This window comes from Antennarius striatus, chromosome 18 (assembly GCF_040054535.1).
Source record: "Antennarius striatus isolate MH-2024 chromosome 18, ASM4005453v1, whole genome shotgun sequence".
Lineage (NCBI taxonomy): Eukaryota > Metazoa > Chordata > Actinopteri > Lophiiformes > Antennariidae > Antennarius > Antennarius striatus.
In genome coordinates, this window is record NC_090793.1 from 15,448,837 (window position 1) to 15,570,202 (window position 121,366).

At 40.5% G+C, this 121,366-nt stretch overlaps 10 protein-coding genes across 20 annotated transcripts in view; 2 read left to right on the plus strand and 8 right to left on the minus strand.

Annotated features, from left to right (window-relative positions):
• Positions 1-180, minus strand: part of vapal (VAMP (vesicle-associated membrane protein)-associated protein A, like) — a 17,108-nt gene extending 16,928 nt beyond the window's left edge. The window contains exon 1 of the mRNA XM_068341471.1: positions 6-180. Within this exon, the coding sequence (XP_068197572.1) occupies positions 6-63 (58 nt within the window). The 5' untranslated portion in view covers positions 64-180. The remainder of the gene's footprint in view (positions 1-5) is intronic.
• A 3,522-nt stretch (positions 181-3,702) lies between these two features.
• On the minus strand, positions 3,703-11,296 carry rab31 (RAB31, member RAS oncogene family). The gene is made up of 7 exons (XM_068341331.1): positions 11,125-11,296; positions 9,245-9,324; positions 8,759-8,840; positions 7,686-7,757; positions 6,602-6,708; positions 5,816-5,925; positions 3,703-5,294 (listed from the first exon to the last, which is right to left on the minus strand). The coding sequence occupies exons 1-7, from the start codon at positions 11,158-11,160 to the stop codon at positions 5,197-5,199; spliced, it is 585 nt and encodes a 194-aa protein (XP_068197432.1). The 5' UTR covers positions 11,161-11,296; the 3' UTR covers positions 3,703-5,196.
• Positions 11,297-12,202: 906 nt separating this feature from the next.
• On the minus strand, positions 12,203-21,321 carry ralbp1 (ralA binding protein 1). The gene is made up of 10 exons (XM_068340437.1): positions 21,258-21,321; positions 19,292-19,594; positions 17,788-18,219; positions 17,339-17,688; positions 16,642-16,803; positions 16,025-16,156; positions 15,652-15,762; positions 15,394-15,515; positions 15,175-15,295; positions 12,203-13,825 (listed from the first exon to the last, which is right to left on the minus strand). The coding sequence occupies exons 2-10, from the start codon at positions 19,539-19,541 to the stop codon at positions 13,529-13,531; spliced, it is 1,977 nt and encodes a 658-aa protein (XP_068196538.1). The 5' UTR covers positions 19,542-19,594; positions 21,258-21,321; the 3' UTR covers positions 12,203-13,528.
• A 1,018-nt stretch (positions 21,322-22,339) lies between these two features.
• Positions 22,340-34,786, minus strand: twsg1a (twisted gastrulation BMP signaling modulator 1a). Its single transcript, XM_068341674.1, has 5 exons — positions 33,967-34,786; positions 32,789-32,947; positions 26,953-27,052; positions 23,353-23,613; positions 22,340-22,773 (listed from the first exon to the last, which is right to left on the minus strand). Exons 2-5 carry the CDS (start codon positions 32,912-32,914, stop codon positions 22,592-22,594), a joined length of 669 nt encoding a protein of 222 aa, XP_068197775.1. The 5' UTR covers positions 32,915-32,947; positions 33,967-34,786; the 3' UTR covers positions 22,340-22,591.
• A 996-nt stretch (positions 34,787-35,782) lies between these two features.
• On the minus strand, positions 35,783-69,119 carry ankrd12 (ankyrin repeat domain 12). 4 transcript variants are annotated; one of them, XM_068340185.1, is made up of 13 exons: positions 68,977-69,119; positions 51,310-51,423; positions 49,291-49,441; positions 48,047-48,118; positions 47,542-47,679; positions 46,309-46,512; positions 45,126-45,268; positions 44,691-44,838; positions 39,454-43,856; positions 38,946-39,044; positions 38,578-38,721; positions 38,400-38,495; positions 35,783-37,042 (listed from the first exon to the last, which is right to left on the minus strand). In XM_068340185.1, the coding sequence occupies exons 2-13, from the start codon at positions 51,367-51,369 to the stop codon at positions 36,857-36,859; spliced, it is 5,844 nt and encodes a 1,947-aa protein (XP_068196286.1). In that variant the 5' UTR covers positions 51,370-51,423; positions 68,977-69,119; the 3' UTR covers positions 35,783-36,856. The 4 variants fall into 4 exon arrangements, with proteins under 4 accessions (XP_068196286.1, XP_068196289.1, XP_068196290.1 ...); XM_068340188.1 differs by lacking the exon at positions 48,047-48,118; XM_068340189.1 differs by lacking the exon at positions 51,310-51,423 and having other exon boundaries at positions 68,977-69,116.
• Positions 69,120-69,227: 108 nt separating this feature from the next.
• On the minus strand, positions 69,228-76,343 carry ndufv2 (NADH:ubiquinone oxidoreductase core subunit V2). The gene is made up of 8 exons (XM_068340319.1): positions 76,228-76,343; positions 75,470-75,532; positions 73,774-73,836; positions 72,970-73,086; positions 72,501-72,669; positions 72,014-72,123; positions 71,058-71,134; positions 69,228-70,968 (listed from the first exon to the last, which is right to left on the minus strand). Exons 1-8 carry the CDS (start codon positions 76,267-76,269, stop codon positions 70,875-70,877), a joined length of 735 nt encoding a protein of 244 aa, XP_068196420.1. The 5' UTR covers positions 76,270-76,343; the 3' UTR covers positions 69,228-70,874.
• An 825-nt stretch (positions 76,344-77,168) lies between these two features.
• LOC137612662 (DET1- and DDB1-associated protein 1-like) lies at positions 77,169-85,818 on the plus strand. 6 transcript variants are annotated; one of them, XM_068341296.1, is made up of 9 exons: positions 77,169-77,394; positions 77,554-77,756; positions 80,435-80,568; positions 80,926-82,539; positions 82,645-82,807; positions 83,497-83,577; positions 83,711-83,762; positions 83,938-83,999; positions 84,115-85,818. In XM_068341296.1, the coding sequence occupies exons 5-9, from the start codon at positions 82,790-82,792 to the stop codon at positions 84,217-84,219; spliced, it is 318 nt and encodes a 105-aa protein (XP_068197397.1). In that variant the 5' UTR covers positions 77,169-77,394; positions 77,554-77,756; positions 80,435-80,568; positions 80,926-82,539; positions 82,645-82,789; the 3' UTR covers positions 84,220-85,818. The 6 variants fall into 6 exon arrangements, with proteins under 6 accessions (XP_068197397.1, XP_068197400.1, XP_068197395.1 ...); XM_068341299.1 differs by having other exon boundaries at positions 82,466-82,539; XM_068341294.1 differs by having other exon boundaries at positions 77,554-77,599; positions 77,712-77,756; positions 80,926-82,807.
• A 17-nt stretch (positions 85,819-85,835) lies between these two features.
• On the minus strand, positions 85,836-97,966 carry ano8a (anoctamin 8a). Of its 2 annotated transcripts, none has more exons than XM_068341292.1 (18): positions 97,725-97,966; positions 95,990-96,100; positions 94,566-94,698; positions 93,226-93,364; positions 92,997-93,093; positions 92,788-92,904; positions 92,521-92,648; positions 92,127-92,288; positions 91,270-91,422; positions 90,711-90,837; positions 90,517-90,572; positions 90,341-90,415; positions 89,186-89,680; positions 88,850-89,026; positions 88,532-88,723; positions 88,301-88,432; positions 87,851-87,961; positions 85,836-87,171 (listed from the first exon to the last, which is right to left on the minus strand). In XM_068341292.1, exons 1-18 carry the CDS (start codon positions 97,900-97,902, stop codon positions 86,512-86,514), a joined length of 3,243 nt encoding a protein of 1,080 aa, XP_068197393.1. In that variant the 5' UTR covers positions 97,903-97,966; the 3' UTR covers positions 85,836-86,511. The 2 variants fall into 2 exon arrangements, with proteins under 2 accessions (XP_068197393.1, XP_068197392.1); XM_068341291.1 differs by having other exon boundaries at positions 85,836-87,174.
• A 3,019-nt stretch (positions 97,967-100,985) lies between these two features.
• On the minus strand, positions 100,986-107,053 carry plvapa (plasmalemma vesicle associated protein a). The gene is made up of 6 exons (XM_068341161.1): positions 106,426-107,053; positions 105,993-106,053; positions 105,148-105,863; positions 103,535-104,351; positions 103,253-103,307; positions 100,986-102,973 (listed from the first exon to the last, which is right to left on the minus strand). Exons 1-6 carry the CDS (start codon positions 106,819-106,821, stop codon positions 102,937-102,939), a joined length of 2,082 nt encoding a protein of 693 aa, XP_068197262.1. The 5' UTR covers positions 106,822-107,053; the 3' UTR covers positions 100,986-102,936.
• A 6,752-nt stretch (positions 107,054-113,805) lies between these two features.
• nr2f6a (nuclear receptor subfamily 2, group F, member 6a) lies at positions 113,806-119,796 on the plus strand. 2 transcript variants are annotated; one of them, XM_068339973.1, is made up of 6 exons: positions 113,806-114,519; positions 114,747-115,397; positions 116,653-116,747; positions 118,013-118,344; positions 118,481-118,727; positions 119,508-119,796. In XM_068339973.1, the coding sequence occupies exons 2-6, from the start codon at positions 115,129-115,131 to the stop codon at positions 119,780-119,782; spliced, it is 1,218 nt and encodes a 405-aa protein (XP_068196074.1). In that variant the 5' UTR covers positions 113,806-114,519; positions 114,747-115,128; the 3' UTR covers positions 119,783-119,796. The 2 variants fall into 2 exon arrangements, with proteins under 2 accessions (XP_068196074.1, XP_068196075.1); XM_068339974.1 differs by having other exon boundaries at positions 118,016-118,344.
• The last annotated feature ends 1,570 nt before the right edge of the window (positions 119,797-121,366 follow it).

Below are 121,366 nucleotides of genomic sequence, written 5' to 3' on the forward strand. Positions count from 1 at the left end.
CCTACCTTTAAATTTGAGGTCCGATGGAGGGTCAAGAATAAGGACTTGATCCAACTTTGACATTTTAGCTGTGGGATGCACTTGATTTGGAATCGGGGAGTAACTGTCAAGTGGAGATCGGAGCTCCCCGGCTGCCACCACTGAGCTAAATGCTGACTGAGCTCTGCGAACGAGCGCGTGTGTAGACGCACTTCAACGCGCGAGCGCACTGCCCTGTTGCGCGCCCTCGCGGCTCTTTGAACTGATGTGATGACTGTGATGACAAGTGTCCCAGTACTTCTACTGTGTTGACCAGACAAGCGATTTTTTTATTTTTATTTTTTAGTCATTTGAATTAATAGGAACCAACTTTGTCTTTGGTTCGACTTACAGATCACAGTTTATATACAGTTTAACTGCTTTGTTGTCTTTCATCATCACTTTTTTTACAGTCATAATTTTCATCATCACTTTCATCTTCTTTCAAAATTACAAAATCACAAGGTGACTTTTTGATCTCCCAAAACACTCATGGATTTATAGAAGAAAATGTAGACATCAAAATAATTTAATTTCCAGCTTAACCACCCCATTCATAATATAATTTAAGTAGTAGGTATAGATTCTCAGATGACTAATCTTTAATGACATTTAATACAACTGACGATGTATATAATACACTGCCCCGCCGGAAAAACAAGCAAATATCAATCAATCAATCAACTTTTATTTATATAGCGCTTAATCACATCTGAAGACATTTCAAAGCGTTTTACAGATAGAAAGCCAACAATTCCTTCCAGAGCAAGCATAATCGACGGTGGTGGGGGAAAAACTCCCTCATTGAGGAAGAAACTCCGGACAGGACCCAGGCTCTGGAGGAGGGTCATCCACCTTGACCTGTTGGTTGAGAAAGAGAAATAGTGGCAGATTGAGCAAGTTTGAGTTTAATGTCCATAGTGAGTTGTCGCTGAATTGGGGGCGCAATTTCCAGGCCTTTGGATATCCTGTCTTCCATCTGCATTCCCCACCTGTGGAACAGAGGCCCAAAGACAGCGGCAGTATCGTGCAGACAAAGAGTGCGATTTGACAGTAGTAATAAATTCTAGAAGCACAGAAAGATAAAGAAAGAGATGAAGTAACAGAAGCTCTGGAGTCCAGAGTATCTCCCTTTAATGGGAGAGACGGAGAAAAATACCCTCAGCAGCCTAAGCCTATAGCAGCATATCTAGTGGGGTGTGTGTTATTTCTAATTGTAGGCTCTACCAAAGAGGAGGGTTTTTAGTCTACTCTTAAATAAGCTGAGAGTGTCTGCCCCCCAGACCGAGGCTGGGAGATCGTTCCAGAGTAAGGGGGCCAGGTAGCTAAAGCTTCTGCCTCCTGTTCTACTCTTAAAAACCTGACGGGTGACGGGTCACCAGAAACCCTGCATCGTCAGATCGAAGGGCCCTGGGTGGGTGATACACTTCAATAAGATCTTCAATGTAAGATGGAGCCTTACAGTGGAAAACTTTATATGTAATCATAAGGAGTTTGAATTGTATTCTATAATTAATCGGGAGCCAATGTAGTGATGCTAGGACAGGAGAGACGTGCAGTGCTCCTGTGTGTGTGTGTGTGTGTGTTTGATTTCTTGAAAACAACATTAAAAGTAAATAACTTAAGATTTGCATGGAATGAAATCGAATTTTTCTTACAGTGTGTTTACTAACTTAAAAGTATTAATATCCTACCAGGGACAACTGTGGCCATTTTTAAATCCATCTTCATGATGGAAATGTAGACCCACTGTCTGTAAACTGCTGTAAGGGTTCTCAATAATATGATCCACGCTGCATCAAAATTGTGCAGTTTGCAAGTTCACATACACTGTATACAGAATGTGCAAAAATAAAACAAGACTAATTTGTTAAGTGTTTCTTATTTGAGGTTTAAAGAAAACAGTTTGTTGGAGAGTAATACATTTCCAAAGTTGGAGCTCCTTTCTAAGAGAATTAAAACTGAAGTCACAGATTTTATCCCTGCGGAAATAGCATAAGAAAAACCAAAAATAGGTTCATCACTACTTTATTACACTAAATAATATACAAAAGTTAATCAGACCAATAGAGGATACACGGCACCATGACTTACACATATGGAGAAAATTAATGAAAGAAAACCCACAATGGTAACTGAAACAATCTGAAATTGACCAAATAATAAATAAAGAGTTACTGAAAATTAGCCAATGAAAATCAGACACTGCTCTTGAATTGCAGTTCAAGAGAATAATTTTGAAAAAAAAAAAAAAAAAGGGCAGCACTGTGGCGCAGTGGGTAGTGCTGTCGCCTCACAACACGGCAGGTCTGGGTTCCAGTCTCGCTCTGTGCGGAGTTTGTGTATTCTCCCAGTGGGAGTTCTGCGTGGGTTCTCTCCAGGTTCTCCGTCTTGCTCCCACCTCCAAAAGCATTGACCGGTCCCAAATTGCCCGTAGGAGTGTGTGTGCGTGGTTGTATGTCGCGTGTGTGGCTCCGCAGTGCACTGGTGTCGTGCCCGGAGTGTCCCCCACCTCACGCCCTATGCCAGCTGAGATAGTCTACGGCAGATTCAGCAGCAGAAAATAAATGGATAATAATAATGAAGCAGGCCTGGACAAAAATGACAGTATGCTTAACATAATATTTTTCTGCACAACCTTTTAAGACCCAACAACTTCTGTACCTGTTAACAGGTATTTTGTCCCACTCCTCATTAGCAGCCTGCTCCAGTTGTCTCAGGTTTGAAGGGTGCCTTCTTCAGCTGGCATGTTTCAGCTTCTTACACAGATTTTCAATAGGATTTAGATCAGGGCTCATAGAAGGCCTGTTCAGAATAGTCCAATGTTTTGCTCTAAAACATTCTGGGATGTTTTCAGCTGTGTATTTTGGGTCATCATCCTGTTGGAAGACCCTTGACCTGCGACTGTGACTAAGCTTTCTGACACCATGCAGCACATTTCTCTCCAGAATTCCTCAATAGTCTTGACATTTCATTGACCCTTCACAGATTCAAGATAACCTGCCCCAGATGCAGCAAAGCAGCCCCAGAACATAACTGGACTGATCAATGTTTTACATTATTGACTGTGCTCTTGTGTTAGTTTGCTTCATTTTGGTGTATTCGAACATAAAGCTGATGTCTCTTGCCAAAAAGCTTCAGTTTTGTCTCATCTGTCCAAAGGACATTCTCCCAGAAGCTTTGTGGCTTGTCAGTTTACGATTGGCATTTGACAGTGGTTTCCTCTTTGGTTATCTCCCATGAAGTCCATTTTGGCTCAAACAACAACATATGGTGTGATTTGATAACTTGACCTTGGAGTTCACCTTTAATTTCTTTAGAGATAGTTCTGGACTCTGGTTACCATTTGAATTATCTGACTCGCCAATCTGTCATTTATTTTCCTCCTGTGGTCAGTTTGACTAATGTGTGCAACTGCATTCACAGGTATATCAAGCTTCTTGGAGATGGTCTTAATGCCTTTTTGTCACCCTTGAGATGGATAGACTGACTGAATACAAGCTAGGAGATGCTTTTTATTGTAATTAGAGGACACATCTTATTTTATCATGTCCCGATGGTCAAATTATTTTCAAACATTTCTTAGGGTACCATCATTTTTGTCTGACCCTGTTTCATTAGTTTAAAAAAAAAAAAAAAATTTTCTTGAACCAAAATTCAAAAGCAATGTGTGGTTTTCATTGGTAAATTTTTAGTATAATTTTATTATTACTTTTGTCATTTTTAACTTGTTTCATCGACCATTGTGGGATTTTCTTTCATTAAGAGAGAGGAGTACCAACAATGATGTCCACGTGTGTATAACAGTGACTACAGATACATCTGCTTAAAAATTCAGGTAGCCGATACAGATCATGTAATTCATGCGCTAACTGTATGCATTTAAAAAAAGAGGCACTTCCATGACTGATATACCAACATTTAGGCTTGAAGAAAATATTTTAATAACGTCAGATTCATATCGTAAATGTCAGGCAAAGCTGCTCTGAAAAATCCGATCTTTATAAACTGCTGATAAATCAGACATCCCTGTATGTGTGGCCCAACAATCAGCCCCAAATTCAATTTAAACTTTCAGATTCAGAAAATCTTTGTGTTGCATATTCCCATGGAAATTCTGGAGTCAGAGAAGTGAGGGCACACGACTTTCTGGGATGCGTGCTTGCATTATTTTTTTACCCAGTAAGCAGTCTCAGATGGCATTGCATTTAAGACAACATCAGCAAATACCTCTATGATAAGAACTATTAATTTAGCTAAATTAGCTAATGTTGATAAAAACAATACAAAAAAAAGAATAACATGAAATGACTTGTTTGCTTTAAGCATTGGCAATGAAAAACCAGAAACACAGGAAATCTCAGTCAAGGTTCATTGTTTTATGAATGAATACTGTTGTGGTGAATTCTAACTGCTTCAGCCCTTAGAAAAAAGTAAAATTTATATATTCTTAATTATATGCAAAGGTGCTGCTACAAATTTCCCAAGTGGTCAATTTAAGGGGCACACCAGATGAAGAAATATAAGCAAACATAATTCTTTGTACATAATTTAACAAAATAATATTTTCATGTTACCATTTTAACAATTTTCTCAATAAAAAACTGATTGGTTTAGAATTAGTTTGCTATAACTTCTTTAAGAGTTTGGTTGGCGTGCAGAGCACAACTATTTTAGAATGTGAAGAGCTTTGTTGTGTTTAGAGTTAATACACGCAGATCTTTTCTTCCATTTACAGTTACAAAAATACATGGAAACGTATGGGTTACACACAGCCATTCCCTGTAGTGAAACCTCAGACAACAAGTTTTAGCATGTAGAAAACGTCTTGACCAAACCCTCATGTAAACAATTGCACTGCTGGTCCCAGTAGTAGCCAATAATGATATTGAAATTCAGACAAAACACCACATGTGGGGACAAACTGAAGACTTCCTGCTTCCGGGCCACGTCAATCGAGAGCACAGCACAGTTAAATGAAATAAATGTGCAATGACATAATACAGATGATGAGTTCTTCTGTTTCTGGTTGCAGTTGACCACATGGGCAAGCTGACATCTGTCTGTCCACTGTCTCCTCTTGCCCAGGAATAAGACACTGTGTGCACTGTGGACTATGTGCTGTGCTGGTGGGGTCTCTGGTGCTGAAGGAGGTCATCACATCAGCTGCTGCCAGCACTAGCAGCACCTCCTGGTGGACGGAACAGGCTGCCTGGTGAGTTTAAAGGACTCGGTGCTCTCCACCTCAGGATTTTCTATGGGGGGAATCTGTTTACCTAAACACAGAAAAGTGTCAGTGGCAGAGGCGTCATGGCAGCTCAAACAGTTTTAAGAATGTGACTTTCTGGGCATGAAATAGATTTTCAAACCAATACTAACCTGTGTCAAATATATAAAGACAATTTAGTACTAAGAAAGAGATATATGAGATTCAGTTTCTGGCAAAGACATAGATGTTCCAACCATTGGTAAAAAGCAATATATCAGTAAATTGATATACAATGTGTCTAGAAATGTAAATAATTTAAATGTGAAAAAGCCAAATAAATAAATTAACCTATAATAATTAACCTATAAAGCAATATTCCCCATCACCTAATGACAGATGAGAGTAAACTTACATACCTGCACATTAGTTCTTATTATCATGAGTAAGAATCACGTACAAATTTGAATATATGGCACATAATAAAACAGCCGTCCATCATGAGGCTCCACGATGCGATAACCCGCGTCTCGTCTGTAGTCTGCTGGGATAGGAGTAACACACAGCATGCAGCAAAGTGATGACACCTACTGATTTTCTGAAAGAGCTCCTCAACATTGACAGCATTTCTGGCGCTCGTCTCGATGAAAATAGCTGCAATTGATTCAGCAAACTCCTTGGCTTCCTTCATAGGAACTTCCCTGTGAAAACCAAGGACATTAAAATAAGTATGCATGCAGTTTCACAGTTAACAAGGGTCTGAAGTCAAATCGTCTGTGTTCATTCATTCCATCACTACAGATCATGTATTAACTTGTTTTCTATGTCATAGATGAATTACACATATTATAGTACAGTATGGTAGTATAGTATGATATATAAAAATATATCCAAAAGGGACTTTCCTTATAAAAAAATGGGATTTACGGAAGCCAGCATAGACTGTATTTAATCAATGTTTCAAGGCGTTTGCTTTTCTTTGCTGCTGGAAAAAGAAGACATACAAGCATATTCTTCTGAAGATGACAATTGAGACTTGATTTTGCCAGAAAAGTAAACTTAAAATGAGAGGTATAACAAGATTATTGTTGTACTTATTGTTTTATGTGAACAAAGATGTGGACACTTGGTTAAACACGTTATCTGTTATGTCCAGTCTGTTATGCTGGATGTTTGAACAGCCCTGCATCCAATGAGTAAAGCAAGGAAATATTTTGTGTGTTTTGTCTGATGAGCTAATTATTCTGTTATAGCACCAGTGCTAATTCAAGAAGATTTTAAACTCTTGAAAGTGAGCCTTTGATGAAAGTAGCTAACTAAAATCACCATCATGTCCCTCAGATGTAGTTTCTTTACGAAATTTTAAGAAAAACTCACCTGATATCCCCTAAGTCGTTCTTGTTCCCTGCTATTGCTACAACAATGTCCTCTGGACCGTGTTCTTTTAACTCCTTTACCCATTTCTTCAGTGTCTGGAAAGAATCCTGAAAAAAAAAAAAAATCCACAACATGCTCAACTTCAGGAAAGGTGATCAACGAAAATATGGGTCAACACTTTCTACAAATTGTTTCACACTCGCTGCATTCCTTGATGCTTTACGTGAAGTTTCCATGAACAGATCAGGAAAGAATCACATGTGTAGGTCATGGAAACAAGACATTCTACACTGATGGAAATTACATTTTACACCGAGCAGAGTGTGAACTGACTTTGTCTCTGCTCCAGTGGGACACAAGCCCCCAGATGTTGACAGGAGAGGAAAAAGGGTGTTGATTCATTTTTGCTTTTTCATAATCTGAGGGCCGTTTCACGGAGCAGGTTTAGTGAAACTTTGAATAAGTTAACCCTGAAATGAGGGGAAACTCAGGATTTCCTGTTTCACAAAGGGAGGTAATTTAACTCAGAGTAAGATGAGTATCCCTCACACTTGCAGTATAACAAATTGCAGTGGTGCTCTCACATCCCAGCAGGTATTGTGTGTAGCACTGTGGTTTTTGGTTTTTTGCAAACAGTAATTTTTTACACAATATGGGAGATGTTCACTGCGCCTCGCCTTGAAACAGCTTTTACCCCAGTTTGTCCATTTCCCTGGAAATAAACCCCCAAAGCCATCATGGACGAGTTTTACAGGATTGCTGATGAATGATGGAGAAATCTGATAAATGAATTTGAAATTTTATTCTCTTAATGACATTGTGCTGCAACCTCAGATTCAGATTAGTAAATTTAATTTCTTTTAGGATCCCATCAAGGATCGTTGGATCAGGGCTCGATTGATGATGGCTTTTCATAATTTTGTTGCACCTACTGAACTACGGATGAACCTACTCTGAGCTGATTAAGCTCAGGTTAGGTGAAGCCAGACTCACAGATTTGATTCAGGGTTTGTTAAACCTGCTTTATGAGACAGATGTCTGGTCTGTGGATTTTTAATTTAAATTCTTTAAGTTCCATTCTTACCAGTTTAGTTATGTCGTAGACAATGACGGCAGCGGCTGATCCTCTGTAGTACATAGGAGCTAATGAGTGAAACTAAAAAAAAAAGGTAACACATTTATAGTGGTTATAGTAGTAGTAAGTTTGAGCAATCAAAATGTCAATCAGTACCGTACCCCCCTCCCCAAAGTGCTTTATAAAATCTATGTAAACTGCACACCATGATCTTCAATCTTAGCGTTAACTAACAACACAACCCCTGTCACAGATGAATGTAACATCAAATACACACAAAACATGATAAAAATCACAGATTAATCATACAAATATTCCTCATTAAGAAGAACAGCCAACAATACCAACATGAATATCTAGACTCTAGTATGTAAAGTGTCACAAACAGGCCAACAGGGTTTATAAAACAACACAGCAGTTTGGCTTTGCCACTAAAACAATCCATGATGTTCATATCAATAAATAGAGAGTACCCCGTTGGCACTAAAGGCTAATTTACGTAATTCTCCACTCACAGCAGAAAATGCACGACTAGACATCAGTAACTATCAAACATAAGAAGTGGAAAATTCAGTGAAAATCATAAATATAACATTTGTTTCATTCAGGTGAATTTATTGAACGTTATGCTAAATAATTGCAGTTACCTCATGCTACAACAAATGTAGCCCACACTCCTCCTCCTCCGTCAATCACTCTTGATTTCTTGTTGTCCTACTTCATGTTTTTGACTGATTCTATTCCCGGATCAGGGTGAAACGGAACTCTCCATTTATGATTTCTACATACAAGCATAAAATGCTTGCTGGTTTTTCCGTGCTGTAAGCATCTGGTCTGGTTAAACACTTCCACTTTATGATGTCACAGTCCTACGACCTCTGCATCCAATGAATCATCGTAGTTCCTGCCTGTTAATAACTTCATAACATAATAAACACCAGCAGTGAAACGGCTGTCACTAGTAGCTCCCCAGTGTGAAATGGAATGAACCTATTTTAAAACCATGATTCATACACAGGGGTCATGTGTGCTAACGTATGGCTAATAAATTCATGAGAAATGTGTTGAACCGCCACACTCACTCGTTCCTGACCAGCAGTATCCCAGATGAGGAATTTGTGCAGTTCGTTTCCACACGGCACTGTTTTGGTCAGAAATGAAGCACTGAGGATGATAAAGACAAGTTTTCATTATGCGTCTAACTAGGAAACATATGAGTCAAATCAGTAAAATTTTGGCATGAAACAAATACAATTAGCACTGGGCTCCCATTAGAGAAAAACAACAACAAACAAATAAATAATCAACTTGATTTCTATTTATATCATCCCCTTGAGGACAAAAAGCCTTAGCATTAATGTACAACAGAAGAATTCTCATTTTAAAAACCATTTTTAATTTAGTGCAGCAGATACTGATGTACATTCTCTCTGTTCACTTTGTAAGATCTTTTTCTCCAATATCAAACATTATGTTTTTGTGTAAATTAAATTAAATATATAAACATCCCACTTGAATGGAGCACAAGTGACAAACATTCCTCTTATTCCTGCGACCACTGGACTTACCCTATTGTGGGACTAATGTTGTGGTCAAAATGATCCTGTACGAATCGGCAAACGATGCTTGATTTCCCAACTCCAGTGTCCTAAAATCAGGTCATACACACACACACACACACACACACACACACACACACACACACACACACACACACACACACACACACTGACAATGAATGCTGACCCCATTGATTAGGCGACTCTAGAGTCACATGTCCACCACATGAGCTTTTTACTTGTTTTGTTGGGATTCTTGTTGCTGCAGAATTTCATCAAATTTTGCTCCAAATTTGCTGTAATTTTTGTTTATTTCTCTCCGAGAATCACAGAGCAACTACTGATAGATAGAAAGATAAAACAAAAGTACATTACTCAGGCAGAAAAGGGGATGAAAATGAGATGATGACCTAGACCTTGAGAAAACTAGGTCAGTGGGCTGAGTTCCTGCCCCCCCATAACTCCAGATGTTCCAGATGCTGACCACAGCATCACAGCAGGTTCCCTGCAGGTAGGATGTTCTTCCAGCTCGTTTCATTCTCCTTCCTCCTCTCCAGTTTTGTTTCATTGCTCCAGAGAAGAACGTGGCTTATCCTGATGCTTTCCAGCATAAATGAATCCATTTCTCTTCAGCTTTGTGTGCAAATTTTGGAGTTGGATCATGGGTCTGTTATGTTAATTTGGGCATTAATAGAAAAAAACAACAACTTTTGACTCCAATTAAGTAAGTCAGATAATAATGTTTTAAAGTCTGATTGTAAAATGTGTGTTCTTTTGAGAGATGTTATTCAGGTTAGTAAACACAGTAAATACCGATAGCACCAGTCGAACTTACTCAGTTAATAGTTAACTTAACAATAACCCTGATAAATACACGACGTGAATGACTGCTTGTAGGTTAACAAGGCAGACAGACAGTTTGAACCGCAGACAGCCTGTCTGTGGTTCACTAACAAACTGCTTAGTCAGCAAGTCAACAGCTTCAGGCGGGGACCTGCTGAAGTGGCTCCTAGAGGCCCCACTGGGACCCAGCATGGAGCCCAACAAAGGCCCTGAAGCCCCCGTTACTGCCTCTGAAGCCCCCGTTACTGCCTCTGAAGCCCCCGTTACTACCTCTGAAGCCCCCGTTACTGCCTCTGAAGCCCCCGTTACTACCTCTGAAGCCCCCGTTACCATGTCTGAAGCCCCCGTTACTGCCTCTGAAGCCCCCGTTACTGCCTCTGAAGCCCCGTTACCGTGTCTGAAACCCCCGTTACTGCCTCTGAAGCCCCCGTTACTGCCTCTGAAGCCCCCGTTACCATGTCTAAAGCCCCCGTTACCATGTCTAAAGCCCCCGTTACTGCCTCTGAAGCCCCCGTTACTGCCTCTGAAGCCCCCGTTACCATGTCTAAAGCCCCCGTTACCATGTCTAAAGCCCCCGTTACTGCCTCTGAAGCCCCCGTTACTGCCTCTGAAGCCCCCGTTACCGTGTCTGAAGCCCCCGTTACTGCCTCTGAAGCCCCCGTTACTGCCTCTGAAGCCCCCGTTAACAGCTGTCATGCTAGCTCATCAGGAATCCTAGCTAGTCGCTTCTAGCGGGTTGTCTGGTGATGATGACGTCATCAGAACAAATATACTGTCAGAACGGCTCAGAAAAGTTTCCAAATCCAGTAAAAACACGCGTTAAATTTAAGTGTTCACACATAACGAAGAGCGACATGTAAAATAGAACCCGCGCTGCGCCCACCGGCTCATAATAGCAACGGTTTCTCAACAATAAGTTTAACTTTATCTGCGTTGTTTTTAACTTTCCTGACACAACATTTAGTCAGCAGCATCTGAAGGCGAACATCAAAATGTTTTCCATCAGAGGAAATCCTGCCCACAAGTGGACCAACAACAACACTCACCCCCAGAAGGCAGACCTTGAGCTCCCGTATGGCCATAATGAGTCTTCAGGGCTTTTAAATCATTATTCGACAGTGTTTGTTCGGCGTCTTTGTCCAGTCATCCTTTAAATTCAGATTTTTTTTCTCTTCTGGGATCAGAGAGACCCAGCCCCTACAGCAGACTGACCGTCCATCGCCGACTAACGGTGGAAATGACAAGTACAACATCCGGTTGTACTTTCAAAATAAAAGCTTACTTTGACTGCATTATGAGGAGTTGAGTAGTTCAGTCGTGTGGTTACAAAGAATCATAAATTGGAACAATCGCGTAGTTTACAAAAACAGAACCAAATTTAAAAAATGTTTTTGAATACCTCAAGTGAAAGTGTAACTATTGGCTTCACACATAACACCATACTGTACTGGCAGCAGTTCAGTCCACTGACTGGGTCCTGGACTGGGGACCGGGAGGTGGACAAAAAAAAATCTCTAAAAATAAATAAAGTAATTAAAGGATTTACGAATGCGATGCCACTCAAGTTCATATGTACAAAAAAAGATGTGAGCAAATACTTCCGGCAATATGGTGTGATTAATGTTCAGACACAATGATGTACCCAACACAATTACTCACATGACAGGGACACTCACACAATACTGAAAATTAGACTTTAATTACTTTACTCACCTGCAAACACTGTATTAAGAAGAAATGCTGACAAAAATTGTTATTGTTTCTAATAAACTTATGGTATGCTTCAATTTTGAAACAATCTGTTATATCCGGTCTGTTTCTGGCGCGCTTGATGCAGATAGTGTACTTTCTGAATCGTAAACCAGTTCAAAAGATTACAAAACAATCTTGCGGTTTGCCATCTCTTGGTACAATGCCGTGATTATGACTGTGAATCAAATAATTACATGTACTCCCCCAAACAGTTGTCAACTATTTGTTTTCCAACCTCGTTATGCTGGGGGAGAGACGCGTTCAGGAAAAAGGAAGCACCAAATATGGACTAGTTACAGCAAACGTTTACATAAAAAAGTGTAAATATTAGTATATGTAATAGATAAAAGATAATCATAGACATTATTCAGATTGACAATTTATTCTTCACAGCATTTTTCTGTTTGCAACAATAAGTTACAAAAGCTTGGACCTTTATGGAAATAACCAAATGAAAAAAAGCGTCTGAGCACAAAGTAGCTTCGATCCGTTTCAGTCAAGTGATCAAATAACGCGTTAAATCACAAGTCCAGATGCCATGGCTTCGGTTCGCACAAGACCAGAGCGAGGAAAGTCACCCAAGCATTCTCCATACTGGTCATGGATGATAAAAAATAAAACATAGTAACAGTATGCTTGCAATTTTACAATAATATACAGTAATGGTAAATACATCAGGCCATGTCTTATACATTAAACTCATTGACAGTACTTTGCAATAGTCATAGTTGTGAATTTAAATGACTGATGGGTTTTATTGTTTGTTTTTTTTAACACACACTTTCACCTTCTACCTTGAACAATAATTCCACACTAGAGTTCAGAAACACAATCAAATACACACAAAAAACTAAACAGGCCCTCCTTCGTGTCTGTGCACACATTTTATGGATTATCACTATGACAGACACGTTGCTCCATGATGAAACGAGACAAACGTCTTTTCTAGTGTTTCGTTGTTGGTCATCTGCTGTTCAGAAAAAAAGAAAGCATCTACAATATACTTAGACATGTATTCATATATTACTAAATACTTGAAAATTAAATGTATTTATTGAATAGCCATGAATTTTCTTTCAAAATACAGCTTAAATATATAATATAGACCAATCATAAATTCTTCATTATTCAAAGAGCTTTTGTATTAGTGGTTCTCTGGGAAACAGATCCAGTCTGGCATCTTCAGGTATGGCACAGTGGTCTCAACCCTAACGTTTCAAACTACAATCTAGGTGAGCGGGGTGGGGTGAGATACAGGGATTGGTTTAACGACTGATAAGTGCTCATGTTCTGAACTGTTACATAAGAAATATAATCTTTATGACAAACTGGCAAGTCATTCTCCTGTAGCTCATCCTTCCTTCATACGGGCTTGGCACTCTGAATTTAATATGGTCCACCTGATTTCTTTCTGCAGCAGCTACTGGCCCACCGCAGCCTGCTACTCTATTTTTTATTATGTGTGTTTTGCATGGAAAAATTTGAAACAATGCATTTTATTTCTGCTGAAAGAGTCAAGCAGCCAAAGATGGTATCAGATTTATCTTGACTGTCTTTTAGTTCACACATTTAGGAAAGAACTCAGGATCCAGCAAAGTGAAATCTTCGGTGGCAAACGAGTAACACTAAAGGACAACTGACCAGCGGCAGGTACGTACAGCAGCGCAGATCCATCACATTCATCGTGAAGACGACATCTCACATGTTGTTGTCGCGCTTGTCTTTGCTCGGAGACGGCTTTGAAGTATCCTTCGCCACCTTGACAGTGGAGGCGACGGCATCGCCGCTGGCAGAGGCGGCATTGGCGGAGCGTTTGGCTTGCTCCTCGCTGCGGGGCTCCGGGCTGGGCTGTGTGGGCGGGGCCTGCTCGGCCAGCGGCTGGACGGTCAGCTCCTGCTGCAGTTTGTGGCTCTGCAGCAGACGGAGCTGGACGCGAAGCTCCAGGATGGCTTCCTGCTCTTCGTGGATGGCCTGGTTCAGATGGGTGTTTTTGTTCTGAAAGCAGAGATTGTGCTTGAGAAACAGCGAAATGCACTGCATTGAACTGATTCTTTGTCCTAAAGTCACACTTCACACTAACTAGACCTCTAAAAATATTATAAATATTTATTTTGACATTCAAGGACTCAGCATATGGACAAAAATAATGATATTAACGTATTTTTCGCACTATAAGGCGCACCTAAAAGCCTAAAATTGTCTCATAAACCCGTAGTGCGCCTTATAATCCGGTGCGTTTTATATATGGATTAATATTCATATTAATATTGGTTAAAAACATGATCACTGCAAAAAGCCGGCAGTCTGGCCACCAGTCATAACCCTCAAAGCTGAACTTCCAGCCTTTTCTGAAATTTCAAGAACAGAGTCACTGCTAGACAAAGATGTCTGGTGTGCTGCAATTGATTTCCAAATTTAGTTGATAGCTCTGGGGGGGCGGCGGAGGGGCGCATTCAGGCTTGTGTATTCTGTCTGCAGCGACGTGCGGTGAGATTCACGGCGGTGAGACACCAACGTTAAAGTCAGTTCTAGGAGTAAAACAGCGTCATATTTGCCAGTAAATTAGCAGCCTGACATTAAAAACTAGTTAAAAATTGTTTAGGACACACAGCAGCAAATAGCTGCACCTCACCTCCGACTGGACTACCGACCGATCGAAACAATATTTAATTAATAATCAAAGACGAACGTCGGAGCTTAAATATCTGCTTTGAACTTCAGATCAGGAAATAATCCGCTCTGTTTGCACTGACTGCACTCGTAATGAATTTGACCAGTTTTTAATATCAGGATTTTTAATATGCGTGTTGACTTCTTTGTAAGATGGCAAAGTGATCAAGTGATCAGATCAGAACATGTACACCTGAGTGACTGTGTAATTTCCCTGCGGGGATAAATAAAGTATACTTCTTCTTCTTCAGGTTTCCTTGATGAGGCTCAGAATGGCTTATTGACATAACAATAGGGGCCATTCAAAGGTAGTCAGGAAGTCATGAATGCAATCATGACTGCCTGAGCAGCGCGGCTCTATCTAGTGGACGGATTGTGCAACTACAGCCGCTGCAGTTTATCAAATAAATTTTATTTGTATTGTGTGCGCCTTATATTCCGGTGCGCCTTATATATTAAATAAATTATAAAACAAATTATTGAGGGTGCGCCTTATAGTCCAGTGCGCGTAATAGTGCGGAAAATACTGTACTTGGCCAGATCTTTAGATTAGCCACATTGTTTTTAAGCTGCAAGGTTCAAAGTGTGTGATAAAGGTACCAGCTTATATGATGGAGTTTACGGTAGTAGCATTCAAACCCAACATTCGGGCAAACATATTCAGCGTTCCTCACCTCCAGTTCCTCGTTCTGTTTCTGCAGGTCTTCTAGAATCATCTGCAGCTCTTCTTCATCTTCGCTCTCACTTTCACTATCTGATGAATACTCCTCTGTCTCGCTGCGACCCTGCTGCCGACTGAGGAGCACAAAGCATATTAACATTTGAGATTTATTTCTGATTACGCTATAATATTACAACATATTTACTACATTAACATTTCAGTCTTGTCTGACCTCTGGATGTCAGCGATCTCTGCTCGGAGTCTCTCGATTTCTTCTTTCTCGGCTGCGATCTGCCTGCGGAGCACCTGCTCTAGAGAGATCAGCTCCTCCTGCTCTGTTAGGATCTCATTTTCCTGATTACACAGAGGAAGTGGGGCAAACACGCAATTATTCTAACTAAGGCTGGCAAAGTAAATTTCAGGTTTACAGACTCGTGGTGAAATGTATTGGTCCAACTATGTCTGTAAACATCTTCTGTTTTAAACTCACCTGGGCTAAAAGGAGGTTAATGACTTCCTCTTCATTCTCAGTCATTATTTCTTTTGAAACATCTTCCTTTGAGAGGCTCGCTATCTCCTGGGCGATCTTACTCTCACACTCCTAAAAGGCCAAATTGGGAAAGATGCAGAGAAAAAGAACAGTGAGCAAAAAATTAAGCAGACAGACTTCGATTTGTGTCTGTGGTCATTATTGTTTTACCGGATTACATTACTGCATATAGCATTCAAAAAGCACACAAATTGATGTGCTTTTGAATAACAGCAGTTCATCATCATGCTTATGTCGACTGGAAACTCACATTACAGTTTTAAAGAAACACACAGCTCACAGTATGCTGGTATGATTGTAAGTACAACCCTACCTGACGTTTGGCCTCCCTCAGTTTGCGTTTTAAAGCAGTCAGGATTCTCTGAACCTCCCACAGTCGCTCCTCTTTTGACAGGTCTTTCACACCAGCCTGCAGGTCCCTGTGCAGGCAGTTCAACAGGAATTCCTAAAACAAAACACACATTTTAAACACATTTTAAATATGTATCAAAGGTTCATTAAAACCTCAGAGCAGTTTCACGTGTACGTAATAATCAAACAAGGCCTGGAGAAACTTGTGACAAAGATGAAACAGAAAGCGCATTACTCAGGCAGCAAATGAAATGAACATGAGATGATGACCTTGACCTTGAGAAAACAAGGTCAAGATAAAATTTCAACTTTTGTACTAATTGCGGATTTTTGGAAGGCAATCACGTGATACCGTACCCGCATTCTATTGGCTGATGGCATCCAGAAGTTGGAAACGTTCTCTGAGTCTCAGACTCACTCAAAAGTGTTTTGAACTGTCTATCAGAGTGTGGGAAAAGGTAATACAGATAGAAGGTGGTTTAATATTCAGGGTAAAATGTTGAATTCAGGGGTGTCGCGGGATGTTACAGTCTCTGAATGCCTTGTTTGACATGAATGAGTACATTTGCCTGAACTCACCTGACGTCGGATCTCTTCCTTGATGCTCTCCTGGGTTTCAGGCAGCGCCGGCATCGTGGCCATGTTGGACCAGCGGAGAGGCCGAACCACTGGCTTCAAGACGACGTCTCCAAACAGCTCCCTCACGTGTGTGAAGAACATGTAAAGAACACGGTTCCCAATCTGAAATGGATCAAATCAGTCCAAGTTTTCTGGCTCTGCAGGATAGTGTTTACACTGCATGTATGAAACCTTAGTATGAAGGGGAAAAAAACAGTCCTTGCACCGCTCCCATCACTTAAAGAAATTCCTACATTTCCATATAACCTGATCAAGATGATCCTGGGCTCTACTCCTTACCTGGACAAAAAAAAATCACTAGTATGGTGCCTATTTACTGCTGCTGGTGTTTCAGAGTGGGTGGAGCAGCTGCTCACAAGTCCCTGATGGGAATAAATTAGCTTCAACAAACTGGGCCAGCAGTTTGGAGATGAGCTGTTACTCTAAAACATCAGCTAGTGTGTTGCTAGGCAAAGGTCTGTTTGAGGGAAGGAGCTGAACCCAAAAGACCCATTTTTCTATTTACTCTTTAGTTTTTCTCTTGCTGTTGAGAATTACTGCTCTAGGCTTCTCTATTCTTGTGTTTTTTACATGACGTTTTCATTCTTCATTTCAAAAATCCAATGTCTTTCCATGAGCTACACACTCGCTCTCTGACCTGTATGGTTGGGTTGAGAACGATGGAGATATTCTGTATGTTCATCTTGGTGTCCGCCTCCCTGATGATGACGTGATCCATGTGCGTGATGAGCCAGGAGAGAACCAGCCGGCTCATGGGCGCCACCTCCGTCAGCAGCCTCTGGAACTCAGTCACCTTCTCGGCCTCCGTTTGCCGCCCGCAGGCGTCCTCGAACCGCTGGGCCAGATCGCGGCCCAGCAGGTTTTCGGGCAGCTCGCGTAGGTACTGCTTCAGCAAGCTGGCCACTGTGTGTGGATCGTACTCCTCCAGGCAGGGACACTCCTCACGGTCATACGCTGCCTTCAACTCATCCACCTTGGACTTCATACCTGGGAGGAAAGACGTATTAACAGGTTCACAGAATTTCCAGTAGTAATGTTTTCTTCATTCTATTGATAAAAAAAAGTCAGCAGTCTCGGTTTCTCTACCTGACACCCGGTAGATGCCTTCACATTTCATGCCATAGCTTTCGATGTAGTCCACACACTCTCTGAAGATGGCTGGCAGCTGGATACCATCATAGAGAGCGGTTCTCTTGACAGCTTCAGCCAAAGGTGCTCCAAAAATGGGCCTGAAGGTGGGGGTCTCCACTGGGAGCGGCTCTGCCTCTGAGGTGGGTTTCTTCTTCTTCTTCTTTTCTTTCCATTGTTTCACCACGTCTGCAGCCGTCAGGTCTTTCGATTTCTTATCCTTGGTCTTGTCCTCCTTCAGACCTTTCTCTTTGAACTTGAAGTCCTTCTCCTTCTTCTTGGAGAAGCTGGGCTTCTTGAACACGTGGATTCCTTTGGAACGCTTCATCTTGGAAGGGCTCTCCGCTTCGTCTGCTGAACTGTCCTCCTGAAAGGCAGCGTAACCTTCCGCTGTGAGGAAGATGCAAAAAAAAATAGGGTTAGATACGAGGGGAGAAACACCTCCTGGTTTTTCATCCACCTCCTACAACAGAAGTGTAATTGCAGTGAAGCGGGAAGAGAGATGTGTGAGAGGAGGTAGCAAAGGAGGGGCAGAATGAGGACTCAGAAAACAGGTCAACTACTGATTTAGATTGCTCCCACTGCATCTCATGGCTCTTCTTTCTGGGATAGATTGTCCTTCATGTAGCAAAGTGACCTCTTCAAACAGGCTGTTTATCACAAAGCTGCTGGACACCCACCCTCCCTGGGCTCACTGGGTGTGCTCTGAAACTATCCATTCCTTCCTCTCTCCAACTACACCCTGGTGCTGGAGCTAAACAGTCATGGAAAAACCTGACACTGAGCGGACAATGAACAAAAAATACTCTAAGGAAACCCCACAGAATGGATCGGCCAACTGGCTGAAAACGAGGGAGGGTGTACACCGAGGAGATCCTCCAGCCAGGTTAGGATTCGGTACTCACCTGCCCTCGAAATATGTGGCACAAATCTTCACACTAAATCAAATACAAATACTAAAGATCCTGTCAATCGATGCTTAACCTGGACTGACTTCATGCATGTTGCCAATGTCTTATCGTGAGCCAAAGTGTGTTCTTCAGACACGGTTAGAACTGAAATAACTGCCAAATGTCCGCTGTGCCCCCCAGAGAATGGCATTGACATGCAAGGTTATCAAATTGTTGTGCTATTATACTGGGAATAGATAGAGGAAACTAGCAGTTAATAGAGATCAATCTGATTTTAAAAAATGTCCCATGTTTACTCAGTGAAATGTAACCTTTTCTTATAATCTGCATTTTTCCTGAAAGCCGACCATTTCTCATACAGATGAAAACAGTGGGGGAAAAAAATCACAAATTGTTCACAAACTATTCAGTCATTTCTTGCAGCTTGACAAAAACTTGGAAAATAGCTGAAAAATAGGTGAAATATTGGGAAATTGACCTTGAGCCAAGACGTTTTTGCAACAATGCTATTTCCACGATCAATAAACTTAAATTACAGGATTATTTCTTACTCCTTTTCTCCTTCTTCTTGAACTTGTTCTTTTTCTTCCCGTGTTCTTTGTCATCATCTGAGACGTAGGTGTCAGGTATCTCATGGTGGTGTCCATCGTGAGGTGGCGATGGTTCCCCGGTGCGATACAAGCCAGGGAACTTAGTGGGACTTATCTCTTCAGAGCTGGGGGTGCGGGCCACACCTCCTGGGTGCTCAGCCCTGCGCAGCTCTGCAGGGCTGCTGCTGGGGGGCAGGAAGCACTCAGTCATGGATGCTCTGCCCTAATCACTCCTCTGACAAGCACTTCAGCTCTCCATCACACCTGTAGTGTTCAGAATGAGACAGCAGAAGCAGTACTGTACGTCATATTTCAAATAAAGTATAAAATATAAAGAAGAGAGATTTAAAATCCAGCTTTATAGGTCCTTTCACTATATACATGTCTTCTCACTGTTCTCACAGGATCAGAAGTTAAACTTGGCTCTGTCCAGGGATTGTTTAACACTTTTTAATTATAAACCAAAAAAGTCTGAAATCAAAAAAGTACATCTCAGCAAATCTCATTTGATTCTAATTTAATCCCTGCTCAGAAAACACAAGAAACAAGAAATCACTTGTGCTAGAAATGTTTTAAGTCACCAAGCGGATCTGGAGAGACCTTATTATCTCAAAAACAATTAATTCACAATTATTTTAGAGCACATTATAGCAAGGTACATTTACAAGATCGCGGAAAAAAAATAAAAAATGATTGGGCCTCAATATAGGCACCAGGTGAAGAGAAATTTAGTTTTGTGTTCAAAAAAATTTATTTTGAGTTTTGAAACCAAATGGACAAAGTTCGTTTTTTTCAATGTCTTGATCAAACATTTAAATCAGCATCAGATATGTTCATCAGTAAAACAAACTAAACTCTCTTTATACAGAACTGCAGACATGGACAAAACAACTGCAACAATAATGTCCACCACCAGAGGGAGCTCTACTGGATAAACAATCTTGTATTCCCTGACAACACCACTTGACACTCAGAGGCATCAAAATAAAATCAACAGCCTCCTTCATGAGGCGTTATTTGATATAAACTGTCCTGTTTTCAAAAGCACAGCCAGTACTTGTTCATCAGATCTGTTCTCTCTTTTTATAACAATTTGAAAGAAGACAATCGATGTGTATCAGTGCAAATCATGTACATGTCAGATTTCTTACAGTAGTATGTATGTATGTATGTGCTTTGTAGCTCTTTACTGTCTTCGATCTTATCTTTTACATTATGTTGGAATTGCACCTTGGTTATGGTTACATGCAACTTCGTTGTTCTCTGTAACAAAGACAAGCAGCCTGAGTCTCAGTCAGTCTGCCGCTGATATTTGATATAAACAAAACTGAATTTCTGTGTATGTTTAAAAAAAGTTGATGCAATTACGCAGAAATGACAGAAGCGTTGTGTTTAAAATAAGATAAGCTTGACTTTGGCCTTGTTTTTACTCAAAGATATGTTTGAAACTCGATGCAGGCTGTTAGAGGTTGATGCTCGACACAACTCCAGGTTAGTTTGGAGCATCAATGAAATCAGATGCTAGAAGCAGTCAGTAAGAGCCTTTATCTGTCTTCGCAGTGTCAGATTATCTACGTTCTTGTCCTGTCCTGTTTCCAGAGGGAAACTGACCACACAGACACATACCGTCATCTCACAGTTAGATTACACTTAACTGTTACGATAATGAAGATTCTAATCACATTTACGTCAAGTCAAACTACAAAGCTGCTGTCTGAATGGAGCGGCCCGTAAGCTAACGCTGCTTCAGCTAGCTGCCAGCCGCTAAGTTAGCCGATTAGCCAGCCTGTCCGTCCATATTAAAGCTGCCCCTGTCGTCCACACAAACCTGAGATGAGCTAAATAGAAAGCTGCGTGTGCTACTCCATCGTTTATAACAGTTGTATTATAGTTGAATACACTAAACTCAAAAGACAAGAAACTTTACCAAGCACCATCCCGTTCGGTCAATTTCACAGGCTTCCGGATGGACGGCTGCTTTCTAAATAAACAAATCTGCGCTTGTGCAGCAGCCGAAATGCACCATGGGAAATGTCGTTCCATAGCTAAGTTGCTCATTCTAAGTTTGCCTGTAGATGTGAATGTGAGCATGAGTGGTTGTTTTGTCTTTCGTGTGGCTCCGCAGTGCACTGGCGTCGCGCTCGGAGTGTCCCCCGCTTCTTGCCGTATGTCAGCTAGGATAGGCTCCAGCAACCACGTGACCCACAAAAAGTGGAATAAGTGGTCAAGAAGATGAATGAATGCATGCATGAATAAATGGATGTTGTAAATAATCAACTAGAAATACTGACGACCCTTTAGTTGTGTTGTTGTTATACTAATGAACAGTCAAAATAATTAACAACAGGTCTGCTGCTACACAAGCCTGTGTATTCTGTGTTGAATGACACTTATCTCTCAACTAGACTCGGTGAAACCATTTCTATTCAGAAACCAACACACCTCAGAAAATTCCTGGTCATTCTCGCTGAATCATTTTTTGGCAATTTCTACTCCAAACCCACAGCTGCAGGGGCAAAATTAGGTCATGATACAATATTATAAAAGAAGATAAACAAGGTCTCATTGTGCGTCTGGTTCATTTGTCTGTGCAACCTGCTGATGCATGCCAGTTGGGATCAGAGTCAGTGCTAGCACACCCTGCTGCATTACAATGACCATTTGTATGAGGCGATGAGAGATTGGCATCAGTCGATGTTCTCTTCCCTCTGTTTGCAAGGGATTGGCAGTGAGCACTGGAACACCTGTGGACCAGAATGGTATAATAACAACTTTGTTTCCTATGGAAATGATGTGTTTCCTGACTTGGGCAACATTAGGCTAAGATTAGAAAATGAGACAGGCAAGTGGCAGGACAAACATTTACTCTCTGCTCATTTGATGTGCTTTTTATGTATATTTTAAAGAAAATATACTTAGGGAAGAAAATGTATTTTAAAACACATTCATAGTCCACGTCACCAAACTTTTCTTTATTTGGAATGCAACTGGAATTTAGCAGACCATAACTGTAAAAATACATTATTCATATACACCTTTAGCAAAAAAAAAAAAAAAAAACAGTATTGAAAATATATCTAAAAAATATACAGTGAAAAAATAACAGCAGAATAAAAACAAATTTGCAGGGGGAGGAGGAGGGAGGGGTGTAGGAAATATTTTACAAGGTAACTGAGGAATGCCAACACGTAACAGTCATAGTTTCCTCTGCCTTCAGTCCTCTGGTACGATCCAGACGTTTGGTACCAATGTGTGCACACTTCAGAAGAGACAGTTCATGCACTTCACAGCCTTGCTGCCATAATCCACACACTCCGGTCCAATGCACTGGCAGCAGGCGTTGTGAAACCAGCGGTACTTGGATCCTCCCATTGACTCACAGTACTGTTTACACTGATGGATGGACAGGCAGTCATCAAAGTAGACCACAGTGCACATGTTTTCTAGAATAAATATAAACAGGAAACAGAAAGGGAAATGAGTCACAGGTAAACAAATAAAATATGAGCATTTTAAAACGATTACCTTTAACCCTCAACCTCTTACTTTTACTGCTGGCATACCTTTTATTTGCTAAAACTGAGTACAACCATATGTTTTGAAGAGCTTAATGATTTAACTGCTTGCCTTTGGGGGAAAACTGGTATGACTATGACTTCATGGGTAAAAGTAGAGGCTTAAAGCTCGACAGCTAGAGGAAAAACGATGGCAGCAAGCAACAGTTCTAACAGTCAAGCAATTTCCTAAACTCAAGGCTTAAACTCAACTACACACACACACACACACACACACACACACACACACACAGAGATTTTTCTCCCAACAAATCTGATGAAAATCCATCACGTAGTTCTTGAGTTCTCCTACCAACGAACAAACAAACCAATACTTGTGCAACCTTTCTCATCCTTAGCACGGGCAAAAATGCTTCATTTTCATGTGCCAGCTTTCATGTAATATGTTAAATAATAATCTACAATGTATATATATTTAAAAAACATTTTAAGAAGCGGAAGTGTTACCTTGGTTGTCATAGCTGGCATGGATGCTGTTGCCAGGAATAGAGACATTCTGGTGCTGGTCGTCCAGGGACTCCAGGAAGGACACCAGGTTCTCGTGATGGGACAGCTCCTCTGCAACTGGGAAGGACACCACCATCATGTTGATCGGCGCGTCGCCTTCCGTCAGGGCACGGAACAGCGAGGGGATCGGACGGTGCAACTCCTCCACGGTGCTCTTTGACGTGGCTGGAGAGTCGCTGTAGTTCTTGGGGTTACACATCCCTAACGGAAAAAGATAAAAAAAAAACCCACATTTTTAAAAACTACAAAAATTGCTCATCTCAATTTAAACACCAAGACATTTTGGGAGGTTTATTTCCACTGGTTTTGGGATACAGCAGTGGAGTCTTGTATTTTTTTCATAATCTTGCGTATTTTTAGCAGCAAGGGAGGGGAGTTCCACAAACTCACCACTAGACACCACTAAACGGAGATTTAAATAGTTTTCCGCAGGATTTCAACACATGGATAGCTTCATACGACCACATGGCTGTCATGAGTATCTCACCTCAATTAGGATCATTTTAAACATTTCATTTAATTTCCAAATACAGTAGTAATCACTTGACCAAATCCCCATATCCCCTGATATGATCTTCATAACCATTTAAATGAGGCAAAGTGAATTATATCTAATAGGTAAATCAAATAATGGCGAACTCAGGTTTACAGAGGAATTGGATTACAAAAGCCACGCTAAACGCTGAGCCAGCGCAGCTGTTTTAGATAAAGCGTACACACGGGCCCTCCCTCCTCTTCTTTAACATAAAAAGTGTGTTCTCCCCACCCCTCCTGCACCGAGCTGCCCTAACCACTCACAGATACACACTTCAAAGTAGCCAACATTTGGCACAGATAACATGTTTAGAGTGGAAACTTACTTAAAGCAGTCAAACAGTTAGGACTGCAAAAGAAAAATCAAAACATGGAACTGCACTTGCTTAAAGCTATATGCTAACCTCAATGTGATGTACAGGGGGAAAAAAAGAGGAATCTGAGATGAAAACATCACTGAAACATCTGTGCACGAGGAACAGCAGCGGCGAGTTCACCGCTCTGTCAGATACTTGTGTTTGTCATCCACATGAAAGAGCGTTAATAAAGTCTCCTTGTCAGCACCTGCAGTAATATCTGTCTGTCACAGCTGATCTGAGAACCTGCAGGTAGAACCCAAATGGAAGGTAAGACACACAAAAGACTACAAAGAGACACAACACATAATTTTAAGGAAATGCTAAATAACCAGATAGAGAAAAACCTGGATAAAAAAAAAAAGGACATTCATGACTGACAAAAAAAAAAAAGAATCAACCACATGAAGACACAGAAAGACAACAAAATAAAAACAAAAGCATGACATGCACAACATCACCAAACAACATGCAAATAAACCTCCCCAAAAAGACCACAGCAACACAAAACAACATGTAAAGCAGCTTGTAGTCTCTTTCACGCAGCCCGGAGGAGGGATTGCTGCACCTTCGTCGGGCCTCACTTTTCACACAAATATTGCACAACAGCTCCGCAAAAGAACATCCTTCTTCATCACATTGTTATTTGCTTTTAATGAACAAAACAAGGTCAGAGCAGAAAAAAAACAAACTCCAGTCCTGCCTTGTACAGAAGGGGGCTACCATCCTGTATGGAGGGGGTACACCTCTGAGGCAGAAGTCGAGCCACAGCTATTGGACCGTCGCTGTACAAAAAGAGCCCACATGTCCCACTTCTATGCAGCTGGGGTCACAGATCTGAACCCATCTGTGTCTTATTGTCTCAGAACTTTTAAATTCATCACTACGTTTTAAATTCCACTACAAAGCTGCTCTGACTCAAGTACGCCCGACCCTCCCATTACACATCAAATCTGGTTGTTTGGGGGAGCCACACACCACCAGCACCTCAGTCTGACGGGAAAAGGTCAGATTCATCCGAGCGGGTCGACTTCTTCCTCCTTTCATCTGGTGGAAACCTGGAGACGTCTGCCGCCCATGTGGAGGCATTCACGTAACAATACGCCTTTAATTTCCTCCGCTGTGATGAACAAGGCCGCTCTCGGCGCCGCTCTGCATTAACCCCCACTATGTCACGTTTTCAGAAGCACCTTCCACGTCTGGCTTCACTCACCTGACACTCATCCTGTATAAGAGACCCAACACTCTGAACAAACTGGTTCCCTTTTAAGCCCACATGCTTCTCGGCTGTCAAAGGCGTTACAGTCACAGTCTTGTCTTTCACACACAGGAAGGGCTCTTAGCGAGGCGACACGGAGACACGACGCAGGCGTCCACGTATGAAGTCACCAGTGTCACAAGTCCTTCAGCTATAACCGCACAATCAATAAGAGGCTTGATTTTCAATTCTATTTTCATTTCTCATTATTTACTCCTTTCACATTATGTGCAACTAAACCAGATTGGTTCTATTGCATATACAAGGCTATGTCTACATTATATAAGGTGCATCATGATTACATTATTGATATATTAAATACGTTCAGTTTTTATTTATACATTCATTCATTGGACTTTATAGTACCTCACATTTAACATGTAAGAGACGTATAGCCATTCATCTGCTGTAGCAGTTCGCAGGAGCGGGAGTCTATCCAAGCTGACTGAGGGCGTGAGGCAGGGGAGACTCTGGGCAAGACGCCAGTGCACTGGCGTCTGGCACTACCTTATGGGTGATAAATTCTACATCCCATGATGGTCAACATCTCACTGCCATGAATATATCAAAGATGATACTATAGTCTTATTACAAGTGATTGTGAAATTGGTAATGTAATAAACTTCCTTTCTAAGTACAATATTTTCTGCACTATTATGCGCACCTTCAATGAATGACCTATTCTAAAACATTTTTATATATAAGGCGCACTGGATTATAAGGCTCACTGTTGGTTTTTGAGAAAATATGTATTAGTTAGTTTCTTCACATTAATCATTAGCGTTAACATATTATTGTTGACAGTACTGGTGAACAACTGTACCATACTGGTGAAGGTTAAAAAAAAAAGCATTAAAAAAATACACGTATATTCAAAACTTAACGTGTAGTGTATTAAAACTTGTCCTGACTTTCGGATTTAATTTTCTGACTTAATAAAAGATGTCAAAAGCACAACAACCAATCACCCGGACCACCACAGCGCACATGTGGATCCTTCTCCCACAGCTCATCCTAAAAGTTTAAACCTCATTTCGGAGACAATTAGCCTCCATCTGACCACAGCAGTTGGTGGAAACGAGAAGCAGGAACCTCCACATGGCGAAGTCTTAAAAGTGGGATGAAATGAGGAAAATCTTAAGTCAGAATTAATTAAAGTAACTTCAAATTCTCCTTCCCTCCTGTGGTTTCATTCTAAATTAAGCCTTACAAACATTTGAAAGCGGCGGTCCAACACAAACCTGACAAACTCCCGTGTACTCAGCTGAACTCCATCGCTGCCGACGAACGGATCTGTTCTGCAGATGTTCAGTTTCTCAAAGCTCAGAGTAACTAACCTGCGGTGGGCTTTAACGTACAGCACACGGCTAATAAAGGACATGCTACACTCACCCACGCAGTCGCAGCACTCTTCCCAAAGGTTACCCAGGCACAGCATGCACTCTTTGCAGCAGGAACAGTTCCCGTCTGTCGGACGACACTGGCACAGCTCCTGCAGGAAAACACACGCAAAGACATAAAGAACCGAAGCACAAAACAGAAACGAACGATTGGCCACAAATCATCCATGAAATATTACGTAACTGACTCATGATAAGAATGAACTGCAATCGTGTTTCACTCAATATGATCCAAAATAGTTCTGGTTAAGGAATAGAAAGAGCTTCCCGCAGAAAACAGGATATTTCAATTCAACTTTGATCAAAACTACAATAAGAATATTCACAGGAAGGTCGTCAGTGTAACCTGTGTGATAGTGTAGGTCATATCAAAGTTAAAAGCCAGACAGCAGACAGACACAAATAGTCGTCTCATTAAGACATCAGCGGATAATAAAGCAACACAAGCCATTACAAGACAGTTTGTCTACATGTGGAAGCATGTGATGAGGAATAAACCTCTGCTGGCTTTTAGAGCAGGTTGAGACACATTGAATATCCTAAAATTCAAATCACCTCGAGAGGTCTGACTGAGGCTCAGCGGACAGACAGACAGACAGACAGACAGCAGGGGGACACAATAAAATACATAAATACGAATTATACTTAATTATAATATAGTGTTTTATGTAAATGTTGCATTATTATAGGACAAAGCCAAATGACATTCAGCCAATGAAGCAGATATTAAGGTATTAAAGGTATTAAATCAAGATTGCTGGAGACACATTCAGTGTAATATTCACAGTCTGTAGCAGGAAAGAGATTATACCTAATCAATCAGACAATATCTCAATTTTGTCAATAAATAAAGTCACATTAACTACACATTATGTACTTTTCATGTTTGAGATTTTTTCCATCCAAGTCTTGCTGGTTGCAAAGTCACTGGCGCTACTATGTCCGAGCTAAGAGCTGAAAATTATCCCCATCATTCACTCATTCATTCACCAATAATTCACCAATAAATAAATCAATTAATCAGCCACACTGGTTTATCAGAGCACCTCACAAAATTATCTCCAGCTAAACCGATCAGATGCTCAATAGACCCTAATAAATGAAAAAAACTTCTGATAAATATTTAAGACATTGAACGTGAAGTACTTTTACTTTCATTCATTTCATGTAATGTTTGATCAATAAACCTTTTTTTAAATTTTGATTATTTGACTTTTAATTCTTCTTTTTCCCCATACTTTTTATACTAGTAAAATATTTCTGCCTGTGCTCCACAGCGAACGAAAAGCTCGGTGTATCACATTTCAGAGAAATCTTTTGAGAGCTAAGTTTCCTTTGAATCTGTTTTCTCTACCTCTGACGCCAAGAACATTAAATTAGGAAGTCGAATAAAACAGATATTCCAGATATGTGTACGGAAGACTGGCCACATGCTGTCTTGTTTACCTTTTATTGCTTCTGGATATTACCAGGTTAAATACGGAGGGCATCCAGTTTCACGTCAAACGGCCACATGCAAGTGCAGACTCAGTCAGAAAGTTTGGTGGAAAGTTCTCCGGGGGGAAGAAACATGAGCAGTCCGACAATCAAACCAATCAAAGTCAACAACCCCAAGGTCATGTGCACCGAGCAATAACAGTAGGTAACTACAGACTTCCTGGTTGTGTTTGAGCCTCAGCCATTGGCCCAGTTTTCACTCAGACTCTCACTTTGATGAAAAATAGGTGCATCGATAAAAAACTGGTTTTAGCTCAGACATATTGACCGTAATACAACGTGAGCATGTTGGCGCAGGAAGCAATAACAACAACAACAACAACAACAACAACAACAACAGGTGTGAGACCAAAGCAAGTAAAATAAAACCATCATTTCTACTGTGAGTCACACAAGAAAGGGGAGTTAACAAGACTGTAAACGGAGGGAAATTTGATCCATATTTGTCTTTCACATGTGATTTTTGTTTTTTTTCTTTCATTTTTTGAAATATCTTCATGGAGTTTCTTCCAGCATCCAAAAACATCAGAACCCAGAACTCCTCTGTGAAAGGAATGAAAAGAGGGTGAGCCCGTCAGGAGGTGCTTTTTCTCCCCTCACTGTTCTCTCCTGACGCGGAACAGGGAGCACATTCCTCTAAGTCAAGGTCACCACAATGAGGAGGGAGGCGAGGGTGGTAGGGGTGGGGGGGGCAAACACCTGGAGAACAGAACATGGCTGCTGCCCCCCTCTCTCTCTCTCCCCAAAACAACCCACTTTCTTCCTCCTTTCCTTTCTCCTTTGACTTTTTTTCTCTGCTTACCCCCCCCCCCTTTCTGTCCTCATCATGTTACTCCTTTCTCTTCCCTTTTACTTTCATTCATGTTCTTGTTTTATACTCCTTCTCCTCCTCGATATCTTTATAGAGGCCCTCCAGTGACTCCCCCAGAAAGAGACGGCCAAACCTCGCAAAGTTCACTTCATCACCGGAAAAACCTCCGATCACGTCTGATCCCAGGAATCATTATGAGTCTGAGACGTAGAACTCTAAAAAAAAACAAAAAACTAAAATAGACATCCCAGAGTACAAAATCAGTTCATGTTTCACTAATTTTAAGCATTTTTTGTTCATTGATTTATTTCCTCTCTTGAGTTATGTTCTCAACCCCATTGGCTTGTCTGAAGGATTGAATCTACACGATGAATATACTGTATATAAAACCTGGAACATTGGGGCACAGCCAACGATCAATATAGTATTTTTTCCTTAGCATTACTTAGCCAACACGTTTTCCTGAGAATGTGATTTTCTTACTTCATAGTCAATTAGCTTCTGATCTCTGCCAAATGTTCAGCGCTTTCATGTCTGTTGATTTGTGTATTTGTTTGTCTGTTAGCAGGTTGTGCAAAAAAACACCAAACTGTTCTGATGATTTAAAAGAAAATTACCGTAATTTGCTCAAATAAATCCAATCTGGTCATTATGCAAGAATTGTGACACAAATACTGACGTGGAAATAATGAAAACGGCCACAAGAAACTTCATTCAAAGCCAGTCACTGAAAAGCATCGAATAATGTAGTTATCCAGAGGCAGAACTTTATGGCATTTTATATCTCCATCCACCTGTATTGTTGCTGTCTGCCTTCAAACAATCAGTTTTATAATGAATTTAAAATACTAAAATCACAATAGCCTTCTTTCAGAAAAATGGACACTATTCTGTTTCTAGACTCTCAAATGTGACAATTTATCGCATTTCTTTGTCTTAAAAGACAGTAAAATTAATAATCACTCAACCCTCGGTACAACTAGCGGATAAATGAGGACTGGAAGTTGAAATCCTACGTCCCAACATGACGTCTGTCAGAAACCGCAGGAGTCAGTTTAACATCAGTCAATCAAACGTCAGTCAGACAAACATCAGTCAGTCAAACGGGCTGCAGGGAGAACGTGAGCATGAGCCTCCTCGTCCTGCTGCTGCTTTGAGATCTGCCGCCACGCCCTGCCAAACAGCCCAGTCTGGAAGGAGCTGCGGCTTTTGATTCCCTACCAACTCTATATTTCACTCAACCGGCCTCCCCCCACAGACACGCACACCTCCTCCTGACCTGAGCCTCCCCTCCCCTCCTCCTCTTCCTCCTATGTTCTCCCACCCTCTGGGCTTTTGGGTAATTCAGACAAACGACTTGATTTGGCAGCAGAGCGTAAAAAGCGAGCGTTGGACCGCAGATCCCACTAATCACCAGCAACACGTAGTTCCTGCAGGAGGGCTGGAGGCAGGAAGGTCTCTCCTTCGCGACACCATCGCTCTCGCCTCTGACAGCGAGCGAGTTGGTGTTGGCAGTGTCTCAGGGGGTAGAGCTTTGTTGAGCAATGATTCATCGGCCTGAATAAGCCAACTGGAAGCAAAGAAGAACAAGCAGAGCCACAGTATTCTGTTGATCTCAAAGATTTACAGGGAACGAAAGCAAAGGGGGGAGAAGGTAGAAGACCAAACAATCTGCAAACAGAGGCTTTATTTCTCAAAAAGCCCTGAAGTGTTCTAAGAAATCCATTCAAATATGGGAATTAGCCTCACAAATTTAAATACATAAAAGTAACAGGAAACAAGAACCAACGCAGTCACAGACTGCAACATCCTGCGACACCCCTGAATTCTAAATTTTACCCTGACCTACTTGCATAGGTCAAAGATCAAAGCTAGTGCTCTGACCTACTTTCATAGATCAAAGCTTGTGCTTTGATCATCAATTAATAAAATAACAGACAAATCAATCAATTTGTAAGTAGAGTCTTGGAGAAACAGGTGCCCCATAAAACCAGCAACATTGAGGTCTGTCAAACATCCCATTTGGAGTGTGTTGTGTTTTTAACGGTGAACCAAAGTTCGACATACAGTAATAAATACATCGTCTTGGTGAACTCTTAAAGCTACAAGAAAATCTGACAGAAGTCTTGTTAACTATGGGACGCCACCCCGCTGCCCCCACCCCCACCTTTTACCCTTCAGACGTGAGGGGAAAAAGTGACACAAAGAAAGCGATGCCATAAAGTCAACAAATGGGTTATAATGAAAACAGAAAAGGTAGAGCCGTAAAAGGAAAGCTCACATTCAAGTGGAATAAAGGGAGAATCTGAAGTGTCTCAGGTCGACAGGTGAGCATGAAGCTGGACATTTACTTCACATCTCTGCTCAGTCCTGGAAAAAGCCTTCACTTGGCTTATCGTTGGAATGCATCGACATTCTTCCAAACAGATTCCATCTTTGTTCTCCTTGCCAGATCTCCATCAGGACCTGGGCAGATTTCAACTTGAATTTGGCCACTGCTGGATATTCTAACAAAACTGACTTCCTTAAAGACCAACAACAAACGAAAGATATTTTCCTTTTTGGAATGCTACCATTCTGCACGGAGTCCATCAGACTGGATTAATGCTTCTTTAAAATTGTACGAAAATAAGCCCTGATGGCTCTGTTTCTGCTGTTAAGTCGAGCTCAGCTCCAGACAGCATTCAGCTTGTGTTCTAGTCAGAGGAGTGTGTTTACACAAAACAGCTGTAACACTAAAGGGTGAAAGCAGGACCTTGGCTCCAGCTGCACAGAAATTTCACAGTTTAATCACCAGAAAAGCTTAGTTTAGATCAGTGTTCATAAGACCAGCAATAATAAAGGGGTCTCAGTGGGATAAAGCTCGTGTGTGTGCACACTTTAAATATCCAATAGCAACACAAAAACAAGAACCAATGCAGTCACAGACTGAAACATCCCACGACACCCCTGGATTCAACATTTTACCCTGACATACTTGCATAGGTTAACATCAAAGCTGGCACTCTGACCTACTTTCATAGATCAAAGCACTAGCTTTGATCTATGGTCTTACTCACACTGGCCTTCTCCCTCGTCTTTCTATCTTATCCGGTTCCTGAGTGTACAAAAGTTGAAATTTGAACTTGACCTAGTTTTCTCAAGGTGAAGGTCATCATCTAAATTTTATCCCCTTTGCTGCCCGAGTCATGTGCTTTTTGTTTCATGTTTCTATCTGCAACGGTTGCGAAAATATTTGGTGGACTGACGGACGGACGGACGGACGGACGGAGGAACACACAAACGCTGTCAATTACATTACATCACCGACTTGAATTGGGATATAATGATGTTGGCCTCTTGGCGTCTAACAAACAGAACTACAAAGAACATTTTCAGAGTCTGCAAATCCATATTAAGCCACTTCCAGTAATGTGGATTAATGCAGATATGACTGCATTTTTAGGGGACCAGGATTATACAACATTCAGCATCTACCACTTTCTCGAAGCGTCTTTCGAGAAACACTGATGTCCGTTACCTGGATGAGACATTTGCTGACATCGCTGGCGCAGAGGGCTTTGTTGCAGCCGGAGGTCAGGGACAGCCCTGATAGGAGGAAGAGGAGAGCGACGACAGGGGGGAGGATCGTCTGACCGGGCCTCATCCTGACGGCTCACCAGCACAGCACTGGAAACACCTACATCAACACAATACACGGGACAGGACCTCAGAGCCCGGGGAGGGTGAGGGTGAGGACAAATAAACAAAACTTCATCCCAAACATTCCCAAAGAGGGAAAGACGAGTTGCAGTTGTTTTCTAGTCAGGTAAAGAAAAAAAAAGACCCAGAGAGAAGAGATGAATTTCTGAAGCTTTTAAACATACCTTATACGACTGATGGCTAACATTTGGTTAAGTAGACAAAAAAGAATAATTTGTCAGACATAACAGTAATAAAACAAACTATTTTTATCTCCTTGGGATATCTTGTAACCACGTTGGAGATCACATTTCATAAAAAGAAGGAGATATTTGAACAACTGTGGTGGTTTGAGTGGAGCCCTAAGAGAATTTTTTTTTTTTTTTTTAACCTAGCAACGGCCCTGGTCCTAGTTTGTTTTTGCAAAACCTCAAATGAAGAAAAAAAAGGGATCTGAACTAAAAATAAATTTAACAATCCACAGCATTACTCAAAAATGTGACTGATTTTGGGCCTGATTTGCACTTTTTTGATGAACATGATTGCAGGAACTGATTTCTTTTTTCTTTGTATTTTTCTTTGTATTAAAATGTGCAAAAACGACGAAAAGGAGAAGGTTTTAAAACAGTGAAACGTACACTTTCGGCACTGGAGCAGAAACTGACATGAAGCGAAGCATTTCATTCAAAGCTTCACTCACGTTGTTGTGGAATAAGAACCCACATCTGGCAACATCAGCTTCCTTCACCTAGTTTTTTGTTGGGTTTTTTTCTCCAAGGTTAACGCTTTATCACGTCGTCTAGTCTACATTTACACCTCAGCACTCTGGTGCACATTGTTCCGTTTCACATGTCGGGACAGAAAACATGTGAGGAACATTAGCTCCCTGAGCGCTGAACGTGTTTCTTCACCTCTTTTACGCTCATCCGGAACACCTAAACTTTCTTTTACGCGTAGCGCCAAGAGAACCGAGGACAGAAATCAACGAATCGGTGATAATTAGAATCTCAGACTCACCTCGACGCTATTAACGAGCTCGCAGCTTTTCTTTTTCAGAAGCAGTGTGGCTGTTTTCTCTTTGAACTTCTCCAGGATGGAGTTGTGCCGCCTCTCAAGTGTCCACTGTGTCCAGAGGGCGTCAGTCTCTCCGCAGCAGAACGCGACAGGCAGTCGGCCGCCTTAAAGGCGCACACTCCATTTTCTAGCCGATGTTTCTGCAGGCAAACGCCGGGCCTAAGGTCACCAGCACCGGTCTTCTGTCTTCACGAAAGGACAAGAATCAACGATCCACCTCACTGCTTCATAATCGAGGCGCCATTCGTAACTGAGCCTCGCTGGGGTCGTGTGCGTAAAAGTCCGGCGCGTAAAAACCTCGGTTTGTGTGCTTTTTTTTTTTTGTTTGTTTGCTTTTTTTTTTTTTTTTTTTTTGCCAAATACTTCGGTTGGATGTCCTCGACGGCTTTGTTTATCTGCCTTTTCACAAGCAAACTTTTCTTTGCACGCCACCCCCCATTTCCATTAAACAATCCTTTGTCCGCGATCTTATCAGCGCCCTTGTAAGTGCGCTCATTAGGTGAGAAAAGGTTGAGGAGCTGTGAAGTGGAGCAGACCTCCCGCTGAGAAGCGTCCCTCCGCTCACTAAGAAGCGGCTCAAGAGCTGCTCGGATGGTGATCCTTATCTCCACGGGTGTTTCCACTGTTTCCTTAAGACTTCAGCAAAAAAAACAAAAAAAACTGCAACAGGCCTCACTTTCAACCTCGAGGGAGGAAGGTCAAAGTGGACCCACTGACACTCTTTCAATCAGTCAAATCGATTTAAATAACAAAAACAAGAGGTTTTTCTTTTCAGGAAAAGACAACTAAGACGAGGGGGAAAAAAATAAGTTAAAACCTTTATTGCGATTTAAAAAAAAAAAAAAAGCCAGTAAACTGGAGTCCTGTGGGTTAAAATGGGCTGGTTCGCCTTAAAGACAAGTGACTCAGTCTGTAATGACAAATAAAGCAGAAAAATACCGCAAAGTACAAGTTAAAAAAGTTACATGTTTGAATGTCAAAACCTCCAGTGCTTGTCTTACTAAAATCAGTAACCTTTTTTCCACACAGGATTTTTAATTTATAACGATGTCTTTGTGGGCAAACAGGTCAGACACAAATCAGCATCGTGCGTGGAATCTGATATGCTGTATATACAGTGTATATGTTAGTTTCTGGAGTTGTTTTGATGTACAATGAATTTATAGGTTTATTATATTCATAATTGATAGTGATTGGGTTCAAAAGGACCAGCAAAACATGTATGAAATTATTAATTCAGCTAAAATAGTTTGAAAACGTTTTCCCTCCATGAATATTATACAATGCATCATGGGAATAATTTAAATTATATATCATATTATACAATGCATCTTGGGAATAATTTAAATTATATATCATCAGCACCATAAATATTTGTCACTTAATTTGCATATAATAGAGACCTGTTACATCAGTCACATTTGATGCGTTGTCTATTGTCACCTCTGATGCAAAGTTGTGTGCAGCGACACCTGCTGGCTGAAAACACTCATGATGAAAAATGTGATCCGAGCTACAGTAGATCAGACTGAAGAAAGTCCAGACAGCTGTTTCCTGCAATTATTTTAAAAACAACCCCACATCTGTGGAACAAGTGAGCTTTCTATTCGGTTCTTGAAAAAAAAAACATTTTCACAAATCAATATCATTTGATAGATCTGATTTGATTAATAACTGAGTTGACAGCCCTACCCAATGCGCAATGCCTGTTTTTTTGTTAATTTCTTGTGCAGCATTGATGACACCCGCAGAATTGTTTAATTTCACAACAAATAAAATTTATTCAATTATATATTACAAATATGTACAAGTCATGTAACAAGTAAATATTAAAATAGACATTTTTAGAACTATCGTTCAAAAGGCATTATGTTGAAAAAATAGGTTTTATTGTGATCTCACATTGAAACTGTAAAAGTAAGTTGTTTTTCCTTGGAAGCCACAACAGACTTTAATGTGCGCGAGACACAATGGACAACACATGAGTGAGGCTGCAAAAAAGACAGAACACAATGTCAAAAAAAAAAAAAAAAAGAGCTGGAACACTTCAGTAAACCTCACAATTAAGTCCACAGTACAGCTTTTTAGGAAAAAAGTACAAACAACGCAATGCATGCATAGCATTTAATTGCCAAAGTCAAAGAACACCAGCTGTGGCGTGGAACTCCAGATGAGGAAGGAAGAAACGGTAAAAACAAAAAACAAAAACACAACAGAAGCCAACACATGCTTAAGATTTTAAGCCAACAACAAGAAGAACATCACGAACGAGGAGGACACTCGATATAAAAACCAACTTTGGTCCATTAAAACATGAGACAAAACGAGTTTACAATCAAAATATCTATTTGTTTTTTTACAAGTTTAAAACAATAATTACATGACTATTTACAAATGCACAATTGTTTATGTATAAAATAAGTTAAAAAATTAAGAGCACAGTCTGTACACAATGTATGAACACTCACTTTGAGAACAATTGAAATCTTTCCGTTGTGTGACCCTGCTTGTTGAGGAGCCATAGCAGGTGGCCGTCGCCCAACATGTCGCTTCTCGCTTTTGCTCCCCGAACTGCCCCCGACCCAGCTTTTGGTCTCTGCTCTTCCGAAATCCTGAACCCCCTTTTTCTGTTTAAGGAACAGTCTTTCCGCATGACAGGTGTGACATTCTGCTCTTACAGAGATCAGGAGCTTAGTTGTCTCGTGTTTAAGTGCTCTTTCATATTACCGTCACATTCTAAGTGCTTCACATTTCCTTTTCCTCCATTGTGTGGGCTGTTTGTCGCATCTGCAGTGCGGCTGCTTCTGGGGCAAAGCGGCGTCTGTTCCGAGGTTCATATCGGGGTGAGGTCGAAGTCGTCGTTGACCTCCACCAGCGGGATGTAGAACTCGGGGATCTCAAAGATACTGGTGGACTTGTACGTGGCCGGGTCCAGCTCCTGGAGTTTGAGCTGCCACTCCAGACGCTGCACAGCGTTCAGGGCCGCCGCCTCGTGCTGCTGCCTCATTAGAAGGCAGGTCTGCAGGAAAACAGCATGGGATTATTGTTTAATCCATCCAGATGTTTTCATTTAGGTTATTCTCACAAAGACAAAGAAAAGCACAAAGACTTACTTCAAAACCAGTCAGTTAGACCAGACATTTTAAAATTGTGATCAGGTTTTTCCATTGTTCAGTGGTTGTGTGGGGAAGTTTATCTCCTGGATATGAAATTATCATCTTCATGTAGCAATACACACTTTTTTGAAGCTACTTTAGTGTTGAATGTGGTGCACCCGCTGAACGAGCTCCACTATGTGTTAACATTCAGCTTACAGCTGAAGTAGTAGTTGCACAAACATTTTATCTCAACAGAGGAATCCACAAGTCTCTTCTACAGATGCAGTAAACAAAATAAAAATGAAATCAGTTTAGCTTTTCTACCCAATATTTCTAATAATAAATTAAAACCAGGGCCACAAATTTGATTGTGTGTGCTGTTCCCAGAAGAAACAGCTGGCTGCTACTTGACTAGTGTGGAATGGAGAAAACAATACTCATCTAGCACCAATCACATAACTTCATTATAACCACGCAAGTCATGGATTATTGCATTAGCAGGAAGGATCTTGGTTGCGGACTAAAAACACAAAAGGAACTGTAAAATAATTAGCAAGCATAAGGAGAGTTCAATGTTGGGGTCAAGTTGAAATATTCTTGTAATGCAAAAATCTGAAAACAAGTGTCTAATATTTTGAAGTTTGTTTTGCCCAGTTTGAAAGCAACTTCTCTGAAAATGATGTCAGAGCTGAGTGTCAGGAATATCTGTTAAACTTCCTGCTTTATTTTCACATAAACAACATGAAAACCTACAGCAACAAAAAACAATGGGCTGTCTATGTTTGCTGGTGCTGCAGACTGTCGAGTGTACTAGGGTTCAGTGTTGATTTTCTGCATCACTACTGTGATGTTAGTCTGTTCAGTTCATTTTGAGTTCAATAGCATCTATTGGCCCACTACGCAGACTTCAGCATTTTTAGTATGCGTACAGGGATTATTTTTGGAGCTAAAGTGTTCCTGTTCTGTCATTAGAATATATCAACAATTATCAGCTCAAGTTGAATTAGAACAAAATCGATAAGTCAAGGAAAGAGGTTCAATGGAAAGATGTTTTTCTTTGCTAGTATGTGTTTTTGTAGATTATTAGTAAATATTACAGATAGTTTTAGGCTGAAAAACACAAGTATTTTGCCTTATTCTGTGCAGATTGTAAATTTGCAATGGTCAAAATAACACAATTTATTGTTTAAATCAGAACAAATACATTACTTTGTGTTGAGTTCACGTCATAAATCAAACATGATGGATAGATGGGCAGAAAAAATTCAGACATCTTACCTTTAGTTTATCAAACTTGTCATCGACGTCTTGTAACCAGGACATAAACTGTCTGGCGTTGAATCGGTCTCTCACTGATGTTTTGCCATCGTCATTCTGCGGACAAGAAGCAACAAGTTTTAACAACAGACCAAAACCACTGCGGTGTAAACCCTGACCTTTTCTGTAAGCCATTTACCTGGATGTCTTGGGGCATGTTGTAGACTTCAGCATCCAACAAAACTGTACAGGCACTGAAAGGAAGCGTCTGATTGGCTAGTGTTCGAGCTGCCCGGTAATGGACTCGTAGAACTTCTTGTTCATTTGAAACAATCAGCTTTTCCTGATGGAAAGAAGCAAAATGAATCTAATTAATACTGCGAATCCAAACTTACATTCGGTGTTCATGATCTTAAGCTGATATGTTTTAAGTATTTAGGAAATATATAAAGCGTATAAAGCAGCTTCATGAAGCTTTGTAAAGAATAAAAGTGGCATCAGAATGTCTGGAGGTAATCACCCCCGACCCCCCAAACAAATCCACGTCTAAGAAGCAAGCGCACATACCCTCTCAATGCTGTGTTGCAGTCTTAATTTCATACGAACAACCTCCTGTTGTTTAAACATCTCTTTCAGTTGCTCAGGTAACGATGGTGGAGGTGTTATCTGTTCAAAAGATGGAGAGGAAGACGTTTCAAAACATTTTCTCAGCACAGCACTTCATATTCATTGAGCACCACACAGATGTTTCAGACTAGAAAAAAGATGTCTTGAGCACACTTTGTTTATTCTAGTTCCAACTTCAGTTCTGGCAAATTTATCCAAATTTAAACATTGATGCATTTTTGACATATTTAAAGAGAATAGTTCAGAAACGTGTTGTATACAGTAAAAGTAATTGCCACCATCTAAAAATTCAAGTCAGTGTCACATTAACCTTGATCGGATTCAATCTTATCAGTTTTTTAACCATTTTAATTTTTACCAAATAATTAATTTTCTTAAAGAGGAATATCAAAATTTATGTTGGTATCCTATAAAACGATCACACGAACAGATATGAAAAGCAACTTACTGTTGGTATGCAGAGCTTGCTGAGTGGGTTCCCATCTAAGAGATAGGATCCATTAAAGGTGACGTATTCATCATAATACTGTGGCGGTTGGGGCGTGACGCTGCACAACACTTTGCGTTTCTCCTCGATCTTCTTCCGGATATGCAAGAATTCATAATAAGGGTTGGCCCTCTCTGTCTGGTAGGGCTGAATCTCCTCCAGCTTGACAGAATCCACGATAGCAGCCAAAGACTGCTGGCCTCGCTCCTTCTCCTGTTGGCTCATGGGGCACGACTGTGAGATCGACATTTTAGGCATCTTTCTCTTGCGTGGGTGAGGCACGTGGATGTCCATGTCCTCGTCTGCAGAACGAAGTTTGACCTTGGCCCCTGAAGAATCTGAATCCCGGTCGCCGGACTGTGGAGAGCAGCTCCCAGAGGTGCTGCCGCTGGAGTTGGTCGGACCTGCTGATTGGACGGTGCTCTGACTCTGCTCTTCACTGGATGAAGACGATTCTGACTTGTCGTCGGCAGGGGTCACGTCCATCGGCTCTGACGTGGCCTCGTCTTTGGACTCACTGGAGCCCTCTGTGGTCAGACCACCTTCAACTGATGAACCCTCCGTTGTATCAGAAACCACAGCGCTAGAGCTCTCAGAGCTTTGCAGGACATCAGTCATTTCTTCCACTTTGTGTTCAGGGCTCTCACTACGGGACGATGCTTGGGGCAAACTGTCCTTTTGCTCTATCTGAGCATCGACACATGAACCTGCAGTGTCAGCGAGATGTCTTAATTTCTTACAGTCTTGGTCACTCACATCTATATCCCCTTGAGAACTTTCACCCTCTAACCTCATGGTGCCAAAGCACAGCAGTGACTCCCCTGCAGCGGAGCTGGGAACGTGCGAACTGGTGGATGGGACAGGACTTCCTAAACCGTCTGCTCCGAAGCTTTCTGAAACGGTTTCCATCGTCTCTGGTTCTGCTCCATCAGCGATCCCCATAGCTTTGTCTTTAAAGTCAGAAATATCTGTGCCACTCAATTCTGTCTGTGGCAAGTTCTCAGTTTCTGGAACTGTGACTGCTTCTATTAGTTGTGAGGCTTGTGTGTTCGTAAATGCTGACAGCTCAGCTGACAGACAAACTGTATGTATCGATGGTTGATCAGAATCCTTGTTGCATTCTGCTGGTGCGTTCTTTGTAAGACAATGGAAATCCCTTGAAACAGGATGATCTGAGGAGGAAAGAATTTTCTGCTCTGCTGACCCCGTCTGACAGCCAGTCATTTCTGGGACTGCGAGAGTTTTACTCTCAGAGTCTTGACTTAAAATTTGTGGTGGGCCGCCTTCTCGTCCCATGAGTGAATCAGAAATTGAACTCGGACACTGCTGACTGGTCAAGGTCTCCGTTTCCGCTGTGCCTTCTCTTGTTTTCAGCTCCTCAGTGGGCTGGCTATATTTTGCCACGTTTTCAACTGCTTTGCTTTCAGTCGATGAGTTGGCATCCTCATCCAGAATAGCCTTGAGGTACGGTAAATCGTGTCTGCCAGACAACGGCGTCCGATTACTTTGCGAGCCGTCGGGAGCGCTATTGCAATCTTTGTCGTGGGCGGACGGCGATCTCGTGGCTTGAATGACGAGGGAAGACTGGAGGAATGCAGGCTGAGAGTCTGAAGCTTCCAAGTTCATGTCGGAGTCGTATTCAACGTGTCTGGGCGTTAATGATGTCGCCTGACATGAATCCTCAGAACTTGCCACAGAAACCAAAGACACAGATCTGGACATGAGGCTGCAGCGCTCGCTTTCCGGTCTTGGTGATCTGGTGAGACAATTCTCCACCACAGACATGACTTTGGCACTGATGGTGGGCAAACTCTTTCCATCCAGCGACATCGCTCTGGATCCACTGCCGTCTTTCGGAGGCCTCTCTCTGCCGTGTGCGTCGGAGGCTTCGGAGCTCTTTGAGCGCATGAGGTCTTTGTTTAGACATTGTTCCGTCTTTGTTCTGTCTTTAAGCTTAGATTTCCCAGCATCCGTCAGAGGCCGCTGTTTGAGCCGTTCTCGCTCTTTTTGTTTGATTTTTTCGAGGTGTTTCCGATGCCACTGCTCAATTTCCTGGTCTTTAAGACTGAGCATGCGCTCGAAGCTCGTCTGCATCAAGTCGTCATTCACAAGCCTTTTCTCTTTGGGCTTGGTGTCTCGTGTTGCTGGTAAGACTTTTGATTTGGCCCTGTCTCCATCTGTCTCACTCGATTTGGCCTTATTGATTCTGGCCTGTTGGGAGCGGTCTCTGTGCCGCTCCTTATCTTTGTCCTTGTGTTTATCGGAGTCTCTGTCTCGTTCTCTCCGGTCTCGATCCTTCTCCGGCGCTCTAACAATTTCATCTTTTGATTTTGTCGATAAAAACTTGCCGCTGTCAGACAGATAGCTCTTCTTCTCTTCTAAAAGTAACTTCAGATTGGAGGAAGTTCCATCTCTTACTTTATCTCTCTTTTTCCTGTCACAGTCCTTTTCCTTCGAACGGTCAAATTTACTATGATCTGCGGTCTTCTCTGGAGGTTTTGCTTTCTTGTCAGAATTTGCGCGTTCCTTTTCTTTGTGATCCCCAACATTGTGATCCCTGTCTGGCTTCTCCCTATCAGAACGTTTCTCAAACTTATCTTTACTTTTTCTGCTGTCCTCTTGCTTTTTCGTGGAGGATAAAGATTTCAGCTTTTCGTTGTCTTTAAAGTTTTTATCTCCGGGTAAGAGACATGAAATTGATCCCGTTCTTTCTTTTTCCTTCCAGCGATCCACTGAATTCTGTAGCTCAGCTTTGTCATTGTGATCCGTTTTAATCCTTTTCTCCTTGTCAGGATGCTTTTTCTCCATTTTGTCCGAGTCCTTCTCCTTTCCTGAGAGCTTCTTTTCAGTTTTCTCACGTGAGCCTTTTTCAGAGGGCTCCAGCTGTTCTTGATCAGCTGTGACTCCACTTATGAGTTTCTCTTCCGTCTCTTCTTTCAAGCTGTTGCTCTGTAGCGTCTCCTCAGGAATTCGCCCTGCGCCGTAGCAGTCCACCCTCTCATCACGCTCGCAAAGCTTTGAATCCTTTACCTTTTCCTCTTTACCAGCAGCGTCCTTCCGTTCTTTTCTCATTACCTTGTCTTTTTCACGCTCCTCTCTCAGCCTCTTCTCCTTGCCGATCGATTGTTTTTCTTTTGCGTTTCTCTCATCTTTGATAGGCGACGAATCTGAGGCCTTTTGAAGCGAGCTGTTGTCTTCACCTTCCTTTTTCACCGGCAGAGCTTCATCGGTCTCATCACTTTTGAAAAAATTCTCTTTCCAGAACTCTCTGTCGAACTCCAAATTCCTGTGACTATCTTTCCTGGCCTCCTTCTGCCTGTGGCGGCCCCGCTCCGCCTCATATTCTCTCCTGTGTTTGTCTTTCTCCTTGTGTTTAAGTTTATGCTTTTTCACTACTTTACCATCCAAGTCACTGTTTCGTAAGGCGCCTTCGGTGCTGTCGATACTGATTCCTATGCTGCCATCCTTGTGAGGACTGGAATGAACATCGTCACCATCTACGCTGGGGTCTTTCTGATGATGTTTACTTTTTTCTTTGTGTTTATACCCTTTGGCACTGGAGCTTTCAGTGCCGTAGTCTGTGTCTGTGTAGTGGTTGTACTTGACACCATCAACTGGACATGAGCTGTCATTGATGGAAATACACAGTTTAGCATTTTCCTGTTTGAGCGGTGTTTGTTTATCCGTTAGGCTGTGGTTCAGCTTTGGAGACTTAATGGATGATAAATGAAAGAGATGGACCGATGAATCATCTTTAGGACTGAATGACATCTTAAAGGAATCTTCCTCACGACCCTTTTCTGTGCTCTCTGCCACTGTTGCAAGAGAGAGAACCAAAGTTTTGCTGTTTTCTTTCCCATCCTCTTGGTTTTCCTTGTTTTTATTCTGGCTTTTGCTCTTCCTCTTTAGTTTGCCCTTGTCCTTTTGCTCAGAACTGTCCTTTTTAGACCTTGGGTCTGTTTTGACACTCTCAGAACTCTGGGAGCAGGTGGGAGAATTCCTTTTCTCCGAGAGGCTCTCAATTTCATCACTGGAGGTATCGGAGCTACAATGGACACGAGACGTCTTTTGCCTTTTCAGCTTTGAGGCGGAATCCCCTTTGCAGCTCTGCTTCCCTGCCACATGATTCCGATCTCTGTCCTCCCTTTCTCGCTGCCGTAGTTCCCGCCGGAGGATGTGTCTGTCATTCAGGGCTTTACTGAGATCCTCCTCTTCTTCCTCATCCTTGAACTCATACTCATCCAAACCAGTCCCGGATGACGATGCTTTTGTTACTGGTTTACCATCTGAGTCCTTTTCGTTATCGGAGTCTTCCATGTTGTCATCAACACTGGATGGGTTTACAGATGGTGGGTCTTCAGATTCTGCAGAACAGAGGGGATCGATGTTTAAAAGTCACAATGTCAATGACACACTATACTTTCCAAAAAAAAAAGAAGCAGCCAAGTGATTGTTTAGGTTCTGATAGGACATCATTATTACATTTTAAAGGCACTAAATCAGGCCAGCAAACCTTCGGAATATATTTTGAGTAGCACAACAGTCTGAACCTGTGCCATGCTGGTTATTCTCCGATCCATTCAAACAGTCGTTTTTCTTTTTCTTCTTCACTCGTCTGAGGTCAGCTCAGTGTTTGATATTATTGATATTATGATATTGTTATTAAAGTGTTTTATTTTAGCTGAACAGCCTGCCATTTTTGTAGGTCTTTATAGGTTTTCCCCTTTTATCAACTTCTTAATCAAACAATGCTCTTATTCTGAACAATGTCTTAAACAACCCATTTTACTGTGTTTTTCAAGGACAAATGCGCAGCCAGCACATACAGCGTAAGTTGCCTTGGTCTTTAAATAAGGGCCATCTGTTTAACACCCATTTTTTTCACCTAATCAATGATTTCACTAACTGAACTCAGCACTGCTATTTTTTTAACACACTTTTTTCAGTTTATGACTCACAGAATCAGCAGCATTGACGTCATCCGGTTGGTTTTCAATACCTTTACTACACCTTGTAAAAACTTACTTGAAGGTGTAGAAGTTGAAATTCTGACAAAAACAGTGATTCATTGCTAGCGATGTGGGACTGCTATTATTTTGAATACAACTGTACATCAAGCTATGATAAACTGTTATACGCTTATATTGAGCATGATAACAAAAAATTGTTGAGATAACCCCATAGCATTCTCTGCATACCTGACGAACTATCATCTTGGTCTGACAGAGGCACCTCTGCCTTTAACAGCTGTTCCAGCTCCTGAGAGTCGGCTACATCCACGGGGCGCTCACCACGCTTGTTCGCCTGGAAGGCGTTACCGCCGTGTCGAAGCAGCAGTTTCACAATCTGAGTAAACAGAAGAATTGCAATTATGAATCCAATCACAGTGACACCGTTAAAAAATAGAAAAAGTGAAAATCAATACAGCCTACTTGAAGTTACTGTCCTTTATAGAAACTGAAAAAGTTTTCCCAATAAGTCGGTAAGATGTTCCTACTGTGACGTATGAAAATACTTACCCTATTAGTTCATGGTTAGGGGACAAAAGTAATTACCATTATATGTATACTGTAAATATTTGAATATAGTAAATCCGCATAATGTTTTCTGATACATATGTTCAAAGTTCTTACATCTTTATGGCCACTGCTTGAGGCATCATGGAGCGGCGTGTCATCATCCAGACCTTGTGTGTTGACCTCAGCACCTGCTGCTATTAAGACCTTGGCCACATCATAATAGCCAAGATTACAGGCTTCATGAAGAGGAGTCCAACCTGGTGAATATAGACACCATCACCATCCGTTCATGAAATGACACAAGCAAAAACACTGTGTATACACACATGGTCGTAACAAACTGAACAGGACTGAATAGCGTGGTTATCCCTCTGGTTGAATGCTTTATGGATTCAAAGAGACTTCAGCCTATTGGCCAGTGGTTCCCTGAGTTTAAGACCTAGACTGTCTACACCTTAACCTTAACCCCAAATGTCATTTCACTATTTTAATTTTTTTGTTGTTGTTGCTCTTGTTTTTTTGGGTGGCAACTTTGCTGCATATAAAAAAAGTAAAAGCACATATAGAGTATCATGCAAATATGACACAGTAACTGATAAAAACTTTATAAGGAAGACGTTTAGTTTCTTATTACATATTTAACCCATAGTATACACACAGTGCAGTACGAAAAAAGTGTGGCCAAAGAGCATGTTGCTCTAAGTTGTAAACTGGGCAAATCAAACTTGAGCACAACGCCTCACCTGAGATTAATGACGGGAATGTGTTTGACAGTCCTCACATAATACTGCAATGTGGGAAAGTATTAGAGACTGTTTCAGTCTATAATTGCTCTCTCTATACAAGCTGGCCCTGTATTGGTCTTCGTACGAGTGAGAGATGATAATTAAGTCTCACATGAGAGTTGCTGCAAATAGCATCAATGTCTCACAAGTATAATTTGCCAATTTATAAAACTCTGTTGGCAATATTACCCAAAATCTGGCAGCGTCTTCAGACTGAACTTAATTTTCCTCGCCTCATTAATGGATATTTCAGGGAGGTGCTCTCCTTCAGACATAGGTAGGTGGCATTATTTAGTTGGAGAAAATCCTATTATCTCCATCATTTCTTTTGGAGGAGAAGCAGGGACAAAGTTTAATATATTTGATTATTTCCCACAATGTCTCATACACTTTAATTTCTCTGTGTCCATCAATCACATTACAAAAGCACCTTTCAGTCATCCTTGTTCTATTAATCTTTCATAAAAAGAAGATGAATGATGATAAGTAACCATCCCCCCAAGGCATCATACCTGCAAAGTCTTTGACGTTGACATCAGCTCCGAGGCTTATAAGCTCTTTGACTTGCTTGGCGTCTCCTCGGATGGCAGCCATGTGAAGGGGAGTCTCCCCTCGCTCGTTCCTCTTATTGACCTTGTCCTTCTGTCGAGACGAGGCGCTGCTGGGAACTTTCTTCTGAGCGGGGGTCGTTTGAGAGGGATGACTGGGGGTGGAGTCTGGATCAAGGCAGGCAAAGAGAAAAGTTTTTAATTAATGTTAAAACCGCTGTCAGTCACGGGTCGAGATAATTACTGCATTAGTGTGTAAAACAGTGGATTGGAACCCACTGGTGAAACTGGTTTAAGTGGGAACGTGACTGTATGCACGAATGTTTCAGTTGTTATTTTTTTTATTTAATTATTTCCTGCCGAGTTTAGAGAAGATCAACGCAAAACTGCAAATCTGTGCAGTAAACCAGCTGCTATCCTACCGTAAAAAAAGGAAACAAAGCATTATGCTAAAGTAGCTCTGTGTAAAACAGTTCAAAACATTAGAGTAAGCCACCACAGTATCGCTGGTTTTCACGGAAACTTGTGCTTGTGTTTGAGTCATATGTACTAATAAGCATCGGATCCTGATGACTCAAGAGTTCTTTTCTTACCAAAATTCTGTCTTCTTGTATTCTTTGCATAAACAGAGCAGCTTTCCTTGCAATTGAGCAATGTCGTTGAGCTAGACAACTGTATTTTCTCAAACAACTCTGAAATATTTGAAAAAAAATTAAACTATAAAGCAGGGATTGTCTAATCCTCCATGTCTGAGGCATTGTTCATCAGATCTATTGTATGCCGTGTGGATGTATGGGTGATTCAGACAAGACTAAACAACCACAGCAAGCTGTTGTGTGCAGAAGAGTTTGATTAACTACACCGTAACATCTCATCAGACCAATGCAGCAGGGTCATGACTGGCTTGAATGGTGCAAAGGCACATAATGCACTACAGTTAAACTGTCTAAATGAGAAAAACTGCAGCTGAAAAACAATCACACACAGCACAAAAAGTAGACTAGATAATATATAAGCAGATATGCATGACTGACAGAAAATCAACCAATAGGAGGCTGTAAACTTACTCCTTCCACTTCAGCCAAGTCTCAATGGTGAAGTTTCTGTCTAGAGTTGAACCAATCCATCTATAAATTCCTCTCTTTTTTTTACTTGATTATAATTAAATAAAACCCCTGGTGAGGGAAGCACACATACCTGGACTGTTGGCAGTCATCTGCATCAGGAGAGCCATCTGCTTCCGCTCCGACAGAGGATACCCAAACAAGAGGTTTGCTTGTGACTTCTTTCCCCCAGCCTCTTTTTTCACCTTCTTCTTGTCTGGTCCATCTTTGTCTACAACACAATAATTATAAGAGTTTAGAGAATAGCCCACTTCCTTTTTTGCTGCAATTTCATCATTGCTGTGATGTCATTATCCTCCTTCTCTTGTATCTGCACAAAAAACCAGATGACAAGCATAAGGTTTAAAAAAAAAAGGGGGGGGGGGGTGGCACTTTCTTAAGCCAGCTAAGTGCAGACGGTATTCATCAGACTCCCCGACCACCAAGTGTTCCATCAGACAGACATGCATGAGTCGGGGCAGATGCATGGTGCTAACACACACTCATGCATGTGTGTTTACAGCAGCAGAGTGGAGCAGAGAATAACGTGACTTTTTTTAAAGGACACGGGGGCTAACGGATCGGGCTGCAGTGATTACCTGCGTATGTCCTGCAGGGAGGCACTAATCTCTCTCCCCAGGTCTCACTCGACTGGCCTGGGTCTGAGTCATCTACAGTGCAAAGCAGAGAGGATGGGGAGGAGATGGGGGTGGAGGGGTGGGGAAAGCACTGCGTTAAGGCTCACTCTCTCTTACCCTCCTTGTCTCACATGTACTAAGATACAGACAGGAACAAAGGCAGACTTGTACTACACGGACAAGTTTTGAGTCATGGCAACACAGGAGACAGGAGAGAAGATCCAATCTGAGGCAGTCAGAGAAGTCATTACGTCTCTTATTCCAACAGCTGCTCCACACAGGAGCTGAGAAGCATGAGTTCAAGCTTAGCTCTGCTCATCTGTGCATCATAAATTATACAGAGTAAAAAACTGATGGTTCTCATCTGTTAGAAAGACATGGGACCACACAATGAAAATCATTATATTGGGCTTAGCTCTACAGAGGAGATGAAAGCAAACCTATGAGACCCCAAGCAGCCTGTAAAATGCATTACTGTATTTTACTTTACTGTAATTATAAATTCAAGATAAAATAACCAGCTTTTAGTCTGAGAATCTGACAAACATATAGTTAAAGTTGTGGCTAAATGACAGAGGCAGAATAGTCTATTTACACAAGTACGCGAGGAAGATTAGACTGCAATGTGACGCTGAGCCCTTATCTGCTCAATGATGGCAGTGATCAGCACCTCAAATGGAGCAATAACCACCCGCACTGCACAAGAGGAGAACATTTTTGCCCTTATATTTGTTTCAACAACTTCTATAAAAAAAAAATTTTCATTATCTCTTTTCATAAAATTTTTCAAATGTAAGACAAATATAGAATATCTACGTCAACGTCTACATATAGAGGATTATTTGAACATAAAAAATATGCAAATTCAGAAAATAGAGAACAGTCTACTTTTTTGTTGCTATGGAAAGGTTGGGGGTTCTAACCTATAATTTGTTAAGGAATTTAGCACTCAAACATAACTACATTTATTTTCCACCATAGTCATGTTATTCCATCTGTTCTTTATAAATGTCATATTTAGTAACTGAACATAATCCAGATTTACATCCAGTGGCCAGTGATCCAGTCCTAACTGTCTGACCTCCAATCAGCCCCCTGTAGAAAAGGTTCACCCATACACCACAAGAGGGCAGCGACAGGACAAGGCAGTCATTCAGCAGCATGGCTGCTGAAAGAAAAGCAAGAGAAGAAGCAGCAGCTCTTACCAGTGTCAGAGTCTCGCTCCTCGGTCCGGAGCGGACTGTTCGTGAACGAGAGCTTGCGCTTCATGGAAGACTTGGTTTTCCCTTCCTTCCCCAACAATTCACTCCGGTCCAGCTTTGGAGTCTTGGTGAATGGGGACAACTTCTCTTTGCTCTGTCAGACGTGAGGGAAAGAAAAATGAAAAACAGAAATCTAAATGTGTGTACATCCAATGTCTGATCAATCCACATAAACTAGAGTTGCAATTTCTTTGTGTTTTTTTCTACATTAATTACCTAGCTGGATTATAGAAGGCTTGGGCAGAGGCAACATTTCATGTTATCCTTCTAAATATGACTAAAATAAGTGTGGGTGCTTAAATTACACACTGTGTTGTGTCTCTACAACATTTTTTGGGGGTATTGCAGGCAGCAAGTTTGCCATCATGACCCACAAAAATCTCATTCCCAAGGCAGAGTTTCTGCCAAGAGAGCAGTAGAGCATCAGGAGTGACAAATAAAAACACAGAATAGAAGGAACAGTACTGTGCTGATGCAACGGTCACTGCAGATTGAAAAAAATTCAATTGAAATATACTGGACAGACAAATACAGACTTCCACATTAAGGTGTTTGAAGATGACTAGATCTATATTTTAATGTTTGTTGGGTTGTGCACTCACATTATCCCAAATATTTCCAAATTTGAAAAAAGCCAGAGATAACACTCATTTTATCAAAGGGTATTGGTGTGTTCATTTGCTCTGCTGTTTCTGTTGTTATGACCATTATTAATCTAGAAACTCCCACATCACCGGACAGAAAAAGTTAAATCCGGTCTTTCCCACTTGAAGCTGTTACTGTACAATTCCAATATGGATTCTTCAGAAAATAAACCTGGCAGTAATGGTGATAAGTTAAATATGCCAGAGCATCAAAGGCTTCCAGTAACAGCACCCCCAGCCTCAGACCTGACCAATAAACCAGTGAGATACTTCCTTAATTTCACTGTATTCTGCAGTCAAAGATGCTTTAGCAACAGTGCTTTCAGGAACTTAACTCTAGTGGACTAAAATTCATTCCTAGCAGGAGGAAAATGCCTGCTACTTGTTTGTAACAAAGCCAAACTGTTGTCATTGTTGATATGGTATTACTAAAAAATGTAATGGCTATTTATTTGCAAAAAGTAAGACAGCTTACAATTCAGGACACCTAAACCATAACCTTGGAATGAACTAATTTTGCATTTTGTCAACTATGTTCAAGGTCAAAAATGAACTGCTAACGTGAATTTTTATGCTTCATGTAATATCCCTTAAGTGCTCTGAGTGATTGAAAATTCACAACTCCATGACAACCAGACAAACTCACTCCGCTGATAAAGACAATGTCATATGATCTCATCTCCTCAAACAATCGTGCATGAGTTCATTTTATCAATAGCTGCTACTAAACGCAAAAACAAGGCAGTCACAGACTGCAACATCCCACGACACCCCTGAAATCAAAATTTTACCCTGACCTACTTGCATTGGTCAAAAATCAAAGCTAGTGCTCTGATCTACTTTCATAGATCAAAGCATTATAGCTTTGACCTACGGCCTTACTCACACTGGCCTTCTTCCTCATCTTTCTTATCTTATCCGGTTCCTGAGTGTACAAAAGTTGACATTTCACCTTCACCTAGTTTTCCCAAGGTCATCATCTCATTTTGTGCTTTTTGTTTCATCTTTCCATCTGCAACGGTTGCGAAAATATTTGGTGGACTAACTAATGAATGGACGAACGAACACTGACAATTACAATACATCACCGCTTTGAAGCGGGATGTAATAAATTGAATAAATGAACCACATCCTATCATGTATGTACACACAGACAGGCAGAGAGACAGATACAGACAGAGGTAACAGTATAAAATAAAAAAGCCAAGAGTTTCTATAGCTTCTATTTTTCACATTTATTACACACTTAACAGGTGGGAAAAGTGAATAAACACAAATGTTGTTGCTGCTGCTGTGTTGCCTTTCAGTGCCTGCATACCTTCTTCCCACCCTGCTTCTCCACCATGGCTCCATCTCTGTCGCTCCCAGGTTTGGCCATGGTGCAGCACCTGACTAGCTGTGACTGCGAAAGCACAGCAGGTTCATCATGCACCTGCACACACACAACAGCAACAAGGAGTATTGCAATGGTAAACAGGCTATACTTAGAAGTTTTGTATATTTCTCTGACTTCTCAAAATGCTTGATAGTTTTTGCTAGCATCAGCCTGTCACACATTCATGTGGAGGTTCTTGCTACCACTAAAATAGTAGATGGCCACTCTACCACTGAGCCACAGCCAACCTTGAGTTGCAACAGTCCTTCAACACAATCTAAGTGGAAAATGGGCAACAGACACAACAACAGAGTTAAACAAGGCAGTGAGAATGCAACACCCCGCGACACTCCTGAATTCAAAATTTTACCCTGACCTACTTGCATTGGTCAAAGATCAAAGCTAGTGCTCTGATCTACTTTCATAGATCAAAGCACTAGAGCGTTGATCTATGTCCTTACTCACACTGGCCTTCTCCCTCATCTTATCCGGTTCCTGAGTGTACAAAAGTTGAAATTTGATCTCGACCAAGTTTTCTCGAGGTTAGGGTCATCATCTCATGTTCATCCCCTTTGCCGCCCGGTTAACGTGCTTTCTATTTTATCTTTCTATCTGCAACGGTTGCGAAGGTATTTGGTGGACTAACGAACGGACAAACAAACGAACACTGACAATTACATCACCGCTTTGAAGCAGGATGTAATTAAAAGTCTTCATTGTTTAAACTAATTTGCAACTAGGCTACGTTTATTCACAATGAGGGATTTTTATAGAGATTTCCATCACATGCCTGGAGACTGACGTGAAACAGACAGGAAACAACTACACAAGGAAGTGAGAATCACTTTCAGGTATGCTTACAAGTCCTACAAGAAAAAAATTCCCCTCTGCATGTCGTCACGGTACGTAACGACATGCAGCTGTACATGTAAATGAAGTTGACGTGGTGCCTGTCAGGTATGTGAAGATGGTCAATTCACTTACAAGAACACATCAATCTGTTTATTCAATGAACTCACTCCACTCAGTTTTGCAGCAATGCAAAGGATTGTACAAGAATATTGCATCTTACTCTCAAGAAAACATTCCAAACAGTGATGTCTGAATCAGGAAACATGTGAAGTAGCTTCCAAGGTCAATGGGACAGCCCCACTACTCAACGTGCATCTAATGAAAACTAAAACAGAATTTGTGTAGTACACACTCAATTTAATAAAGAACAGCCACAATTCATGTATTTCCTCCGGGATTAATAAAGTATCTATCTATCTATCTATCTTAAATATTATACAATTTGTAATCTCCTTGAAATTATCGTGGGGTTTTTTTTCACAAAATATATCAAAGTAATGACAGTAATTAAAATATCTGTTCAACAGTAATGTTACTCTCAAAATATGAAAATCTTGGCAAACACAGTCTTAACACAACTTTGATTTCACTTTCTGTGCCACATGATTTTATAAAGCTTATGTACATGACCTCTAACAACGTCCTTGAGCTGTTGTGAATGCTCTACCAGAAGAATGAGAGGAATTTAAAAAAAAAACAACATAATTTCATATAATTCCATTTATTTTCTCAATCTTTCATAAAACTGCATCAGTGTTCTTGCCTTGACGCACATTTTTTGACAGGTATTCACAAACATCAGACAACATGCGTCCCTGGGACGCAAGCTTTAAATGCACTTCCATTCAACAAAAAATATTCACAATTTATCCATTTCTCCAGTTAAATTTCTAACCCTGAAAGTGTCATTGTGTTTTGATCTCGCTCGAGTTTCTCGTCACAAGACTCATCTGCATGATTCAGCCTTATTAAAACCAACCAGGGGCGGCACGGTGGTGTAGTGGGTAGCACTGTCACCGCACAGCAACAAGATTTTACATTGTATTATTGGCAAAACTCAATCCTTGCATGTGCTTCTACCGTATATTCTGTTATTACTTTTGGCATGAATACACGTCATTTTGGAATGCACAAATTTTTGTTGAAGTGCATGCCATGGATGCACTACTTTCTTGAGGTAAAATGAACTCTGCTGCATTTGATCTTTTAAGTCTGGTCTTGTAAGTTGGACAAAGAAAAACAGCAAATTACACAGAAGACATCAAATGTCAAGTGTTTTTGCTCAATCATAAGTCTCCGAACATTTCCATAAATCTTCACTGTATCCCTGTGTACTTACATGTACTGATCATATATACTAGTATCCCATATAAAATAGAGTACTAATGCCAGGGGAGGAAAACTGTCAACTAGACTAACATAAGATATATCAATACAGTACATAAGTGGTTACCTTTCAACAACCACGAAGACAGTAAGGCTCAAGGGAATGTTTGTGAGCAGCCACACTTGACTTAATGCCTTGTGTTTGATTTACCTATATAATCAAGTTACGACATCCGTGTGAAGCTCGTATTTTGAGAATTAAAAAAAACAAAACTATGCCATTTATATGCATAATTCCAGATATTAGCTGATACAAACATGCGGTCTTCACTCAGGATAAAGAAAAAAATGTGGGTGAAGCATCAGCACCTTTGACCGCACAGACCATAAGATCTACACAATCATCTCAAAGTGGCAACCAAAGACTGCTGTCATCTATTCCTTATTGGTCTAAATGAGAAATATAATCAAACCACATCTGTCCCTGAGTTATGCCACTGAATAATGACCTTGACCTTTCTACCAAAATGTAATCATTAGATTCTACATCTGAAAATGTTACCTGTATGCTCAAGATACCAAACCCAGGAGAGTGGGAGAACTAGATGACAACAATATGTGTCTCTACAACCTCAAAAAAAAAAAAATCACACCTCTGGTGGCAACTGTTTCCAGGACCACAAAATCAAACACCCAATCAATTCTGTTGAAAGGACAACAGGCCATAAGCTTAAATTATAACATGTCTCTGAAAAAAAAAGTTTTGACATTTCATACACATCACTGTAATGTGTGTATATTGAGGGACTTTGTGCAGCACAAGTTTAACAATGACATAAACCTTTAATTTCAGTTTCCAAACGGTGACGATTTCCTTCTTTTCTACACTGTACGATAACCCAAATTGAAGCACTGGTTTTAGGGCTGTTATTTGAAAGCGTCACCTTCAAATAGCGGAAATGCTTAAATAGTTGTTTTTTTTCCCACTCTGGGAAGAGTGGGGGGAAAATGTAAGAAGAAAAACAATATAAGAAGAAAAAATTGTATAATTTATGGGTTAGGGTTTTGCAAAAGATCCTGAATAATTATAAATTACATACAGGTATTTTTCAGACACATCCCTGGTGCTCAGCTGAGGCCAGTAAGAGGTCTACCATTAGTCAGCAGATAGCAAGTATGCAGGAGCAGCGCTATTTGGGCAACTGAAAGACAGAATTGAGCGGCCCACAGTGAACACGTTGGTGTAAAGAGGCTACTGTATCGAAGGAATTACAGCAGTATGGACAACCTGGGAGCGGATCAGAAAACAAACTGACAGGACTCCAGTCTGTCCCAGTGACAAGGCGAAGAGGGTATGACTAATTACAGAGGAATTTGGGCTCTTGCCAGTTTGGCATTGGTCTACACTGCATTTCATGAGCAGCTCAGAGCTGCATAAGCCTCTGCAAGCACTGCCATTAACCTTGGTCTGTTTCAAGTCTTGATCAAACCCTCTGTACTGATGACTGCTACGGTTTACAAAGACTAAAGCTGTGATTAGCTTAACAACGAATCCCATAAAGTGAAAACAACATTGACCTAACCCACTTTATTCAGTCAAACAGGTGAACGGACTGCAAAAATATGACTTTAAAACTGTTAAAGTGCAGCAATGTGTAACAGGAGCTCAGGGTTTGCGCTTTGATGTGTTAAATATTTTAATAGCTAATTAATAAACATATCAATAAAATGTCAAATAAAACTGAGAATTTTTTAATTTTTTTTTTTAAGGTGATGACATCAAGAATTTCATTCAAACATTTCTGAAACGTTAAACTAATGGAGGAGGCTGATCGGACCATTTTAAAAAACTCTTATCTTCCCCATTTCAGGATAATCTGACAGAGTTGTATTCAATTTTCTGTTGGTTCGGTTTCCAAACCTCACATGTATCCCTAGCGAATAGCGGAAGCCCACTACGTTATCAACTGTGACTGATGCAGCCAACTAGATGGTTGTTTGGTTTTAAAACAGATTACAGTGATATCCCAACAGAGACAAGCAGCTGAAGTGTTATAGAAAAAGGAACATTTAGGAATCAATCGACCGGTTAAAACAATAATGGACATAATAATTAACTGGGCCGTCAGCTCCAGCTCTAAAGAACACAATCCAAAATATTGCATGACTTAAACTGAGTAGCCATTACGATCAGCCGTTTCTACTTTTTAGATAGTGTGAATCACAGATATAAGACAGTGTCTAAGTAATTCACCCTAAACCTGGATGTGACAAACCATAAGTGAATAAAGTATGTTCTATCAACTTCCACCGAAATAAGTTTGTGAAATCCACGATTAGTGTGCTAGATGAGGCCTACACTTGGCTGTGCTTATTTATAACCAGGTGTTCCTGCTCCTTAACTCGCTGGTTCTGACAACAATGACAACCTTTTCCCTGTAATGCTGGAGCATGCTGGCCCTGACAGCAGAGTGACTGCTTCCGTGCATGTCCTTGCATGAGAGCAGCAGTTTGGGAGTTTGACGAGTGCAGTTGGATAGATGAAGAGCACACTCAGTACAGTAACCTGATCCACAGACAGACTGCAGGACGGGACAGGGAGGAAAGAGGCTAAGAATAGCACTGAAGCTGACACAGAGTACGTAGCAGCTACCAGTGCAGTGGCAGAAGCAACATTATTCCACTCCAGCTTTCAAAGCACGAAGATCCCCCGCCCCCTCCACCGTCCAACACACACAAACACACGCACAACATGTGGAATATACATGTGCTTTGCCCCATCTCCCAAGAGTGGCTACAAGTATGATGCTAGGCACAAAGGAACCTACATTAAAACAAGGTCTGAATGTACCACCATGCTTCACGTATCAAAGGCTGATATAAAACCAAGTGAATTATAAACATGAATATTTGACATATATATTAAAGTCATTTTTTTTATATTGTAGGAGGTAAATCCGGTATTGCACTGAATGACAGGACATTATGCTTGCTGCAACAGTAAACAGCCGATCACGTGAGAGAAGACGTGTAAATGATGGGGGAGGTCCCTCCCAGCTGTGCATCCACTACCAGAATTTGTCTCCTCCTCCTCCTCCAACTCCCTAATGAACGGACAAAGCCAGGCGCAAAGGCCAGATTACTGAGACTACAGAAAACGGACAGACAGGGCAACAATACCCAGAAAAGAGCCAGTCATTTCCACCACGAACAGCCTACACATCTATTTAAAACAGTTATGTGTAATACGTAAGCAAAGCATAAAATTAAAAAACCAGTGAAAATCACTATGTGAAGGATCCAAATCTTCTCATCTTCATCATCTTCAGACACCGCTGTATCCGCCGCAGAGGGTCACAGGGAGCCGGAGCCTATCTCGGCTGCATAGGGCGTCAGGCGGGGGACACTACGGGCACGACGCCAGTGGACCGCGGAGCCACACAACCATGCACACACACACTCACTCCTACTGGCAATTTGGAACGGCCAATCAACCTGAAGCGCATGCTTTTGGAGGTGGGAGGAAGCCGGAGAACCCAGACAGAACCCACGCAGACACAGGGAGAGCATGCGAACTCCGCACAGAGCGGGACTCGAACCCGGGTCCGCGGTGTTGTGAGGCGGCAGCGCCTACCACTGCACCACCGTGCCGCCCAAGGATCCAAATGATAATTTAAATTAAGGAAACATTATTAAAGATAGATTATTCCTTTAAATCAATCAATTTACATTGTAAATGATTAACTAATTCAATTTGACAAAGTCTGTAAAAGCACCAAACATTCTGCTTGAGTTCATTCTTAATATCTTAATAAGATTTAGCTGGCTGTTTGTCAGACTGATAACTCGCGTGGTTATTGTTGGCTCCTTCTGTCTTAACAGTATACCAAAGTAGAAGACACAACAGCTGTTCTCCTGTCAGAATCGTCTGAACAGAAGATATTTTTCAATACCTAAAGTCATGTTTTTAACTCTCGCTAACCTAACCCCAGGTACCAGAACATACCTTGAACAACTGTAGTCTGGGCCTCATTTCAATACTTGTTCAGTTTAACAAATGAACCAGACATGCACTAAAGATGAAGGTCTGAGATCTGACTCAATCTCTCACAAAAAAAATACTGGTATCCCGCGGTTTATAGTGCTGAGCAAAGGTATGTACATTCACAAGTAATCAAGAGGATAGAGTGGTTGAGTCCAGGCACACTGTTCAATTTAACTACAAATTGAATTAATTTGGCAAATATAGTTTCAGAACATTATTCAATGACACATAAATAGGGCGGTGGCAACCGAACAGGTTTTTTTCTTACCTCAGTGAAAAATCAATAAACCACTGGGGGAAGGTGGTCAACCTCTGCTGATGCCATAGCTGTTGCTATAACTGCCACAATGGAAAGTATGGTCTTTTAACAAAGCAATAATAACTAAATTGAATACATTAGCATTTCTTAGGCCATTTATTCCTACTGAGTCACTAACCAAAAGTGAGCTATGGCCTAGATAGATAGATACTTTATTAATCCCGGAGGAAATTGTATATCAATATCAATAACAACAAAGTGAAATCAATGGAATTTGCACTTAATTTGTATTGAGAGGTAGTCTGAATCCCTACAGTAATGGCTGGTTTGTTTTTCAGTATTTGTCTTTGTTGCATACAATAGTTTCACTTTGTCCTGTACAAACAAATTATCCCAATACAGTAACAACATTGCCATCTACACAGAACACATGCACTGTAGGGAGTGCTCAAAGGAATAGAATAATCAATCCTGATAATGGCACGTCTGAATGTGAGGACTTCTTCCTACTAATACCCAGTGATTTCAAAGCCCACTGGGTTTCCTTGGGACAGGTGTGGGTTTGCAGGTCTTTTATTCTCAGAAGGAAGAGATGTTGCACTAGCTCACCCTTCTGTAAGCAGGCAACCACAAATCCATTACAAACAATGATGACACAGGCCTACATCTCCAATGTCTATTACGGTTCATACCAGTCTTATCAGTATACACAAATAGCAAACTGGCTATGAAACATTTAGCTAACTGAAGAGGTTTGTGGCCACAACTACTGTGCAAATCTTTTGCCACTCTTGTGGATGCAGGTCAATGATAAGATCCCCAGGAAACATCGAAAAAGACATTGACAATTTTACTATTGATTGTGGGAACACAGAACGGGTGAGAGATTACAGCAAAGGTCAAGGCCTAGGAGTGGGTCTCATTCTTATTTGCATCACATTGTCACACTGGATGCCATTGATAGCTGTAGGCGTCAAATTGATTCCAACCGCTATTGCTTTTGACATCTCAAGACATTTTCTGTGGGGGCTGGCCAATGGTCTGGCGGAGCTCCTCTATAAATATTATACTTCTACACTAGTACAGTGACTGATCCCCTGTAGGTCGCAGCAGTGCTGTTTTTGGATGAGAGATCAGCATATATTACATGAGCAGAAGATGAGAGAGACAATGGCAGAACATTCAAATTCAGGCATCCCACACTCAAACAGAATGTGGACACGCCATGCGGACGTGGACTGCTAAATAAAATCTATTTACCAGTAAATTCAGCTGAGAACAGGTGGGTCAGATTTAAAACTGTTTTAGTTGATCTGAAACTTTCTAGGAGTCTGTTCCAGACATGTGCAACTGAATGCAGCTTTTCTGTGTCTGATTCTGACTCTTGGAACTGATAAAAGATTGGATTCCAGGTGACCAGAGTCTGGTCGGTTCATACTGGGTCTTGAGATCACTGATGTATTTTGATCGTAAACCATTCAGCGCTTTAAAGACCAGCAAAATAACTTTAAATCTATCCTCTGATAAACAGACATCCAGTGTAAGGACCTCAGAACTGGACTGACATGGTCCACTTTTCTGGTCTTAGTGAGAACTTGAGCAGCAGACATTGATTTTTTTGGGTAGGCCAGTAAAGATGCTGAAACAATAATAATAGTGTCAAAGTCACTGTTCTGCTAAAAACTGCTTTTCATAAAAGCTTGTCTTCTCAGTTTTTTTATTTAAAAAATGGTGTTTGTGGTGAAACCAGCCTGTGTTCTACAACCGATTACTAAAGATCATTAAAAGGTATAGAATCAAAAATTTTAACCTTATGAAAGAAGACAGTCTACTCTTTTGGTTGGTAGTTTCTGTTAGTAGCAGCCAATGAGTTAAGAAACAATATTTAATTCTGAAACACTAGTCATTTTTACCTCATTGGTTAACAGGAATAAGGGAAAAAACGGGAACCTGACATGTTTACTGAAACAGTGTTTCATCTTTTGCACGTCTCCAATTAATGACCGCCTTCTCATCGTCCCTGGGGGGTAAAAACGACGGTGAATGAGTATGGGCAAATGGAAAAGATCTGTTGAGAAAATATCATGAAGGAAATGCTGAGTCAGTTTTTATCACATTCAAGCCACGGTGCAGAATAAACTTGTAATCTTCTATTAGTATTGAAGACATGTCAATCTGATCACAAGTCTGACATATCGCAGGCTCAGCTGTGTAAAAATCCCACAAATCAATCTATATTTCCCATTTAAGGTCATTTAAATGCCATTACTACTCTAAAAACAAAATATATTGTTCCTTGAGACTTACCAGAAACAATTACAGGGCATAAAAGTGACACATAAATTAAATGAAATACTGTAGTACCATTATGTAGCTTTTACATCTCTACCTATGCTGAATGAATTTTATCCTCGGGGGATGTAGAAGCTAAGCCAAGCTTTAAGTCCCCGATGTATTTCACCACACTTACGTGAATGACCCACTGATGCGCTTCCTGGTAATCAATAGTCCGACACACCACTTTATGCTTCGTTACTCTGTTTTAGTTCTAATAAATTTCTCAGTTACCTCGACCAATAGTTAACATAAAATAGCAAAACATTCAGAGTTCACTGTTAAGCAGAAGTTTGGAAGGTTGTTGACTTTCAAAAAGGACAGGTAGTGTCTAAGCTTAAAGGAAAGAGACTATCTACTTAGTCATCAGTTAAGTCAGGCTTGTCCAAAGTCTTCATGTCCTGAGATCAGAGTTTACATGGACTAATCATTGTGTCTAAAAATGTGTTATATTTGGCTTGCCATACAACACAAAAAGCCAGCGTCGTATACGAAATATCTGTCAAAAAACAAGCTACACAGGAACTGGCGAAGACTGAATGGATGGCAGACTCGACCTTTTTCGGTTAACATAAAAATGTCTGGATGCCAGCCTTTAAGGAAAAAATGCAATAGTGAGCAAGCTAGTTGCACCCATCAAGACTTTTGGGACAAAGCTAGAACTTTTCCAGAGACACTTGTCATTAACCACACATTTCCAGCTCTGTGGGACGTCATGGTTAAGCAATACGGCTGTGCAAACAAAGCAGTATTCAGCGGACATCACGTTTCTCGCTGGTGGGTACAACAACATATTTTGGGATTTTGCTGCTATCAAAAACAACATATTCTCCGCTCCTTTCACGGGGGACCCCGATGAGACTCCAACTCACCTGTGGCTGGAGCTGATGGAGTGTGTCCGCAAAATGACGCAGAAACACCTTCAGCTTTCTCGTATATTTTTACCAGCAGCTGGACAATGGCAAGTTTCTAGAGATATGCACATTTGCAAAGAATACTTGTTTGGCTACTCTGAGATCCAGAGCTCAGTTTCACTCTTCACATTAGTGTCAATGGTTTATCTGTTGTATCGTTATCAGAGCAAGATGTATGTTATCAAACAGAGTTATATTTCACAGTTTCTGCTGAAATTTCAGACAACATTTGATAATATGTTCTTTTTTTATGAAAAAGACAAGTTAACTAACAGAATATTATGAGCATCTTTGCTTGTTTGAAATACAGTGGTGCCTCTACTTACAAATGTCTCTACTTATGAAATTTTCTACTTACGAAATCTGTCAGCAGGAAAATATTGCCTCTAGTTACGAAAGAAATTTCGACTTACATAAGATAAAAATACAGTATCGGCTGATACTCGCAGCTCCCACAGGTTCCTGAACGCACCATTCTCATAGCTGCTCTGCCATTGGCTATTACGTAGTATCTTCCTGGCATCCCATTGGCTAAGAGGGACCTCAGTGTGGAGCTAGATCGGTGTTAATGCAGGGTCCTCATCATTTGGCCCTCGACCAGTGAGGTGTTCTGATAGTTTTAAGTAATTATTAACTTTTTGAGTATTCGCTATGGACCCCAAGAAAGTGACGGAGAAAGAGGAAAAGAAAAGATGAAGTGTTTTTTGTCCATACAAACAAAGCAAGAGATCATAGAGAAGCATGAAAAAGGGACGCGTTTGGTTGATCTCGCCAAAGAATATGGCCGTAATGCATGTACAATCACCATGTTATTAAAACAAAGGGAAGTTTAAAGAGTTTAAGGCATTGCGTGGGTGGTTGGAGAAGTTCAAAAGTAGGACTGGAATTCACTCTGTTTTTCGGCATGGTGGGGAAGGAGCGCATGAACCAGAGGGCAAAAAACAATGAGGACAGCAGTTAAAAGGTAAATGACCATCATTTTTATTTTTTACTCTATTCTTTGTTTTTTACATTATGCACAACTCTCATTTATTGTGTAATAATCTAATTGTAACATGTATTTGTTACATGTTTTGATGCATTTTTATGCTTTATAGAACATTTATGTCTGAATTTTTGGGGGCTTGGAACAGATTAGGGCATTTGCATGGAAAATGCGTCTCTACTTACGTAATTTTCTACTTACGTAATTTCTTCCAGAACCAATTAATTTCGAAGTAGAGGTACCACTGTATTGCCATCAGGGAGTGTTAACCCTCGGACATGTTTACAATATAAAAAAATGACCCTACAGACAAAAGATCTGCACACCCCTGGTTTCATTGAAAGCAGCTAAGCAATCACAAATTTAAAAATCAAAGTCAAAATTTCTTTCCATCCCAAAATTATAGATGCATTCTATTTTACCACCATTCATGCATAAAAATGAAAATTTCAAGGCTTATTTATAGATAACACCCTACAATACTAGAATAATACAGCCCAGGTTTTCCTTCCTCCTTTCTGCAGTGTCACTCTGCACTGTTACTCAAAGCATATACATCATTAACTTATCACAGCAACATCAGCCATTGTGCAGCAAGATACTAGACAATGCACACAACAAAAACAATCCTGTACACACACTTAGTAGTTGGCATGTGTTAGTACATGTTGTGTAACCAAAACGTTCCACCCTATTTACACAAAGGCACACGTAAAAACTTACACAGACACAAACCGAGCACCCAGACACATGGCCGACTGAGCCAATTACATTGTAGTTCAAACTTCAGTCGCTTAATATCATTAACAGCAAATGCTTCTTGGTAAATTTAGAGGATAGCTTGAAACGAGAGTGAAATAGAAATGATTGAGAGATTGAGAAAATGGATAATTTCTGCCTTGAGCTCTATTTGTGTTTTCATGATTTCTTTCTAATCTATTATTTGTGATGTAATTAGAGGGATCCCTATACACCCTGATGAGAGATGCAGGCCACAACAATCCCTAAGAGACATTGCTCAATAATGAAAAGCCAAACTGAATGTTTAGAGTTCAGTTTGTTCCATTGAACAAATTGAACTGTGGTCATTATAAAACAATACTACTAAACTACTCTATGAAAAAGGTTAACAGGTCAAATCCATTGTATTTCTTTTCCACCCAGCCGGTCAAGGCGGATGGGCACCCTCCAGAGTTTGGGTCCTACCGGGAGTTTCTTCATCAATGAGAGTTTTTCCACACTGATGTTGCTTATACTTGCTCAGGAGTGTTCTGTTAGGTTTCCCTTTCTGCAAAACCATTACAAAATATCTACCGATATGATTAAGCACTTTTTAAATAAAACTTGATTTACTGATTTTCATAGCTTCGTTATAGTCAAAATGTTTCCGATTTGTAGTGAAAGACTCATCAGCAGAGATCTGAATGAATTATGAATAAGCCCACATATTCAAGAAACACCAGTGTCAAGTCTCTCAAAAAAAAATCTTTCACACCAAAGTGACACAACGCACCTAAAGAGGCATGATGACCCTTATCGTAGACATGTAAAGAAGCTCACACATTGGGTGAGCTGAGGCTCACACTGTTGGAAATCTGAGTGTCCACCATTACAAACAATTGGAACTTTTGATTAGAATTTATGTTCTCGGGTAGAATAATGGATAACTACAGACAAACCATTTTTTCCATTTTGCTGACCTGTATTTATAACCCTCCAGCTCTCTTTGTGAAGGTAATTCTCATACCCAGACACATTACTGTAATTGCTTTTCTTAAATTAGCATCTAAAATCAAAGAAGTGTACTAAGTGACATGTTGTGGGAATTAGATACTACATCTGCATATTCAGCTTTAATTCAAGTAAGTGTTAAACATTCAACACTAGCAATAATTCATAATTCATAATTAGTGTCTGGGGACACATTTATATAAGCAACAAAAGCTCCAAACACAAAACATTTAAGATGACATAAAAATGGTGTCAGAAAGGATATATGCTGAATAAAAATAGAAATTACAACCTTCTTGCATCAAACTATGCACTTACTTCATTCTGCAAAATGAAATTAAAACAATCAATTGTAAAAACAAGAGGAAAAATACACTTTTGACTGGAGGAAGTAAGAACAGATCACAGCTTAATGTGTGCTAGAGCCAAGTATGGCTGGACAGGAGTGGCAGGATGCTGCCAGTAATTTAGCATTTAGAACATTTTATGGCACAAACAAATACAGATGTTGAAGGTTTTATACAGGCATTAAACTGCCCAGGCTGTAGTGAGGCTCGCAGTGAAGGAAAACCGATCTACCAGACATTGCAACAGTCATTTCACAGTGCAAAATTGTCAGTTACCTTGCCAAAAAACAGAACAAAAAAATGTACTTAACTGTTGAACTAACCTGAACCAACCCAAATAAATATATCTGGCTTAACAAACTCTAAGTAATTAACTAATATTGGAACTGAAACATTTAACTGAAAAATAGAGTGGGAATGACTTATTTCACACAGTGGGGAGAGTGGAGATGAATGAATCAGAGCAGGAGGAAAACATTAAGGAGTAAGTTCCCATGAAAAACCTCTCCTCTCTTCCTCTAGCCCATGTCTGGCAGGAAAGGCTAACAGCCAAAATAAATTTTCTGTGATTAATACGATATAAAATCTGTCGATACTCTTTTAATAAACAAGTGTAGAGCACATTCTGAACATGCCTCAAAGCATCTAGGGCTGTGCATCTTCTGGGCTTTATCTATTCTGATTCAGGATTTGATTCTACTATACAGCCCTGGTATGTAACAGAGGAACTTGCTGCACAAAAGAAGTAATTATTTAGATATAGAGGTCACTTCAGTGGGACGGCCACTAATGTTTGGTCAGTGAAGTTGCTAAGGCTCAGCAAGAGGATGTCTCCTTTATATTATTACACTCATATATGCCAACCTCCAAAGCTGAAGTAGACAAAGAAACAAAACACTCTCAAAAAGGACTTTCAAGGAGTAATGAACAAGCAGACAATGAGGTAAAGAACCTGGAAGATACCTTTTGTTCAATGTTTGTACTGTATTTCATTTTGTGTTTCTATGTTTTTATGTCCCAAACAATGCGCTGGTGAAGCTACCGGGGTGTAGTCAACTGAGATAGGCCGCAGCAGACCAGTGACCCACAAGATGGAAAAGCTGCTGTAGGTGAGACCATTACGGTCATCGCATCCAAAAGAATAGAGATGGATGGATTTATTTAATATCATATTTTGAATTACATACATTATGTTTATTCATATACTATATGTGGATGCACATAGGATGTGATCTATGAAATGGCCAGCTCCCTTTGTCAATTAACTGACCAGTGTCCGTTGTTGTGAAATTTTCACTCAGCATTCTTGACAGCATGTGGATGTTTTGCTAATTGTGTTTTGTACACCATCTTGCTGTAACAATAATACAGAAATACTTTAATTGTATCGGGACTGATTAGGGTGACCAGCAGACGGCTGTTGGCTTCACGTCTGAGCCCGGCCACAGTGAGTCGCAGAGTATCAGGAAGCTGTGGATGTTGCAATTCACCTCCAGAGGACATACTTAAAATGCACAAATAACTTTAGGAACCAATAAACAGAAACAAAAAACCTCAAGAAAAAAAAAACTTAATGACCTCAAAAAGGAATCAAAGTTTTGTAGTCGGTTTCAATTGGGACCACAGTTTTGATGCCTAACCCCGGTCAAATCCTATGTGAAGTGCAAAAGTGACATGCAGTCATTGAGCTGAAATACTCTGTTTGTATCTGTGGTGGTTAAAATGTTTACATGTTAGCAATGAAACAGAATTGCTTTCTGGTAAAATACAGTCTTTCTAATGTTTAAACACATTGAAATAACAGTAGTCGATTCAGGAACTGTGAAAAATACGCAAAAACATAACCACGGCATTAACTAAATAGATCATGGATTTAATTTGTGGTAGCATATGCTAACAGTAACATTAGTGTTACAGTGAAAAACACTGTTATTACTTTTTGGCAATTAGTTGATCCACATATTAGCACAAAGGCCAACTTTTTGTCAGTGATTCTAAATTATAGCCATTAACAAAAGTAACAGCTCATTTGTACTCCATTTATATACGAAAAAAGAGGCGTCCACATTAAATGCTAACATAATGGCGTACTGAAGAATGAGAAGTAGTTTTTCCAGATATTATCATAAATTCACTTAATTTTCTTCTTTTTTCCTTTGCTTCCATGCCTCTCTCGAGTTGCAGCAACATTGCCACATTTCTGGTGGCATTGCTCTGTTTCAAAGAAGCCCTGAAGCTGCACCCTGATGCTGTTTGCCTGTTAATTATTGAGATTATTAAGCTTGTCGCAAAATGGAATTGCGTCAAAGTTGAGAAATTATTTTCCTGGGCCCAAGGAACCCATACGCCAAGTTTGAAATAGATCACATTAACCGTTTTCATGATAGGCAAATTAAAAACAGAGATTCCTTGCTTTATTGTAGAGATGTTTCACAATGCTCTGGCATTACTCAACAAGTTTGGATCTTAAGCCCTGTCCACACGATAACAGATTTTTTAAAAACGCAACTTTTTTGTTGCGTTTACGCCTTCCCTCCACACGACAACGCAGATATCCGGAACGCAAACGCAACTTTTTAAAAAAGCTGGCCGAGGTGGATTTTTCTAAAAACGCTGGGTCCGCGTTGTCATGTGGACGGCGTATCCCCGGGACTTTTTAAAAACGCTGACATTTTGCCTACGAAGAAAACTGCTGTGACGTCATATTTATAGGCCCGTCTGTTGTGACAACAAAACACGGAGGATTCCTATTGGATAAAATTTGACTCAATACTGCCACCACATGGTTTGGCATGCTTATAGCCGTCTTCGAAAACGCACTGGTGCGTTTACTTGTGGACGGAGATTTTTTTAAAAACGCTGTCGTGTGGACGCGTTTGATGCCTTTTTAAAATGTTGCGTTTTAAAAAAAAACCGTCATCCGTCAAGCTAGCCTCATCTTCATTTACAACTGAACATAAACACCAAGTTTAAATAGAACAAACATTACTGTCAAAATAAGCTGAGAAGTAGTCATATGTTCATTGAAAATTTAAATGACGTTATAAAAGAAGTTTAAAATGACCCACTAGAATCTTGTAAAACCAGTTATTGAAAATAGTGTGCAGTCTTATCCGTGCATTTATCCTAAAAACTTGGCATCAAAAATGCCACTAGGGAATAATGTTAAGTCCTCGAAAAATTATATCTGTTTTATAGCAATTTGGTCTCAGCATAGATCTCCCAGCTTGGGAAAGCGTTTTAAGTTGACCTACAGTGTTAAAATAACAGTGAATTCAATTCAGTCAACTAAGTCATTTACCAATGTAAATATTAGCTGCGATAAAACAATACAATCCCATATTTTTGAAATCTCTTTTAATGAAGGCCATGAATAATATGATGCCAATTTAGGGGAGGTTGGACTTCCCCAGCATGTTAAATTTTGAAGAACAGTGTGGTACGACATGAAAATTTTAAAGTAGCCACTTTAGTAACTGCAATACAATGCTAAATTTTATCACAAATGTTAAATATTTTTGGTATTGCTAAATAAACATGGTAAGCCACCATAACCACAATGGGAAAATACTATTCTATGTTGAATTCACAAAATAATTATTTAAATGAAGAAGACACCGAAAACCTTCGCAACAATTAATTTTTTTAAAGATTTTCAAATAAGGGTTTGTAAATAAGGTAGCTGTTAGATAATATCAACATTCATTTAAACATCAAGAGTATATAAAAACAAATCAGATACATATAACCCAAATATTGGTAATTTTGACCCCATTTTCCACTGCTTGTGCCATATGATTTTTACAAGCTTCATTGATGTGAATATAGGTACTGTACTTATAAAAAAATATATTTGACTTAGGTTATTTTAAACCTAATGTGGATGTTTTGATGGTTCAGAGCGGTCGTTGCATAGACAGCCATCTAAAGACAGGCAGCTTTTGTATCAGGCAACACACCCCCAAGATGTCACAGTCGTTTGAAGAAAGGCGCTGGTTATTCATGCTACGCAAGTTCCTTGTGCGAATCAACGCATCGAATTATATTCTGAACGAGAATGTGAATCTATTATGCATTCAACTGAGCAACGTGTAAATAAACGGTGGCATAAGCGAGATGACTGCAGACAGCACCACCCACCTCACGATAATGTCGCCTCCAATTCACCAACAGCAATACAGTATGTTGTTGAGCGCTAAAAATGTTCAACTGGGATATGGTTCGTAAACATGACGAGCTAATGTAATATCAATATGTCCAGAATTATGTTTCACACGCGAACATGTTGTACAACGTAACTCCGCAGCAAAAATGGAGAATAGTCAAGTTCACATTTTAATGACAATATTCAGTAGGGGAGCGGAGCACAGCCCGAGACAAAAGCCCACTGCAGCCTCTTCGCTGCCCTTACAACGTTCCCCCTCCCCAGCATTCTAGCTAGCTAGCAGGCTCGTTTTCAGTCCGTAACAGCCTAACTGGATGGCTGGCTGTGGCTTACCAGGCTCGTTTCGTTTCGCACCGACATTTTCCCAACGCTCCTCTGTACTCGTGTTTCAAATGCAGCTTGTTATAAACAAGGGAAATTTCAACTCGTAAAGATAAAGTATTCAATGTGTGAAAAGCACGTGGCAACACGAATATGAAGCCCACGGACACAAACATTCCATTTTCGTACTCAGTTTACTTCTCGTTAGCTTCGCCTTAGCCTGCTCATTAGCTTTGCTTGCTTGTAACTTAGCCAGATGGCTAATGTTATCAACGGGTTTTTATCCTTTTGATCCGAAGCAATTATATAGCAAACCTTATTTAATACTTACCTTTACATTGGGTCTCACGTTCCCTCCAACTCATTCAGGTTCAGCTATATGTGAATATTACGCAATAAAACTGTTATTCCCTAAATATTGGACGTTAACCGTGGACTACGGCTGTGTGACGTTCATCGCTGCTTTTGAAAACATCCCAGTCGTTCGTTGTCCGTCCTCTTTGAGAAAAGCCGAGCAAAACATGCAAGCGTCGTTTTCATTGGCCGAGAGGAGTCACGTGTTTTCACGTGCGCCATCGAACTTATAAGGCGTCCGTCTGCCGGATAGACTGAGATGGGTATGTGTGAAAAGACTGAACTTTCATTTTTATCGATTCTGTAAGTAAATTCGAACCATTGATTTTTTTTAAAAAGCGTACGTGCCTTTACTTCCGTTGGCTGGTGGCGAGCATGACAACAGCTGACGGTTACTGGTGCTTGAATTTGGATGGAGAAGAATGGATAGACAAACAGTAATGGCCACTTGACGTCATCTTTTCCGCTGCTCTGTTGCGGTCAGTGGGAACTTTCTCGAAGATTACATCTGAGAGTATTACTGGCGTGACTGCTCTCTTTTTTTTTTTTTTTTTGTTAAAATATGTTTTGGGCCTGTTTCGTAAACTATGCGATTAGAACGTCTTTTCCCTCTCTGCCCATAAACTCATTGAATCAGGCAGTACTGAATTGGTGGCGCAGTGACATTTGCATCATGATGTATCTGCGCATGCGCGATGATGCATAATGTTGTATGTTGCAGAGCAGGAAGCCGGAGTGGGGGAGGTGCACGGGCTAGACACGAGAACGCCAGCGGGGCGTAATGGAAATGACAGGAGCAGTTGCGTTGAAGGGGGATTTAATAGCCTGACAGGATTAACCTAGAAGAAATCTGCAATGAAGTAAAATATAGATTCGATATGTTTTCAGTTAGAGTTTCATTTATAAAGCGCACATTTTGAATACATGTAGTAAGATAAGGATAAGGACTTGTAAGTTAAAGAAAAGGACTTAATTCAAGACCAAAAGTTGCGAATTAATAATTTAAAATACATTTAATTACAATTAAGTTACATATTGCCCTTGATGTTTGATACTCAAAAATTACATTGGATATTATTTCAAAAAGATGTTAATAACAATTGTATAATGGTTTATAAGTCATTCCAGAATTTTCAAAGACTATGGTTAGCTCCATTTAAAACATCTACGTACCCTCCATTGTCATCATCATTTAAGTGGACAGATGTGGATTAAGGCTGAATGTGGAGGATAGGTTTTTAAGATAACCTGAATGTTAACCCTATGAGTAGATAGGGATCTCTGAATAGACAATTTGACAGCTTATATTTTAATATACAGTACATACATTGAATAAAATAGCTTATGATAAGGTATTAACAACTGTAGTCATGTCTTAGTTGAATTGCAGACGTTATAGAATTTGCTCCACTGCAATAAAAGGTCTGTACCACGGTTACGGTTAGGGTAGACTTTATCAAAATAATTTATCTGGAAAATGCCAGGTTGTCATTAACATTATTAAATTGTAAAATGTACCAAATGGATATTGTCGCTATCGCTGGTTAAAGGTTAATATATATTCTGTACCATTAAGTCTGTTTTTTGTTGTAAGATGTCTGTGTAGGTTCTCAGTCATCCAGGTCATGGTTATCCAGAAGCTGTTGAGTCGATCCACTGGACGGTAAGAAAGTTCTTGAAGACGTTTCGTCTCTCATCCAAGAGACTTCTTCAGTTTTTTGTTGTATTGTCTTTGCTATGTTGGAATTTGCAAGTGACACATGACCCCAACAGCATAGATACATGAACAATTTATTTACACAATATGTTTGAGCTAAACATAATATCAGCCTTAGACAAGTGTTTTTTGAGACATATGTTCAATAGTGGCCAAATCTACAGGTCCGATCTAACACCAAAGCCTGGGCCTGTAGGGGGGGTTGTCAGAGATGTCAATCCACCTGCAGGCTCACATGAAAAACGACCATTTCTGCAGAAAAGGGAAAAGAGGTTTCTTTAGTCCGTGAACAAACAATGTTTGATAAATTCCACAACTAAAAAAAAATAACATTGTTTTACCTGGGCCCAGGTGGGGGGACTCTTCCAGCTTTAAGTTCATCTATAATGTCTTCAATGTCCTTAGGAGTGAGGTCCTCCTGGAAACAAAACGAAAGGAGGAATAAATGAGAAGACAGAATGTCACTAGAAATCTCCTGCAGTATCATTAAGTTCTAAACAGTTAACACATTGTCAGCTTCTATTTCTAAAAATGCATTTCAAACTTGAAAAGAGGTTTCCACATTCAATATTCAATATGAAAACATATAGTCCATCAGCTATAGATGAACATGATTTTATTTTATATCCAAACAATTAAAGCAGGTTTTGCAATGGAAGATCATTTTTACCTATAAGTAAAACAAACAAGATGGTTTTAGAACACCCAAGACTAGCCTCTGAAAATAATCTTTCTCAGTCCTCATTACTCATCTAAAATACAAAACGTAATACTTCTTTTCTCTTTAGGGTTTACATTTGGTACAATGTCTGTCAATATAATGATCACACCTCTGTAATTCGAGTTACAGAAAATTTCTCCCTTCTCCTCAGCCGTATTTACTTTAATTATGTTATTCACGTGTACTCAGCTTGCAATAATTAAATTCCCCCTGGCAACTCAGGGTGGAATTATTTTCAGAAATTGCTTAACCAAAGTCAGGTTGATCTTTTTCCCCCCAAATGGAGCTCATAGAACTGAAGATGATAACATTGTTAATTTGGCTATGTGATTGTTCATTCTGACCATTTTTCCATCATTGTTTTCATTTCTCAGGTGTTGTATTTGTTTTGAGTCTAGAGTAGGTGGAAACTCAACCACACCTGAATTGGCTTCCAAAGAAAAAAGGAAGTATTCATGAAATGGAGCTATGAGACATATTCTCTCCAAACCTCTTCTCAAGTTTTAACCTAATTTTGTTAATTTAGTTGCAGTATTCAATAAAGAAACCTTCTGCACAGAGCTGTAAAGCACTCACATAGTAATTGTCATTGATCTGGACCATTGGAGCATTCACACAGGCGCCCAGACATTCCACTTCTATTAGTGTGAACATGTTGTCTGCAGTAGTCTCCCCAACCTTGATACCTTTAGAAAAATAAACGTTTTGCCTTTAACTCATCTCTCAACAAACAGCAGATGATGTTCCTGAATCAAGAAACATTTAACTCAAAAGTATTTCCTGACACTGTACAGCTGTGACACAGCAAGTTGAAGTAAAACAACCATGAATTGGCTTTATTAAATGCCACACAGTGACGCAAGTTGGCCGTCATCTGGCTGGATTTCAACCCATTTTCTTGTCTGCAGTAAAAGCTGACTTTGTTGTATTGCACAGACAATTGTATATTTGCAAATTTGTTCCTAATGTCCTTTTGTCTCAAATATACACATTAAAAACTACTTGCATCTGCATTTTCATCTCTTCATTTGTGTCCAGTCTTAAGATGGAATTTTTTTCTTACCCAGTTTGTTTTGGATGGCATCCAAGATGCTGTCTGAGTTACAAAGCATGCAGGGTGTTGTCGTGCAGATCTGAATGAAGTATTTTCCCACAGGTTTGCGCAAGAACATGGTGTAGAATGTCGCTACCTCATACACTCTCATTGGAGGGATGTCCAGAACTTCAGCAACCTAAATTAAAACAACATCCAAGTCAGGTTGCCTCACGTGATATTAAAGGCACGGTATCGTACAGTCTTTATTAAAAACACAGTTCCCAATGGTCCTTCAAATCAGGGTTTGTGAATATGAAGTGGGGAATTAAAACATTCAAATCTTTTGAAAATAAAAACAAACAAACAGCTTATTCACCATCTTTGAATCTGTATATAATCTGCAATAATATAAAATAATACAAAAAAAATTTTTTTTTTCAAAATCAAGGTTAAAAATTGAATTTTTAAAACTTGAAATATAAAATAATCACCGTACCTTGTTCATGGCAGAGATTGGGAGCCATCCATGTTGCCTCTGGGCTACATCCAACACTGGGATTGTGGCTGCTTGCTTGTGTCCAACAGGATACATTGAAATAATCACATCAATCCTCTAGAAAAGGGAAAAAATATATTTTAAATATATGTATTATACACACACACACAATTATATTATTAATACAGAGTAATATCTACCTCAAATGGTGATCAACTTTAGGCATTTAATTGTGAATCTGGATAAATCTAATAACCTCATACAGCAAAAATAAACAGTCTGCAGGTCTGGTCTTGCACAACAAAATACACATTTTCTAACACAAATTAGTAGAACTTCAGTGCACAAAAGCAGTGGTGGCAGAGAAGTAATTATTTTCCACTGCCAAGGTAGCTGCTGACTAGAGAATAAAAGGGTTCTTGAAATAAAGAACTCAAATAATTTAAGACAAAAAAAGACCTTTCATCTTGGTATCCCAACAGCAACAATCTAGAGTATGAAAGCAGTGATGGCAGTGAAACATTTACATCACAGCATTGCAACCCCAATGATTTATTCAGGTTTCAGTCATTCTACCATTTTATAACACCTCTAAAATTTCATGATAAATAAGTTGCTATTCGTAAGAGAATATTATCATATTTGTATTTTCAAGCCTAACCAATATTTCTCAGCCCTGGATAAACTGATGTATGGATACTGATTAAGAAACTTCTGTTTCAACATTCATCAGAATACACACACACCAAAAAACAAAACAAAAAGATGGATGGACCGACAGAAAGACAGGATTGTCAAACATACCTTTTTGTTCTCCTCAGTGAACTCAAAAGGCGTGTCAGGGTTGTTGTCAGGTGTATCTCTGTGCTACAATGAAAAGATGAGTGTTACTGTTTACTGCATCATTAACATTAAAAGTTATAGTTATAATAAGTCACCTTTGAAAATAATTTATCAACAGTTCAGAAAAAAATAATATTAAGTTGTTGTTTTTGATGAATTTTTACAGCATAACCACCACTTGCATGTGAGAGACAAGCCTATGAGAGATATCTAAATGTTTCTGATAAAACGTAAAGATATCTTGTAAGCCCAGATGGGAAAGCTGTTACTACTGTATTATCAGATCACACATAACAGACATTTATTTCTGCTCCTACACACAAACACACACACTGCCCCCTTGTGAGCTACTTTGTGTAATTAGTAGAAAAGAAAAATATTTAACTTAATGTTTTGTTAAGCAAGTTGAAAACACTATTGCTGATTAAAGAGGAATAGAGAAGAGAACTCAACCTAGCTGACAAAGACATTGTCAGTATCAAGGGATAAGGAAACCATGGCAAGTTTCCATTACATGTAAATATCACTGGTGATGCTTTTCCATAAGGCATGTATCTACTGTATTAGACTTAGAAGGCTGCTCCTGGAATGCAATTTGTACTCTTTTTTTTTCTTCTTTTGGCTTGTCCCGTTGGGGGTTGCCACAGTGTGTCATCCTCTTCATGTCAGTTTCTTCTGCATCTTCCTCTCATGTCTTCCCTCACTACATCCATCCACCTTCTCTTTGGTCTTCTTCTTTTCCTCTTTCCTTGTAGCTCCATCCTCAACACCCTTTTACCAATATACTCATGATTAATTCAGCCACCTAATTTCAAATGATGTGCAAATAATATGACCACCTATAAATTAGAGTTTAGAAAACCTAAATGAAGGAGTTTGTGTATAATGGCGTAATATTAACCACTTCAGTAAATAGGCCTATTTTATAAAAAATTATTAAATTAGAATTATTGTCCTTGAATGAAAGACAAAGGAAAGAAAGATTTACCCATTTAAAATCTATCCAAACACAAATAATTTCTTTCAAACAACAGATAAGATGTTACAACGAAGTATATAAATAGTGACCAGCACAATCTCCGGACCTCAATCCCATAGAAAACTTGTGGGCTGACATAAAAAATGCTGTTCATGATGCAAAACCAAAAAATGCAGAGGAACTGTGGAACCTAGAACAATTGTCGTGGGCTGGAATGCCTGTTGGCCAGTGCCAGAAGTTGGTAGAGTCCATGCACCACTGATGTGAAGCAGTTATGTGAAGTAGAAACTACTGTATGGTTTTGCAATTAAATATTATATTAAGATTCTCAGGAGAGCTGAATCTTCAAGCATTTCTTAGTTTTATGCAGTACATTTTTTAGTTTTAAGAAAGATGCCAACACTGCTATTTTTTTAACATTATGTTTGTTGACTTTTTGTAAAATATTATCATATTCAATGACTTTTTCCACTTTCCTTGCTTTGAAATAGAATATGAAGTGCCCCCGATGCATTTGTGTGCATTAAAATAAAATTTGAAGAATGTTGAGGTTCACTCACACTGTTAGACACACAGCTGATATTATGAACACAACTGTATATCAACATTGTCACTCAGTCCTCAGTCACTGAGAACCAACATCAATCTTTTGACATGGGCAAAGAAACTGTAGCTCACCACAAAGATACCACCAGCTCCAGCACGCACTGCAGATCGATGGAGACTTCTGACTTGCCTGGCCTGTAAATATGGAAAAACAGAATGAATAAAACAGAGTGGAAACTACACTTTCATAGTTATGTCTTTATCCAGAGTAGTAGATCATAAAAAATAAACGCGGTAACATGTAATGTCGTCATTGTACTTGACACAAATAGTGATTTAGTCCATGCATTTACATAATTATGACACTACTTAGCAAGAATAGTGGATAATCAGAAAATACTAAAAAAAAATTACAAGATTTTTTAAAACTTGCAACGTTTCATTAAAGCCAGCCTTTCAGAACACAGTTAGAACCCAAAGGGTCACCAAAGCTTAAATGCAGCAGTGCTTTGTCATACAACAACTTAGCTCAAAACATAAACACAGCTAACATAAGGCGAGTAAAAAAGTTTAATCCAAAGTCACTCAGTTGTTCTGTGATACATCAAAATAAATACTCATTGTCCAATAAACATGCATAATAAAGGCGACATAAAGATGTAATTACTCATACACGGCGTATATCTTTGCATTGCTAATTAGATACAAAGATCACCTTGTAAAGGTTTGGTAGCTGTAAGCTAAAATAGCTAGCATGATGTTGTTGACCAAAGCAGCCGAACAGAGGCCTACTGCTTGCCCTTGTAAAGAGTCATAGAATATTCTCAGCAAATTATCGAGGACTGCGCTTAAAATATGACCTATAACTATAGAGAATATCAAAACCTCACCGTCTGCGATACAGCAGAACGAACAACGGCAGACAAAAACATCCTGTAGCTTCAGTTATGTCTCGGGTCGTTAGCAAATGGTTGTTACAGAAGCAGCCGACATCGACGTAATAGCTCGTACTCGATTAAGGGGCCTTATGTGGAATCATACGTCAGTCAGTCGGAGAGCAACTGAATCGATCCCAGATTGATTGTTGCCTCTCAAAATTAGAGGATACGAACTACAATACACGTTCCCTCTCCTATATTATATAACATAATCATTTATTGAATTTATGTGTACACCAGAGTTTATAATTATCCTAAATGATAAAGCAGACAAATTTTAAGACACAGTGTTGCATGTTCTGATAATGAAAGTTGTGATAAAATAAAATAAAAAAATCTCGAAAGTTTTATAAATAATGCAACAACGTGCTTCTCGGTGCAGCAAAAATAAACTCTGAAATTGTTAGAGGCTCAGTTAGTAAAATAGTAAAAACAGATTTTGTCATTTGCTTTTTAGTGGTGTGGTGTGATAATGATATAGGCCTACGTAAGTAATAAAATGTAAGCAGTTTATGAAAGTTTATATACAATAGGATATATCATACAAGTTAATTAAATATGTGCTCATGAAATATTACTCAAGGCTATATTTCAAGAGAATTTAATGATAACGCATTCAAATAAGAGATTATTGATGTCAGGGATGGCTCTCCCTGTGCTCAAAATTCAGCATTCCTGCTGCTGTACGCCTCCTCATTGTTTCCCTCCTCTCCCCTCACTTGCTCTGAAAAACAACTTCACTGACAGATCAGCATGGAATTATCCAATGAAAAAGTGGGAGTGCCACAGTACAAGAGCTGATTGGCTTTGAGCAGATGTTTTTAAAAAAAAACCTCAAACTCAATGAGTAGAGGTGGGTTTTAATACAGAGTCTCAGTAGGTTAGACCAGGAATGTTCTTACCTTACCCGAGGATATAGACAGATCAGCCACGACTCCAGATTAATCCACATTCTGGCTTAGATGATACATGCCCATCAACATCTGTTTATCCGCGGTGGTTGTACGTGAGTCTCAGAACAAAATGTAATACCCTTCTGATGATGTAAAGAGGGATGCTGTCGTGCCTATTTCAGCGATTGTCTGTCATGGTACAGGAAGTTTGTTGAGAATCCAGAAGGTAGGTCAAGAATGTCTGCATTTTTATAGCAGCGCTTTCAGTTTTGCTTTTTAGTAAACCTTATGAACCCATATGTACATACATACTGTATGTGTGTCTTCACGGCTGTCTACATCTCTACATCTGGAAGCACTCACTTGAAGTATCACTTTGTTTCAGCTTTCTGGATAGAGGTAGCTGTTGAGTTCTTCTGGAAGAATCATGCGTAAGGTCCTATGATGAATTACAACTTTGATATGACAAAAGGGAAGATTTTTTTTTTATCAGAAATCCCTGGAAGGAGCCAAAACCAACATGTGCTATAATGTCCTGGACAGGTTTGTGAGGGAGAAGAATTTCGGTGAAAGAGTTGCCTGTTGCAGGTAATCAACAATCTAGATAGCATGAGTGATGATGTGGATGGGAAATATTAACCAGAGTTGTCAGCTATTCACAAAAATATGTTGTGGCCTCTCTGCCAAGAGGTATGCACCAAAGTAAGCCTCAGCTACAGCAAGACAGTGTCTTTGTTTTGAAACTCATAATTAACAGAACATTTGATTGGTTTCACTCCCAACTTTGCTGAGATTTCATCCGATTGCCTTTCATAGTCATACAACAAAAGAAACATCAATAACAATAAAATGATATACTTTTTCAATTCCTAATAGAGATCCAAATAAACATAAACATAAACATTGGCATACATCTTCTCAGTAAACCCTTTCAAGCTTTTGACTTCCAATAAACTCTTGTAACTTTCCGTACTTTGCTCTATACTGAAAAGTCCCATACCCCTTGACAAGTCACCAAAAAAGGATGGAATTCATGTTGTACACAATATTATTTCTTAGAGTTAGTAGAACCTTTGCTTTAAGAGAATAGATAGGATGCATCTCAGCAGCGCTTTAGCAGCTTTGATCCTTGTGCCATGAATAACAGTTAAACCCGCTCCTGTTAGCACAGGATACCGTGCGTATCAGCTGTTCTCTGTGTGAACACATTTCTCACAGCACCTGCACTCAGTAAGTGGGTCAGACATTCATTTGATGCATTTAGTGTGAGAATCCATCAGAGTAAGCCAACAATGAGTTCCATTAAAAAATAACCCCTGGCTACTGCAGGTGGATTCATTTTGCGTTTTGTAAAGGCCTATTTTTAGCTGAAGTGTCCTATGTCCCATTTCAGTCCGTTTCCAAATATGCCAGCCTGATGGAGACATGAACACACAGACTCATAATTTAATTTATATATTTTTAATTGACATTGGTTTGGAAAAACCTTTTTACACTTTGACATTAAGGAAACTTGTCTTTTGCACATTCTTGTCAAGAAAATTAAACTACATTGACCACGATGTCATGTATAAAATATACTGAGATATTGATTTTTGAATTTCTTGTGACTTTAATATTAATCAAAAATTATCTTGGCATGAAATGAAATCAAAGATGGAACAGGGAAGCCTGCCACCCTTGCAGTGAAATTTTGTCTTATTCAGAATAATTTGTGACCAGATTCTTAATTCTGTTATCCGAACAGTTATGAACTATTAACCTTGGACGGAACAAGCCTCTGGCAGGGGAAGCAGTCCAATCACATACATCACATAAAAGCCTTATTAGAGAAGTCTGGGTCACTATGTCACTTTGGTCAATGTGGTTTTACATGCCAATTAAAATAATTTAATTTACCTTACTGTTTACCTTACTGTTTATACCTTAAACAGTAAGAGGACTGCACTTAAAATATGACCTATAACTATAGAGAATATCAAAACCTCACCGTCTGTGATAAAGCAGAACGAACAACGGCAGAATATAGAGCCCAGCTAGAAAGCGTGCAGTAAGATGGCACAAGTGTGGAAACAATGATATGATACTATTAACTATTAACAGCTGTTAATATAACCACATTAGCAGTGGTTTTATATGCAAATATCAAGATTGCCGATGGTTAGTTTTTGTTCTCTTTTGATTTTTCATCTAACTACGGTGGTTCAGATTATTACTATAAGTGATCCTTTTAGTTGAATTTGTTATCATGCTAGGGTTGTTGGATTTTGTTGTGTTGCCTGTATTAATAAGTTGTCAGATCTCTGTATAAACTATAGACATTGTGGACAAAACTGAAGAAAAAAGGCTCAAATGGTGATTTAGTACAGTTACTGTACACCTTAAAGGACACAAGGATCTTTCTCTTGTTCAGTTTGCGGGTTTTTTTTGTCTGAGTCTCTGTGTGAGAGGATTATGAATGCCCAGAGCAGCATCCTGGTGACAGCTGGTAGGCCCAGCAACGCAGGAGCATCAGGATGTGACTCATTGTGCGCTATGGCTGTTAACGGCTCTGTTTTTAAGTTGCAAAGTGACTCAATAGGTAAAAACCTGTTGTTTCATAGTCATCTTAAATTGTCTCTGCTGCCATCTTCCATACTCTGTCAGATTTAGTGCTATGTTAGGGCTGCTAAATACTGATGTAATGCACCGTCATATAATCACTGTCAGACCATATATGCATAAAAGAAAAGGCTTTTTTTTTCTACTAAGACCCTAATAAACACTGGATTGTTTCGAAGCCACAATTTTGTAATTATTTATTATGATTTAACAGTCATGTTGGTTTGGACTACTTCTCTTATATAAAAAAATAGACAACCTCTCAGGGTCTGCATAAGTTGAAGTCTTTAAGTCCTACCCTGTCCTGGGAGTGAAGTCAACAAAAATAGTCTCAGCAAAGAAAAAAACTTGGCACCACAGATGGCAATAACTTCAGGGGATTTCTGACAGTCCTGACCTTAAAAAAACTTGTGAAATCAAGAGGAACAGAAAACAAGGATAAACATCTGATATAAATTTTGAAAACGCACGTAAACAGAACAAAGATTTTTCACAACCCACATGTGCCATGTTTAAAACAAAAGCAAATCATCAATAACACGTCTTCCAGTTAGTGATTCAGAAAACACCTCCTTGGGTCACAAGAAATTACAGTCATTTCAGAATTGAGACAGTGTGTTGCTGCCTGTTTTCATAAAGGGATTCATGTGTTTCCTGTTGTTCAGGTGCATTAGGACCCACTGGGACTCAACATATGATGTGTGGTCGAACAAGGTGATGAGAGACCCCCCTAAAGAGCGACTGGATCCCGAAGACCAGCTCTTTATTCTCTACACCAGTGGCTCCTGGAAAACCCAAGGTATGATATACTGTGTGTGGAAAGCACTGCAATCTGTCATGCCGCATAATTTAAAACACATCTGTTTTCTACAAGGATCAAACTGTAATGGAGTCATTGTTTGCACAATCTTTTGGAAGAGAATTGGTGTTTCTGTAATGCTGTCATACAGAATACAACCATTTGCAGCAGAATGGAGCCACTGAAATGATATCTAGACAAGGGCAGAGTGGTCAGACCATCAAATAGCCTGAAATGATCTCACACGCTGCTGCACGCATGTCTCTCCTGCCAGCATCCAGCGTCCTCTCACTCCTGCTATCTTTTTGTCAACCAATTTTCTGCTCTTTCATGTCTTCCTCCTCCTGTATGGTACAGGGTGTTCTCCACGCTGTTGCTGGGTATCTGCTTTACACATCACCGACCTTCAAGTATGTTTTTGATCATCACCATGACGACATGTGCTGGTGCACCGCTGATATTGGCTGGATCCGCTGGCCACTCCTACATCACCTATGGACCCCTGGCAAATGGCGCCACAAGTGTTCTGTTGATGCTGAAAGAGTCTTGTTTTCGTATTTCTCATTGAAAGAACGCTGCAATGAGCAGAGATCGTAGCAATATTTTCAATTTGTCATAGAGATTACATCTGTATTTGCTTTTTAGTGAGAGAGAAATTTGGACCAATCGCCACACCAGGCTTTATTCAGAATGCTCCAAAACTCCCAAAAACTCGCTCAGGTACAAGCGGAACGCTTCTAAAAACCAATGTCATCCTCCTCTTCTCCAGTAAAACCCGTTTTTCTTCCCCTGATCATTTAAAGAAATTTTTGATGAGAGTCTTTCGTCGGATTGCTCACAACGACATTAATCTGGATGACCTTTTGAATTTAGCCTACCCAAAGGTGGTGGAGGTGATTTACAGCCAGAGGTGGGAAGTTGCAGCTTGAACAGAAATTCCTTGTGATTTGACAGGTGATGGACTATGTGCAATTCTGGGCTGAAACAAGTCAAACGTGCAAATATTACTTCTTTAATTTGGGGGAAAAAAGCATAGAAACTGCAAACAGAATAATTATATTTTATATTCTAAAGAGTCTTACAGTTCCATGTCTCATATCAATCAATCAATCGAGTTTTATTTATATAGCACTTAATCATGGCAGCAGACATTTCAAAGCGCTTTAACAGACAGAGAAACCCAAATATAAACGAAGTTTGGTATAATTTTTCAAAAGAGACAGTTTTTATGACCTAAAAAATAAAGTGGACTGTTTGAACCTTTTTCTTTTTACCCTCACTAGCTGACTGACGCCACCGTGTGGCAGGAATTGTCCCCTGCACTTCTAAGGGAATAGTGTGTTCCCTTGTAGAGGCTTTCTACAGATGCAACAGGAATCCGGGAGTCAGCAAACGGGTGGTCTCTTTTATTTCTGGTCTACAACAGCTGGTCTAACAGAACTAATGTGGCTAGTTTGAAATGGTCTTTTTAAAAAAAATCTTCTACATATATATTTATTTTATTTTATTTTTTTAAGTCCGCTCCAGGCATGACTATGAGCCCATTTATTTTATGCATTGTTTATTCATATCTACACTTTAAACTGTTAAGACAGATAACACAGGCATCTGGAAAAAAATACCCAAATGACTAATATAATTAGCTATACTTTATCACAATAAATCCCTGTTAAATCTATTGACCTTCTACTGGTGAAAACGCAGTTGAAACAAAATTGCATTGTAACTAGTGAACAACGTCTAGGAGACGCGACGGTACTTGCGCTGCCTTCATGTGCTAATCCCTCTCACCCTGGAAGCTCGGACAGTTACGTAATCAGCTCTTAGCCAATCAGTGCATTAGTTTTCCATGTTTTTCATGCCATTGTATTCAACCAATGATGTACTTAAAATCCAGAAGGTCCCGCCCCCCGGACAGACGAGAAACAAAGATGGAGTTGAGAAGGAGCAGCGGATAGCTGCTTTAGAAAGGTTCGGACTTCTGGTTCTTTATCCTGACGTGGCTTCAGTAACACAGCCGGTGAGAGACGAAGTGATGTTCTAAAGTCAAAGTTGTTCCTGGTTCGTATCTCACAGCAGCCGGACGAAGCTGTCGAACGGGTAAACAAACACAACCGAGCTAAGTGGTTGTGTGCTAACCGGTTGTGTGCTAACCGGCTAGAAGAGTAGCATCAGCTGGGCTTCCCTCCAGCTGGCCCCGGACAGTGAAGGAAGAGCCTGAATGACGACAATGGAGAAGGTATGCAGCAGGTTCTGTAGGTTCGGAACAGGTTCTGTAGTTTCGGAGCAGGTTCTGGGCTCAGTCGTCTGGATATAGATACATGTGTTATCTGGGGTATTGAGTTTTTAATCATCCTCCATAGGCATGTCCTTTACGGTCAGACAAGCAAAACGTGGTGTGAATGCTCTTATTTAAATAATTCTACACCACTATTACATTGTCTTGTCGATTGTAAAATCATAGGAAGTACATAGATATGCATATATGTACTGTATGTATACACTACATGTATACATACATACTGTATTGATCTTAAACTGGGAAATTCACATTTTGCAGCAGCATTTAAGACAAACAAACAGGACGAGAAGAATGATTAAATTAAGAAGAGGATTATAAATTGTGAAAATCGATTTAAAAGTAGCATTTTCCGCACTATAAGGCACACCTAAAAGCCTTTAATTTTCTTTATTTCTTATAATCCAATGTGCCTTATATATGAAAAAAGTTTTAAAATAGACTATTCATTGAAGATGAGTTCTCAAATGTGTTTTAAAGTCCAGTACGCTTTATAATCCAGTGCGCCTTATAGTGCGGCAAAAACTGTAATGGGATTAAAATAGGAAGAAAATATACTCTGGTATAAATATTACACATATAAAGAAAGTATGTACGTAATGATTCAGTTTCTGTATTGATTTTCACAGTGCAATTTCCTCAAGGGGCTGCCTGTCTACAACAAAAACAACTTCAGCAGGTTCCATGCTGATTCTGTATGCAAAGCATCAGTAAGTCTGTTTTTGTTATCAACACGCCGACTTAAAAACATGTCAGAAACACTGCTGAGTGGTTGCACTGCTTCCCTTTCTGGGGTAGTTGTCGCTGATTTATGTATTAATATGGATCTCAATGCTGTCCTAGAATCGTCAACCGTCTGTGTATCTTCCAACCCGGGAATATCCATCAGAGCAGAGTAAGAATTTAGCTTTTGGTACTGTTTACGGAACAAAATGACATTTTATTGTAAGGTTCTTAAAGGAAATCACTTTCAGTTACCACATTACACAATAATAATCCCACATCCTGTCAGTAAATATTATCTAGAACCATTTGTACTGACATAATCATTGTATGATTTTTCCCCTCAGTCATTGTCACAGAGAAGACAAATATTCTACTACGATATCTTCACCAACAATGGGACAAAAAGGTAAAGATTTTACAATTGGAGGATAAAGTCAATGCAATTATTCAGTTGATTATACTAGATATCGTTTATTTTGTGGTTCATATTTTACTAATGTGTTTCATTTCCGCTCAAACAGAATGCTGCAAAAAAGCGAGAACAGGATCCAGCAGAGGGGGAGAACACTGCACCGCCATGTAAAATTGCAAGAACAGAAAGTCAGGAAGTGAATGAGGATTCATGAGTTAATGGGGTGTGAATGCACCCCCCCCCCCAGCTGAGACTGAACGCTACAGAAAATGCACTCCTTAATGTGTATATCATATACTTGTTCTCCAAAGTATGTTCACATACCCAAGCCTTGAAAATAAAGCACACATGGATTGACACCCCAGCTGGTAGAGCATTAACCCCCACACACACAAAAACATCGGTCTTAATGTGTGAGTTTTACTAATCTGATAACCAAAACTTTGTTAGTTAGTTTCTTATTTTCTTAACTCTGGAGATTCCTCTGATTAAAATTTAGGCTTTGTAGTTGAAAAAGAACATAATCTACCTCCTTATTCTTCAAATACCCGGGTTTTCCTTCATTTATATTCACACAGCTTTATTTTAAATATGCAGAGTGAAGCCATTGTTTTTTTTTGTCACAGCTGCTGTTCTTTCATACTTTTGGTCTGATAAGCACATTTAAAGTTAGCCTATATACATGATTGGGTGACATTCCATCATCTGTGGCTCTCACTCCATTGGAAACTTTAGGTTTATATTGTGTAATGATAGTGACCCTTAAATGTTTTGGCTCTTTAAACATTTAACATAATTGTCATTACGGTAAATGAAAATGTGACGGATTTAATTATCAATCCAGGGTTTGTTGTTTTTGGACATACATAGGTACAGAAAGAAATGTTTTCTTCTGCTAAAAAGGATTACTGGCCTTAAACTGAAGTGAGTTTTGTTCACCCCTGGAGAACATGGTTTATCAGCTAAAGAGGTGAACCACTGTTGGACTGAATGGATCCTATTATGTACAAGTTTAGCACATTTATCTGTAATGATGTGTGAGCTGCTCACAGGGACTGCTGTCAGCTCTGGTGTGCCATTCACATTTATTTAAAGCAGTTGACTGTTTGGAGTCATAATGTGGAATCGTATGTTTAGATCTTTTGATAGCTGAATAAACACAGTCTGTTTTCTGCTGAAAATTATGTAACAGTCTTTTATATTCTTGCTGTAAATACATTTTAAGACAACAGAGTAATGCCACACACATTTTCTTCCTTAAATTCAGCTGTATTGACACCTGATTTTATTGAAGCCGATTTCTTTTTCACCTGTAGGCCCAAAAACAGCCAAAAGCATTTTATTATACTGAATTTGCTTTGCACATTTCTAAACTTGTTTCTTTTCTTATGTGAATCCAGAACACGAACAAGTTTTCATATTAAGATTGAATGTTGATGTTTAGTTTTGAATGTCCAAGCTTTTCACATTAGTGTGTTCATTAAACTTATGGCTTATGTTCCATCACCTTATTTAGTTTGGGATGTGTTTATTATAAAATGCTTTGGGTTTATTATACAAATGAAAGTTTCAGGAGTATGTTTTACAAGTATTTCACCACAGGCTTCATAGCTACAGACTGTATGCTGGGGGATGTTTGTTGCTTAGGAAATACCCCCTTTTAGCATTGATTGTAGGTTTTAGATATGTCTATATCATTGGTAAGGTGTGAGGTGGGCCAAAACTCACACGTATTCAGATTCTTAGTGTTTTCCCTAAAAAGAGTAAACATGTCATATTTCTGTTATTATTGAATATATTAAATGACTGTTAACAAAATCAGTCAAAGCTTTATCTCTGGATGCATGTTTATTCAAGTGAAATTTATTTGCATTATAGAAGTACATTCGCTAATTTATGTAGTAAAATAATTCATAGAAAATCAAAGTTAAGAAAAATAGAACATATTTATGGTCACAGTGAGTATAATCTGACCTATTGCAGAAGAATACAATGGCTTGGAAAGTGCTTCGTAACTGAAAAAACAGGGTGAGTGTATATCTCATGCACATAAAGTAATAGACATTCAATAGATCCAACAGAATGAGAAACAAACATGGAATGAAAACATGCTGTTCAGGTCATTTGACCAAAGGGCTCATTGATGATCAGTTTGGAGAAAAAAAAGAAAAAGCTTCACATTGACTTGTTCTGGTGGTGTTGAAACCCAGGCATCCATGCAGTATTAGAATGTAAACTAAAAGTTAGTCAAACCCCATCAAGGAGAAACACTTACTGTACAGATTTTACAAACAAGTAAGATAATTAAGTGTTAATAGATCCAGTATAACACTGTGACGTATGCTGCATCTAGGGTGTAAGTCTGAATGCTCACTGACCTTTCGTATATGTGTTTATTATGATGAATGTGTTCCCCTACAGAGCAGCTGCTTCACTGTTTCTGATTTCTGCCTGAACATTTGTACATTGCCCTCCCTCCACCTTACATTACACCAGTGAATGTCTATTAACTCTTGGAGCCAGAGTTTTCTAAATCAGTCAATTGTCTTGATTCTCCTTTCTCAGACTCATTAGAGGGTAATTCCCCCATGCTTGTGTTTAACTCGGCCCTATTAGACGGAGCATTTGCAGGCGGCGCTGCTGGCTGCGTTCCATTCACACACACCACTGTCCCCTCCGATTTGCTGAAGCTGAACAGCTTCCCTGGACTGAATGTTCTGTTGGGCGACTGTGACCTCTCCTGAACACCAGAGGGAGCTGAAGAGGACACTGTTGACCCTGGAGTTGAAGCAACAGCCTGTGCTGGCTCCTTTCTCACCTCAGGTGACTTCAAGAACTTCAAAAATCCTGTGAGCTTGGCGTCGCTTCCTGTTGGAGACTGGGCTGGAGAGCGTGAGCTGCCAGAGGAGAACTTCCCCTGCAGAGGAATGATCTGCTTTAACTTCATCACGTTGTTGTTTCCCAGCAGAGAGCTGGGTCTCTTAGGCTTGTCACCTGATTTGCCACTTGATGCTTTGTCGTGATGATGCTGATGCTGCGCCTCCGCCTTGTGATAATCATTCTCCTGACGAGCCTCGGCCTGCAGCTCGGCCTGACGATGAAGCTCCTCCTCTTCGCGGCGGCGTCTGAGCTGCTGTTGGAAGTGCTGCTGTGCCTGTTGCTCATGCTTCTAAACAGGGATTCATGTTTAAAGGAAGAACAGGAAGGGAAACACGTTGAGATGAAGAGTGTAGAGGACTGTATGAGGATGAGAATAAAGTCACTGGAGCTAGTATTAGCAATCAGCAAATGAGTTTGTGTTCACTTTCTCATTACATTACATAAAATTAGATGAACATCCCTTGATGTCATCCTGAATGCAGCACATACCTTTCCATAACGCTTTAATGACATGTTCACAGTAAAAAAAATTATGGTGGCTTAAGTTGGTTGACAAATGGCGGCATTGATTTATTCTGTGCAGAATATTTCAGACATACCACACATTGATGAGAAAGTGAGTATATTTAATCAGACATCTGTAGTGTTTTTATGTCACATTTTAGTACCTGTTACGCTATTTGGGAACCTCCACAGAGGTAATACCAGGTATCTAATGGAAAACCAAAAAGATGAGTTGATCTGAGTACAGCCAGGACGTCTTAGGGGGAAACAGACTAAAACACATACAATTATGTCGTTGTTCTTAGGCTTCATTAGTGTACATTTTCAGAAAATGCACACAGCGAGACAAAGGGACACATAAGAATATGTGTCCAGAATCATGGTATAAATTGTGCAAAGCGCAGCTTGCAGCATAGCCTCGGATTGGCCAAAGGTTCTTTCAAGCTATGATACGACTATACCTTGAAAGCTTCCCTTCGTCTGTACTCTAGTTTGGCCATTTCTTCTGCAACCCAGCCAGGGATATCAGGGATGGCAACATGGATGATGTACTTTAGGAGGATGGCAAAGTGCTGTAAACCACCAAAACCACAGAGGGACAGGCTGAACACACAAGTTACATCACAGTTACACACTCACACTCATTCTTCAGCTGGATTGTTTCACCATTTCAGACCAAATGGCAAATCTCATTTTCATACCAACACATCCTCAAAACAGTCATGAAAGTTTTCTTTCAATGATGGAATAAAATTTTGATTTTGAAGGGTTCACAAAGTCAAGCAGGCCATGCACATTTATGATAATTTGGTAATAATTAAAGGAGTTGAAAAAAACAACATTATGTGAGGACAACAAAACTCTCCATGGACATACATGTACGTAATTACTAACCACAGGACAGCACATACCTCCAGTAAAACAATGGAGATGATGGTCATTTCAGGACTCAACCAGGGGAAGAGGCGCTGGAGCTGTCCACACTGACCAATCAGGTAACAGTTGACAATAATGGCTATCAGGCCCATTGCCTCCATTGCAGTCTGAAGTGGAGGCAGAGAGTTGCACGTATGCACAGGCTGATCTGCTCTCACACTCTCGTGTAAAGCATTCTGTGACATTTTTCAAAATAAAATACTCACCTGCCATTGTCCGATGTTCTCCACCCTTTGTCCAAAGGGTCTCTGGAGACCAGTGCAGAGCTTCAGGGCATCGCTGCGGATCTCGATGATGTTGTTGATAAGAGCGCACATGGCCGCCAGGGGAAACGCGGAAGAGAAGAGCACCACATAGCCAAACTGAATGAACATTTCCTGGTAGTCCTGCAGTGTGTTCTATTGAGGTCAAAAAATAGTAAGCATTATTAACATATTCACAGAAACACAGAGGAGTGGAATTGATGAAAACGAAATAAAAATTTACATGTTAAATAGTTTGATTAAAGGTAAAATCAGCTGCACCTCATACGTCTGCATACAACTCTCAATCTCAGCTTGGGTAAGAGTAACGGTTTTGGGTTCTTCTGGAGGCTCAATCCATGACTTTTTATCCTCTTTCCCATCACCGACATTCTTTCTTCTGTGACAACCAGAGTCAGACATCTTTGAAGAGAACATGGTTCCATTCTCCTTGGCCTCCTGTTAAAGTAAACACGTGACAATGATGTTTTCTCCGGTCAGAAACAGGAACTCTTTTTAAGGTGGATCAGTCAGTGCAGAAAAAGACTTAATATTTCACATTAAACTGTACTGTGAAAGTTAAAACAGGATAACTGCAGTAACAACCAGACGACATACTTGAACCTGAGATTCATAATCACTGTCCTCATCACAACTGTCAAAGATGCTGGTCTCCATCCCTTCCTCTACCATTGTAGGGCTGTCTTCAAGGAAGCTCTCAAACATGGTCCTTGTTTCTGTGGCCACATCCTGGTAGTCAACCTTCTCAGTAAAGCTGACTTTACGTTGCTTCAGATTGCTCTCATTCATGTCCCATTCTTCCTCTGACAGCCTGAATCCAGCTTTCAGATCCCCTCTTTTCCTGGGCTCTTGGTTATCATTGGCACTTTGACTGACGGGGATTCCTCTGGGACCCAGGAAAGAATAAGCTGTCATTGAGGCCTGGGCCTTTCCTAAAGCAAGGCGGCCATATTTGAGTATGATAGCACGGAGTAGCTCCCACAGAACCCTTGGAGTGAAGACGCCCAGCTTGTTTTGCTCATACAAATACGGCTGAAGGACCTCCTTGATGTTCTGTAGGAACTGGCGGAAGATCAGCAGAGTGGCTAGCATCTGTGAGGAGTAAGACATCCAAATGTAAGAAATGAGATAAAGTCTGAAGTGTTTATACAACGTTTGCTTCAATTGTTATTATCAAGCCTATGAAACTATTTCCTTGGAATACAAGATCTACACAATTACTTTTTTTTCTTGACTTTAACGTAATCATTCGGTTTGAGTAGGAGGCTAAAAATGAGCTTTCTGCCTCTCAATAACAACCTGCTGTTTCAGAATGAGAATGAATATCATCAGTGGCTTTGATAGTATGTCTTCACCATTATAAAGGATAAATGCAAGAATGGAGAGCTTTTCAGGCAGAAACAAGTAAGCAAGGTTTAGCTTAGCTTAGTTTATCAGTGCTTTAAAGCAGTGCTCTAATAATAGGAAAATTATTATTTTCCTCTTATCACAGCTGGAAAAATCATGATAAAGCTCCCTCAAGTTGATGCAATAATACAAATATAACATGAAACGTATTTTAAACACTTTTTTTCTCACATTTAAATTGGAATGTGAAATCAGAGTTGTAACCAGTTGTTGTAGTCCATGCAGTGACCTAAATTCTATCAAAAATCACATTGATCCTGAATTCTGACAAATGACTTCCCAATTCAGAAAAGGAGCTATCCCGGCTGTATTTACTGTACATGATACTGTTGAGAGTGCTGTTACCTCCTTTAGTCGCTCCATGTCCTTGAGGTAGAACGCAATGTAGAAAAGGCTAAGGTAGGAATTGATGAATTCAAACTGTAAAACAACCACAGGAGGGAAAAATCACAGGAAGTCATTCAGTCAAGGTGAATTCTCTCAGTCCTATGCCAAACAGAAGAGGCAGAAGTCTGACTTACAAAAACCATCTTGATGATGAGATTATTCTCATAGGCACTCTGAAGTCTGTAGTTCTCTGGATAGACGAATTAATGAAAAAAGAATGTGTACAACATGTGTCATTTAATTAAACAAAAAAATTCTAGTTTTTTTTTTTTTCACAGAAAAAAATAATTATCTATTGCATCAAAACAGGTCATGCTGTTTCTCTTACCCATGTCATTAAGCCAGTAGGCAATCTTCTTGTACACCTCATCACATACAGTTACAGTGAGGGCCAAAAGTATTTTAGGAATAAATCTTGTGATACCTGGTAACTCCTGAATCTCCATCACCACTTCCTGCAATATTCGTAGAAGTCTGTTAAATATTTAATAAGTCCAGATGTAATTATTGCTCAAATCCCACTGCTATTATAAAAGGCAATAAAATGAATGCATGAAGATGCTGTTTTATAAATTTAAATGAGCTTTGTTTAACTAGTTTCTAAACATAATGGAAATAATTCACAAATAATACTTCATCACCAAAACCTCATTACATAAAAATAAAATGCATATGTGTCTACTTGTTTTGCTCTTGTTTAAAGGTGACGTAATGTTTCCAACAATGGTGGGCCTTAACCCAAAACACACACAAACACGCACGCACGCACGCACACACACACACACACACACACACACACACACACACACACACACACACACACACACACACACACAAACACACCACTCTCTTCTATTAAACTTGCATGTAGTGGCATCTGTTCAAACCTGCAATTCCAGGCAAAGCAGCATAGCGAGGAAGACAAAACACAGACAAAGGAGGCAAATGGGCAGGCTGACCAGCCATCTGAACATGGCCCTCTTCCAGGGGGGGTAGTAGAACTCCTCACATCCTGTTATGGGACTCCAGCGTTTCACTCCCTGTAGAAAGGGAGAGCAAACAGCCAGACTGCAATCATCTTAGGTAGAAATGGGTCAGAAAGATTTGTGCAAAATGTTCTTCTGATGTAATGATTACTTGCTTGTTGCATTTCATTATGGTGCTTGTCCCCTGATCAAAGTTGCCATCATAAATTGACATAAAATTGCAGCAAATCAGAAATATTGTTGCGATACCTTCCATTTGACTCTTTCGTCTCATTATTACAAATGATGATATCCAACCATACTGTTTCTGTCATCATTGCTTTCCAAGAAAATTTGACACCCAAAGTGGGGCTCAAATCCACAACCCTGAGGTTCAGAGTCCCAAGTTCTCCCAGTTAAGCTAGCCAGACTGAGGGCGACCTGTCCACAAGTCTTTTCAATGAGTGACGGATTCCCTTCCAAATCCACTTTCTGCAACACAGAACTGAGAACTAGAATCTGAGATCGCCTCACTCAACATTTCTTTTCTGGAAGCATGTGTGTAAGAAGACACACTCCTCTTAATCACATTTCCTGGTTCAGTGTCCCAGTCCTACAAGGGTGCACAAGTGCTCAGTAAAAGATCACTACTACAAATACCTACCCTGAGGATGGCGAAATTGGTGGATTGAAAAAATAAAATTTACAGTGAATTTACAATGAATTTAAAGCAGATTTACAGTGCTACCTCTGGAGGTTGTGCACCTAGCAATGCTCACCCTGAACTGGGGTCTGGGCTCCTCTAAGGACTCAGCAGGGGTGTCCAGGGTGCCCCACCTGTAGGCCAGCTCTGCCTCTCGCCTCTTCCAGCGCTCCAAGAACAATGTCGCCCACACAACATTGAAGAGGGCGAAAACCACACAGCAGATATCCTGACTGGTCTATGAATAAACACGACGGAATCAAAAAACACTTACAGTATGCAAACTTTGAAAGAATTATTATGCATCACAGGTTTGGGTAGATTCTATTCTTGTATTTACAAATCAGGCAAAAGGCAATATTATAAATACTGTACTTAGAGGGGGGGAAAAAAACAATCGACCATTGGAAAACATTTAAGTGGTTTTTAAGAAAATTCCAAGCAGAGATATGGCAGTAGTAATCAAGTACCTGGTCAGCCTCTGCAAGTATCCAGAGCAGAAAGCCAATCACAGCAGGGTAAAGCATGGAGTTAGTGTAGAAGCCCAGCCAGGCGAAATACATACTGATCTTCACTCCAAAATAATCGCAGATGTCATCTGCAAATCACACGAAATGGTGAAGAGTCAGCATTGAGACGTAAGAAGAAAAAAAAGTATATTTCTGATAGTCTGGCATTAAGAGTTCTGTTGCTGTCTTGCCAAAGTTCCTTCAGAACAAGAGTTGGATGGTTCCTACCCAGCGGCTGCCTTTCACACACAGCCTGGACCCAAGATGTCATCAGCTGGTTGAGGATCCTCTGCTCATGGAGGGGAAACATTTGATGGATCACCCCCCGAGCCTCGAGCTCTGGAACTAGAGAGCACATCATGGTAAAACATGTTATCTCAGGAGAAATTTGGTCCATGTTTACAGCAGGCCTATATTACTATGAAGTTAGAGCGTACTGATTGGCTGTCCCTCCAGGAAGTGAATGTTGTGAAGCACCTCCCCCTGTTTGGCTCGTAGATTGTCCAGCCAATATTTAATGATGCTCTGACGTTCCTGAAAGGCATATCGCAGTCATGAATTAAAAAATAAAAACTGTGAAAGACGCATGAAAAAAAAAAATTAAGAGAACATTCAAAATTGAATTAACAGCCTTCACATGGAGCTCACACAGTTTTGACCTCTAACCTGGGAGGTGAAAAAGCAGAGCTCGCTCTCTATGTTCTCATAGATATTGTCTTCATCACAGGAAAAGCGACGCATCCCGCCACCAAAGTGCGGTTTGACAGCCTTGTACATCCCCATCTGCTCGGCTCCCCGCAGTAAGCTGAGAGGAGGAGAGGAGAAGTGAGCACCAGGATTAAACGTGCAGAGTGGTGTACAGATGTTCACCAGATTAGCACATTGAGCCATTGAGCCATTACACACAGATATAGCTAGAACTTTAGGATTAATGCATGAACGGACATACTGTGGTGGACAAATGTAAGTCGAGGGAAATGATGTAAACTTGATTGCTATTTTTCCGTGTATTTCGTGTATTTTCTGTTTTTTTGAAAATGGACACATAATAGAGAATGGCTTAACTCAAAATGACATTTACCTGTATTTTATTTCATTATGTGTTGTTTAAAGTCCTGTAATTGTTTCTGGTCAGTCTTATGGAATGTTACTAACGTATTTAGAGTAATAATGGTATTTAAATGACCTCAAATGGCAATGCTGGATTTAAATTCAATAAAAAAAGACTTATAAACAATCTGTCGGAACTGATTGTGTTCAGATATTGAATAATACCTGTATATATATATTTTATTATACACATATAAATAAGTCTCTGTGTGTGGGGGTGTTTGTGAACACGTGCGCACATTTATGTGTGTGTATGTGTGTTTATATATGTATACATACATGTATACATACATATACATGTATGTATACATATGTATACATGTATACATACATGTATAAATACATATACAATGAATACAGTCTTCCTTTACTGTGAAATATCGGCCCCTCTGGCAAAACTACATTAAAATTTATGTTGTCTATTTATTTATGTCTGCTTGAGTAATAAATCTAATAATCAATGAGTGGCTCAGACCAGAGGGGGTCTGGGAATGTCATCAAGATAACCACCTCGGATTATTAAAGTATCTCTCTATCTATCTATCTATCTATCTATCTATCTATCTATCTATCTATCTATCTATCTATCTATCTATCTATCTATCTATCTATCTATCTATCTATCTATCTATCTATCTATCTATCTATCTATCTATCTATCTATCTATCTATCTATCTATCTATCTATCTATCTATCTATCTATCTCTGTTTGTGTTGTTTGCTCTTCTGAATGTCTTTCCATTAATCTTGCTGCTCTTTATATACGGAGCTAATAATAAATTTATCCAGGAGTAATAACATTTCACTCGCCATGCCTAACTATTACTATTACAACCAACCCAAAAGTCTCATTGGCCAAAATGTTGCTCAGTGAGTGTGAGTTTTGGAGGCTTACTTCTCAAACGTGGTGGTGATGAAGAAGGCGTGCATCTGGGTGTGTTTATGCTGCCGAACCTGAATGCTGACTTGCGGGATTCCGTTACGGATCTGATTGAGGAGCCACAACAGAGTGTGGTCATCGATCGAATCTGGAGGGAGAAGAAAAACAGCTTCATTATGTGCTTGACAGTTGTACATACTTCATTATTTATAAAGCAAGTGCTTTTTCATGAACACCAGATAAATATTTCAAACAATAGATTTTGTTGTTTATTCTGGTTTCTTTTTCAGTTTATTGCAGCACAAACAGGCTGGACCAAACCAATCCTTCATTGCTGAGCTGGTGAACACAACAGTAGAAGGTCACTCCACTTAAGAGCCCAGATGTTTCACTGACATGTCACTATAAGATAGAGGATGAGCTGGAAGACGGGTTGATAAAGTATTATCCCAGTGACTTTGTGCCCCAAATTGTGTCTTAATCTATTTCCTGTGTCTTTAGGATATTATTTTGATAACGGTGTAAATGAAGGCCTTTTCTCAACGACGTCTTTCTAAAGTTTTGATACAGGCAATGGTAAAAATGATATGAATGGTTCCATACATGCAGAGAACATGCAAATCCGCACAGAAAGGACTCGAACCTGGAACCTTCTTGTGCCACCGTGCTGCCGGAGTAAATGGTTCATGCTTCTAAAAACCTGGTGGTTCCTGTCACCACTACTGTGTGAATATTTGTGTGAAAGACCAAATGTGGCTAGCGCTAGTCAGTCAGACTAGAAAAGCTCTGTATCAGTAAAAATCCATTTACCATCAGCTACTAATCATTCATATCAACGGAATGGCAGCCATAGGGATGAAAGATATGGATAAAAGAAAGGAATAATTTAAAAAAACACAAACTTGCAAGATTGAAGTAATTTCAGTTTTTTCTAATATGAAAAGTAGAGGACGCAATGAATAAAAGTATAGTACTTGATGATGAAGCCACTGAGGTGTTGTATTAAAATAAAATAAAATAAAATAAAATAAAATAAAATAAAAATTAAATTAAATTAAATTACATTAAATTAAATTAAATTAAATTAAATTAAATTAAATTAAATTAAATTAAATTAAATTAAATTAAATTAAATTCACTTTATTGATACCACGATAGGGTAATTATTTGAACGCAATATGAGGCAAACTGTACGTTGATCACGTGTATGAAGTTTTTTTGTATCTGAGTCAGTTTTAAGAAATGCTTCAGATTCTTTGATTGATATAGTTAACTGCCTCTTCCTTTTAATACCCAGCAGAATGAGCTTGTCGGTGCATATAGACAAAGTAAATGAATGAAAGGTAATTGTCTCCAGGCTGTACTTTGGCTGACCACCAAAGGCATTTAAAGAGGCTGTGCAGGACAAACAGGGAGGACAGGCAGGATCTTTGGAGTACCTGGGAATGTCATCAAGATATCACAGTTTTCAGTGGGCACCATCTTCAGCCAGGATTTCCGAGACATGATGTAGTGCCTGGCCTGCAGAAGACGCTTCCCAAACAATTTATCTAAAATGAAGAAGAGTAAAACAGAGTGAGAACGTAAAAAAATGAATCACGATGGGGTTGGTAGCCCTTCGAAGAGGTGTGAGAGAAAACAGGGAAAGGCATCAGGGGGATGAAGGACAAAGAGCTGCTCATCATTTATTTCCACTGCATTTTATGGCTGCTATGATTTTCTGCCTCGTCGTGGGGACTGATAGAAAGAAATGCTCGAAACAATTGTTTGACCACATTGAAGGTTGGCTGTTCTGTACTGATCACATGACTCTGAGCAAACATTTTGAGCTCTAAACAAATAGGACGACAGACGGTTTAATCGCCACGAGCAAACGAGCATTTCAAGTCTGTCTCTAAAACAATGAAATTGTCCTCACCGCCGTTGGTTTCACTGCCTCTGCCTCTCTCACACTTTGGTTTTCACCATATAATCACACTCCTGACTCATTCAGCCAGAGAGCCTAGTAGTGACTGACTGTTCTCTTCATTGCTCACTGACTTGTCCCATGATGCTCAGCGTGGGTCCGTGAGAAGGACGCGACATTCTGCAGTACTGCCATTCAAAACTGACTGCAAGCTCAGTGACTGTAGGTACATATATGACAGAACACAATACGACAGCATCGAGTTCCTCGTGCAGCAGATCACTATGAGTGTGAAATTATCTGAATGCTACATACTACATCTCTGGTGGTAGATGACACAAAAATCTCATCGATTTACAGCAACATCACTGCGTGTGAAGAAAAGAATTAACGTCCATCTGGAGCAAATCGAGAAACTGTTTATATTTGTACGTTTGTGGTAATCATTTTGTGTGTTTTTTTAAAGCTGAATAGTAATCAATGATAGTTGCTCTTTTATCATTTCACATTTTTTCATCATGGGATTATTTTCTTCAACATATTCTATCATGATTCCTCCTTACACAGAATTTTATCATCATATTAAATGGTGTGGTGGCGCTACAGAGCTTAATGTGCAATATGTTTTGAATAAACATAATAAATATTAATATATAAAATCAGATGTTGACATCTAAGGATTTTTTTTCTCTGTGGATTATATTTATGTATCAAATTAACCACATTTTCAATCTCTCGCTGACCTCAAATATCTCATCCATTTTGTGGAACCATTCATCCTTTCCCCTGCTTGTGGAGGAGTTGGACCCCATCCCATCTGACACTGGGCGAGCTGCAGGTTTCAGGTTAGTGTGGTTTGAAGGCAAGACAACAACTGAAGCAACTGCTGTGCCATTATCCACTCTGAGACCGTAAGAGTGAACTGATGATGTCAAAAGGAGGTATTTTCTACCCACTCTCCTCTCAGTGGAGGGCCAGTCTGTGGATGCACCTCCTCTGCACTTGACTCCTGCACCTGTGGACCAATAAAGCCTCACTCCTCCCGACCTGTCTCCATCAGAATGAACACAAAGGCAAAGACGTACCGAAATGAAAGTCCTGTCACGGACGATTGACCCATTCTATCGACTGTGATTCATTCAGCAGAGTGTATCAACCATCAGTGAATGGACCACATTTATCAATGCACTGTAGATCATTTTTACACCGTCCCTATTAGAGCAGCATCCCATGATCTCCACTGCACTATTTCAGCGTTCTCCCCTTACCGAGCACTCCGGACGGAGACGAGGACGTCTGCTGGCTGTTGGTCCTGTCCTGCTGCTCGGCTGGCAGGATCCTCTCCATCCTCTCTCCTGCACAGTCGCTGTCGTCGACGTCTGTGGTGCTGCTACCGTCTGCAGCAGCGTCGGTATCAGCCGCTCCTCCGGCGCCCGTCGCCTGCATGGTGGTGTGCGTCAATTCTCCTGTGCGCAATGGAGTTGGAAGACGGCACTGCGTTTTCTTTTAATTTTTGCGCGTTGCATGTAAAAAGGGGAAACAATTGGTATCTGTTAAATGAGGAGGAGGCGGAGGAGGAGGAGGAGGAGGAGGAGGAGGAGGTGGAGGAGGAGGAGGAGGAACGTGATCGGTGCATCTACACATTACGTGACGGGATGAAGTTGAGGGAGACGCCGCGTAGGCTGCAGGTCTGCGTTACGTGCGTATCCAGGATGCGCACGGAGAGCTGCAGGTGGTTCAGCAGCAGATCGTGTCTCCATGGATGAATCTCCCTCATGATGCACTGACTTCAAAAATGTCCGCAGCTGGCTTGTTCTTTTGGCGCAAAAATGGAGCATGGTTTGTCAGCAAGCTGTTGGAGACGTCTTTAATCGACCTTGACAAGGATTAGATATGCAAATATATTCATCTCGCTTGAAGTCTACATTTTTAATTTGTTACTTTACTTTTTTTTTTTTTAAATTTGTGTATCTGTTTTTGATTTGCGCACAAACCATTTCATGGATGTCCATGAAACTTGGTGATAGGATGGGTCTTGGACCAGAATATAAATTTTAGTAATTATCCGTGTAAATAGGCGTATCCAACCCATTAAGAAGCATTTTTGAACATATTCTTTAATTTTGAGGTAAATAATAATATTTTTTGTGAAAACGAGTGAAATAAATTTAAAACAAGAAAAGTACATTTGTTATCAAAGTCTGCGCATTTTGGGTTTGATCCCAATAATCCAGGTCACCCCAGTTTAAGGTTTCACTGGGAATGGCTTTTACTGAATTAAAGACTAGTCGGGTTTTCTGAGCGCCATTCTACCATATTACCCTTTTTTTTTTTTTGACGTGTTGGTGTAAAGATGGTGACTACAGCGGTTTCTGTTGAATTTATTTTGTTTCCCATATATTAAGAAAATAGAATTAAAATGTCAACTGGGGTTTGATAGAAGAATACATTCTCTCCATTCTCCACTAATGAAGGCATCGATGAAATAACTTTCACTATTAGTGACACTAGATGGCGCTAGAGGATAATTACAGGCTGACAGCCACCTTCTTCCAGGGGTACGCAAACTGCGGCTCCGCAGTCGTGTGCGGCTCTCTCATCCTTACGCAGCAGCTCCGTGTGGTTTAGGAAATAAAATATAAATGTATAAATGAAGTGTGTTTTATTTGTGTTGGCTCGTTTTTTATTGTAGTTGTAAATTGGAAGATTTTTGTGATCTTGAAACGTTAAAATAAAATCATATGTTAATGTTTTTATAAATTATTTTCGTCACTAAAAATGTGTGTCACGCTCCCCAAAAGCTGTTAGTAGCGGAGGTCTCTTTAACCAGCTAAAATAAATATTTATACAGATATTATTAAAATATTTTTTCTTCATTGTCCAGTGAAATAGGGCTCTTTTTTCAGTTATTTTTTTAAATTCAGGTCAAAGCACACACACACACACACACACACACACACACACACACACACACACACACACACACACACGCACGCACACGCACACACGCACGCACGCACACACACACACACAGTGTTATCTTCATTTTAGATGTCCTATGTTGTCTTCTCCATGGAAACCGGGTCCAGATGACTGTGTGAGTGTTAAAGGTTGCAGACCCCTGGTGTGGGGAGTGGGCTGCTGCCATGGGGTTGGAATGTGTTGCTCATGGCTACCTTTAAGCTTTAACACTATAGTCGACATTCCTCTTGCATAAGATTGCAATTTATTCATTATTTCATCAGTGTTACCCATACGTAAAGATGAATGAAAAAAAAAACTACAAATACTGTAAAAAAAACCCCCACAGAAACAATGACTACAATACACAGTATTTACCGCACTATAAAAGCCTTTAATTTTCTCAAAAACTAACCTCAAATATGAAAACATTTTGAAAATAGGCCATTCGTTGAAGGTGCACCTTATAGTCCAGTGCACCTCATAGTGCGGAAAATACTGTACTGTAGTATCACATTAAATTAAAAGTATTACTGGATATGACTGAATCAGAGTGGTGTTTCTGCTGTATATAGTAGATCGTTGAAATAATCTAATTGACATAATTGTTTTAGCATGCGTTTGCACACGCTTCAGACAAGGAGCGTTTTATCCCAGAGGAAGGGGTTAGTGTTGGAACTCAGGTCTCAGCCAGACTGAAGGATTAAAACCAAATGACTGCAGCGGCTTCAGCTCAGTAAATGTAAGCAGGTCCAGGTTACACCAGCATGGTGTGGCAGCAGTGAGGCTCTCAGCATGTGATGGATAATCCATGACATAAAAACACAGCACAGGCTCACAGAAACTCAGGTGATGACAACCACAACTGATGAAGTCTCTTGTTTCTGTTGTGTTTTAGATTTGTACATACTGTATAACTGCTGCACATATGGATAAAACAATAAGAATGATGCAAAATTTTAATATTACTCTCCCAGACACTCTGCTTGAAAAAATGGTGATCAGCAGGGTTTTCTGGTAAATTCAATTCCATGCTTTCATGACTGAATCTGAACTGAGACTGTCATTTTAGTTAGCCTGTGTGAGCATGTGTGTGTGTAATGAGTGTGTAGCTGTAGGTGTGCTTTGTGCTGACATTGCCAGGTTTGCTGCTGCCTCAGTTCAGAGGTTACAGCCCTCATTGTCCCCTCATGACCATCACAGTCATGCATAATAAGGCAATGAGTGAGCAGCAAATTCATATCCAGTAGATAGTAGACAGGGGCTGGTCAGAAAATAATTTTTGGGTCTGTTAGCTTCAGATACATTTTTGTCAGAGCATGTGATATGTTGATTCTGCTCCTGCTGAATGATAAAACGTTTTCAGTAAATATAAAGAAATTAATTTAAAAACAAGTTTTATTTATGCAGTTTTGGGTGATTATACCTGTATACATTCAGTTAAATGTGTTTGATCACCTGCACTTTTGAAATAAGACAAGTGAAAAAAATAGAGAAAGAAATAATAGAGTTTTGTCTCAGTATTAAGAAGAACAATGATGATATAGATTTAGATGGGTGACACCAGCTCCTGTCATTGTTTAATAAAAATCAAGCATTACATCGAACTGCACAAGTTACATAAAGTCAGACCCGTTCACCTTAATTAAACCGGTCTGTTTTTCCTTCTAACACTCCTGGAAATAAAGGTCAAGGTGAATGTCATGGTTTGCATTGAAGGATGTTAGTTCTGGGGTAATTCTCCCCCCACCTCCCCAGCCCCCCTGTTGTCTTTAACAGTCAGGGTAGCCACGGAGCCAGGAAGGCCACGTAGACAGTGAATGCAATTAGAAATCACATTATATGGAAGCCATTAGTAGCCTTGGACAAAAAGGGTCAAAACCCTGCAACCCCAGGTGAGGAAGGAGGTCGTAATTATGAGCACAGATTTCTCTTCCTGCAGCAGGAAAGGAAGGGAAACGGCTGGGGAGGCTCCAACACAATGGCCCAAACTTTGCATCAAAGGTCTCAGTGGTGATGAGGATCAAGATCCCCAAACAACAGCTAGAATGGACTCCAGTGGATGTCATGGAATAGTCCTGAATCCAAGGGCACATGTATCATGAACGGACAACCGAATGATCGCTCAAACATTATCCAGACTAATTTTGAGTGTAGTCTTCTTTGGCTTACTTTCGAAAATAGTTAAATAACATGGAAAATTTTTGTTTTTGTAATCTACAGCAACATATTTACTCCCTAACATTTTTGACAGTGTTGCTAAGTTATTGTCAATGATAGAATTAAAGAATAAATGCTCATGTCAAGAAGTTTACTCGATAACAGCGATGAGACAGATGCTTAAACCGGCTGCATTGGATCACAAGCTCATACAATACATCAAATCCTTTTTTTTTGGATTACATACAATGTGTATAGGATTACCATCCAATCCAGTTCTTAGCAGCTCTGCAGCTGCAGATCCCACACGCAGAAAATCACTTGATGTTAGAGGATATCCTTTGGATGAGAAAGAAGTTGCTTTTGCTCAAGTTCTATATGTATTAGTTGGTGCCAACACCCTCCTGGTTTTTGGATTAATAGTACATCTACATCCTTTTAGAGTGCAACAGACAGGATGTTTGTTTGTTCTCAGAACCGTTTGCTTCCTTGCTGCATTTGGGCCCCATTTTATGTTGGAATGAAAATTATTCCATCATCAGTAACATTAACATTTAAAACCTGGGATAGTTCTCTCTTGAAACAAACACTTGTGTTTATTTGTAAAAGTGACTGTAGGAAGAACAAGGAGGAAGTATACATCTCCTAATATGGACAGACATGCTAATGTACGAATACAATTATTTCTGCCGGTTTTTTGTAAGCCATGCATCCACAGATTATATATAACATATTGTTTTTTTCTCGGAAAGGCCATTGTTTATTATTTACAAGAAACGCTCTATCTTGTTACAATCTATGTTTTTTTATATGCAGTATATTGGGATCTATTTATCTTATGGATATCCATGTTTAGTTAAGCGATAACACATTGCTTTTAACAGCGTGTGCACAAATCCAACGGTTCCTTCCATCTGCCTCCGTTGGCTTGCTAACAGGTTGGCAGGTAAACATAAACACACTGAAGGGGTTTCGTTCTTGTCGCCAATAAATCCTGCTTGCAGCAGCACAGGAGGGGCTGAGGAGTAATTTGCAGACAATTAAGCACACAATAGGTGACGCACACAGGGACAAAAGATCATTTCCAGGTCTGCTTATAGTAATATCTTAAATAGCTTTGTTTATATAGAAGAGACAAGCACAGATGATGTGTTAATATTAAAACAATGCCTTATTCTCGTATTTACATTAATAAAAGTACATGTGATTATTCATGCTTGGTTACACAATGAGTACACAACGTCTCACACACACATACACACACACACACACACATTGTTCATCTTGATATGTTATTATTAAGCTTTAGCTGTTATTATTTAACTGTGCATCAACTCTTGTTTTTCTTGCCGTGATGAATTAACCCAGAATGACTCTGGAGAGATCCTGTCTTTCCCTAGAGAGACAGAAACAGAGGATACAAAATGACATTATTGATTTCAAGGGCATGCTTGTATGGTTGATGATATTCTCTATTTACATTTTTATCCATAATTTCCATCAATAAAACCAAAAATCTAGTTTAATTTATTTGAGTCAAAATACATATCTGCTGTAATGAATACTGACAAGAGCACTGTTAATACTGTACATCACTCCACAACAGATTTACATCTGTTTGTGTTCTATTTACTAAAACCTGAAGTACCCTGCTCTTTTTTCTCTTCTTACTTACTCTGGGCGAGAGTTGATGAGGCGTTGCAGATCCTGAAGGTGCTGAGCGACACTGACTGTTGATTAAACACAGGAAATCAGTGATTAGCCATAACATAACTAATCAAGCAGCTTTTCACCTTCACAACATATCTAAAATACATTGAGTTCCTGCAAACATTTATAAGTAATTATAATAAAAATTTATGTTGGAGTATCTCCAAACAGATAACATACAAACTATTTCAAGAGGTATGTGACAAACAAACAAATAAATCACAAATAATAATCATTAAATTCTTACCTGGGCCACCTGCCAGTGCATTTGTCCTCCCCCCACCAAACAACGATCCAGTACTGCTGCTGCTCCCACTTGATGTTCCTTTTCCTGTTCCACTTCCTGTCTTGCTCTGTCCTGAGCTACTGCTGCCAAACCCAAGCCAAGAAAATCCAGAGCTGCTTTTACTGCTTGATCCGGATGATGAAGAAGAGGATGAGGAGCTTTTTGTATTTGTTGTAGTCTTACTTGAACCTGTCTCGCTTGAGCCCAAACTCTGACTTGACCCAGTTGACCCATAGGAGGACCCGAGGCCTGAGGAGCCTCTTGAACTAGTTCCAGGCTTATTGTAGCCTGTTCCACTTGAGCTAACACTTGGATTTGACCCTGTTGATCCAGTCCCTCCTGTTGATCCCGGCTTATTATATCCCGAACCTGTGGAGCTGCCTGACCCAGATGAGAACAGAGATGTGCTTGAAGAGCCTGTCCCAGTCGATGCTGGCTTATTGAATCCAAATCCACTTGAGCCAGATGAAGAGAGGGATGTGCTTGAAGAGCCCGTTCCAGTTGACCCTATCTTATTCAGTCCATATCCAGTAGCACTATTTGACCCAGATGAAGAGAGGGATGTGCTCGAGGAGCCTGTTCCTGTTGATCCTACCTTATTGAACGATGACCCAGATGAGCCGTAGGGTGAACCTGACCCTGTCCTACCAAACTGACCCAATCCAGATGAGCCAGATGAGGCCGAGTTGAATCCACCAGTACCACCACCCACGCCCCATCCAGTCTGACTGGTGCCTGCTCGAGAAGTTGAGCCTCCTGGTAATCCAACAAACCCCGTCTGAAATAAAATGGAAAAAACAACAACAAACCTTATAAGGGATGGAAGATTTGTAAAGATTTTTTAAACTTTCATTATACGATGCAAACAAACTATTTTGTACCTTTTTGTATTGTATATTCTATTTTGTGATTTTACTGTCACGCTGCTGTGCTCTCATATATATATATATATATATATATATATATATATATATATATATATATATATATATATATATATATATATATATATATATATATATATACACACACACACACACACTGTATGTGTGTGTGTGTGTGTGTGTGTGTGTGTGTATGTATGTATGTATGTATGTATGTATGTATGTATGTATGTATATATATATGTATATTGTTGTTATTTACAGGATTGAATGAACAAAAATGATGCACCCTGTAAGACTAGTATTGACAAAAAGGCAACCATGCAACATCTCAGAATTATTTACATACATAGAATTATTTCATTGTTAAAGACAACAGTTGTGTAATGTATGCAACCAATACAAGTTACATTGATAACATATAATCTCTTGGTTGTATTAAAAAAAGCTGATATTTTCTTTTCTTCTACCGATTACCATCAACAACCGTCAGCAATACAAAAAACTGAGATTGCTTACTTTGATATAACATTTTAAATTTATATGCATTCAAATTTAAGTAACTTGATAGTGAAAAATTAAAATTAAAAATCTATAAAATCTATATAGGTCCAGTTTGTGGCGCATGAAGACCCTGTTAACATGCCTCCAAAGCTTAAAACCTGTTGAGTGATCAATCATCCTCCTTACCTTTGCCATGCATGTCATGTTGAGCTGCCTGAGTTGCTGTCTAAGGTGTTCAACCTCTTTACTTTTATATTTCACATTGTTGTCCAGGACTTCTATTTCTCCAATGAGCTTCATCTTGTCAACCAGGAGACCCTCTTTGTCCCCATCATGTTTCCTCTGAAGCTTGTCTAAGTTTTGTTTGTGCTGCTGGATCATTCCCGTGCGATTCTGGTTGCAAGAGCGATAGTCGTCAGACAGTCGCCAGTTCTCTGCTTTCAGACGGCTGCTCTCCGCTTGGATGGTCGACACCTGTTCTCCCACGCTGTTCAGGTAACGCTGGAACCTGTCCTCCACGTCTCTGGACAGACTGCTGCAGTTGGTGCGGATCTGTTCAAGGTGTTCCCTCTGTTTTGGACAGGTGAGCTGGAAGGCGATGCATGCAGGAAAGACAGAATCGACTTTCTCCAGGAAAGCTTTGGTGACGTTGGAGATGCCGCTCAGGGACTGGGTAAAGTCACCTTTGCATTTCTGCCTAAAGAATTCCAGCTCCTTTTCTTTGGTGAATTTGTCTCTCCTCAGACTGATGGCCTGTAAATTCAGGGTATCCCTCTCTCTGGCAATCCCGTCCATTTCCCTGCTCATCCTCTGTGTTGTTTGGGTGAAGTTGGACTCCACAACTACCAGCTTGGCTTTCTGCTGTTCCAGCAACAACCCACAGTTGCAGGTACCTGGAGCCGCTGAATGAAAATGAAGAAGAACAGAAATGTCTCTTTGTCTACAGAATACCTGTAAGGATTACTTGTGTGGCCAAAGAGTATACATCTTATTTTTGGCCTTGCAGTGAAGAAATATTATAATGTACTTACTGTATGGGCATGATATAGATCTACTAGTCCTGCAACCGAACAGCTCCTCATTGCATTGTCTCTGTTCAAATTTAAAGAAAAGTCATGGGGAAGTCAGTAAGAACAATGTGAATAAATATTTCAATGTCTCATAACTTCAGCTGAGAACCTTACTTGTTAAATAAAATATTTGAAAATGGTGTCAAAGTATAAAAGCTCTTAAGTAAATACACTACGGATGTGTTTTAATAAAATTACAGTTCTAATTGTTAAGTACTGATATTTTTAACATCATTTTAATTACACTGAGAGAATAATAATGATGAAAACTGTCATTGATGACCATTGAAGGATTTGCAACTTAATTCCAGGTAAGAAATGAATAAATGAATCACACATGAAAAATTCAGCACAGACACAATTAAAAGCTTGAACTTCTTAAAAAGTTTTTCACCAGCTTGTTGCGAAAATCATCGATGATGAGCACTGAGCGGTTGGACAGGTAGCGCAACATGGCCAGGTCCCAGTCGTTACGGGCCTTTTCGATCAGGGTGGTGTTGAGTAAAGAGGTCAGATTTTTCCTCTGGCGCTTCAGATCCATGTTCTCGATGGAGAGGCGACTGAAGCTCTCCTCCAGGTCCTGGATGCGCGACACGGACGCCGAATCCTGCTTTTTACCGTAAATCAGAAAGAGCACCAGGCTGACTATAATCAGGGACTGAATGAGCGATGAGAAGAAGAAGACGATTCGCATGTAGTAGCCGCAGCTCTTGCCCCTGGAGCGGTACTGCATCTTCTTTTGGGCCTGCATACCGCGCATGGAGACCTGGGAGTAGCCGCTGCTGTACATAAGTCCTGATGACCGAAAGGCAGCGAGAGAAACCGTTCAGTACAAAGTTTGAGCGTTAGATTGAGTGACCAGCCGAGTTCAAACAGGTCTCATGCCTCCTCAGTGTTTCCGAGCAGCCAGCAGGTTTCAGTCCATTTCTTTTAAAGCCTTTTCCTAACCAACAAAGAGCAGCACGCTACGGACACGGCAGACGTTTCCTCTATGTGTTGTTGATGGGATAACAATCAATGAAATTATATGGGAGGTGTAAAAAAAGGGGAGGAATTTATAAACTCCTCTGGGCACACTAGTCCCATGATAGGAAGTTGCCCTCAGTCCCCTCCCTGCTTTTAACCACTTTCCTGCTCCATTGACTGCATCCGTCTACGCAGGGGTTGAAGCTATAAGTATGCATTTACAGTATGTGTCACAGGTTAACACAACTGTATGTGTAAAAAACATGAAACCAATGTATAAGCTTGTTGTGAAATATTTCCAAATCACTGGAAAAAGAAGAATAATTCCCTTTTTCTGATTTTTCTATTGTTTTTAGTTTTGTTGTTTACGTGATATCACCTTTGGTTTTCTGGTGTGTAAAGCTAAAGTGTGTGAACACGTAACTAGACTGGACAACTTCTCCATCAATATGGATTAAATGATTTTATGGAATCATACAATGGCTTTTGTCATGCTCTTTTTTAGGGACTTCTGTATTCTGTAAATCTCAGTCCAAAATGATGACGTGGGTAAGAAGCCTCCTGTGTCAAAGGACAAGCAGACACGCACATCAAACACAACAACCTGACAGTAAAAGCCACAACTTTTTCCTGCCAGGCATTGTTGTCATGCCATGCCTCATGTCGACAGGAAGCACTAATTCATAGAGGAACTGTTGATGGCCAAATGTGTAGCAACTTTTAGCACAAGATTCTAGATAAAAGGCGCCAACAAACGCAGGATATCAGACACAAATACAAGATGTAAACAACTTCAATGTGGATTTAATTTTGATTGAAGTGGGTTTATTTTCACCTTTAAACATTGGGTATGGATGCTTTTCTGTGTTTACGTTTTGAACCCGTTCGTGGGATGTTATTGGTCTATGGTTCGACTGTCGTACAATCACAACGACATTCAGTTGGACACATTTTAGTTAGAGAAAAACTCATCAGCATCCAGCAGGGAAAGAAAGAGCCAGACAGGAAGTTAGGGATTTTTATTCCTGTGAAGCACCATGCTCAAGTGCACAAATATACGATGAAAATTTATGTACAAAACACCAAACATTCGGCCTGAATGTTCCTTCACAAAACTTCGGCAACCCTGCATCAAATTTAAGAACATGGAGACAGCAAGAGGAGGTCAAAAGAGACAGCAGTAAACAAAGACACAAAGACACAGAAATTATGATTTGAGGTTATTTTAATACCATTACTGCTCTAAATACGAAAGTAGTACTCTATGAAACTTATCAGAATTAATTACAGGACTAAAAAAACCCATATATGAAATAAAATACTGTAGTATCGTTATTTAACTTACCTTTAGAGCGAAGGATGAGGAGGAGAAGAGTTATTATCTGCCCTGCATCCAAACCAATTTGCTTGTTTGTTTGTCTGTTTGTGTTTTGCGGGTTTGATTATGTCGTGTGTGTGTGTGTGTGTGTGTGTGTGTGCGTGTGTGCGTGCGTGCATGTGTGTGTGTAGCTTACAGCTACTGTGGGTGTAGCCTGGCTGCTGGAGCTGAGGTCACACAGCTGTTCGTTACGTCTGTGGAGGGGCTTGTTGATGTCACGGTTTACTGTGTGCATTGGGTCAGGCAGTAAGTGGAACGGAGCTTTATTGTGTTAGTTGAAATTCGGATATGAAATATTCTGTCAGAGAGGAAGTACACTGAAGTGTTTACTGGGATGTTTTCCTGCCAGCTGGAGAAGCTTGTTGAGAATGTCCTGGTTTAAGTGCTCTTTGTTTATGACTTTGATGAAGATATTCCTGTCAGTACTAACACACTTCAAACATCACAAATCACAAATGAGTCAAATTTAACCAATCGCCTCACACACAGGCATTCAAGGAATATGTCGAGGCCCCATAGAAAGTAGAACTGTGTGTCTTGTGTTCACTGTTTTCATGCTGCTTTAGTTTCCTGAATTTTTTCTCCTTTGAACTTCAGCATCAGCTGGAATCAGCTTGTGTCGACTTAAAATACTGTAAAATTCTGCTTTAAATAAGCAGCATAAAATGTCGAATTTCTATTACACATTGATACAGGGAAGTCAAAACGGCGTAAACAGGGAAGTCAAATAATGTATGTTTGAGAAACACATAAATGATTTCATTTTCTGAGACATTACAAAAGAAAGCACAACAGAAGTTTCATTAACATCTCAGACAATATAACAAAACTGGACAAATGTTTGAATAACACTCAGTACTTATAGTGACTGAGAACATTTTGAAGAATTCTCAATTTATAATTGAAGGCACACGGGTTAAATTGTCATGGAACACTGCCACATGGTGGGGAGGTAGCAGAACTGCAGCTGAAGAACACCTCTTTAATTATGAATGAATGTGAAGCCTGAATAAAAAAAAAAACAGTAAACATGTTGTAGTAGATGCAGTAACACTATATCAAAAGGTGTTTTCTGATCATTTTTATTGGTGTGCTGATTATTTTTGTCACAATTTGGATAAAACTTGCATTTAAAGTGTATAAAATGTTGTGAGTTGTCTGTTGCTCTGCACTTACAACGGCAGCTTTCTTACAATATGAAAAAGGGATTTGTTTTAGTCTGCCAGTGCAGCAAAGTCATCAGCAAATGCAAAATATTGGTTCTGTACCCTGACAGTTAGAGATGATGTTGTCACAGATATTTCCATCACCAGCCCAAGAAATGAATCTAGCTCTGTTTCTTCTTCCTGTTTCAGGAGGTCTTCTTTTGAGGGACTCTGCAGGCCGCTGATTTATTTAAGGAAGTTACCAGTTGATCTTGTAGCTGGAGATCCAAAACTTGGATATATTAAGGTGTAAACTTCTTCTGTAAATCTCTATGTATAATTAACCAGATTTAAAAAAAAACAAAAAACATTATAGGTTTTTCAGTAAACTGTGTTGGCTGGAACCTGCAACTTTGTGGATTCTCTCTAGGTTGCCTGGCAACAGCACAATAGGAGTACTTCCTAAAATGTGTAATTATTCCTTGCCAGAGAATAAACATTTGTTAAATAATTACGTTTTTACATTTTTACTTCCAGTATCTCGCTCTCCTGACAAGACATATTGTTTTACCTTCCTTGCATAATAACCAGCATTAATGATAAAGCCCATAATAACATAGAATCACACCTTAAGGTTTCCCTCCAGTCATGTTTGGCTAATGTGTACCCTCCTCTGAAGTGTCTGGTTTCATGGGTAACCAAACACTATTATATCTATCTTGCCTGAAGACAGAGGTGTGGGTTACAGACAGGGGGCAGGGGGAGATGGTAAATACCTGATTCCACTACCAGGCTGAAAATACAAATAAACAATATGGTGCTAAATAACTGCTGAGTGCAGTATGTGTTAAGCAAATAAAGAGGAAGGGAATGCTTTCTTTTGTTATCTAGATTCTATAACATCCTGTGTGGGCAACCTCCAAGCAGCTGAATTTAAATAATACTGCACCTCTACAGCAGGTTAATAAAAAAAAAAGAAGAGTCTCACTCATTAACAATGACTGTGTGATGAAATCAAAGATGGAAATGGTTCAAGTGAATTTTCTCAGCAGGAGCTGTGTTGAGCAAACCACTTAGGTCATTTATTCAGGCTTAAATTCAATTTCAAAATGAATGACTAACCAGCGACTCTGGCGATGGCGCGATAAGAGTGAAATCAAATCATTGTCATGAAATAAATTCTCCTTCATATTTATCTGTCAGTCATTTCATTCAGCCGAGGCATTAATGAACAGAATAAAGAGTCTTTGGCTTATAATAATGTGACGTACAGTCAGTGGCGTTCTGTGTGTTCCCACCAGACACCTCCCATCAGAGGTGGCTGAAAAGTCTAAGTGATGAATTCCCTGGGCGTTAATCTCTCACTCCCCTCTGTCTTCAGGCCAGCAGATGTTTTCCCTTTGACCCACACAAAAGGCCTCTGGTTTTTTTTTCCGTGCTTGTCCATTCCTCAAAGGTCACAGGTCAGCCCGGTCTCAGGGTGAAGCTGTCATTGCAAGCCTAAACATTTAACAGCCATCAGAGCGTGATGAAAACACGGTCCGCCAAAGGAGGCGGCACAGATGCCTGATGATTAGTTTCAGTAAATACCCACTCCCCATATGCTGATGTGGTTGAGAGCACACACTAACACCCTGAGATTGAATTACAGCCGTTGCCTGGGATGCTGTGGGGCGAGGGCTGGCCTAACGTTAGACACCTCCGCAGTCAGGAGGTGTCTAACGTTAGGCCATGGGATGATTTTCTAACGGACCTCAAAGGTTTCCTTGAATTGTGGAAATGTTTGCTTAGTCAGCTGCTGACTTACTCATGTTTGGGCCTGCCCATAAATACTGAAGGGTGGGGTGGGGGTGGGGTGTCTGGTGATCATTCAAAACCAAATAGGAGAACGGATTCTTTGATATGCGTCCTATTTTTCAAACGATATACAAGGATTAAAAAGTAAGCCAATGGAGTTCTAGTACAGTATTGCAAACTCAGAACCACAAGAGTCTGTGTTTTTTTATTCACGCTCTAACGGCTGGTCACCTTTCAGCCGTGCTCAGTTAGCAGCAGTTAAAGGATGCTAAAGCATCTGTTCAACGAGAAAACAGGAAATATCCGCATGAGGTATGAGTCACAAAATTTAAAATCAGTGAATAAAGTTCTAATTTTGTGTACTTGTGCCATAATTAGTGAGGAATCAGACATGGTCACCCTAATACGCATTGATTGATTAGTTTATTTCTTGGGTTGATTGATAACATTTTTTTAAATAAATTTGTTGGATTGAAATCAGAGAGGAATGTTTAATATTTTTGAAGAAATTTGATATAAAATGACAGGAAAATGCAGTGTTTTGTGGCACACATTGAAAAATATGAGTGTAATAAAACAAAAAATAAGTAAATGTGGAACACAGCATCACTATTTTGATCCATTTCTGAGTCTTGTTGTGTTTAGGTCTAGAATTTGACTTGTAAGATGTTTTTATCTTATGCTTGTCAGTGTAATACTGTATATATGTTGAGTCGGCAGACCAGCGGATATCTTTTGCAGTCTTGCATTTTTTTGGATTCCTCACTTGGAGCAACGACACTTCTGACTGTGGGTTCAAAAGTCACATCAATCCTGCTCCTTTCACCAAAGTAGATGCACAAACTGAAGTGGAAGTGCTTAATGTTGAATCTGAATGTAGACGTTCTCACTTAATCATCATAAAGAATAAACCCGCTTCACCATGAATTAAATGCATGGATATCATAAATAAACTTATTAAAAGCTACTCTTTCATTGGCCTCATCTAACACACACACACACACACACACACACACACACACACACACACACTCACACACACAGTGCTTTATAACCATCCTTTATTTGACAAGCCTAATCTTTCCTAAGTAAGGGATTGACAGTAAATAGTCACAGTCGGCTAATTTAGGGGACTTTCATTGAAATTAACACACATATTCACACACACACAACCCTCCGATGACACATTAGCAGCACAATGGCCAGAACAATGATTCACTGCCACACAAACACCTTCTGTCCCCTATGGGGTAAAGCTGGGTTTAGATATAGGAATGCCATAAAAGTGTCCAGGGGGGGAGAAGAATGCCTTTAAAACCTCCCCAAATGCTCACAGATGAGGCAACAAGTTGCACACAATGAATCGGCGTATCTGTGACTGCAACTCTGCACATTTACAAGCAGATTCATCACTTATCTCTTAAAGCTCTTATCCGTGCTCCTCCTCCTCTCCTTTATCTGCATTTGACCCTGAGCTTTCTAGTACGGTGGGTGCATGAAAGTCAGTTTGACCTCTCGGGTTAACCTCTAACACAAATCACCCCAGAAAAAGAGGGCCTTGAGCAAAAGCGCAACGACCACAAAAATGGTAATTCCAACCTGCATAACAATAAGCTTCGCTCTTACGCAGGATTGAAGCGTGTTGGTGGAAAGTGATGCCTGTACATCCGTCCTTTAAGAGACAGTCGCCTTCTGCTATACGGTGGTGGAGAAACGTTCAGGTGGGGCGTTTGATTTCTTTATTGAAGACAAAGGGAGGGCGGGAGAACCACTCGGGTTTGTTGTGGGGCTTCGGAGTCGTCTGATGTTGTCAGGCTGTTTTTCTGAGGCCTTGAGGTCACGCTCTCTGCATCTCTGTGGAGAGACATCCACATCCTTCCTGTGTGCGTGTTTGTGTGTGTGCGTGTGTGCGTGTGTGTACTGCCCCACACAGCCCACTCTCTTTGCTCTTTGACTCCAATGGCCATAATAGGCGGCCGGCACCATGGTAACCGCAGGGCTTGAATAGCAGTGTCAAATCCCTGGGAGCGTGTGCGCGCGCACGCTCCACACACACACACACACACACACACACACACACACACACACACACACACACACACGCGGCCCCCTCCCCCTCTACACACACTCTGGTTCCCTCCCTCCCTCCATTGCTTTGCTTGATCCCTCTCTCTAACACAAATAGGTTGGAGGAAAACAGACGGGAGGAGGGAGAGAGAGAGAGAAGAAAGAGAGAGAGAGAGAGAGAGAGAGAGAGAGAGAGAGAGAGAGAGAGAGAAGGAGAGAGAGAGAGAGAGAGAGAGAGAGAGAGAGAGAGAGAGAGAGAGAGAAGGAGAGAGAGAGAGAGAGAGAGAGAGAGAGAGAGAAGAGAGAGAGAGAGGAGAGAGAGAGAGAGAGAGAGAGAGAGAGAGAGAGAGAGAGAGAGAGAGAGAGAGAGGGAGAGAGAGAGAGAGGGAGAGGGAGGCAGAGAGAGAGGCGAGGAGGAAAAGCTTCGAACGCGCAGAGAATCGAGTCTGTCTCAGGGTTGGATCATAATTTGATTTGAGGAATCTGAAGCCTGGTAGAGGCAGAGGGGGGTTAGAGGAGGACCAGAGGGGGGTTAGAGGAGGACCAGAGGGGGTTAGAGGAGGACCAGAGGGGGTTAGAGGAGGACCAGTCTCACCTCCTCTCTCCGCCTGAGCCGCGGGGAAACGCTCCAGACGCGCGCACACCGACGGACATCCGCGCAGGGCTAGGCCGCAAGTCACCCGCTCTGAGTGGGCAAAGCACCGACAAAAGACTGGCGTGTGTGGAGATCGACCTCTAGGAGCCATGGAGGGCTGAGCAGACGGACAGGATCCTGTTTGTTGTTTTTTTTTTTTTAAATTTATTTATTTTTCTTCGTGGGGGGGGGGAGTTAAAGGAAGCGGAACACAGTCCATCATCACAGCCGCGCGTCGGGACGAGAACCGAGGGTCGGCTCAGCACCAACCCTCGCCTGGTCTGCAGCTGCCATTGTTTTGCGTAAAGAAGAAAACCCTTCCTTCACACGAAAGTGTTGTTATTGTTGTGGCCGCTGCGCAGATCTGGACTTGTTTCTCTTATTCCGGAATATGTCTGTAGCGGGTCACCATGCTGCCAGCCGCTGAGAAGGGGATCCGCGTCTGCAGCCGCGCCGGATGGGAGGAAGATCCGGAGCGAGAACCTGATTCCAGGCTCTGAGGTAAGCCCGACGCGGGGTACCGAAAGGAGGTCTGTTTAAAGCGGAATAATGAGGAGCGATGGTGAGAAGAACGGATTGATGTGGGGGGGGGGCTTTAAGAGGGGCACGTGTTCAGCCATTCCCTCTGCTTTGGAGGGGGCATTAGTGCAGACATGTTCCCCATCCTCCCCTACAGGGTGGCGTGTCTGAGCACTGGGGTAACTCTTGACCTATTGTTTCCTGTGAAGGGCTCCCAGGGTAGCGCGTGACCGTTCGATCGAGCGCACTTCCGGTTCACCGACCACCAGAACCGATCCGACAACAAGCTGCCCCCCCCCACCCCCACCGGGGGGAAAGGGAAGGAGAGCGGGGTGTTCTCTCCCCACGGCAGGGCAAGACTGAACGACGCCACACCAGAGACTGCTTCCAGGTCATAGTGGAGTGGGCGGAGCCAGAGAAGCTCCTCCCATGTGCTTTGATATCCACCCCCAGGCTTTGACGTCTGCAGCTACAGAAAACAAGCAAACCAGGCAAACAAACAAGCTGGAGCTTTGATGTTAGACATTAACAGCAAGCAGAAGTCTAGGCTGCCTGTCTTGTTTTCTTCTTCTCTGGTTTGGTAACCAAGCGATGGCCATGGTGAGCGGGGGCTGGGGAGATCCCAATGGGGGCACTAATGGGTTGGGGGACAAGAGCTACCTGAGGGGGGAGGAAGACGACGGTTCTCCCCAGGCGGGGGGCAGTGACATGGAAGCCGGAGACGACGACAAGGCGTGCGTGGTGGACTGCGTGGTCTGCGGCGACAAGTCCAGCGGCAAACACTACGGAGTGTTCACCTGCGAGGGCTGCAAGAGCTTCTTCAAGAGGAGCGTGAGACGCAACCTCAGCTACACGTGCAGGTGAGCAAGGCATTATGGGAAATCAGCTCGCGTCTTAGCATTTTTTTTTATTGGTTAAAAGTGCAAAAACATTTTGCTACTTGCAATTTTTCTTAAGGCATTTTATTTGGGCTTTTGTCATGAGGTTTCAGACAATGTGTACCTAAGAAGGTATAAAAGTGAAAACGTGACCATGACCTAGTTTTTCAAGGTCAAGGTTGGGGTCTAATTTTCATCCCCTTGCCTCCCTGAATATAATGCCTTTTGTTTCATCTTTTTAACTTTTCCGGTTCCTTGGATATATGCAAAAATATCTCAGGATAGAAAATATTTCAGACCATAGATCAAAGCACTATCAAATCACGTCTTTCTATCTTCTATCTACACTTTCCTGAGTGTACAAAAGTTAAAATTTGACCTTGACCTAGTTTTCTCAAGGTCATCATCACATTTTCATCCCCTTTGCTGCCCGAGTAATGTTCTTTTTCTTTCATCTTTCTATCTGCAACGGTTGCGAAGTTATTTGGTGGACTAACGGACGGACGGACACACCAACACTGACAATTACAATACATCACCGCTTCACGGGATGTATTGATAGTAAAGGTGTTTCTACTGTAGAACTGACAGCATTCATTTAATGTTAACACATGTTAAAATTTTTATTTGCTAAAGCTGGATGGATGGATAGAATTCAGGTTCTAATACAGTGGTTTACTGGCTTTTTTTATTTTGTAATTCTATATGACAAAGGAAAGCGGCAACTCTTCATCTTCTAGTTGTTTCAACTAAACGACGTATGGATTATTTTGGAACCTATCATAAAAGCTTTTGATGCAGTACTATCTATAGATATAGTATCTATTTATACAGTACTATCTATAGATATAGTATCTATTTATACAGTACTGTCTATTGATGCAGTACTAAAGAAAAGCCGTCATCAGAGTGACTGAGATGTGTAATCTAAATAACACATCTAAGTTTGAATTCTGAAGTTGATCTTGAGCTGAGAAGAAAATCTTATTTTAAACAGCTTTAGGTCCGAGCAGCTCTTTACACAAATATTTTTGAAGTTAAACATACATATAATAGTATAATCGTGACACTATTGTTGTTTAGTTGTACTGGTTATTGTTACAGAAGTAGGTTTGGTAGTTAAAAATCACTTGTTGAGCATTTAAGTCTCTTAATAAACTATTTTTTCATAGTTTGTCGTTCATAACATTCAAAAACTAGCATGATTGAAAATGTCATTGTGTGTTTATGTTGTCAGGTCCAACAGGGAGTGTCAGATCGACCAGCACCACAGGAACCAGTGCCAGTACTGCCGGCTGAAGAAGTGTTTCCGTGTCGGCATGCGCAAAGAAGGTACCTGTCTGATTCTTATCTATAAATGCACCGTCAATCTTCGTCCTTTCCACCTGCTGTTAGACCCTGAAAGACTTGGTATTGTGTCATTTTTATGGATTTAAAATAATTCAAATTGTTAAAAAAATAAATAAAAGCAAGTAACTGATAAATCCAGAGAAAAGTCATTCTTTAATTCACTCAGCTGCTTCTAAAATGAGGAAATTCAACCCTGTTCATATTTGCTTTTGTCATTATCTTCACCTCCTTCTGCTTCACGAGCTCCATAGTGCAGAGAAAATGCTCCACACAGCTTTCTGTGTCCTATCATGGCTCAGCTAGCCATGCGTGTCAGCTCCACGCCTCGCACTAAGTGCTTTAATCTAGTGTCTGTGTCAGAGTGACCGAGGGATACGGCGCTAAGACACCTGCATCCCAGACCGTTAAGTCCTTCAGAAACCCCCGTCGACTCGATGACACAACAGTCAATAAGGGGATTCCACCATACAACAGTCAATAAGGGGATTCCACCATACATGCTGAAGATAAGTGAGGCTTTACATCGATAGATCCACAAAAAGTTATGAGTCAAGGCAGCGGATTGAATTCACAAACATAAACAACATGTGTAATGTTTGGTTTGTGGTAGTAAAGCCATTCCTATGAATCTCAAAAAGAAAAAAGAAGTAACTTCTTGACCAGTTCCACAAAGGGGTCAGAGGTCAACATTCCTGGTGCAGGAGTGGAGTCAGAGTCTCGCTGGAGGCCGTGTGAGGACAGCGCCTCCATTCCGTCGTCTGGTCTGTTGTCCTGGTTTCGGCTGTAATGCGTTCTGTGCTTTCTCTCCACTAAGTGATGCTCTCGGGCTCACAGGAGGTTTTTTTTTTTTTTTTTTTGGGAGGGGGATACTAAGGTTACCGCAATAATGTGTTGTAATTCTACTCCATTAATATTGGAGCAGTTTAAATTTTTAATGAAGAGTCCGTTCTTACCTAGAAGTATATTTTCATCCAGCTTGACGCGCAGCTTCATCACTTTCACTTCAAGCTTGTGCTTCGTTTCTTAAATTGTTCTCTTGAATTGTTTCCTGATGGTCTGACCTACACAACCTGTCAATTTCAGTTTGAACTTTTCTTCTGTCCTACTTTCTTCTCCAAAACCTCTTTGTTGTCTCTTTATGTTCTCTCCATTATCCGTGCTATCAATTAATCTCTGTCTTTCATCTCTCCCTCTCCTCCCTCCCCTCCCCCCCCTCCCTTCCCCTTTGTCCCCCAACCAAACTACAGCAGTTCAACGCGGTCGCATCCCACCTCAGCCGAGCCTCAGTCCCTCCATCACGCCCATAGGGGGCTCCAGCGGCCCCGGCGGCGACTTTTACAACAACAACAACAATGGAGGGAGCGGCGGGGGGCAGCCGGTGTCGGAGCTCATTTCCCAGCTGCTGCGAGCGGAGCCGTACCCCAGCAGTCGATACGGACACCAGTACAACCAGCAGGCCGGTCCGGATAACGCCATGGGGATCGATAACATCTGTGAACTGGCGGCCAGGCTCCTGTTCAGCACCGTGGAGTGGGCCAGAAACATCCCTTACTTCCCCGAACTGCCCGTTTCAGACCAGGTCAGACTCAAAACATATCAGTAAAATGAAGTTTAACGTGTTTTAGGATCAGACAGACAAGAATAGTGGAAGAAAATGCAACGAATATACAGTAAACATTAAAAACGACCTGATTAACAGACTAACTAATCCACAGGTCGCCTTGTTGAGACTGAGCTGGAGCGAGCTGTTCATCCTCAACGCGGCTCAGTCAGCGCTCCCGCTCCACATGGCTCCTCTGCTGGCGGCGGCCGGTTTTCATTCCTCCCCCATGTCTGCCGAGCGCGTGGTGTCCTTCATGGACCAGGTGAGGGTGTTCCAGGACCAGGTGGACAAGCTGACCAGGCTGCAGGTGGATTCTGCCGAGTACAGCTGCCTGAAGGCCATCGCACTGTTTTCACCAGGTGACCGCCGCCGGCCTTCATCTCTATCTTCTTCACAAAGGAATCTGTGGGACTTTTACGGGAACACCAAATGTTCCAACTCAATCCTACCCACAGCTGTATTCAGTTGCAAGGCAAGCCTGCTATTAAATTAGCGGTCTCCGAGGGGAAACTGTGATGACGTCACCATGGTTACTTGACAAAGCTCCACAGAATTCATTCATTGAATTAAATAATAAATTTAAAAAAGTCCCAAACTACAAATCTCAAAAACCAACACTGCACCTTATAATCCAGTGCGCCTTATACACGAAAACAGTTTTAAAACAAGTTGTTTGTTGAAGGTGCGCCTTATAATCGGGTGCGCCTTATAGTCCAGTGCGCCTTATAGTGCAGAAAATACCGAAACGTCTGAGTTAAACCTTTGTCTCCTAACGTGTGTTTCTCCATCTTCTGGCTCACTAATGAAAATGCGATCACGCACTAATCGGATTTTAATTTCCTGAAGTCGATGATCTTTATGCGGATCTTTGCGGGGCTTTATGATTGACAAACAGATCGTCGGGTGAGGACTTCCTGTTGCTCGTTTCTCAGGTTGCGCTCTGAGTTTGGAGGGTTTAAACGATTCGCTCTTCCTCTCTTGTAGAACGCGTGATTGCATGTGCTCCCCCCCCCCCCTTGATGGGCATTTATCACATTATCTGGTGGGCTTTCAACGATCCTCAGCTCATCACGACTCTTTATGTAACCTGCCCACGCTATTAAATAACCGCCTCCTCCTCCTCTCTCTCTCCTGCTCAGATGCCTGCGGTCTGACAGACCCGGTCCATGTGGAGTCTCTACAGGAGAAGGCTCAGGTGGCGCTCACCGAGTACGAGAGGATGCAGTACCCGAGTCAGCCTCAGCGTTTTGGGCGCCTGCTCCTGCGCCTCCCTGCCCTACGTGCCGTTCCCGCCAGCCTCATCTCTCAGCTGTTTTTCATGCGCCTGGTAGGAAAGACCCCCATCGAGACGCTGATCCGTGACATGCAGCTTTCCGGAAGCTCCATCAGCTGGCCCTACGTCCCGGGACAGTAGCCCCCCCTCCGACGGACGAGGTCTCCGTCTGCTGTCGATGACGGCAAGGACCCACAGGAAATCTCTTGACTCATCACTATCCATCTGTGTGGTTATGAATCTGCTGTGCCAGCTGGCTGTCATATGAACTGTACTGTTACTGCTCTACCCCCACCCCACCCCACCTGTCATGAAGCGTGCCGTCTGTCTCCACATGGACCTCCAGAGAAGACAGGAGTCAATGCCAGGATGGATCCGTTTTGTGGCCAGTCCAGTTGTGCCGGTGCCAGATCTCCAGCCAGAAACAATGGCGTCATGCCGCGCCCCGATATGTCATGTCATCGCCCACATGCCATAGCGACTAAAGATGCCACAGTTTCACGTAGAGGGCAGCAGCGACCCGCCACGCGTTACACCTACATGACAGAACTGTCCTGCCAACGAACGAACTCGGGCCTCGTCCTGCGTAGCTCACAGACCTTTTTATGGATATCTCCGAACAGTTTCGTGACAACGTTGGATCTCATCGGGACAGTCTGAGGCGGCGTTGTTTTACAGTTTTCTGAATTTATCGCTACCTGAGTTTTACACTGAGCAAAGAAGCCAATGAACTGATGCCAATGCAACCGAAAGGATATATCAAACCAAGGGAAAAAAAATCACCAAAGTCTTTCATGTCATCCTCAGATATGGTTTAAAACGGAATAATGAACACAAAGAAGAGGGAGAGAGATGAATGAGTTTTTATGTCCGCCTGACTATCAAGTGAACCTCGCATTTACGTCCTTTCACAGTGCTCAATGTTCAGAAAATTTACACGGGACAGACTAATACCTCACTAGACATCAGAATGCTTTAGTCTGATATTTCCTTAAGCTGTAAATGTCGTTCACCAGAAACCGCCTTCTTTTTAAAGACTGTCTTGTAGTATGACGAATTCAGGACGTACTCTGTAGCCACAAACATTTGTCACGTACCTTTACATAGATTTCCCCCCAAATTATTGTCAATTGTATTTTGAATATGAGTTTGTACTAAATATTGTGAATTCTGCTGTTAGACATTTTTTTTGCATCATTATTTCTGACTGAGGAACAGCAGGTTGACTTCAATGCGGGTTCTGTTCAAACGATTTAAGACAATAAGAATTAGCGCAAGAAATTAGTGGGAGAACAACCGATGCTACGATTTAAACGCCAGCTTTCGTCCATCAGTGATGTTTCTTAGAGTAATACCTCCTTGAAGATGTTCCCGATTGTGTATGTATATATATTGAGGCCAATTTTGTCTTTTTGCATGTTGAAATGTTGTTTTGGATCTCTGCTAAGTTGAAACTGTTTCATTCTTTTAAATAATCTAATTCAAGGTTTTTTTTAAATGTTTGAGTATTGCTTTTTGCTTCTCGCTTTTTTTTTTTCTCTACATGTATTTACTAAATTCTCTGTCATCTGTTTGGATGTCAAAATAAAGAAGCTTACGTTCAGGCCATTGCAGCTTTTATAACACGGATGATCATACTCTCATCTCGCCTGTTAATGATGAAATGATGGTGAAAAACAGCGCTGGGAGGATCGTCGATGCCAAATCATCACTGCAACAAATTCA

Coding starts and splice junctions, on each gene's coding strand:
- twsg1a (XM_068341674.1), bottom strand. CDS start 32,914: ATGAGGCCCGGTCAGACGATCCTCCCCCCTGTCGTCGCTCTCCTCTTC. Junction 27,053..32,788: donor TCAGCAAATGTCTCATCCAG/GTAACGGACATC, acceptor GTTTTCCTGCAG/GAGCTGTGCCAGTGTCGTCC. Junction 23,614..26,952: donor AGAGTGCTGCGACTGCGTGG/GTGAGTGTAGCA, acceptor TTTTTCCGTTAG/GGATGTGTAACCCCAAGAAC.
- plvapa (XM_068341161.1), bottom strand. CDS start 106,821: ATGTACAGCAGCGGCTACTCCCAGGTCTCCATGCGCGGTATGCAGGCC. Junction 106,054..106,425: donor ATGATTTTCGCAACAAGCTG/GTGAAAAACTTT, acceptor AAATTTGAACAG/AGACAATGCAATGAGGAGCT. Junction 102,974..103,252: donor CTCATCAACTCTCGCCCAGA/GTAAGTAAGAAG, acceptor CTGTCTCTCTAG/GGAAAGACAGGATCTCTCCA.
- ano8a (XM_068341291.1), bottom strand. CDS start 97,902: ATGCAGGCGACGGGCGCCGGAGGAGCGGCTGATACCGACGCTGCTGCA. Junction 94,699..95,989: donor TATCTTGATGACATTCCCAG/GTACTCCAAAGA, acceptor TTCTCCCTCCAG/ATTCGATCGATGACCACACT. Junction 92,289..92,520: donor TACTTGCAGAGGCTGACCAG/GTACTTGATTAC, acceptor GTTTATTCATAG/ACCAGTCAGGATATCTGCTG.
- LOC137612662 (XM_068341293.1), top strand. Junction 83,763..83,937: donor GGAATATCCATCAGAGCAGA/GTAAGAATTTAG, acceptor TTTTCCCCTCAG/TCATTGTCACAGAGAAGACA. Junction 84,000..84,114: donor ACCAACAATGGGACAAAAAG/GTAAAGATTTTA, acceptor CCGCTCAAACAG/AATGCTGCAAAAAAGCGAGA.
- ankrd12 (XM_068340185.1), bottom strand. CDS start 51,369: ATGGCCAAACCTGGGAGCGACAGAGATGGAGCCATGGTGGAGAAGCAG. Junction 49,442..51,309: donor AGAAGCAGGGTGGGAAGAAG/GTATGCAGGCAC, acceptor CACGTCTGACAG/AGCAAAGAGAAGTTGTCCCC. Junction 45,269..46,308: donor CAACGTCAAAGACTTTGCAG/GTATGATGCCTT, acceptor TATATTCACCAG/GTTGGACTCCTCTTCATGAA.
- ralbp1 (XM_068340437.1), bottom strand. CDS start 19,541: ATGACTGAGTGCTTCCTGCCCCCCAGCAGCAGCCCTGCAGAGCTGCGC. Junction 18,220..19,291: donor CAAGAAGAAGGAGAAAAGGA/GTAAGAAATAAT, acceptor TCTTCCTCACAG/CGGAAGGTTACGCTGCCTTT. Junction 13,826..15,174: donor AACAGAACGAGGAACTGGAG/GTGAGGAACGCT, acceptor CTCTGCTTTCAG/AACAAAAACACCCATCTGAA.
- nr2f6a (XM_068339973.1), top strand. CDS start 115,129: ATGGCCATGGTGAGCGGGGGCTGGGGAGATCCCAATGGGGGCACTAAT. Junction 116,748..118,012: donor TGTCGGCATGCGCAAAGAAG/GTACCTGTCTGA, acceptor ACCAAACTACAG/CAGTTCAACGCGGTCGCATC. Junction 118,345..118,480: donor AACTGCCCGTTTCAGACCAG/GTCAGACTCAAA, acceptor ACTAATCCACAG/GTCGCCTTGTTGAGACTGAG.
- rab31 (XM_068341331.1), bottom strand. CDS start 11,160: ATGGCCATACGGGAGCTCAAGGTCTGCCTTCTGGGG. Junction 9,325..11,124: donor TCAAGGTCTGCCTTCTGGGG/GTGAGTGTTGTT, acceptor ACCTGATTTTAG/GACACTGGAGTTGGGAAATC. Junction 8,841..9,244: donor AACATTAGTCCCACAATAGG/GTAAGTCCAGTG, acceptor TATCATCCTCAG/TGCTTCATTTCTGACCAAAA.
- ndufv2 (XM_068340319.1), bottom strand. CDS start 76,269: ATGTTTTTGTCTGCCGTTGTTCGTTCTGCTGTATCGCAGACG. Junction 71,135..72,013: donor AGATCAATGACAATTACTAT/GTGAGTGCTTTA, acceptor TTTTGTTTCCAG/GAGGACCTCACTCCTAAGGA. Junction 70,969..71,057: donor GTCCCCCCACCTGGGCCCAG/GTAAAACAATGT, acceptor CCTTTTCTGCAG/AAATGGTCGTTTTTCATGTG.